This window comes from Accipiter gentilis, chromosome 6 (assembly GCF_929443795.1).
Source record: "Accipiter gentilis chromosome 6, bAccGen1.1, whole genome shotgun sequence".
Taxonomy (NCBI): domain Eukaryota; kingdom Metazoa; phylum Chordata; class Aves; order Accipitriformes; family Accipitridae; genus Astur; species Astur gentilis.
The window spans coordinates 39,963,516-40,095,815 of record NC_064885.1 but is presented as its reverse complement, the minus strand read 5'-3'; the positions used below and the strand labels follow the sequence as shown (position 1 = coordinate 40,095,815).

At 38.6% G+C, this 132,300-nt stretch overlaps 2 protein-coding genes across 3 annotated transcripts; one reads left to right on the top strand and one right to left on the bottom strand.

Moving 5' to 3' along the window:
* Positions 1-49,965: 49,965 nt before the first annotated feature.
* On the bottom strand, positions 49,966-63,160 carry PDCD10 (programmed cell death 10). 2 transcript variants are annotated; one of them, XM_049802755.1, is made up of 8 exons: positions 63,017-63,160; positions 56,073-56,287; positions 55,335-55,388; positions 53,842-53,959; positions 53,052-53,178; positions 52,592-52,670; positions 52,188-52,270; positions 49,966-50,450 (listed from the first exon to the last, which is right to left on the bottom strand). In XM_049802755.1, exons 2-8 carry the CDS (start codon positions 56,166-56,168, stop codon positions 50,369-50,371), a joined length of 639 nt encoding a protein of 212 aa, XP_049658712.1. In that variant the 5' UTR covers positions 56,169-56,287; positions 63,017-63,160; the 3' UTR covers positions 49,966-50,368. The 2 variants fall into 2 exon arrangements, with proteins under 2 accessions (XP_049658712.1, XP_049658713.1); XM_049802756.1 differs by having other exon boundaries at positions 63,059-63,156.
* A 204-nt stretch (positions 63,161-63,364) lies between these two features.
* Positions 63,365-114,399, top strand: SERPINI1 (serpin family I member 1). Its single transcript, XM_049803068.1, has 9 exons — positions 63,365-63,457; positions 90,068-90,335; positions 92,082-92,312; positions 94,972-95,166; positions 96,027-96,231; positions 104,109-104,206; positions 110,360-110,446; positions 111,719-111,808; positions 113,637-114,399. The coding sequence occupies exons 2-9, from the start codon at positions 90,086-90,088 to the stop codon at positions 113,711-113,713; spliced, it is 1,233 nt and encodes a 410-aa protein (XP_049659025.1). The 5' UTR covers positions 63,365-63,457; positions 90,068-90,085; the 3' UTR covers positions 113,714-114,399.
* Positions 114,400-132,300: the final 17,901 nt, after the last annotated feature.

The following is a 132,300-nucleotide window of genomic DNA, read 5'->3' as shown; positions in this document are numbered from 1 at the left end:
CGTCACACAGCATAGACAACAAGAGATAGGAGATACTCGCCATTATCTCAACGCTTGTTTTAAGTGCTTGTCCCTCTAACCCCCGCTGCCCTATTTCAAGAACCAGAGAAGCACCAAAAAGGGCAAAGACCCTGATGGAGATGCACGGGCAGCTGCACAGCACTCGGCATCGCAGGGAGGGAGCCAGCCTCCAAGCCAGGGACATCGCAATAACAGTGAAAGCTGAGCTTTGCTATTAAGCACTTGTCAATACAGCATGGTTTGTTGCACTTTTCCCCGTCCGAATGATTGAAGCCAATTAAATTACTGAAACCAGGAGAGTGACTTGTCTTCCAAGTGCTGCACTTGTCTGAGAAAACGAGATAAAGCAATACTGACTTTTCTGAAGTTTCATCGCTCGGTGTCTTTAGCTCATATGTAAGGAACTTGTCTACGTCTTTCGGGAGCAATATCTCTGACCTGTAACAGGACTTTGTGTGTATCAGCCTTCTAAAGTAAACTTCTGTATCTGAAGATGCCAGATCTACTCACGCAAAAGTCGATGTAAGTGAAAGCTAAATTCATATTTATGGCTGTCTTACAAGTATCATTTGGCTTCAGGTAACATATTCCTTCAAATGCCCCACTCACGGACACAATGAAAATTGTTTCACGACTAAGAGAGAGTTTCTTCCCTCCTGAGAAACGAGGTCGGTGATTGACTTGTTTCCCTGATATGAGCAGCAAATGCTATATGCCTAAATGTTGTATCACGATACCAAGCCTGAACGTTATTTTAATTGCTGTCAAATACTCTGTTGCAAGTAGAGAGTGGCTCTCATGGCAAATACGAACCTGGATTTCAATTGTGTAGTGCCTCCATCCAGAATTTTGCAGTCAAGATGACTAAAGGTACTGATACAAATCTGACCTTAAGTGACATTAAAAGAATAAGAATTTTTTCACTGAAGCTTGGAAGCCCAAATCAAACTTTCCTCTAGAAATGCTGGTTTCAGATACTGACTTAGAAGTACACTTCAAAAGGATCACCAACACCCACGCACCCTTTTCCTCCATAGAAAGAACTGCCACAGCATGTTTATTTCTTTTATGGGAATCTTATTTATCACTGGACAAGCACTATACAAAGAAATAGGATATCTCTAATGTGTTAACCTAGAGTATAAACTTCAATCACATTAGGGAGCTGAAGGCAGGGATTTAAAAACCGTCTCACTTCAGCTCTTTTGAGAATCCTGCACCAAACCCATAATTCTGTTTATCACCTGCAGTCTCCTAAAGGCATCATCTGAAAAGGAATAAAACCAATGGGACTCTTCCCATTTACTTTAATGGGCTTTGGATCAGTGCCCAAACATGTTAAGTTTCAGAGATAAATACATATTTAATTCAGTCAAGTTTTCCAAAACAGCTTCTGTTGAGATCAATAGCAAACTTACTGGTCTTCTGGGAAAAGAGATGAGGCCCACGCTCACCGCTCCGCTGTACTGCTGAAAGCTTAAGCAAAAATAACCTGGATTTAGGCAGCGGTAATACCAAACACAATTTAAAATATTTAACTTTCTTCTGTTAATAGCTGTCACTAACTACTGTTGCAACACTGTCTCATGAGAATAACCATCACTAATACATTAACTGTTCCCAAAAGCCGTTTAAAGGATTAACACGTACGACTACCTGGAAAACAGTATCACACCTCCCCACCGCTCGGCTTTAAAGTAGGTTTGCCTTCAAAAATAAAGGCTAAAACAAGGACACAGCTAAGCTTATCACGAAAAGCAATTTGATTAATGCACCAGAGCCCACAACGGGCACGTGCCAGCTTTGGACCCAGAGGCTGCCGTCCTGGACCGAGCAGCGTTAGCTGGGCTGCCGGGTCTGCCTTCGGTTAAGAAATTAATGGGGGGAACAACGTTTTGGTTTAACGGGATGACGAGACCTTAAGAAACAGTCACTCCTATGCCGATTGACCTGACGTTTTTGTTTACCTTGCGACCACTTTTGAAGCAGAGTTCAGAGCTCTGTATTTGAAACTGACGCGTTACACGAGGTTCGTGATGATCTTGTCCTGCGTGGCTTCACGAGGAATTGCTTTGTCCCGTGCCCTTTTCCTTCCTGCCCATAGGAAAGGAAATCAGAAGCAACTCCTGGAATCCTCCTTAGTCAGCACAGGAGCTGCAATTCAGCCCAGCCTTTACCCAAGGCACACTGTGCAAATGCAAAAAAAAATTCCTCAATCTACCACTAGCTGAACAGGCGTACGTGAACAAAACAGCTGTAGCCTAAAAGGAGTCTAGTCTAAACCAGAGAAATATTGTGACATTAAAAGCTCTGGAAATATATGGTAGAACATCTAGAAAGCTTTTAATCTGGATGAGTTTGAGATAAGGCTATTGTCACTTACGGGAGTGGTCACAAGCACGTTGCAACTCAGTAATGTATTATCCAGTCTGTGTGTGCTGTATCTATACCAAAAACATTATTTGTGGCCATTTTACAAACATTCTTTGTCACTCTGCATATTTTAAATTCGAGCTTGCTCAAGCCTTAAAGGAAGAGAATGCCATAAATAATGTTTTAGAAACTTCTGAGATTGACCAAAAAAGCTTTTCTCTAAGCAAAGGTGACGCTTATTTAAAGTCCAATATACTGCCGTCTCCTAGGGCTAGAAGCAGGTGTTGCGGGAGGGCAGGAATCTTCTTTGTTCAAGTGCATAGAGATTTAATTTCAAGCCCCAAGGACTGAAATAATCAAGCCTAAGTCACTGATACAAGCAAAGCTGTCGCCCATTTGCACCTCAGACCTGCACTGCTCTGATCTGGGGCAGATGTGCAACACTTGCTTTCCATTTCTGGGAGGCAGGAAAGGGCATCGCTACGGCAGATCGATTTTTAAAAATTGGCCTCTGCTTGAAACTCCTCAGGTTTGAAATTATGTTTAACTGACACGAAGAAGAAAATGTTTTGTGCGAGCATCAGGCAGTCAAAAGGGAAAGTACCCTCTGCTCCCGCTGTGCTGGCGGATACGTCTTTCTGTCACCCTCCGTAATAATCATCTCTCTGCCTTTTCACACCCTCTAACCGCGCAGGCGTCAGCCAAAGCCAATCTGCCTCTACCCTGCAGTTAAAACCCTCCTGTTGATCCTTGCCATACCATTTACAAACCTACCTACATACTCACCTGTAAGAAGAACTGCTTGTTTCATTTCGCTATGCCATTTCATTATTTTAATTATCTAACTTAGAATTCGAGTTTCTCAGAGCAAGGATAATTTTTCACTGCTTAGAAAGCACCGTGCATCTAGTATGTGTGTAATTGAGGTCCTAAAGTCATTAAGGCAATAATACAGGACAACTGTAAAAAAAATTATTAGAGAAAACATAGAAGACAGGAGATAGAGATCTGGGGGGAGGGGGGGAACAAACAAACAACAAAAATTTCAAGTTCTATTCTTCAAGCCTTTGGCTTAATTACTTAACTCTCCTCAGCTTGCTGTACTTCATGAAGTTGTCCACTGATTCTTATATCCACGCCACTGGGTGCTAAAACAGCTCTGAATTAATGAACGCGTATCTGATGTTACCCATTATCGTGTTACTATGTAACTATGTTCTTGTAGGAGTAAGTTTTAAAATTTACATGATACTGGAAAAAACAAGTTTTGACCTTGTAAACAACTATGCACTTGAGATTTATTGTTTTTAAAAGCATACGTAAACCTGAATAGTTCTACTGAATTCAGCATGACTGACGTCTCAAATCTTTGCAGGATTTGGTCTGGAAAATTACACATGCAAATTATTCTACAACAAGATATTTTGCAGGTTGACTTAAACTTGAGAATGAGCCAAAATGCTAACATTATTTCAGTACGATATGTAAATTGGTTTGAATAAAGCCCGTTCAATAGTGAGAAAATATTTTCCAGTAGGAATGATAAGACAAACACTCAACCATATACTGCAGAGAACAGTATTTTCTGAGCAGAAACTGCATCTGAGGATGGCAACCAGCTTGTTGTTTTCTTCCTATAATCTGACCTTGCTCCTTAATGAATAGCAAAGCTCCCGGCAGAGAAAGAATTAGGGCTTGAGTTCTTAGAAAAAGTAGCTCTTAAAACATTTCTGTCAGTTTAGGCAAGCACTTGAATAGTCAATTACTTTCCCCAAATTTATCCAGAACAGGTATTAAGCTGGAAAATGTAAGAAATGAGGTTGTCTACAGAGATTTCTTGCCCTTCAGATTCAAAAAGGAGATTAGAGTAAAGCCATGTCAGAATACTGGGGGTTTTTTTTCATATCCAAAGAAGCACAAAATATTTTTTTTTCATTTTTTAGTCCAAGGGAAAAAGAGCCACGATTGCCATGATTAATGTTTTGACACCACCTGATCCAATCAAGCATCCAGCTCTCCTGCTAATTGTCATTTGCATTTGGCTTCACAGATGCAAAGGGATGCCTGGTAGAAGTGCGAGATCAAGTTCGGGGTCAGTACCTATTTAATCGGAATTAATGACTATCAAACCTTGGGGACAGCGCAAGCTTAGGAAGAAAATCCCTGCAAACATCAGATTCTTTCCTGGCCTCACACTTGCATTGCTCTTTTTTGGGTTAGAATAGAAAACTCATACAGAAAACCTTAAATTTGGAAGAGAGTAAATAACTAACAAATAACTTCACTGGACCCAAACTATTTGGTTTACACCAGATCTGGATTTGATCGCTCTCAGTTTTAAAACACTCCAAGAACATCTGAACGCCTAGAAACTTCAGCTGGATATCAGTTAGAGAAATGATTCAAAACAGACAGAAAAAACAACCATAAAAATAACCTCATTGATTTCAGTTACTCTGATGAAAAACACAGGACAAGCTAGAGAGATGGGATCCTAGTTAAGACATAAGAGCTGTGTAAGGATGAGATCCCAAGTAATGGCTGAAAACGTTGCCCCTAAGAAAAAAGGGAGCGCACTGTAAAAACTAATAGCATGTAGCAAAGGCAGTTTCACTCTGTATATAGCATTCTTTATACACACCTTCCTTTGTAAAAGGAGGTTTATTTTTCTTCCAGTTTTGCTTGCTTGCTTATTTCTTTTTAGCTTGCCTTCACTGCACACTCACTCACAGAGTTGCCTTGCTTTTTGTTCATGATCATTAATTTCTTTTGGGAACAGGCTCTTCTCATCAAATACAGCTTTCAAGGCTACAAAACAGGAGTGAATTCCACATCAAAATCAGTTATACATTTGGTGGGGTACACTGAAAATCAGGCTGCTGGGAAGAGGAAGGAAAAAAATAAAAGAGGCAGACCTCAAGCACTATACTTCACAGAGAACAACACTGAATTTTCTGCTTCCAGTTTTGCTGACAAGTTTAGCTTTTTGGTAATTTTTCTCCCAGTGAGGGAACCGAGGCTTGTTCAGTCCTGAAGACCACGCTGTGTTCGTCTCTCCCTTGCAACCTTTGAGTTCACTGGCCAGGTCTGACAAATCTGATGGGAGAGTAAAGATCTCAGAGAACTTAATTTCGACAAAACAGGAAAACAGATGGACTGGATGGAGGAGGAAAAGCCTTTTCCTTGGAGAAGTACAGCAAGGTAACTTAGGTGCCTACCAAAGAGCGGGGGAGAACAGCCCTTCTTTGGAGATGCCTCCGTTCCTGGGAAATCCTCAGCCAGAGCCAGCATCTTGTTGGGCACTGCAGTCAAACCCAGTAAATCTCAAGGGCCTCCCTCCCTGTACGTGCTGCCCAAACCAAAACCCTTCTAGTGTCCAGCAGAACTTTGCTTTTTACTTTTAGAGGGAGCCAGTTAATCCCCTGCTTGACTCCAGGAGACTAGGCTGGCTTTTTTTTTTTTTTTTTTTTCTTTCCCCTTCTCCAAATCTCAGTTCTTTTAGTTTATTGTAACTTCTATCCTGCCATTAAGAACACAAAAAAAAAAAAAATCAAATTATCCTCTATCGAAACAAGAACATTAAAACTGTTCACTGAAAGTCTGCATGACTGAGCAGGTTTACCCTGCAACCATTTATTTACATGTACGCAGCAGGCTGCTCTTCAGGGATTCCTCCAGTCCCAGACTAAGGACAAGATTCTTTCTTCTCATGTGCAAATATCCCTCCCGCTAAAGTCAGACTAGTTCATGAATAAGAATTAAATAATATTCGCTGAGCTGTTACTATGACACCTGATAGTATCTCATTTGAGCAGCGTAGGCTGGAAGTCCGTACTACTGTCTTTGGAAAAGAGGCCTGAGGAATTGTTAAGATTTCCATACACTCGTATATTGTTAACAAGATGATGAGCATTAGCTCATCAGAACATGGATGAGCTGCAGAGATCAAAATTGCTGCAACCATTTAAGCTGAAAGTTCACTTGCATTTAACAAGCTATGAATCCAGTAGGCGAAGACTGAATTTTATTCCCAAATGCTTGTTAACACTATAGAGACCATTAAAAAAAAATACAAAAAATCAAAGGTACACAATATTCGCTGAGCCCTGCTCATTACTGCTTAAGTAGGAAACGGTACCATTAGTGCAGAGGAGGAAACCAAGAAGCAAAAAATTCAAGACAGGTTTTTATCCAAACTGTGGAATCTCACTTTACAGCTAAAATTGCAGGTACTTAGCTCTTGGGAAAGCTACAGGAGTTTGTCTACTGATTTCAGTAAGCTTAGGACGAAACTTGCAATAATTTAAAGGATTAGAACTTTAAAGATGTAAACTGCATTTCTGGCTTCACTTAAAAGGTACATTAAACTGAAAAAAAAAGCACTAATTAATACATTACTGGGGCTTAACACTTAATTTCAGATACAAGAAAGCATTTTAAACACACTGAAACATGAACAGTTTTGCCTAGGACTTGTTAAAGTTAGCTGCAAAAATAATCTGATACATATTTACTGATACCCCGATCCACAAGGCAGTAGAATGTTGCTCTTGGCTTTAATGAGAGATGGTTCAAAGTCTCAAACAACAAATCAGTTCACGGTGCCTATGTCTGCAGCACAGCCATTGCAGGAAAAAAAACCTTCAATAATCAGTGCGCTTGAGGCAGGACTGTGTCCACAATACAATAAAAATACTCGGTGGCACAAACTGGACCAACGTGAGAGAGATTTGTATTACCAATTCAGCTGTTTCCTCTCTATATAGTGGTCACTGAGAAGCCAAGTCCACTTAGAAATAAAATACAGATTTACTAACAGCTGTGCTTATTTAGTTTGATAACGGTGATATTCACACATAGCAATTTACGCTTCATTCAAGTTTTGCTTTTAAAATTGCACTGCCCACACTATTCTTATGGCATTATCGCTCATTTATCTCTCATTTTGAGCAACTCACACTAATGTGGATGTGCCAGACTTATTCTTCTTTTGCTTGACAAGGATGATTTTTGGGTAGTTAAAGCTAAAATAGTGGGTAAGTTCTGAAATGCTGGAATCGTCTATATTAAAAGCACAGTGTTTTACACCTTGCCTTTCACAGGAAACGCAGAGAGAGGTGGGGAGGGACGTGGAGCAAGAAAGACACTGCTAATGAAATCCTTACGGCGAAATAATATCCCTTGGTCAGATGAAAACAGGCACTTGATTAAAGAAATAAAAGCTCACATGACAATTAATTCAGCTTCAAAGTATTTAATTTAAAGATTGCACATTTGGCCCTGCTGAGTCAGCTGCAAAGCATCTAACGCAATCAGGTTCTTTCACCTCATTTCTTTCCCTGAGCTTAGCTATTGACCTTTGCTATCCATCTCACCGAAAGCTGATAGTGTCTCACAGAAGATCCCCAAATACTGACCTTCAAACAGCCGATATCTGTATCTGCAAACCATGATCAATTGAACGCTATAGCGTGCATGGTTACAAGTGTCGTATATCCTTCATACCGCAGTCAGCTTGTTAGCTGTTCTGTTTTGAGAGGAGGTTTTCTAAAGAAGAGGGAAAAACTGCAAATTGCAAAGCCATCAGAAAGCCTCATCAAGGATGCGGAGACGCTAATGAATGCACAAGTCAACTTCTTTAATGAATCAAATTAAGAAGTTATACAAACCTTGACAAGAGCCTGCTTGACCTGAACAGTGAAAAGGTGTCTCTGAACCCCGACAACACCTAGACAGCAAATACCTCTTTTAAGGAGACTGATATCGCTGACGTTTTATTGGAACTTCGTTTGCTTCTTCAGTAGGAACACCTAAAGCGGAATGCTGTGTCTGAATGTACTTGGTAAAGACAGGCTGCAGAAGTAATTGGGTTTTTCCAGCCTCCTTTTTAGTATTATGTTTACTTTCAAAACGTTTCCAACTTTGCTCCTTTTCACAAAAAATATCTTTTTAATGAGCAATTAAGCCATCACCAGGCACTTACACATTCAGTGTTGGTCAGGGAAATGAGGAGTTGCCTGATGGTGCTGGGTTTTGCCTGTAACTACGCTAAGGAGAAAATTACTTCTTAAGTTAGCTGAAGCAGCCTCTTGCCCCGCTCTCATGCTCCCATCTTCAGTCATTTGACAGTTGAGGTTATGTTTTCCAAATGGACTGAGGGAAGTATCTCATCTTATTAAGCATCATACCTGGGCAGCAATCATCTGGTACAATATCTAAATATCATTTTCCTCTCATACTCTCGGATGTATTTTTTTAAAAAGCTGTTCACAAATTAAAATCCTTTTTCTTCAAACACATTCAGAAATCAATATTTCAGACTCATTTTTTCAATTAACCTGTAAAGCCTGATCCACTGCCTGATGAAAGAAGTTCTGTTTTTTCCAATCAAAATCAGTGGGTTACAGAACATGCCCTTACAAAGTAAGAAGTTGTTGAGATAGGATTATATGTCGTACTACTTACTTGAAGCCTCAAATCAGGTGCTAAGCAATAAATCTTGGAGTTCTCTATTACCTTCATCTCATTTTAGCACAGATGGTAAAAGCTAGTGACCTTTATTTTTTGCCTTTCTGTGCTGAGAGCTGAAGTAATGAGAATATAATGAAGGTCTACTTATTTTCCAACAGGCTAGGAAGACTCAGGTTTTCAGAGCACCACTCCTCTGTCTTTTCCCTAAAGTATTTCTCAGGGAGAACAAAGTCAGACTCATTCGTGCCATCAATCTCCTTGAGGGCTCCAATATTCAATGGCCTAAACGCACCTTAAAAATCCATGTTTACTGAAAAACCAAATGCAACTGTGCTTCTACAATAACTTAACTGTTCTCATCTAATCTTCATAATATTACTCTACTAGGCAGACAATACAGTTACAGGCAAAAAACATTCAGGACCTCTAAACAGATGTGCAGGATAAAAATGATTATTTTTTGCTCCTTAAGACACAGTCAGTTCTTTACAATCTTTTAGGGGAAACAAAAAGTTACCTTTCTTTCCTAAAAGCAGCTTCCACTTCAGTTAAAAAGCCAAAACTCTGCCTGCTCTAGATGGGATCCCTCCCAAATGCTGGGAAAGCGGGCCAGCCTCTTGAAAATAATTAATAGTGTTAATTATTACTTAGTTTTGTGAAAACAAGCCTGTACCGAGAAATATTCAGGTGCTCCGTTTCATTTGTTGCTGAAATATTTAGCTGTCATTTGAAACAACGATACTAGGGGAATCAGTTGGGAATCAGTTTGGGCCTCTAGCAAAACCAAAAAATATATGTAAATTCTAAAAATGCCAGCGGAAATAAATCTGTGCCTGCCCCCGAGTCACATCACTCATGGACTCCCCAAACGCAGCAAACGGAGCGCAAGCATCTCCCTCAAGGTCAGGCTCACAGGAGGAATCTGTACGTATTGATCTGAGGAGCAGTTCGCCGCCGTTTGCTCGCCATTGTCTACATTTAGATGTTGCACGTGCTGTCGCCTTCAGTCTTTTTCTTAGGTATAGAACTGCGAGATTCGTCCGTACGTGAAAAGTACGGGGGGATATTTTTAATATACATACATTTTATATATTTCTTTAAAAAAGATTTATATAGTTATATATGTATATAAATACGGCATGAAGCAGACCTTCAGAGGAGAACGCAAAATAAAAGTTTTATTGCCTCTCAGCTACGCAGTAAGCTTTAAGCAGCCACAAGAACACTTAAGTAGTGCTCTGCTTTTAGATAGATACTTTTTATAACATGGCTGAAGAAAGAGGTTTGAAACTATAACTAGCCTTCAGTAGGAAGGGTCTTACTCTTTTGTTTTATCCATTCTGGAAAGAAAAATTAGAAAACAACCCCAGAATATTCTATGATTAGATATACATGTAACGAGGGAAATTACGTCAAAATAACTGTTTACCACGTCACTGGTTCATGTTGGTTTGGCATTTAAAAGTTTCTTTCCTCCGTGAATTCCTCCCAGAAAAATGAAACATTTTTTGGCTAAAGTATAAACCGAAAATCCAGAGGGTAGCATGTATTCTAGCCTTTCCCTGAGATGCCCCCCCTTTCAGAAATAGCCGCTGTTTCCAGCGGGATTCCAATAGGATGAAAGGATGGGACCTACAAATGTGTTTGCAAGTCTATGCAGCCTCTGTTTCCGCAAGCATAAGCAACAGAACCAGTTGAAACAATTTATGGTTAGATCAAGAACCCCTTTAAACCCAAGAGAAAGTTTCTTCGTGATTTTGGAGGGCTTCAGATCAGGTAAATAGCCATTTGCAAGTCATATGTGAAATAACCTACTCGTACAAACGCAAGCGAGATGTTTAGCAAGTGAGCCAGAAATTCAACTTGCATAATAACGCTCCTAATCATCTTTTTTTAATGAAGTTTTAATTATGTAAAAATTAGTAACTGGTCTAGAGGTTTATACATTACCATAAATGTCTCCAAAAAAAGAGCATACTCTCAGAAACGCCTCACATCACTGCAGAACTGGAAACTAGGACATGTTGATGTGATCCCAAAGCAATTTTTACTAAAAGCCCTATTTCTGTGGAATCTGGCTGTAACAAAAGAGAGAATCCCTCATGAGGCCACTTTCTAGTAAAATATTTACAAGAACACCCAAAAGCCAGTTTCTTTTTCATGTGCTTGTAAAAATGTACCAAAAGTGGAACAACTTGATCTATTTATCTTTAGGCACTTCTAAAACTCAAAAAAAAAAAAAAAAAAAAAGACCTCTGCCATCCTCTCCCTACAACAGTCGGCGAAGGCACCCACTGGGCTGGAAGGTGGAAGAAGGGGCTGGCACCTCCCCGTGTGAGTTACCACAGTTGGGAAGAGGCAAAAAATGGCAATTCCTCGGAAAAACGCACACAAAATGGCACTTGTTTAGCAATTTGCTATTTTCCTATCAGAATATCAAAAACTATGGTGTTGGGCCCAATTCAGGTCTGATTTCCAACCGCTTTATCGAGTGAAATCTAAGGGGAATGCTCTGAAATTAGATTCTAGATTTAAAGTATATTGAAAATGTTTTTCACCCGGTGTTCTTTTCAGCTGCTGCTCAGTCTTTAACAAATACTTTATCCCGTATAGAAATAACCCCACATACAGCAAAATTACCTTCAATTTTAATTCATGTTGGTGATTCAGATGGTACTGCTACAATTAAATATGTGAATGTTATCTAAAACGTATTTTCATACTGTAATTGTTTCAAGATTTTATGTTTAGAAAATGTAATGCAAGGAAGCATTTTAGTACAATTGCATTTTACTCTGCTTGTATTTCATATAATCCGTGCTAGAGAAGGTTATTGAAGAATGAAATGCTTAAAAACATACCAAAGCAATGACGATTAATACATCTTATCGTCGTAGGGCTAAATACTATCTTTCATAATAGCATCTAAGAAACCACACATCATTTTTGAGAAAACAGAGTCCATAAATGTAATAATAAAGCCATGTACACTGTATCAGCAAACAGGCATCACGCTGTACCATCTCCGTTCCATTTCAAGGAGACACTTTCTAGCACATAGACAACACGCACTCAGCACCTGACATCTAGGCAGTGCCAGAAAATTCCATTTGATCTTTCCATATCGCATGAATCCATGTTCCTAACTGGAGGATGGGGAAAGCAAAGCATGAAAAACTGGAGAAAGCACATGAATTTACTTAAAATACAATTTCTGTCACGTTAACAAACAATTGGTTCAAACTGGAGACAATTTCAGTGCTTTATTTTAATACAAAATCTTGAAGTCTTCCAACATTCCGAAAAAAAATTGGGTCTGAAGTGTCCTATATTTTTGGCTCTTTATCCAATTTTGACATAATAGGTCAAAGCATACCACTGCATAAACCCACCTTTTATAAGTTACTTACAAGTAAAATCACTGTTTATCCTCCACACCCAAATTAGGAGGTTCCTCTTCAAGAAGAGGAGTTGCTTTTCTTTCTGTCTTCATCCTCATCAGCCTTTTTTCTTGTACTTGTTTTTTGCAACATCCTTCCTGCGAAAGGCAAGAAGATTTTCAATTTGCTGATATTCTTCCTAAAAGTATAGAGTTGCTTGAAGCTTGAATAATTTCTTGTAGTCTTCAGATAAAATAGGCAGACTCTCCTATATATAAATATATCAGTTGTCATCCTTTTCCTGAAAGAAGAAAAAGACAAAGAAAGCAAGCACATATCTCCCTTGAGACATCTGTAGAGGTACAGTATTTATTTCTACCATGGCAGTTCTTAAGAGTGTTGGTTTTAAAAGCCAGAATAACTACCATACCACAGCTACTTTTTATTTGTATTTCATATTTCTACCCAAGTACTGCCTAAAGAGGGAAAAGCTGTTCCTAAAATATTCCAGCCTTCCACAGAAAGAGCTGGTCCAGCTGAACAGAAAGAGACTCTGAGCATCGTTCCAGTAACACAGAAAGGGATGTGAAGAACCAGCAATAAAGTCACCCATTAAGAAAATGGAAAGTAACTGGGCTGGTTTTTTGCTATTAAAAGAAATAGGTCGATGGATGCACATGCTCCCCGTGGCACTAAGAGCAACGCTACGGAGAGAATGGGTACGGCGTCAGCCCTCTGCACACAGGTCTCCGGGGAGGTGACACAACTGGTGTGGCTGGGAGATGCTGGGCAGGAGATGGGCTGGGTGCCTTCTCACTGCGGCCCAGACAGCAGTCCTGGTCAAAAAAGAAAATACCTAGGTACCTGAACACAGACAGGAGGAGTCTGAAAGCCGCTGCTTACTGCTTGTAATCCTGGTCCTGGAGGATTGATAAGGAAAAGTCTCTGCTAATCCCTTTTTGTGGTGGGGGAGAAGGAGATAGTTTTTCTTTAGCTGCCTGGTTGAACACTCCTTAGAGTCAGTTAAAGGGCTCCCGCGGACTTCACTCAATAGCTTAGAGCTGAAGTTTGAAGCTTTGCTCCCTTTTCCCTTTGCTAAAAAAAAAAAAAAAAGATAAAAAAATAAAGCCACAAGTGAAACTCAATTCCTTTGCACTTGTCCTACCAAATTAGAGAACAAAAAAAACCGAAGTGGACTGATTTTCTTGCACTCTACCCATATATTCCATACTTTCACTTGCCTGACCTATTAGGAGATACTGACTCACTTTCTCAGAAGCCACGATAACAGATCCAGCTCCAGCACGAGCATCACACCCTGCCATCAGCTGCCTCCCCAGGGTATTGCAAAGCTTCCACGGGAAACACGGCTTGTTCCACGCTCCTCCTAACCCACCAGTGTGGCCAAACGGGCAGGCTGAGCAATTCTACACTGAAGCAGCCTCTGTTGTGCATGAACTTATTGTTCCAGTCACTTTTTAAATATCGAATGGGACAAATCTGCCAATAAATTTCACCCACATGAAATACGTAGTGCAAGTTCGTTGCTAGAAGCATTCATTTCCCAGAGCAATGTGAGATGCAAGAGAGTTATAGCACAAAAAATGTTCTGTCAGAAGTTTAACCTTTATCTTCTGTTCAGGAATACTGTGATCCAAAGTAAATCTCTGTGTAAACAGTTTTCTTCATAGAATTGAAAGTAACTGGTGAACTGACTATAGATGGAGAGGGAAAAAAAAAAAAATCAATAGCCCTATGAACAGATTTCTTTGAACAAGGTAAATAAATCCGCAGCTTTTCAAATCATTTTGTAGACGTATGATGCAGATTCGAAGAATGCCCAGTAAAAAACCCCACAGAATACATTTTACATTCTCAAGACAGAAAACAGCTGAAGATACCAGTACAAAAATCAAAATGTGCGGTGACATATATCCTATGCAACCTCACTGACTTTGGAGCAATTTCATGGGCTATAAATCTGTACATATTATGATTCTACGTTTGTTGCCAGACTGGGTTTAGACTATTTAAATTCCCTGTCAGTATCAGTTATGATCAAATCTGTTCACATAAAAAGTGAAATAGATCCATAACAAGACTTAATGCTTTGTTGTTTGAAAAACTATTCCAATGTGCAATTAAAAACGCCAAGATCTCTAATTGAACCAGGTTTTTTAAGAAGAGAAAATTAAAGATTGTTACGTACTTAAATCAGAGCCATTAATAACACCCCCTTTTCCCTAAAACTCATTTTATTCATTATAGACAAATTGAGCCAAGCCAGTGTGCAGAAAATACTTTAAAACACCTGTCAATGAAATATTCCTTCTACCGTCTAGAAAGAAAAGCCTCATAATAGCTTGCTGAAATCAATGTCAGTCATTAAAATCGCCTGCAGACATTGTGGGCCTTCTAGAAGTCCTTCTTTAAGCACAACCACATTGCTGTTTTAGTCGCTGCATATCTACCCGAGATATTCCCAGCTTTTATCAAGGAGCTTGTGTTTGTAAATAGGCATTACAAAACCTCGCAGCTAATTTTCCCATTTTTGTACTTAACTGCTTTATGAATCCCCATCTCTTTTGAAGAGAATATGCACATTCGTACAATTTTATTATAATGAGCTAAATTCTGCCATCCTTCATCATGATAAAGAGAATCATATCCCGGAGATTAATCACTGAATTTCAGTGGAACCATTCATTGACTAATGATCAAACTCAACAAACAAGGCGGCAGATGGTGGCCATATGAGATTTCTAGTGCCTTCTTTAACGAGCACAAAACACAGTCTCTACCTCATTTGCACATCCCAGCCACTACATCAATGAGGCGTCTACACACGAGCAGCTGCCTGAACGGAAAAAGCGTTGCTTAATTACAGGGCCAGGTCCTCAGCTAACGTAAATTGGCCTTGCTCCTTCTCCATCGGCAGAGATGGAGAATTTCTGTCACCTAAATATCGGGTCCGTGACTTCTGGAGAGGGTCTGCAGGATCAGCAGCAAGCACCTCGTCCAGGGAGCCCCGGGGCTACAACAAGCATCTCCCCAGCGGCACTGGCAATAATTCTACACCAGATTACTCGGGGATACCAGCAGCAGGCTGAAAAACAGACCCCTAAAAGCTCAATAAGCTTATTGTGCCTTTGACATATCAGTGACATTCGCAGTATTGTAAGCCTTCCTCATCTAAAATATTTAGCTCCTTAGAAGCAGTCAAACAGATATGCATCCTGGCTGGCATATACATGCGGTAGATCACTAATTTATTTCTTACGGCCCTCTTGGGTGCCGTGTGTGCCGAGACAACTGCATTCCCAGAAATGGGCATAAATATCTGTATTTATTTTCCCATCACGCTGACTTGAGGAGTTGGGGAGAGGGAGCCAGCGTAAGAACCATATAGAGAAAATGGCTTGACAAATACTCTCGGTACTCTTCCTTCAGCGGAGTACTCGACATTATTTCTCATCTACTGTGCTATAGTTTAGAGTGGGCCATAATTACGGATTTCCAGCTGGCACGATGATTATTATATATTAGATGTTAGTCTGTAAAGACTGTCAAACCAATGAAATTTTCAGGTTTTGAGTAGCCTCCAGGGTAGGGCTCTGCAAGGTTTCACGAGCAGTTAGTGTTATTTATAGTCTAGAACTAAACAAGGCAGAAATTAAGGGAATGCTCCTCGCTGAAGGTAATGATATGAAAATGCTGATGCAAGTCTGTGACAGTAGACAGAAGCAATAGCCTTGAGAATATATTGAAAGTGTGGAGGTGAACAGAGCGAGCACCACCTCAAGGCTGCTTTTTGTCACTCTGACAGGACAAAGTTGTAAATACCTCCCCCCCCCAGTCTACACTCAATTATCAGTAATTTGGTAGCACCCGGGATATTATACGCATAGGAAAATATAGCACGTCACCTCCAGTTCTCAACAAAATCATTTGGATAAGCTGCTTTTTCACCAGGTTTGGATTGCAGAGGCTTTGGAGGATTGAAGTGCAATTTCAGGTAGGTATTTTCCATACCGCTATTGCAAACAACTTTTCTACCATTGCTCCCTAGACTAAACAACACTAACTTTAAATGAATCGGCCAATCCTGAGCCAAACTTACAGCAAAAAAAAAAATTCTTACCAAACCTAATACATACATGTGCTATATGAAAGTTCACCTTAAAAAGGTTAACAGAACTTGCATTCCTATATGGGTTGTAACGCTGGTCACTGAAAAAAAAAAAAAGTGGTTTTTATAAAGATCAGACTATTAAAATATTGGTAAAGGTGTTCCAAGGAAGTGAGAAATGGGTCTTAAGGCCTTTGCTGTTCCGTATATCGCTAGCAACTCCCATTCCCCATGGTGTAACCCCAATCTTTGGAAGGGAAGGGGTTTCATTTCAGGTTCTTATCTCGGAACGGGACCAGCGTGTATCACCTAAGGGTAATGCAGAGTTGTGGCGTGAATGGGAAGCGCTGCATTACAAGGTTTTACATTTGCGACCATCTCAGAAATGCTCAGTGCTGACTATCCGGAAGCTTTGAACTAATTTCCTGCCCGGACTGACTCCTTCAGTCTTTGAGACGGGAGGATGGGAGAAGTGGGGAGGAGCGGAGCTTTTCTCCCTGCCCCTCTTTGGCCAGTAACATGGTGTGTTCCCAAGGGCTTTCAGTCCTGCCTCCTTAAAGTCAAGGCACGAGCTTCGGCTCCTTTCAGTGCCTGTGTAATTGCCAATTCTATTAGCAAAAATTGAACTTGCAATCTTCAGTATCAAAAAACATCTAAGTTAAAGGCTGAAACGCTCTACCTGCTATCTCTGCTACAACAAGCTGCTACGGAACATACACCAACAGAGCCAGGGAGTTCTTTAAAGAGCTAAAAACATACCGATTCAAAATAAAATCGGTGAGGAATAAAGATTACATATAGCACTACGTTTGAAAACCTTTAAAATTTTTTTTTTTGCGTACGTGCACTTTCACACGTGATGTGCTACACAGAAAACATTATTTGGTGCCTGTACGATGAGAGGCACCTGACTGTCCTTTTAGTTCCTCCGCTGTAAATCACACACATCCCTACACACCTCTGGGGGGAAAAAAAAAAATGCTTCTATTCGAAAAAAAAAAAAACTTGTCCACAGTACACAAACTCAATATAAACATACATTTGTCCTTGACTCTCGAAATGATCCGATTTGGTTGTGTCTGGTAGGTATTACAGCTTGGTCACCAGCCAGCGCCTCGGTCCTCCCGCACAGTGACAGAGCCAGTCTCCTCCGATAATGAGGGCACGTTCCCGGCTGATCTATGAGGCAATAAACATTCTGCTATCTGTAACGAGAGTACGTGGCAGTAAAATGCAGCACGGAGGGTACGATACCGACCCCCCTTTCCCTTCTTCAGCTTGAACAGAAAATTGCTTCACGATATTCAGGTGGAAGGCTGTAATTACCCTCATAAAAGATGCACAAATAAACCAGTCACAAACAAATTAATCTAGTCACGCCTTACTATTACAGAGAAGTGTTTTATCAGTATTGTCTTAAACATTATTATTATTCCTAATAGGTTGAACTGAATTTTGAACCGAGTTGCCATAAAAATGCTGTCTGCTGACAAATCAAAGGATAAAACAGTAACTGCCACAAATACTATTTCTCTGCCAGCATTGAACACCGTACCCAGCTTGCAGCAGTACCAGTTCATGGGATATATGTTCTTATCAGCAGACATATCAGTGATATTACCAATATTGTGGCTACAGTGACCCAAATAGATAATTAATCATATGACCATCTCATAACATCTGTTACCAAAGTAAAATGCCACCTTAATCTCAAATGATATTCAGATCTACAGCATGGGTACCTAGATCTTACCACCTGAAGAACTGGTGTCGATGGTTTTCCAGCGATCAGAGCTTAGGAAGATGTCAGTGCTTACACAGAATTGTATGAAAGCCAAGGAAATTGCAGTTAAGTATTTCCCGGACAAAATTCTTTCCATTTCTGTTTATCTATTGATTGGAAAGAGACAAACTGAATCAGATTCTATCTCCCCAAGGGATCACAACAGCAAGATCATAATAGGATACAGGTGCACATGGCAAAGTTAGAGTCAGGGAAAACAGATAGCTGTCTTTGTAGCTATGGTAATTTAATAAGATTTTGCCAGATAGAAATAGGAAGTAGAAATAATCAGTAACAATAATCTTTTCTTCAATTTTACCATTTGCTTTTAGGAAGAAAAAAAAGCAAGTCGGTCAAGTGATCCCAGCTGAAAAATAATAGGCTCAATAGCCTGGTAGGAAGAAATATAGACTCATCTTTACCGAAATAAAGGCCTTTCGGTCCTCTCTAATGGGCAGATTACAAACAGAATTTAGTCTGCCTACAACAACATTTTGCGTAGCGCAGCGATGTTTTATTGTCTGTAGATTAACACTGACTTTTGACTCACCACGCCAAAAGAAACTTAACTTTATTTAAAAGAATCAAAGCCGTATCTACAATGGAAAACCAACAACAAATCATTGAAAGGACAGTGGAGAAAATAAAACAAACTCCATCACTCTAATTAGAGCCTGAAGTGCCTATGCAAGACCACAGATGGGTTGTTCTCGAGCAGAAGTCAGGTAGGACGTTGGCCTCGTAACCCACCATCAAGATGCCCAGGAGGACTGCCTGGCTCCAGAAATCTCAGGTAGAAACTCAGTACTTGAATGGCTCCAGAAAGCGTGCTGACATCTAATTGGGATTCATTTTAATCATGTCGTTAGTCACCTGTATTTTGACTGTATCTAGACCAGGTTCCCAGCCTCCTACTATGGTCAGTGGCGCTTCAGAGAGCAGTTCATCCCACCTGCGTAAGCAAGCGAAGAACGTAGTCAGCCTGTGCTGGTTGGAGTCAAAACCTACGTTTGCTGGAAAAAAAAAAAAAAAAAAAGAAAGAAAGAAAAAAAATCAAGACAAACATTTAGATGACCGAATTTGGGTGCAGTTTAGACCCAGGTCTCAACTGAAAACATCTAATAATGAATATTATTCTTGGTTCATTACAGGCATGATGGATTCACAGGTACAAAGGGAGTTTTAGCTACTTGTAAGCCCCGATTACTTTGCAGGCATGTGTGAAAAGCAACAGTATGTTCCCACCCTGCAGCTGGGTGTTATTACATAAAACCAGTAAGTACTATAAATACACAACACAAACCAGAAAGAGAGGTGGTATGCATGTACCCTTGGTACTAAAGGGCATTTTTCTCCATTTCTAGCTCATTGCCAATACATTGTATCGAGCATGCTTTTGGCCATAACGAGGTATTTTCCTTGCTGAATTTATACCCTAAAAGGCACAGAAAAATATTTGGTCTGAAAGTTTCAGAGGAGACAAAGACACAAAAGCAATTCATTCCTTTTTATTCCTCATCTCACTGTGAACAACTGTTGTCTAAGTCATCTCCTTTGAAAAAGCAACATCTGTATTCTTTGAAATTCTAAGTTTACAAATGAAATGTTTGCAAATTATGTCTCGATATTTTTCATAACAGTGGTATAAAAATTTAGCAGAGAAGTGTTTTTCATAATTTCAGTTCTTTAATGGTCCTGAATAATTTTGAAGTGCCCTTTCTCCTCTACTATAAAGCAGAGGAAACAAAGCCTTAGGAAATCAATATTGTGGCAATCCTATGCTGTAAACACCAATCTTACAATAGCCTGAGTATGGACAGACCCACGGCTTGAAACAGGATTCGCTGTGCAGAACTGGTGCCTTAGGTTGCAAGAGATATGGTAAAGCATTTCTTCAACTGTGCTGCAACTTTTCAAGCAATATTCAGTGATGTGCAGCCAGACCTAAATCTTCGTCCTGCACTGAGTTGCCAACGAGCCCGTGAGTTACTAAGCTTTGAGAAAATTAGACTTTGATAGATGTTTTGTCTTAAAAAACCTGAAGCAAACAATACATTTCAACAATATATCTTTGCCTGCTTTTTCTTAGAACATGCACAGTACCTGTCCCAACATGTAACCATTATCATTCTCTTTAGTACCAGGATCTGGGAAATGTCAACTGCTCTGTCCTTTCCCATACTAAGTATATGACGACAGTGAAATCAAACTTCTAATTAAGAAAAACAAAAACCAAACTTAGTATAGGCAAAGCAGAAAAATGCCCTAGAAATTTCAGAGCCAATAAAGCCATGAAGAAATATAGAAGAAAAAAAAGGCGATATAAGCAAAAAAAATAAATCAGGTGACAGGAATTACTAAGTCACATACTACTATGCCCAAGTCACATACCTTCCATTATGGATTTTTCTCCATCAAGACACAGAAGACAGCAGCACTGACAGTATCCCTCATTTTATGGGCAGAAGAAAGAAACAAAAATTAAATTACATGTTGCAAGTCATAAAGCAAGACAGTAACAGAACTGCGTAGCAGAGGCAGGACACGTACCAATGACATGATAGTTAGAAGGTATAAATTTTATCCAAACTCCTATGCTTCTGTTTGCACAGTTCAATGCTTTGAAGGAAACTCCTGTTTCTCAGGTAACCCTCTGCATATTCAGCAATTCTGACATTTCCAGAATACATCAGACTTACTGCTTTTATGCAGAAGCATCTATTTCATGTGCAATAAAACTAACGTACTGGGACATATGAGATTCAGCATGTGGTACACAGATTGCTCCGGCTACGCACGCTGTCTGGGATTGCAGGATACTGTCAGCTTGGCTTACAAGTTAAAATACTAACCAGTGGCATAGTAGTTGGTAGTCTGCTACCTAAGCAGCGGCATCGATAGGTTCACGTGGCCTCTATTCCCTTTCGGAGGGCTGTAGACACCCCTCCAACCCAATGCCTCGCCGTTTTCTCAACCACTACTCACAGGGCTTTAGAGGTCCCTACCTATCTCCATTGAGTAGGCAAAGGACTGAAGGAAAATCCGTGTCACTGATATACAGTGATATCCAGAGTTTTCCTTGGACTAGCCCAACATCATGATAAAACCCAATAAAATAGGGTCTGTATGTTGCCACACACCACTATGTGCTTTTCCAAGGCTGGTACTCCTTAACTTACAGTCTGGCTTCTACAGATTAAAGTATCTTTTCAAAAGATGCAGTTTGGGGAAATATTGGTAGTACATCTCATTTTAAATGCAATATAATTCACGCAGCGATAATTTGTATTGACAGAAGTTTCAGATAAAATGTATTTGCCATTAAAGCTGGAATGCATTCCACATATTGGTATTCCAACTAAGCATATCTCACAGCAGGAATCTATTTCAAAGGTGTTGCATACATTTGTTTTATGTAAGTGAGATTCAGGAAGGCTTCATCTTCAAGTTTTAGTTACAAGACAGAAAGACTGAAATAAGGAATTTCCTTGCTATATCACCCCTGCTGGAAACACTTGACCTGAGCTTCAGGACACTAATTTAAAACTCTGATCGTTCTTAAAATTTGGACTTCCCCTAGTTTATTCTTTGAAAAGCACCACCATTGCACCTGCTTTTTTCTTATTATAACTGTTTAAAATAGGGCTATGGTTTTGCAATGCTACTTTTTAAAAGTTGAAGTGGAAGATAGGTATAATATATAGAAGACCTAATAGACCTAATGTTCTAAGACAGAACTTTTGTATTGTATGCTTGTAATGTAGCGTTAAGAGAAGCCTCTTTTCCAGGAAATGCATGTTATTATTACTATTTATTAGGGCTTCTCACTTCTCTAAAGTAACCTTCCTCTGAGAGCACTTCTTATTAGACAAAGCCAAGAGTTTAATTCACATTAACCCAGCACCAGCATTCCGGATAATGGGGAAAGGCATAAGGGCATAAGCTTGATCTTCGTTACAAGGCTGAGATGAAGGCAGCAAAGAACGCAACATTTAAAAGATTTTGCCATTATATAGAGAAGTTTCTGCCTGTGAGGTACCACCAGATGCCAGAAACACTTTGAACTGGTACGCTTAATGATCTCAAAGGTCTTTTCCAACCTAAAGGATTCTACAATTCTATTCAACTCAGACTGCCGTATTTCCTACAGCTACACATCATAGACCCACCTTTCAGGGGGTTTGTACCTTAAGTCGGTCCTTTTGTCCAATCCCCAGGATAAGCCAGATACACGATGTGTTTGGAACCAAACCTAGGGACTTTCTAAAGCATCACCAGACAAGTTAAGCAAGAGCACGGTCTAGCGAGCAAGCACCGCACTGGGAACCATGAGACCGATTCCTTGGCCGGCTCAGCTGCTGAATTTGTGCATCGCTTTTACTAAGCTAGCACTGTTTCCACTACCAGCCTTTGCTCAGCAGCACCGTGAACTCCCTGCATATGGATTTTCTGCTAGCCTCTGCTGATATATATGATGTGTTTTATTATAGAGCTAGTACGTGAAATTGGATGCATCAGAGCTGGTCCCCTCTGAAGAAGTCAGTTTGGTGAGTAAGTTAGGAAGAGTTTAGTGAGCATTCAGGTTAAAAATTCACAGTGCTATGTACTGGCCAGTTCTTTGTGGAGCTGGTATTTTCACCTGGAACATTTAAGCCACGGTCCAAGACTAAAGTCTGCTTAGGTCACGTGGTAATTTGCAACATGACCAGATGATTGAGAACATTACAAACCTGTTTAACTGTAACACACCAACATTTGAACAGACACTGCCAGTGTAGAACACAGGTTATGATCTTTACCAACGTAGCTCCCATTTCAAAATATTGACCTTGCAGTGACAAACGTACTAACCAGTTGACGACACGTCTCTCTAATTGAGGAGCATTCCAATTAAATATCCTGCTTTGGTTTTCAAGAGTCTCGTACTACGCAGGGCATGTTATAGGGGCTGCTAGAAAGCTGCACTAAAGGGCAGCAAAACCCATCGAGGTCAGATCCTTGTCAGGTTTCTAATACAGCCTCTCTCATTTAGCTGACTGGAAATAATTGAGCAAGAAAAGCAGGATTTCTACCATATGTTGCACAATCCTTGAAGCAAGCATTATATGTCACGGTTTATGTGTACATCTAGGGTTTTAGATGAGCAATGAAATCAAACTCCATTTTCCCAACAGCATTACGGCTTCAACATCTCTCTTAGCAAGGCAGCGGAAAAAACCATGCTATTGTTCTGGCATTTTGTACTAGGGTAAAACTGTGAGAGAAGCCAGTATCTTGAAAGGCTAAAGGAGAAGGACGATCTTTCCTACACCTTTACGGTCCCACTTGTGCTCCCATTGAAAAGCCTCGTCTCGCTTGCATCCAATGCCACAGAGCTAAAACTCAGCATCCCCATGACAACCAGTAAAAAACAGTTTGATTTTCTGCCCACTGTCAGTCAGCAAGAAGATAACAGTAGATCCTGTGTTTGAGCTAATTACCTAGGGGAAAGCAGAAACTGTGATGAAATATAAAGTCTTGCTGTATACGTCTTCATTACAATAATCTCATACATATGTGCTCTGAACTTAGAAAACACTAAAATCTGAAATGCAAATCACAGAGCAGTTGGCATTGATCTTTTTTTTTTTTTCTTCCCCCCTTTTCAATTCATTAAAAAGATTTCTGCTCCCAAACTATTAAAGCTCCAGGGAAGACAGCAGGCTCGCTCCTTCCGAATCATCGGCAGGGGCGAAGCGGGGCAGCACCGCATCTGCAGCCGCACACCACGTCCAGCTCGGGAGGCACGTCTCACAGATGCTGTGGGGTGGTTAGCTGCATCTTCCTCATTTCTCTAGAGTGACCGACACTGTCAGTAATAAATCGCCAGCCCCTGGAAAGTGAAATTCAAGGAGACGGAGAAGACAGCAGCTGTACTTTAGAACTCATCGGTAAGACCAGATTTCGAAGTTAGGAGACATTTTATTTAAAGATCCACTGTGATTGTTTCTTTTCTGTGTTTTGGTCAGTGGATGTGAACTTGCTCAAAGGCAACAAGCTCCTACTATCCTTTGCCATAAACTCACATCCAAGAGTCACATCCGATCGCCTTGCTTCAATCCAAAGTCAAGAAATCATCTTGCAATGCAGCAGAAAGGGTCATTTCTAATTGTACTATCGCAGTTAGAGCCCTATTTTTATAAAATAAAGCTGTGTCAGGCACTCAATACTTTAGAGGCATCATAGTGAGTCTCCTACATGTCACCTCATGACTGAGCCACTGTTTGTGTAAAGATGCTTCATACTTGCTCAGTGTTATTTTCATCTCACAGGTAAAACATACACACCGCAGCATCCGTTGCAAAAATAACTCAGGAATATTCCTGGAAGCAAATGCGTAACACCTTCCAAATTCTTTTCACAGAAGTTTCTCACTGTTTTCTCTGAACTTTTAAAAGAAGACAACTATAAAAGTTGTATTTCTTCATAATGCAATTCCAACCTAAGAAAATATCCTGGGTTTTGCAGCCAATGCATACAACTAAACTAATGTTTGATCTTAACACTTACGGCCATAAATATAATACTAATCTATCCTAGCAACAACTGGTCAAAACTATCACAAATATTTTCTTGTATACTTGTAAAAAAATTTCATCAAAGTGAGGCAGCATGAAGCTGCCCTTTAGAAGGTCTTGTTTAATTACTTAAACCCATTTGAGAAGCAATATATTTCACACTTACCAAATTACAAAGACTGCTTCTGCCCTTAAAAACATCTCAAGCAGAGCAAAAACTAAACTCTGATTATAACCAAATTTCCTTTTAACACGAATGTTGGTATTTTCTTACGCATTTTAAGCTCTCCACTGGTTATTGAAGAATTCTGAGAGGGTACAGGTTGCTCAGAAAGGAAAGGAATAGGAAAAAAGAGAAGAGATTATCTTGTATATTAAGAAATCACGCGCTTTCTCAAAAATATGCTGGAAAAGTTAAAGGGAAAAACAGATTATGGGAGCTATATAATGATAACAATATCATAGTGATAACATCACTAATTTCAGAAGGTTTTATACATACAGGCATATATATGTATATATATAATGCTTTATGAGCAACTAGCAGCATCAAGAGCACCAAACAGTACAATCACACAAACATGAAAGGACAAAAATAAATTAAAAACCTAAAAACTTAAAATAAAAAAATTCCAAGGCACACTACATTGAGAAGCAACTTGCCAGAATCAAAAATAAGAGGAATAAGAGTAAAACCAGGGAAAAATATCGGTGCATTAGAGAGAGAGTAAGATTTCAGCAATGCCAAGAAGACCAAAGTGTTCAACGCATTATTTAATTAGTCTTATTAAAGATGTCAAGCAGGTGGTTAACACCAATGACAGAAAGGTAAGAGCTCTCCCTGAAATAGGTCAGAGCATAATCGGACAAGATGGATGTTTTCAAAGTCTGAGCAGTGAACCTCAAAATCTTAACAACTCTCACTGAGGAATCATGGAAAAAAGGACGACAGCAGGAAACTGAAAAAGGCAACTGTTCTCCCTGTCTGCTACAAGAGGGAGAAAAAGAGATGAGAAAAGAAAAACATGACAGCATTACTTCCATCCTGGAAGAAAAAAAAAATAATCAGGAATAATATAATCATATTACCGGTAAGCAACAAAGGGTAACAAGAGGTGAGCAGTGGCCATCACTCACTCATCACGAACAAAACATACCTCATCTCCTTTCACAGCAACATAACAGGAAGAAGCAGTTAATTTAATATATCTTGATTTTAGGCAGGCATCCTCCTAATTAGCTGTCAAGATGAAACTATTACAGGAGAGAAGCAAAGCAGGCGGACAGTCGTCGTGATTTAGCGCCGAGGAGGGAGGGCGCGCTGCATCGCCGCGTGTCAGCGGGCGGGCGGAGGTCTGGCTCCCTTCGGTGACTTCATCTCCCATCGGGATGATGGAAAGGACCTGGCGACACAGATCTGGGAGGTCCTACCTGCCACTGGAGACGGAATTAGAAATCACGATCATTTTCACTGATGTTCTCTTAGGAAACCCGGCAGTTAACAATATATTTACCTATCTGCAAGACTTGAGAACTATTAGAACTGGTAAGGCTTCCGCTGCAACACCAGTCCAGTGCTGGAGAGAGGGCTAGAGAAGATAGGGATCAAGGAGTAGGTGATTATTTTAGTATAGAGGGGACAGAGGAAAGCTATAATAACAATCTCAAATTACCTGAAGGCTGTTGCACTGCGAGAAGGGAATCACCAGTTGTCTGGGACCATGGGAGTATAGGCAAGCATTAGGGACCTCGAACTGCAGGAAGGAAAATCTAGTTCGACATTAGAAAAAGCTTTTTAAAAGCTGCTTTTTTTTTCAGGAGAACATAGGTCTAGAATAAATTATTTGAGGAATTAATGAAGACTCCACTACCCAAAGTTTTTAATATGTCAGAACAACTCTAATGGCACAGGGCTGCCTCCCAAGACCCCACTTCTCTGAGGACAGCGTCCGGCGGGCAGAGGCTTATCATCAACTCACCCAAGGTAATTTAAACAAGGAGTGTGAGAGAGAAGTTCGAATCTAGTGATAAAGAAATGGGGGGAAAAAAAGATAAATTCAAAGAGCTGACACGAAGAAATGTAAGCTCTGTTGCTGACTATGTCACAAATGTCAGATAAAAGGCAGAACAGACCCAGAAAACGTGGTTGCACCCCAATATGAGAAAGTCAGAAAAGTGGAAAAATTGGTTTAGGACCGGACAGTTATGGTTACAGCTCCGGACAACTTCTAGAAACTAAAGTTTCATTATTGCTCGAGAGGTTTGATTACCAAAGCAGTAAAATTCAAGATTTACTTGACCTGACAAAGTTAGGTCATAGCAAAGTTCGCAGACCGGTTACTTCTGTGAAGGCTTAACTATTTATTCAAGCTTACCCATGGCCAGTGTGAGAACCATTCAGGATATGATCACTTGAAATGGTGAAGGCAGCATTGAATTTAGCATTAAATTCTATGCCTCGCTTCCTAGCTTTTGCAAAGAGCAGTTTTCTGGATGACAGGTTATAAGAGGTTTTTTCCCCCCTTTTAAGCAATTTCAAATAGGTATTTTTATTAATACACTTACTGGTAATTGCAAACAATTTTCAGTGTATAGCTGCATAGTTAAATCTTGCCTTTTAAACCAGGCAGAGAGTAGTCTGAGTAACTCAATTTTTGCAATACGTGCCTGTAGAAACGGAACACATTGCCCAGCTTTGGCTGACCCTCCGCACGTGGCAGCGCTGCTCCGGTATGGTAAGAAATGAACTTTATATAATACAATTCTGTATCTATCAATAGATGATGTTGAACATGCTAAACTCAGCAGACGTACTTACTGGCAGACAGACATTGCTCAGTTCAAGAAAATTAGCATCTAAAATTGAACGAGTAGAAGACTAAATAACAGAGGGACAAATAAAACAGAGGGCAGGAAATATCTAAGGCCCATACGCCGATGTAAGTGAAGATGTACATTTACAGCCCAGAAAACACAAGTTTCATAGGTACCCACCCTAGATATATTTATCATCTTCACATCCAGGCATGGCTCCAGATACTGAAAAGCAAAACTAGCTTTAGTAATAAAAACCACAAGCCACAGAGCAAGAAATTAGGTTTAAGTCTAGACACTAACTACCCTAAATATCTGAGGGAAATAAATCTGTAATCTAGATCACATCCATTTATAGATGCGAGACAGATATGCTCTATGGAAGAGGCTGATTCATCTAAACAGACTACCAGACTTGTATTTTAAGCTTTTCTGAGATGATTCTGTTCTCTTTCACATGGGTATTATTTTATCACAAGCTTTCTTGAAGAAATGTTTAATTTCAGAAAACTGAACTAAAAATGCAACATTTCATGTCAAATCCCTGATGCTCACTGCAGCCAGAATTAGCTGTGGTATTTAAGCATCTATTCCCTAATCATCATGCAGCAACATCTTATCTTGTTCCTCTGAGCCTCTCCAGTAGCTGTGTGAAATGCTGTATGCAAAAATGTGAGATGGAGAAATGGAAACACACCATGCAAAAAGATTCCTAACAGTCAATAACTACCATATCTCCCCAACCTCAAATAGGGAATTTTTCGAATTTTAAATTCAGGCTTAATTTCACAAGGGAATACTCTTGATACAAAGCCCGGACTATGTGAGCAGTAGGTGCTTCCATTTAGCAAGGGTATGATTTTTTCCCACAAGTTTTGTATACAGCAATATTTTAGAATCCCAAAGGAAAAAGTACCCTTTCTCCCAGGTTCACAGATATCCACTTCTCCTGTTTTAAGCATGACAAATATGCGGTAAGAGGGCCAAAGCAGCGTATAGTCTTAAGAGATTGAGATGAAGCTCAGCCCAGCACCGACACAGGTCTCCACATCAGGGGCTGCTCAATGCTGCTGCTTTGGTTTCACCTTTGCAGCAGTGTTCTGTATCACAAATTACTGTCTGTGCCTTGGGTATTTAACTTTTCAGTGTTACAACAGCACAAATTGATCATCCAAATTCAGGCATATGTCTAACTTTGGAATACCACTACCAAAAAATCCTTAGAGTTGTTTTTGTCCCCAAAATAAAAGCATCCAGTGATGCTTCTGTCTGAAGGGAATTAGTCGTCCTTTCCTTTTGATTCTGATTTTGTGGCTTAGAGAGCCTTCCATTTCAACAGCTAAACTGAAAACATATGTACCTTCAAAACAGCGGTCCTCTTGCTAAGTAACACTTTATTAATAACAAAACTAATTTTATACTTAATATTCCAAATCCCTTTGAAGTCTTAAACAGAAAACATACAGGAATTGGTCCATTGCCCAGGGAACTTCTGCTACTGTCACGATAAATGCGTACATATGTTCTACAGCATCAGGGTAAAGTAAGTAAAGGAAGAACTTTTAGTCAATTCTAAATGGAAAAGGACTTGTGCTGCCAAAATACAAGTCGTAGCTGAAAACCAGGTAGGATACCAGCTTTTTCAGTAACTTCTCCAGCTATTGCACAGAGTCAGGCTTACCTACTACAGCTGAAAGTCATTCCCTTCGGTTTACCCCAACACCAAGACCACGTCCTGTATCTCCTCCTTATGTGCTCAACCACTGATTTAGTCCGCATACGTGTCCCTGTGAGATCTCACAGAAGGTTGCCGTTACCTCTTCTGGCTCTAAGCCTGCACCACTCTTTTTCTGTGATGGCGCGATGCATCTCTACTGAGCTAGAGACAAACAATTTTCTGCTTACATGCTGGCAAGTGACATTTTGATTCAGCTTCCCGAGACAGGAAAAAACTCTCAAATACCCATCTCGCCTTCGGAGCCTGATCCAAAAACAAGCTACACTTGAAGATAATAGATTCTAAGTGCACCAAAAGCTATTTAGGAAAGCCAGTTCGGCCTACAATTTACCAGCATATGCTCCAATGATTCTAAGAGCTGTTTTAGCAGTAAGTGATGACTGACAAAAAAACTGTAAAGGGGTAATTGCTAACCATACAGGCTCCTACAAACAGATTGCATTAGTATCCCCGTTAACAAAACGGCGAAGTAACTTCTTGTAAACAGTTTAAAATAACCTTAACTCCTCTTAAAGCTTTAAGAGACACGTTTGAGAAACATTTATTTCTTTAACCTGAAAACACTCTGTCCAGAGAGAGAAGATTCTGAATAGTGCTTTCAGACAGGTGGGCAGAGATAGATGGCTTTGACAGCAAACTAGATCACTGGCTGTTTTTCTTTGTTTTTTTTCCTCTTTTTCTTTTCTCATCAGATTGCAGCACTGCTGCCACTCTGTAACATTCATTTGCACCAAACAAAGCGATGTGAAAAGTCACAATACTCTGTATCAGAACACGATATGCTCTAAGGTTTGCATCTCGAGCAGTAGATAAAAGACGCTGTTTGGGCTGAGCTCAAGAAAACGCTGTCGGAGGCATTCCCCTGTATAGCAACGATGGCTCTTCATTGAGATGCAGGTAGTGCTTCGATACCAAAGACTGCAGTGCATCATTAAAGTACTGTGAAGACAAACAACACTCATGCTGCATACCAAGTGGTATTACATTTAACTGAATCATTTTAGTATGAATTCATCCAGGTCTGCCACTGTGAGCCACTTGTGTAAAACGTGCTGGCGGAAATGGATCTGCACTAATTATATTTCATGCATATTTCAGAATTAACCTCAGGGATACAGAAAGGTGGCAATAAAGAAGGATTTTATAACCAAGTTCATTTGCAATTGGCAGCCACATGAAGACTAGCTTTCCTCAGAGATAATCCTAGATCACAGATTAGGAGTTTTATTTCTGTTAGGGTTGTTTCACTGAAGCACAGGACACGCGAAGACTTTGTATCTCTTTGAAACGCCGAAACTTTGTCGGAAACTAAACCCCTTTCAAATACGAAAGGCTGGAGGACTTCAGCTAGTGTGCCAGTTCCACTAAAATTCAGGAGGAGCTGACTACCCATATTTCTCTCCAGGGAGTGTCACAAAACATCACAATTAGGCTACATCAGTATGAGATAATTTCCCCTCCAAAGGAAAGGGTTGTTTCTTTCCATCCCTGTGAACTTTCTGAAATCTCTTCCAAGGACACACTTTCAAGATTTTTTTATTTTTATTTTTTTTTCCCCCCCCCCAGGAAAATGCAGAAAGATCGGTTTGTTTTTTTCCTTTACCTGCATCAAGACCAAATTGCACAGGACAACTAACAGCTTGCCCACTGCCTCTGACCCTTCCACTAGTTTCCTGCTGCATTTCCAGTAACATCAGTTCATTATTAAATGAGATGAAGGGGCATCTCTGAGCTTCATTAAAATAGAGAGAAGAATGAGATTTCAGATCTCTGGGAACAAGCGAGCAATCTTCTGGATGCACAGCTGATGCTGAATGCCCCAGATCCTCAACACCTGTGAACATAATAAAGAAATCACCAATTATCTCCAGTTTTTGCTTCAGAACAGGATTCAGAAATGAATAGCTCGCACTGCAGAAGGTCTGCCTTGCTTATTATTTTCCTCATTTGCCGCTAAACACATTTTGGTTTGTGTTATAAAGAGTTGTCAACCACCATTTTCCGTTATTATTTGTTTTGTATCAATAGCCAGGGCCCTGTTGCACTACTTCGTCGTTGCATGAATACCCAACATAGTCCAGTGATACCCTGTTCCTATTCCGGCATGTTCTATTTTGTGGCTTTCTCATTCCTTGACAAAAGATCTTACATTTGCCATACAGAGCTGCAGAGGGGTTTTGTGAGTTGCGATGCACATGGCCGCGAGGGAGGACGGGGGGGACATCTGCAACAGTGCACCATCTCCGTCCACCCTTTGAGTCATCTGGTCTTAAGACACAGTCTTTGTCTAGGCAGGTTTACGTACTGCATGTTCAAAGGAGAGGGAAAAAAAAAAAAAGCAAATAGGTGATTTATCCAAGGTCACAAAGTAGATAAAGGGCACGGTTTGCCATCAGTCCTGTTTCTGATCTCAATACAACATCTCAGCTAATGAATCACACTCATTTTCTTTTCCACAGTTTGTGCCTTTCTCATTTGATGCATCTGCATTGAAACGTATTTGTTTTATAATCAGACAAATGAGAGGAAGCAAAACCATTATGTCCAAAATCTCTTGCTGTTGCGCACAGAAAGAAATTAGTTATAAGAGAAAAGTTGAAACATCAGCATTGGCAGAGCTACGTTTTGCAAGGGTGTCCAAAGACCTGGAAATATTGTACGTGAGCTCTGCAGCCAATAAGGCTGGTAGGGAAGCGATACGGTAAAAATCTCCTGTTGAATCGTCCTGGGGCCGATGCAAGAGACTAGCGGCTTAGATGGAAATATCATGGTCTGTTGTGCACATAAATGAATAGGCAATTTCTAAACCAATATTTACTTGGTATGTTGTAAAGGGCTTTTAATAAGTCTATGGCAGTAACTGTTACAGATTGTAGGAAATTGCGCATTCTGCAGGGACAACAGGGAGTCCAATCTTTGTAGCATTCCTGAAAACATACAGCTGCAAGATACCAATAACTAAATGCAGGCAAGTAATCAACATGCAGGCTCCTTCAAATAGGGCTCACCATGCATTTTCTCTGGATCCCTTTCTGCAAGAGGCCATCCAGAAGAGGCAGAGAAAATCAGAAAAGGAGTGGATGACATCTTTGATACATTATATTAAAATCTTAGCTTTTACTATAGTATATTTATATATACATAATGTTTTTTCTTTTAATTCCACCTTCAATTACCTGAAATTTCACCAAACCTTTTTTCCAAACTGAGTCTTCTCTTTTCTGCAAGCTGATTTGTCTTCTGAAATCACAGCCACCATTTAAGTGATGCAATAATTCACTCTGATGGGTAATAAGCATACAGGTGAAAGAAATATTGGTACAATACACAATCATAGCCATCATAATAAATCATGATAAATTAGTAGAGAGAATTAATTTTAAAATTTTTAGCATAACAATTAAGATGAGTTGAGAATGGAAAGCAAGAGCATAAACTCCCTGGGCAATTCTGAAACACAGTTGTAAACGAGACTCTCTCTCTCTGCCCACACCAGCACTTATCTATTAATAATACTGGTTGTACTCAAAATAAAGACATTTAATGGAGAACTATATGCAACTAAGAAAAAAAAAAAAAAAAAAAAATCGAGAAATTGATCCATACAGAACTAGGCACATAATTAAGAAAGATATTACACTTCACCTGCAGGCTGATACCAAGAGCATTAAAGAAGCTCCCCACATTACGAGGAACTGCATTTAGTTTGAATAAGTCCCAGAGACGCTGGATCCTGCAAGGTCCCCAGCACTCATGCTTCAATTCACGAGTGCTTACATCCTTAAGTGTGTTTCTGGAGACCCGCCAGGTTCTTAGCATATCTCGGATGACTCTATAGAGAGCAAGGACATGTACTTGACAACGTGCTGGATAACGTATATTTAATCCTGTGAGGTATTCACTGGCATCAGCCCTTACGGGCTCAAAGTTGTAGGAGATCCTCAGTTTCAGGACGGACCAAGAAAGGAATCCACTGTGGTGAACACACCGCACTGCTACGTAGTATATATAGCTTATATAGTTAGGATCCATATAGAAAGAGTGAATGACTGGAAACCACTACTTCTAAACTATCACCACCTCTTTCTAAACACAGTTCTGAAGCGATTTCTCATAAATTACCTCAATTTTGTCCATGCTACTAGGCTAGTTATTCTTCACTCAGCGAAGCAAAACTGGTATCTAATGTTTACAATATACTCTAATTATTCTTCCACAAATACACAGCTACTCTACAGTATGATAATGATGGGATTGAAATGCATAACTACCTGAGAAATCCCCATGTTATTTTTTCTAGTTCAAACCCAAATGCATTTTTAATTTTTGCTCTGCAGTCCATACAGAAAGACAAATGAGGAAGTTTAAAAGCCCGATTGTTGCTTGAGGACTTGAATCCGCAAGGTTGTAAGTGGCATTTATGAGAAGTTGTGTTCCATGAGCTTGGTAATTTGCAGTTTGTTACAAAGACATAAACTCGTTTCTGACTAAATTGTATTGTAAGTCATGCTCCTCAGAGAACGCCTGACTAAAAGGTGATGTTAAAGTAATTTCCATAACATCAAACTATGCACCAAATTAAAAACTTGATAGAGAAGAAAACGGGGGAAAAGGAGCAGGCTGAGATGGAACGAATTTATGGTAGCGCTCAAAAGGGGAAAACACGGAGATACTGCTCTGAAAACTGCAATGCTAAATCTGTTTTAAAAAGCACAGCTTTTGATTTTTAGCTGTTTGACAGTGACTGACTTAATTCATAGAAATTGTTTCTCAGCAGCCTCCAGATACTCAGCAAAACCTTCTCCAAGGAGCAAACTCCTTGCAGGTACACACCAGCGCAGCTGCCTTAGTCTGGGAGTTTCATTGCACAGGGATCTGGCCCCTAAAGTTATCTTATAATAAGCAAGATAAAAACAATTCTTACATCCCAAGTAAAGGATTGAATCTGCATGTACTCTGGCAACCATAACTGCAAACTGCAATAATGTGATATTCTGAAGGGAAAGATCATTTGATCATTCCAGAAAAAAATAATATTTGCAGCCTTCCTCTTAAGAACTAGCTGATCATTCGAACAAGGAAACTAGAGCAGTGAAGTAACTCTTACCTGCCAAAGACAAACCTAACTTGAGGCGGAGGGGGGGGAGGGGTGACACTAAAAAAAAAAAAAAAAGTTCTGTCAACCTTGAAATTTCAAATCAGGACATTTACCAAGGTAGTTGCACCAACTGCAGCATGGAGGTCCCTTCTTATTGACAATCCCTATCTGGCAGGTCTTTACATTTTTAGTATCACTGCTGTGGCTATTTTCCTTAATGAGACAGAAAGGGGTTTTCTTACAAGAGATTGAAAGACCTAAACGTGTACAACTTGGGTATGTGACAAATAAGGGGGATACAAAGTGTGACAGTCATTGAAGGCAGCCAGAAGAAATAGAAAAAACCCTGTTTAGTATAGTACAACTATTATAAATGTGAGGGATGGTATGCAGCAAGGATGAGGGTAATTTATCCTGAATATTAGAAAAAGCTCTAACAGTGAGACTGAATTCATGTTCTTTGCTGTCAAGGGAATGGACTAAATGACATGAGGGGTTTTTTTCATGCTGTAATTTCCATCATCTTATGATTCAGTGATATATTTCCTTCCTACCTTTGCATTTCATTCAGGTCATGCATAGGTACAGTACTAGAACAAACCTCTTAAGCCAGTGGGTTGAAACCTGTGATGCTGCGAGCAATATATTGTAAAGTCTTTCCAGAAATTTAATAATCTCTCCCATAAATGCACTAACATCAATTGGATATTTTCTTGTGGTTTGTTAGTTTATATTTTCTTCTTACAGTTCCCGCTGGACAGCTGTACTAAAATTAGCTGCCCTAATGATAATTGCATACCTAAATCATTCAAGGCCCATTTATATAGGTTCTTGTGTCAGTACTGTCCTTTCACCTGACTACATTTTTTCCACACCCTTTATTACCCTAAAATATATATGAATGCCATCACAACCTCCCTCAGCCTAGAAACTTACCAAAAAACTCTACATTTACAAAAAAACCAAACACTCTCTGCAAAAGATTATGACAAGAATGAGGAGTCTGCCTTCTCATTTACTCAACGAGATATTTTTCTGAATTAAAAGTTATTATAGAATTTTTATCAAAATATAATTATGACATTATGTTTAAAGTGCTAATGAGTGCCCAAGCAGTAGTACCTCTAAAAGTCAGAATGACTTCATGCTGATCATAAGCTTTATGTCAAAGCTTGTACGTCGCAGCGCTCCTGTACAAGCACTCTAGTACAGTCGGTACCAAGAAAAGTTCTTGCTGGAATTTGGGTTACAGAAGCAAATCTGTTTACTCGCAAAACCCACAGCTATAGAAGAGCCACCACAAAAGGAAAAATAATACATTCAGCAACTTACATATCCCTCTCACAAAACGGATTATACAAAAGCTTCCTTGAATGGGTTACTGGTTATTGTTGCTACCAACTGGTAGTAGCATGTCTGATTGCTCTAATCTCTTGTCAATTGACCCCTTTCACCCTGGAGACTCTAAAAGGGCAAGAACATAACTAGAGTATGTCTTCTGTTGCTCACAAATCTACAACAGTATTTACCAAGAAGCCAAACTAGCTTTAGTCAGAGCTGTGTCCATGCCACCAGTTCTTAAAGATCCCAAAATATCTTGACTGTTATTGTGTTTATAATAACCCATCTGTAGTTTTTAATTATGAGCACAAAACAAAACACATTCAAATAATAATTCTTGTCAGCTTGTCTTATATAGAGAGAGCTCTGAAGTTGACACAAAAGCGTTCAGGCTCAGAAGACCAGTCCTGATCTCACCGTAAATACTGCAAGGCTGTGCCAACATGTAATAATGATGCAGTAAGATCACTATTTGAAAAAAAGTAAGAGGCACATACATATTTTTTGAACTTTAGACAGAATTGATGGTTCTGGAGACTTCCCTTACTTTCAGGGATGGGTTTATTCCACTGTAAGGGATGAAGCATATATGCCACCACTTGCTATAATCTACAACTGTAATAACAGGAGTGAATTTCATACATTTCATTTAGCTCAAAAAAAAAAAAGCAATTCCAATACTTTTCAATTCCCTGGGGAATATACAGTGGTATTGCATTCTCTGTGGGCCAGTCACTCTGCTGAAACTCCGAAAGGTGTAAATTAATTCCAGTTCTAATGGGGGCATGTTGATCTTCGGACACCCGAGACCACAAACATATTTCAGATGATCTATTGAATAGCTGTCGGATGGTAATGATTTTTGGTTGCTGGGCTCAACCTGATCTGGTGAAATTGGCTGGAAGCTTCTGTACATTATTAGTAATCTAAGCACATAAGCAATCCTACAGCACACATTTTACCTCTATTTCTTTAGTTGTTCTTTACTAGCAAGTAGTATGTACTTACTCTGGGCAGGGAGTAAGGGGAGGGCAGTGGAGAATGAAGTTAGGAATACAATCCCACCTTTTCATGACAAATTCCTGTCTATACTAGTAAATGCAGACTCTTTCATTTTTATGTTACATAAAAACATGAGAAATAAAGTGAAATTCAGCTTCATAATAGCTGTGTAGAAAAAGCTCAACTATTTCTTGTATCAATTCTATTAATATTTTCTTCTTGCTATTTCTGCTAGTCTGTATTTTACATTATCACGATAGTCTAGACTGCAAATGATATATTTGAAGAATGACTTATTTCACTCATGAGAATGAGGATCTCTGCTTTATGAAATGTAAATATACCCTGATTTGCTAAGGTGCTAATCAATCCACACTAAATGCTCTGCCAGGGGGACAGTAGGAGCAGAGACAGAATAACTCACATTGTGTCTTGGTGGCTGAAACCTGAAGTCGAAAGGAAACAAAACAAAATCATTTTTCTCATCACGACGTATAAAATGTCTTCAAGCCAAATCATGAGTTTTCTTCTACTAGAAATGTTTTAATTCAGACTTATAGAATAAATCAACGCCTAAAAATTAAATTTCTAAATGTAACATTTTTTAGAAAGGGTAAAACTTCCTTTTGCAACTGTTGAGCTAAGTAATCTTGATTTCTTTTTTCAAATAATATTCCCTCCATATACACACTTTTATTTTGCTAGTTAAGTACAAACTTGGATCCATTTTTACACCTAGTTTCAATCAGTCCAAAGCAGCACTTTTTATTCCAAAAGAATTTTGTGGTCGAAGAAGGTCACTTAGCTTTACACGAGACTGGAGCTTCAGTACCTCCATTCGATATATCATCACACACTCCAGGTCACAACCCCCTTCCGAGCAATTTACAATTTATAAGACCTCTGTAGAACGATAAAGGGAATTGCCGTTGTCTCATACTCCTGGAGTACATCACATACACGTACACAATGAGTTTAGACTATCCAGGTGCTTAAGCATTTATGCCAATAGGACCACCAGCACTATCTCTGGCTGGCTGCAGCCAAATGATTCGCTTAGAAAAATCAGAAAAGCCCAAACATCCCCCCTGCCGCACACACGCACACCAAAAATAAATGAAAAAGAAACTACGGTATTCAAGGAAGAGAAGTGAATTCCTAGCCCAAACCAGTGACCAGCAGAAGCATGTGATGGGTACAGTGCAAATATTTGTGTGGAAAGCAGTCACTCAATAGCCTTTAACCCTCTTCCCTTAGGTATAGATAAGCCTTGGGTATTTATAGACTTTATCTAATTTCCTGTCCCCAGACTCTCCCGCTCAGTTACACAATGTCTTCCAAGAACTCGAATTCCACGTTAAGGCCATTTAGGTTCCTTTTCCTTTTAAGGTGTTCAGAAGAGCACACAACTTCTTCCTCAAATAAGGAGGAACCCCCACTTTTAGTAGCTAACACAACTGTAGTCATCATACAGTCATAACAATTCGATCATACAATTGTATCAGCTTCTAGCTGAAGCAATTCTCTTTTTATCTATCCCAAATATTTAAGCAGAGATTCATAATCTCTTTTCTGACCTTGATTAGATTTTGAGCAAGCCAAACCCTTAATCTCTCTTCACAAAAAGATTAATCAATTCCCTTGATCTTCTTAACTGCACTTCTCTGGTTCCGTTTCCATTCAAGGCAATCTTTCTGAACAGAGGTAGCCAGAACCACACACGCACTCTTCCAAGTCATCTTAACACTGTCCATTATAATTATAAAATACTTCTATGACTCTAAAACTGTTGGGGATGCCTCATCTACTCTGTTTCGGGAGCATAATCATGGGAAGCTTTCTCACAGCTCTCACACTGGTGACCACAATCGTTCTTCAATCAAGATATACCCCTGAGATGTTCTGCATGTAACGAATATGCCTAGACTCACTAAGATATGAAAAAACCCCACCATTCTACCTCTTTTCCAGTGTGGGACTCTCAAAATGTCATCTTCAGGTCTACCGGTGGTCAAGCTGCTCAGCAGCGTTGCTCTGTAGTAAAGAGGAAAAAACCAGTTATTGTTAGTTACTACAGGAATGCTACATCAAGAAAGTATTAGGGCAACGGTTTCCCAAGATATGCACCACAGTTATTTTTTATTTTTAATAGACACAGTTTTTAAGCCTTGATTGGGCAAAACCAAACAACCTGGCATACTGTAAGCACATATTTAACCACAAAGACAGTATATGCCAAAACATCTTCAGAGCTGGGTCCGTAAGTCTAACCTACAAGGCTGCTTAATGTAAAAACTTTTTCTCGAACCCTTCTGACCACCATCTTCCTCTCACTTTCCTCTTTTTCCATTCCATACTACTTTGGTCAACTTGTCTCAATTACAAAAATGTAATTTCTAAATGAAATTTTTAAATTTATTTGTACAGCAGAATTGCTGCCATCTTCTGCAAATAGCCCCCGAAGCAAAAGATTAGATACGTTGTTTTAACACAGCCAATTTGCCCAGCTCTCCACTGTTTTCACCCTGGTATCAGCATGTAATGCTAGCCAAGGATTAGGAAGAGATATAGTATTTATGTCCACACTGCAGCTTGAAGTCAAAGGTCAGTCTGTTCCCCACCATCACCACCTTACATCAAGAGATTATTTTTTTTATGATTATTATTTTGATTAAATGTGATACTGCAAGTTATATTACTTTTGTGTGTTTGTCTGTGACATTCTGTCCTATCTTTATCACTGAAATCAAACAATAGGACTTTTTCCTCTTACAAAGGCAGGTTGGTCTATGCAGAAATGACATAATTCAATATTTGAACAAAACCAACCTGGTTTCTACTTACGTTATGCCAGTGTTCTTTGGCAAAACTCTTTCCTTTCCTATTCTGTGAGTCATACTGTTTTGAACTCCAAGCTCTTTCACCCCTAATTTGTCTTGTATCTCTGCACAAAATGAAGCATTACAAGACCCCACTCTGAATTGACAACTTTCAGTATTAGAATACAATAAATAATACTGTACTTCTGAAATAAGTTTGAAATAGAGATCACCTAGGAATAATTTTTCATAAAGATTAAGAGCTCCTACTGTACTCTTAAAATAGAAAAGATGCTAAAGAAGATATTTTGTTCAAGCTCTCGATCCTTAGAAAAAAGATGAAGCTTGGAAATTCTACCTACGACATCAATAAGACCTATTTAACCATACAGGGAGGGTGGGTAAGACCCCCTTTTCGGCTCCCATTCCTCTCTTTGGCAAAAGGGAGCTAGCAGATTATACAGCAGCCCCAGAAGCCTTGCGTGTGGAATAAAGCAGACCTCTCCACCAGAATTGCCTCGGAGGAGGATGTGTGTTGGGGTACTTACTGATGCCACCGCTTGAAGCCAGGAGAGGACAAGCCCATGGGCAGTAGCACTAGGTGGCTGCAAGATGTCCAAATAACCTCAGGGGCCACAGAGCAGCACAGAGCTGCAGGGAACCCGTCGATAAATTCCACCTGGCACCTCTGCAGGTACTGCGGTGAGGAATGAGAAATTTAAGATACCTTTGCATTTTCCTGCTCTGGGAAGAAAACATGCAGTAGACATTTTAATGAGACAGTAAAGATTTTCACCTTCCACACAACCATTTTCTAGAAATTATGACTGTTCTCCCCCAGTTTTTGCTTCTCTGATTTTCTTCTGGCAATATAATCCATGCAGAAAATTATCTGAGCGCTTTAGCTGAAAGATACTGACTTATTTATTTTGCCTCAATTCTAAAATATTTAGAGGATACCATCTAGTTTTTGAACGTTCCTGTACTGTAAGTGATTTGCCTTTGCTCACATTAAAATGTTTCTCATTCTAAAGACTATGCAGCACTCTAAAATGTGACAGACTCATTGGCTTGCAAATCTTTCCTTTATGCTTGGGAAGTTTTATTATTATTACAGTAATGTAGCTGAAAGCAGGGCCCCATTGTGTGTACTCCTTAAATAATGAACAGGGAACTGAGGCACAGAGAAATTAAGCACATTGATCAAGGTCAGACAAAGGTTAGGATCACTGGAACCACAGCTCCCATTTGAGACAAGACCACCCTTGTTCTCCACCAGTCTTTGCTGTGGTGTCAAAACTGCACTGAAACTAGAGACAAAACAACCGATCCCCTGCTTTTAAGAAAAAGGGACCACTTATACCGGCCGTACAGCAGAAATAATGAGAAAAATGAAACAAATGCATGCACAAGTCCAGTATAGACTGGATACACATGGCCCCACATCCCTGTTCCTCCAGGCTGTCCCCCAGCTATTACTTTATCATGCCAGAACAGGTATGCATTCAAGCCGCCCAGTAGGTCCAAGGGATGCTAGCTGGCAATTCACAGCAAACATTTCCAGTTGTGTCACATGGCAACATCATAAGATCTGACTCCATTCATTTAAAATGGGAAATAAATCTTGTGGTGCCACAAATTTGCTGGCAGCGTCAAGAAAAAAAAATGTTTGATTTTTGAGAAGAGTTAAGAATAGGGACTAGCTATTCAGTGGGTGGTTAAAAGATACTAAAGGGGGTTTATATTTATTTTTCAAGCGCCACACCGATGGCAATTCTGACTTGGGTATTGAATACTGTAGCACAGAAGAGGGGTTTTTCACAATAAGTAAACCGTCCCTCTAACAACAGTGATCCATGGAAAAAGGAAACTGGATCCTCTCTGCACCTGCAACGATACTGGATTTGATTTTTCTTTTCAACTTAGAGTTACCTATTGAGTGATGTTCTACACATTGGGAAAAGTTGATATACTTTGGATATACAGTTACATCATGTTTGCAAAACAAAGATACAGCTTTATTAACTACACGCATACCAAGACTATGTTTAAGCTAGGAAGCAATGGCTGTGAGGTTGTGAAGAAGCAGTAGCAGGAGTTACGGTCATGCTAAAGCCAGTGCAGATTTCCCTACACACCAACACTTCCCTAGAGAAACAGGCTTCCAACTCTGCCACCTCTACAAATCTTTTAATACTGACAAAGGCAGCTGTTGGCAACAATGTTTCATTGTCACACTTTTCATAAGGAAAATTTCAGTCGTTATTTTAATACTTAATTACAGAATTTCAAACATCATCTTTCTAGTTTTCAACTTCCTTTCCTGATAGCGTGAATTCTTTTGTCCAACTTCGAGTTTTTTCACTGAGATGCATCAGCAGACAAGCAGCCTTTTACTGCAGAGACTGAAACACAGAAAATTTTAGGCATATCATCTGTGAGAGATGTAGATTGTGTGTTGGCTTTTTGAACTCGTGTATCCCAAGGATAAAATTCACACAAAATTATCTCTTTGCTTTCTGTTGCTAATTCAGCTACAAAAATCTGAGGTATGCAGCAGCTTTTACAACTCCTTTGCTTCATGGGAAAGAGAGATTTCAGCAAAGCAGCGACAGTCTCGCAATTGATCCTAAACATAACCACCTAAAACACGTAAAATCACCACACATTAAACTCTGCTAATACACTATGGTCTCCAATGTCTATACCATATAGTTAGACTCTACCAACAGTACAGTAAAAGGCAATCGGAAGAGAAGCGATGTCATCCCAACAACCCGTAAGTGTATATGGTATATATAACCAAAAATCTTATCCAGCTTCCACTGTGAATAGCCACACATTCATGAACTCAGATGGAAACATCTTTAGACATTATTTAAAGGTCTAACTAACTTGTAATCATCATCCCCTGAACACACACCCCCACCAATGAAAAAAAAAAAAAACCAAACCCAAAAGACTAACACTCACCACTTTGGATAGTTTTTCACAGGTTAAGAAAACAAATGTAAAGGCCAAGCTTTTCATTCATTTCTACCACATTGTTCTCCTCCAAATACCTTTTCAGAAGCATAGAAACGACAAGAAATTTTGCCTGCAAGGCACACAAGTAGCAGAAGGTACAGGTTTTGAATTAGCTTTTAAGAAGTCAGAAACCCCACAAAGCTGCCAATTCCTAGAATTTAGTTCCAGGTACTTGATTCCGAGAGACAGACAATCTAGAGATGAACAGAAAAAACAGTAGTTTGCAGCTGGACCCCTCCCCTAGTAAAATCCATTTACTTTAGGCATTTTTGATGATGAACTTTTCCACTTGTTCCTAAAGTTAGGCTCAAAGGACAGTGACTAATAGCTTAGAAAAGAACTGAAATTGGAGCTTGCAGTCTGAACACACAAAACGAAGCCCAATGACTGCTGCTATGAAAATAAATGGCAGTGTGTAGGTGTACCTTGTACAAATGAACTCCATCCATTTTAAGCAGCCTCAAAGGCTACAGGAGCAGAAGAGTCTGGAAACAAGTAAGAATTCAGTGCTGAAAGTTATGTCCCTGAGCTTGTTGCCTCAAGTGCAACCCAAGGGACCCCAGTGCACTCTCTAGCCCACCTGCCCTCAACCCTAGACCCAGAGGCCATGGGTGCTTGCTCGAAACCCAAGAGCTCTACTGAGACACGAATTTGCAGCCTGTAGAAATACAGAATGATTTTTGTACCAAAATCATTAAATAAAGAGTCAGGAAGGTTTGCACCCGATTCTTCTGACATTTTAGAATTGCAATGTATATAATGCAGGGGAAGACATGGCAGCTGTTCATTGTTTACCCAATTCCTGAAACAAATCAAAGCAACATCAGCTCAGACTCGGGGCGGGGGGAGGTGTTGTTGGTTTCCCTCCCCCAATAAAGACAGCACAAGAACCCCGAGCATGTCCCACTGGGCTCAGCGTCCTTGCAGATGAAGCGCTGGTACAAGGTTACACATCACACTTGACACCTCAGTAAATGAGAATTGGCCAAATGGCAGGTTTGATCTCTAATTATTGCAGCGCGTCAGCCTTGCTGTTTAATTTGTGTCTAACAGACATGATTACAACAGGTTTTTTTGCACCTCAGCTGTATTTTGCTTATGCATTACTCTGCTAATGTAAGTTGCTTCCTTATATTGGCAGAGAATTACAGAAGCATTATTGCATGTTCATGAGAAAAAGCTCCAGATAGAAAGAGGTCAACAGGCTGAACTTCACTTACTTTGGCATCATCAGCAGTTGTTATTGCTTGTATTTCATGATATTAAGGTCTTTTATGCTGGAAGGAAAAAAACCCCAAAACATACTTAGCTTTTGTGTCTTGGTAATGGGGACATTTGTTCTTTTTGAAAAAAACAAAAAAAAACAAACAAAAAAAAACAAAAAAAAACCCAAACAAGCCAAAAAACCTCATTCAGGTATTTCTGATAGAAAATATTGAGTTGTACAAAGCTTTACTGTTAAATGTTTGCTTTGGTTTTGATATTTAAAACCACATAAAAAACGCAAGTAAAACTCGGCTCCAATTATATATGCCTTTGCCCCTTAAACATCATAATTCTTCTCAAATAGACATAGATAGGATTTCTTCTCTCATTACATGCAGCAACCAAGGCTCTTCGTGAGGTTTCAGAGGAACTTGTGTCAAATTTGAGTTTCACAAAACTCGGATAAGCAGCATAGCTGCCCAAATACTAGTGCTGTGTTAACTGATCACAATTTGTCTACAGCTGTAGTGTCACACGCATGGAAATTTTCCTTAGACACAGTTATTGTAGAGGCTGTCTAGATTCAGACGAAGCTTACAGCTAGGAGTGAGTTTTGCTTCTTAACCTTCATAGGCAATATTTATTATCCTTACTAGATTACATACTTGATAGGAATTTCCAATCTTCCATTCCAAACCACTTAAGAAAATTCTGTTTGTCACTCATTAAGCAGATGTAGAAAACCACACAAAATTATTAATAACACACGGCTACGCAAACAGCAGTGAAAAATGGTTACCACATTTTCCTTGATAAGCAAGGCAAAATCCTTCCAATTAACATTTTAATTAGAAAATTCACTTGCCATGAAAGTGCCCCGCATTTTCTTAAAGGTTATAACTCAGTCTCCTTTCAAATTCTTCCACAGCATTTTTCACTGTGGCTCTATCAGAGATTAGATACCCAGCAGCAAAAAGGGAGTTTAAGTGAATTATATTTGTAGCTCATACTTTATTCTCTTTTCTTTAAAACTTCAGGCACTCAGGCTTCTATTTCACCCATCACTTGTCCTTGGAGACTAGTGCAGCTTTGGGGAAAAAAGCAATTACCTACTGTGAAAAATCTAGTAGTTACAATTATGAAATAATAAAATGTCAAAGACATGTCTAATTTAGATAGAGGTTTTAAACTTTTTAGCTTAGTGAAATACTACAAAATATTCTCTAAAATCATTATATCTGTCAGGTACAATGACCCCTTTGACTGTGATACCAAATGCAAATTCACAAACATTTATACAGTGTATCTGAGTGTGCATTAGAAATCAGCAATTGAAAATCTATTTTGCTTACCTTGTCACCAATAATGGAATTACAGCACTAAGAAACACATTTCCTTCTTGAATACAGTTAGTAAGTAGAACGCTTTTGTCTCTAGGGCGAGAAGGGTTTAACACTCACAACACTCAGTCTTTTGCTTCTGTTCCTCTTGGTGCTCACAACTGTCACAGTCCCTGGCAGTCCCTACAAAAACAACTGAACTTCCTTCCACGGCCACCTTTGGTTACTGGTTAAAAAAGGAAGCACCTATGAATCTTTAATAGCAAGAACCAAATTCCAAAGGAATAGCAACAATAGCAAGGTCTAACCAAAGACAAAGTTTTAACTGAAACTCTGACCCAACTAATCTTTACCCAACAACGCATGTTTTCTGGAGCGGTAGACTCCTAACTTGCAAATTCTTACTGCATATGCTGCCAGGTAAAGTCTTACTAATCTTAACGCCACTTGACCTGTGATAAAAAGCACTGCAAGATGGCAGGAAAGGGCAAGAGATTAAACCCTTTATCACATAATTGTATACTCTGATAGTCCAGGTATCATTACCGCAGTCCGAGCTTTCTACGTGCACAACGCAGGCACAAACACTTCTCGCACCTCAAATGTTGCAGCACTCCTCATCCTTACAACGGGCATTGGAAAAGCCACGTACCTGCACAGATCTTGCAAAAATAGCTGTGAAGGCAACATGCAATATATGCTAAATTAGAGAATTACACATGATCGCCTAGGAATCAATCCTGGTGTAAACGCCTAGTGAAGAGCTTTTCTCCCACATGCTACACGAGCCCTTGGCACGACAATGTGGTGCCTACAGAACCTGCAGCACACGTGTCCTGCATCCTGAGCTGTTACTGCAGCCACGGCTGGATGGGGGTGAAGAAGGACAAAGTGCACAATAAGAACTTATGGAGATGTTTATGCCACGCAGCAAACAATTGCTATGCATTGTACCTAGTCAAAAGCATTTTGCATTGTCTCAGAAATCAAGCGCTGCGTCTACAAAATCATAACCAAGCCGTGAGGCAGGAGAGGGACAGAGAATCTAAGAAGGGACATCACCTCCACAGAAATCTCTAGATGAGCCCAATCCTCCTCCTTCACCTTGGAGGCACCATCTCCAGCGAATTTTGTTGCAAGGTTCAAGTTTGTATTACAAGCACACAAAAAAACCCCAAACCTGTTAGAACAGCCTCAAAAGAGCAAATTTAGCATTGCCTAATACCTCTGCTCCTTTTAGAGAGAACCAAAAACTTGGGATTATGTATCTTTATAAAGTGAAGCCCAAGATGGCATACAATTCAGCCCAAAACCAAGTGAAGAGGAGGGGAAAAAGACCAATTCGTTGCAGACAAGGTTAGTGAATTCTTCTTCATAAATTAAATTTATGCAGCATGTTAAACTTGAATATTCAAAGGTGGGTTTTTTTCCTTTCAGACTATTTTAAAATGACATCTAGCAAGAGCAATGAGGACAAAGAAGCTGGCTTTAAAACAGAACTTGACAGATTTATGACTAACATGATCTGGTACTTTTTAACTTCTGCAACAGGAAGCCAAACTTGATGACCCAGGAGCATTTTTCCAGTCCTAATTTTTAGCACCAAGTTTGCTGCTAGGAAGTGTTTCTGTTCCTGAAGCATATTTCCTACTAGTCTCTTTTGAAAGCAACATCTGCCCAGAAGAGTATTAAGAAAATCAAAACAGTGGACTGAAAAATGACAAAGTGAACAAACGCACCCAATCATTATGTAAAACTAGAAGAGTTCCCCCACCTCACAAACAGAAACTGCCTGCAATACCTTTTTCAGAAGGCATTCGTTAGTCCTGCAGGAAGATGAGCCAGGCTGAGCGTGGCAAAGCAATATTCTCAAGCAGAACAGCCAGCGCCTACTCCAAAGGTAAGCGATAATTGCTGCTGTGCCAAATCCAGTTATTAGTATTGCACACATTAAACTACATTTATTTTATCTCTCTTTCATAATGGAATAATCTAAAACTTAGATTTGTGACAAGGCTGTCTAGATAGCCTTCTTTTCACTTCCCACCCAATTCAGAGAAGCATACGCAGACTCTTTGTAAAATAAAAAGATCAGATAACACCTGCAGAATAAACATGGCATGTTGTCCCTTGACATACAGTGAAAGATCTGAAAAGAACATTAAGGAGGAACACTTCAGTGGTAATCTAGATAAGACCATGTGAAAAGATAATGCTTAATCAAGACTGATACTGTCTCATCTTACTGTCTGGATAAGTGGACACCAGAACACCATCAAATTTCATACTTACCACTTTATGTCAACTGAAGATAAAGCTTACACTGAGCGGGCACCTGGCACATCTTACAAGACTTGTAAACAAAACTCTTTATCAGTATTAAAATGAGAAGCTTTTAACCAGAAATAAGTCAATCTAAGCTTTTCTTCATTTCTTTATAGGCTAAGGAAGATCAAAACAAGTGATTAAGACATTTCTTTGCTTCATTAACAAATATACAAAGTTTTATTTTGTTTATTAGATTGGTTTTCTGTATGTTAACATTATCATATCAATTATAACCCACATTCACAGCAGAAATTTTCTAATAGCATTTTGTAACACTAACTGCTGTATTAGAAATCCTTAAGAGAAACTTATCTTTAGCTACTCAGATAACTTGAATAATAAAGTGCAAAACCACAATAAAATTTGACAGACATATGCTCCAGCTCATACTCAGTGGAAAATAAAGTTTGTAAGACCACTAGGTATGGATTCACTGCACACAATATAAGAGTGTGACCTGAAGACATCAGTTTTCAAGTTTTCCCATTACCAGTCATTGATTACAATGAATAATTTTCCATTACTTCTAAGGGTAACAAAAAGAAATCACAATAAGATTACAAATAAAACAAAACATTGGCCAGACTACCTGAAGCTTAACCCTATACTTGGTTCCTTTGACCCAATAAAGGTTTTCAGAAGAACTGATGAACAGGAACAGCTCATTTATTAATAGCCTCTTTGATTTTAACTTCAAGAAATTAATTAGCAGGACATAACACAGCATTTTGATTTTAACTTCAAGAAATCAATTCGCAGGACATAACACAGCATTTTGTTTGGGACCCAAGTCATAATTTTCTATCCAAGAGGATAGAAAAAAAATAATCTCAGAATTTTGTCGGAATTAAGTCCAATTCACGAAGTATAATCCAAGCTTGCATGTCTCTCCTTACAGCCACTGGCGCAGCCCCCCCAGTACCAAGCGCTCTTCAAGACAAATGAAGTATCAGAATCTCTGGGTGCCTTTCCCTTTCTTCTACCGGACTAATTAGTTTACATTAAGTTTGGTGGCGCTACCACTTAAGTTAACATCATCAACAAAGATGACTACTTAACTTTTTTACTCACAGAATTCAAAGATGGAAATTAAGTATAACTCTAATTTAGTCAGACTGCCTCCTTAGTAGCTGCTAACATTGCTTCTCTTCTACCACTTTCCAAGAGAGGACAGTTTAGCATGCCAAGCTGTAATAAATAACAAAAAGTTTTAACTACAAACTGTATATGCATCCCTTTGTCATGTTACTAAGCTTGATTTGCTAGTAAACACAACACACCACTGTCAAAACAAAAACCAGCCTGAACAGCAAGCTTTAAGGACCATGTCCTGTTTATAGCTTCATGTAACCAAGAAATTCACAACATACATTCCCAATAACTCATTTTTACATAATACTCTCCTTCACATTGTTGTATTTCACTACAGTCAGTGCTTTCATCAAGGAAACATTTCCACACACCAATATACAGCAGAACATCCAGTGTTATTTTGGAGGGCTGCAGATGGCATTTTCTCCTTTTAGATCATTTAAGCAGATAACCAAATTCAAAGACCCAGCTGTTGTACTCTGGGTAAGGCACTTGACCCAAATGAGCAATACAGCACCAGGCCAGTGTGCAAGAAAAGTCTGAATGTACCTTTTCTTCATCATCTATACCTAAACAATGAATAGTTCCGTAGCAATTGTGCTCTCTCAGTCTGAAGTGACCCTCCTGCAACAGCTTGTGCAGGTTTATAAACTGCTTCACATTCTTCCCTAAACTTACTAGTTATGGCCACGTAAGTATTTTGAAAACTTTCAGATGTTTATTCTATAAAGACTCTATTTCAAAATAAAACTCAAGGTGCCCTTCAAAGGAGCATGCAAAATATTCATTAGAACTTGTGAAATATAACCATGAAATCACAATGATAAAATTTTATCTGTCTATCAGCAGTTCTTAACCATCTACATAAACAAGTTATTTTTTTAATCGAGGTCTCACATGATTTCAGTCCCTGAAAAAAAAAAAAAAGAAAGTTGCCGTATGGCATGCATAGTATAGACATTACTAGTGCTACCTGGAAGAGTTCTATCTTCTCTCCCCTTCCCTCCCAAAAAGGTACCAATATAAAACCCAGTTATCTTAATTTTTTTAAATTCACCCTTTGCTGCATACTCAGCTGCACATATTTAAAGTAGTTCTCCGCTCAAAACCTTAGAATAGTCTAGGAGTAAAAGCCTGTTAACTCACCACCAACAGAAGATTAAGTAAGAAGTGAGATTTAGTTTCTGTCAAAACCAAAAGCACATCTCACTTCTGGGGTTCTTCATTATTTTGTCAGAGACATTTTAATAGAATTATTCTGATGTTCTGGTCTAGCATTAGATCACAGACAAAATCTCAGTTTTAAAGAAAAACACTAATTTTATACTAATTTGAACTGCCGGTAGCTTTAAGCACCCAAATAATTTTAATTTTTCCATTTAAGGAATGTTCTGCAGTTCTAGAAAGATGAGTTACACATTTTTGTTCACATACAAAAAGACAGTCTAACAGATGTAAACTATTTATTGAATATTTGCCACCAATATTGTTAAATACATAATCTTGCAGTTTTCCGCTTTCAAGTTAAAATGTCAGAAACAGAACACCAAATATTTACAATTCTTATAAGGAATGTTACATAATGACACATTAAGGCGTAAATTCTTTTGGCTTATAATTCTGAAAAGAATGATAATAGCAAAAAGTGATGCAAAATCTTCATTGTGAGATTATGATTAAGCTACAATGTTTTACAAAAATATGGTGTAAGATGGCAATAATCCCATTCAAAATCCTGCATTAGGCCCCTCAAGAGGGGCTGATAATTTATACAGTCAAAACTTTAAAATTTACATATAAAGGTACCCTATCCACCATTGAAAAGTACAACTCTCAACATATACAGTTTTCAGGCCACAGTTTTGAAGGTCTGGAGTATCAAGTTGGTTTGATGAATTAGTCGGTTGGCACTTATGAACACATTTATTGCCCTGTTAAAAGAAAAAGATACCACTTCAGATGTTTTTAGAAACATGCCATTCAATAAATACAGTATTAAGTTTGGGCAACTAAATATACTGGCATCTAGGCTCTATGCAAATTGGAAGCATACTGATGTTCTACCGTATTGTGATCTACCTGAGTCTTACTGCTGGCAAACAGATAGACTTATTTGCATGGCTGATCTCAGAAAGACTATGTTTATTGGCAGGAACTTAAAGACTTGGGCTCTCAATCATCATTGAGATTTCAATCATTTAATGCTGGGGTTTTAGCTAACTAAAAGAGAGTAGAGCAGGTGATTGTTAAACACCTGTTCTTTTGAAAGCTGAACACTTCATCCCCTAGTAATTTCAGCATTTGTGACTCCTTCCTTAAGAAACACTAAGCATGCGCACATGAAAGCAACATAATATTTTAGTTATCTTTTTGTTAAGAAAGAGGCGGGGGGGGTCACTGAGTTTTTCAGCTTAGTAATGACATTTGTGACTATTTTGTTTAGCGCTGTTACCTTCTGGTGGGAGCTGGGTATCTTACTCAACACACAGTTCAGACAGATTTAAATTACTTCTGATTTCCACAAGGAAATACAAGCCTTACCTGGTATTTCTTGCAATATCAATAATAGCTAACAGACTTTAAGCTTACGCCCACAATACGCAGCACAGCATTCACTTCACATAGAGCTAAACAAAGCTGGTGTCTTCCAGTATAGTAGGGGTATGTCTCAACACATCCAATCCTTTCCTCATTTTTTAGTCAAAAAGTTTTCTAATTAACCACGACTGCTGAGACCTAGTTCATGTGAAAACTTATCTACACATCTGTTCAGTAATCATAAAGCTACCAAGGTCTAAAGTTCTCATTTTGGTATCATAACCAAACTTAGCCCCAATTTCAATAAGGGCGGGGGGGGGCGGGGGGGGGGGGGGGGCACCGTGGAATGCTTTGGTAGGAACAAGGTAGTATTCACTGTTGGGCTCAAGACTTCCCTCTCCTTTATTAATGTACCATCCCCTGGGTGCTCTTACAGTCTTTGCCAAGCTCAACAAGACCAGACATGAAAGTTAGTTCTCATCTTTAAAACAGTAGCACATAGAACATTTTGTCACTGTCAAAATCTGAGACGGATACAGTCTTCATCCAAAACAGTCTCTACAGTGAAATACAGAAGAACAGCGACTTGAAAACCCAAGGTGAGGACCTGAAAAAAGCCTCAGTTTGAAGGCTAAAATGTTCAAACATAAAAAGATTAATCAGCTGCGTAATTCCAAATACTGTGAAGTACTATAAAAAACTATAAAGAAAGGACAATAAAAATGTAAATCAAAGAAACACTGCACAGATGTTTAGTGTTTGCAAATGATACTTCAAATAGCTAGATCACTTTTTTTCAACAAGGCATTCATAAGTTTTTTGTCCTTGTATATACACTGAGAAAAACCACACAGGGCCGTGAAATTTGACTTCACATATTCAAGTTCAAAGATAACACTGTACATGGGTGTTGTACAGTGGTGCAGTTTAGCAAACTTCCCTTTCGTCAAAGGAATTACAAAAGGAATAAAAGTATTTTAAAGCAGCCGTGATGGTCTGAGGACACAGGCGAGGAAAAAATTGGGCAAGTCCTGAAGAACGCAGCTCATGCCCCAAAGCTTGTCCTACTCTCCCCTGTTAGTCAACAGGGCCTTTCATTATGTAAAATGTTAGTACAAAAACATACTTACTTTCCATCTTTAAAATAAGTTTTCAGAGTATCACTGAAACTTTTGGAGTATTTTACAAACTCTTTCTTTTGGTGCTCAAGTGCCTAAGAAAACAAAAACACCAGGAGCAGAGTCTTAGTTCACACATTGTTGGGTACAGTAAGAATCTCAGGGTTAAACCGGTAAGAAAGTTGGCTAATGTTACATAAGGTATAGAAATTTTTATTTTTGATTATTTTTTTTTTAGGAGACATGCAGAGAAATTGTCCTCTTCCTATAAAACTGGTGTGACCTAGCATACAACAATCCTGTTGTTAAAGTATTATGTCACTGACCAGTTAAGCTCTCCTATTCATCCTTTAATCAAAACAATGCTTCCTCTTAAACTATTCAAAATATTGTATAAAAAGAGTTGTTGCACATACCCGCCGGTTCTGATATTGGTATTTCTTGAAGACATTATTTACTGTGTCAAGAAGTTCCTTTATTGCACTTGCGATGTCCCTATACGGCAATAAAAAGATAGTTGTAATATCCTTAAGCTATTCTATTTCAATGTTGGAATTTAATCCCCTTCTAATAGTCAAATACTTCTTAAAACAGTCTCTACAGAATAAGCATCAGACAGGATGTAGCAAGACCAAATGCAAAGAGCTAGACCAGTGACATGGGAATTCAAACTAGGAATCAGCAAGTTAAGTTCAGTCTAGTACCATGGGGCTCTCATTAAAAATCCTCAACTCTGTCTGCCCATTTATAAGCAAGGATCAGGCTCCTTTCCAATGGGAACAGTGTTGTTAGCCTACCCTACAGCACTTGAACATTCAGATTTAAATAAAAAGTTTGACAACTCAATCTGCAGAAAAATACATATACAATACTTACTTGATTGTCTGAAGAAACCTCACTCTGTCATTGATCTCATCAGGAATCTTACTAAGAATCTGTTTAAGTGCTCTTGCCTTTTCATTAAGATCTTGGAATTCTGGTTCTGGTCTTTCAATCATATACTCTAACAGGAAGAACATATTTAAAGATACCATTAGTTTTTCCTCAAGTCTCTAGTGACAGCTAAAAACACTACTTCCAAGTGCAGCAGTATTGCAGTGTTACATTTAAAGGTGAACAGCAGAAAAATAGCCATGAGCAGAAAAATGCAATACGCTCTGCATCAATAGAAACACAGTACAACATAATCTTTGTTATTGCAAGTTGGAAAAAGAGCCCATCTTTCTTTAAGTGAGACACTGAAGACACTGTACTAATCAAATGCAGTATTAAAATAACTTAAAGCCTACTGTATACACCCCTTCTCTGACAGTGTAACTACTGCTTTTACTTTGAAACAGAGAGAAGGAAGGTGAATATTATACTCCATATATGCTTTTTTCTGGTTTTTAGGATTGCAGAAGGTGAACTATGCACCCACATAAACATAATTCTAAACATTAATTTTCTTTCTCTTATTATTCAAGTATGTTTTTTAGGGAGATTTAACTTCTCCAAAAGAGGTATTCAGAAAATACAAACATTATTCTACCATGCTGAAGAAAAAAATCTCTACAAAACAAAGAAACAAATAACCTCTTCTGAAAATAGGCATAGAGAAAAGCATGTTCCTAGTTAACAGTGTAATTAAAACCACACTTATTCAACATAAGAGGTAAGATATTACCTTCTACATCATCAGCCGCCATACGCAGAAGAGACTCTGTGAAGTTCACGTCCACACTTTTTTTCTCCAGAATTTTCATAATGATGTCCTGTGTAAGACCTGGATTTTCTTTTTCAGCCTGTATGGCAAAGAAAATTTTTATTCTTAAATATGCAAGACATATTTGCACGCACTAAGGCAGATTTTCATGTAACTTGCTTCATATACTGCAGGAGTTTGCTAGAAACTTTAAAAGTCTAATGGCTTTAAACTAGCAGATTACATGGAAAACCATTCTTCCACTACAACATCCATTTTTCTCAGATTACATGAGTGGTTTTGTATAAACAACTTTTCAAATAAGCTTTTCCATTAATTTCAACTTGAATAAGAAAGTTTTCCCTGAAATTCTATATTTTTTTATATTTCCATAAACATTAAGCTTTGAGACAAATATATTGTATCCATTGGGATCTAATTCACTCAAACACAGGTGCTACTCCCCTGTCTTCCACATGACATTTTATAAATGTGCCTCTTATGAATCACATCATATGCTCAAACATCATCTTGGAATTGCTTCTTCAAAGAAAACAAAAACAAACACAAACCACCCCACCCCCAAAACACCCTTTTGACTGATGACATATTTAAGTAAAGCTAGACTAACACTGGAAGTATTCACACTATCTATGTTGCTATCAAAAAATTATGCTGTGTTGAATGAGGGTGTGTTGACTTTTTTAGCTAGCACTACCATTTCTACCAATACCTCAATTTTTACATTATTTGCTTTCAGCTTAGCTCCTTACTACCAGTCATAAAAACATTTAACTTGTACGAGCTCTAGTTAAGACTTAAGACTGTCTGGGTACACTCAGATTTCAGTGTAGAAACAGGGAAGTATTACTTCGTTGCATAGCTCACATGTTAAGGTATGTCACGTCTACAATTATTTTTGTTTAAAGAATTTAAAAAAATAAAGGAATATATGTATTTTCATTCTTCAGGAATATAACAGAAAAGTTAGAAGAATCTTTTTTTCCATTTAATGCTGGATGCAAACACAAACACTGAACTTATCCTCAGCCACAAAAAAAATCCCATTACCGTTCACTTTGTAAACCATTTTCAAAGTTTGTTACATGCTTATTTCTCATGAGCACCTATTCTACATAATCTTGTCATATTTAGACTAAGTTTATTATCTTATTACCTTCACTGATGATTCTTCATTTAAGCTTTTGTACAACATGGACAAGACAAGATTCTGTTTGTTTAAAATTGCTCAATGTGCTTCTATCATATTTCTACTATCAGATTTCTACTCATAACATTTGCAGACATCTCAAACTTACAGTCCATGCAATTGTCCACTTTCCTTTTAGACTACTGGATTAAGAATGCAGTCTTCAAACACAAAGACACAAAGATACACAACAGCTGGCTTTTTAGCTTCATCATATATGGTTTACCTTTTAAACAATCATTCTTCAATACAAGTTACTTCTCACCTTAATAAAAGCTGCTCTCAGTGTCTGAGCTGCAGATAGATTTACTCTTTCTAGCTGCAATAAAAGTTCAGAATTATTAGCAATTGTAATGTTATCAGAAGAAAACAATTGAAGTACTCATGCCTTGCTTTATATAGCATAATGAAAAAGGGAATTGATAGCAGCATTCAAAATTACCGGTCTCGTTTGAGGGAGAGACAGTATAAAGTTTAATCCCATGGGAAAGACTTCCCCTCAAAATAAAAAACATAAAAATCAAACATGACACTGGACAGATTTTGCATTTATCCAGCCTACAGCAGAAGCCCGACAGAAGCTTTTGAGAACATCTTGACAATCTCTGATACTCGCAGAAAAAAAAATATCCCATTAAATTATAACCATCAGCAGTAAAACTGAAATGTATCAAGCTGTTCACAGGTACATGTTCAACTGTACATTACTTCCTGCCATAGAATGCCAGACCTAGCATTTTTGTGAAAATCCTCCATAAAATGGTAAAAAAAAAAAAAAAAAAAAAAAAAAAAAGAGATCAGGGCCATGACAACTAGCAGTCTTTGACAAGCATGATATTGTACTCATGGAAAGACAGGTAAAACAATGAAGGGTAAAACAACGCACAGAAAGAAGATGGTGTTAGACACAAAGCTTTCCCAATCAAGATGAGCAACCTGTTACTGCGATCATATTTCCCAATGTAAAGGGGATTATTACATTCTAAATCAAAATGTAGCTTACCTCATTAAAGACAGGGTACATAACAGCATAGAGAGGCATGGAAACCATAGAAGTGGTCTCTGCTTCATTCTTCATCTCTTCCATTGTCATCCTCATTCAAAGACCCACTTCTCAAGGAAAACACTATAGAAGCAAAAAACTCCTCATTCACTGAAACGTTTCTTCTTTTTCCTCGTTGTGCAAGAATACTTGAAGAACTCGAAAAATATATTGTCCTTAAGTTGTGCGAGAAAAAAACAAACACAAACACACACAATTATGAATGCTCATGACTGACAGGTTCTAAAAATGAAAAGGCACAGAACAATGTTAGTTTGTTACTGCCTAGAAACTAGGAATTATTTATGACATGAGCTGAGTAAATATGGAATGACTACTTCATGTAACTTAAAACCCTAACTGAAATCTATCACATGAACAGATATTTTCAAGACTAAGGTACTACCAAAAAAATTTTACTTCAAGTTGTTATGGAATTAATTTTCCTGAAAGAAGGGATTTTATTTGATATGTATTACAAAAATCTTGCCACCACTAGTAAGCAGCAGCATAAGATTGCTGACAACTCCTGTACAGAAAAAGCTTGAAAAGCGTTACATGCTGTAAACCCAAAACCCATACAAATGCATTATGACAATTAACATTAAGACTACATATAAATATTCCATATTTTCACATACGCATCAAGCTGTGATTCTGCCAGAGATCAGTGCCTACTTTCTACCCATTTGAATTCCAAATACTGCATCTTTAGTTTTACATAAGCAAAAGTCTTAAGTCATATTTCCACTCAGGGTGTGTCAACAGCTATGTTAACTCAATGGAAAATTATTGTTCCAGTAACTGAACCTAGGTTTTGGAATTTCTCCACCCAGACCAGCTCATCGTATCCAACATGGAGAGATCATTGCTTAGACCCAGAAATTATGTGGAAAAGAAAAAAGGTCACCCCACAGTTCATAAGAAATCCTTGTTACAGCCTGCTAAATTTTCTGTTCATAAGATATTTTAAAAATATTTATACAACCTAATTGAGTTTAAAGACCTAAAGGCCAAGTTAGGAATAAAGATACACAGAAAGAGATTAACGGTTTTAATTTTTAGATTTGCTTGGAGTATTTAATGCACTAGAGGAGTTTTTTTCCTCCTCATAAGCTTCAGACATCAGGCATTTGTATGTCCGTGTACTGATTTTATTGATATTTTAGTAAGAAGTGAAAAAAGTGAAATGTTTAAGAAACAGCATAAGCTACTACAGTAATCAATATCACTTCCCAATAGTTTGAACAGGTTAAAAAATGCTCAGAATTTTCTTCAAGCTGTATTTCTCCTTATGCTCTGCACTGGCTAAAAAAATCTTCAGGCTCTTTAAATAGAAGAACAGATATTCTTTTTTGCCCAGGGCAGATATATAGTAGTTTAGCTATAATTACACAAGTGAAATTTGTTATTGATTACAGTAAGCACAGAGAAGAACTTGGATGACTACAACTACCATGCATGTCTCTTCCGAGTATGTGATTAGGCAGTATGAACATATCCAAAAGTGAGAAAAGTGAAGAACTGGTCACACCACAGAAACAGCCAACAGCTAAAGCATGATTTGAAGAAAAACTAAACATGACTATAGTAACAAGCAACAGCTCTTTATACAAGTCTTCTGATATGGACTGCTTATTGCAAAATCTCATCTTTGTTTCTCTCACTGTTCCAACCCTTCAACATGACCCACACGAGCAGATTCCTATAACCACAGAACAGGATTACCGAGACTTTAAAAAGGGGACTGTATAGATGAGAGACGTGCACGTGCATGGAATGGCAAAAATCAGGACTCTCACATTTTTATCACCTACCCGTAGATATTTTACAGCTGTCAAGAACATGGAAGAATACAAGTCAATATTTATCATTCCTCAAAAAGTTGAATATCTTTAAAGAATTTGTTTCAGAGTTACATAAATTCATGCAAGGTCTACTGAAGTGGGGGGGGAAGGGAACATGTCTGAACAAGTTTTCACTCACAACTGCAAGTACAAGCTGCCCCATTTATTATACATGCATATTCCCTGCACTAAGACTCTGGCACGTAAGGGGCAGAGTGGATGGCAAGCTGTTTGTTTTACTGCTTAATTCTGCGTTTTTGGAAGTTCAGTAAAAATATATACTCACGCAAGATACTACACTAACATGCAACACTGAACACAACATTCACAGATTAATTTACTGAAAGTTTTTATCTAGGAGTACTGTATTCTCAACAAGAGTAAGTTTTTAAAACAGCGAAATCAGGTCGTTGAACATTGTTCTAGTCTACCCAAAAGATTTCTGATCTTAGGAAGAAGGGCAAAAAAGGACAAAATAACCATCAGATATAATTACTTTGTTTTTATGGGTTAGCAGTATCCACAAAGAAAAAGGAAATACTAACTGAAATGATGGATTTTTATGATGATGAACACCTATTACACTGTGGACTACCATGAAGAACTCGTTTTCCTCTGAAGAGCCATAAGCTATTGTTACTAATACACGGTACAGTTAACCCCCCATATAAAAACAATTATACACCATCTATTGCCTCTTTACCAGACACTGACATACTTCAAACAAAATACAAAACCTTGGATTTACATTAACACAAAGGATACAACTGTTGCAACTGAAGACAAGAGGTAGATTTAAATATACACGCACACAAGAAATACATGAGAACATCAAATATTTTTGTTGCCAACATATGAAAAGAAATATATTCAATATATCACACTGGTCCTTCATGACTGCAGAAACCTTCCCATGTTCCACAAGATAAACTAGGTAGTGTCATGCTGTCATGCAGGTATCTGACTGCTAACGTTGCCACACTATTTGTCTTTGGGGCTAGGGATCAACCTCTCCACATCTTTCAGATGTAACTTAGATGCACTGCAGTCTTTGCTAGTGTTAAACAGCAGGGATAAAAATCTTCACAAAAAAAATTCCACGTTTATTTGCATTACAGAAAGATAGTTTGTCATAGCTGTACTAAACCACATACAAGTACTTTTGAAGAAGGCCTCAATCCTGACTATGGACCAAATCGCCATGAAAACTGAAGTTTCTGTTCTGTTATTCAGATCAATTATTAGGAAGTCCACTTGCCTTCAAAAGTCTACTGGCCTGACTAAACCTAAAGTTTAATGCCCATTATCATGCAGCAACTAGGAACTTTCAGTATTTCTTTTGGTATGTGATCAAAAGCAGCCATCTGCATCACTGCCAAGCTTTATGACAACACTGTCTTCTAAAAGCTTAACTTCGGTTCACTACAATCTCAAGAGAGTCTTTTATGTGAGACAAGCTTACCCTAGTTTCATCTGCCAATTGTTTTTTTGCATTCTCAAAAAAAAGATGGAATAAGATTCCATGAGAAGGTGATCTATTAGAACAGCACAATGTAGTTGTGCTGTGCAGAAAATCCTGACAAATTGCTGTAAGATGCAAAAAAGATGTTACTCTGCTGGCAAACTTGTTAATTGGTCTAAGGGGGAAGACAAGGTGAAGATAGTAGGTTACTGTCAAATATTAATCTGCATGCAAGTCTGATCTTTTTTTCTTACAGTGATCCCACAAATTCAAATCTGTGTATGTAAAATTACAATCATGCATCACGCTACATCAGATGAAATCAACTGTCGGAGAGAATGTACAGAATGATATAGGGAATTTAAAGAGAATCTAAGTTTGAAAACTATGCTAAGATGCCAGTTAATGCAATCCTGGCTGCTCAGTCTTAAACCATCAAACACACCAAGCTGTATTCCAAGAGGTACTAACATAGAGTATATACTGTCAGTATAAATCTTAGATTCTAACCTCTAAGTTCCAGCACTAAAATATTATCCCAGCTATTCAGCAAACACTGAGAGAACCGGTACATTTTAGATGAGGAACAAATTTGGAAGGATTCTTTGATAGACCTATTCCCCCATATCCATCCAATGACATTTTAAATCACTCAACTGAACTTTATCAGAAAAAAAACTATGTTAAGATAAACTTCCTGTAAGCCAAAAAGGGTAAATAGCAAAACTTACCACACTTCCCAAAACTATGGATATCAGTGTCTAAGGTGATAATTTGCTTTCTCTAATCTGTGTCATTTACTGACAGACTTTTGGTCACACACTAAAATCAAGTGTCAGAACTGCAGAGCTACTTAAGAATATAATCATCACAGTATCACTACAGAGTGCAGTAATCTTGCCCAAACCCACATCTGCTCATTGGCCAGTGTGAAAACAAGCAAGGTACCCATGAAAGAAAGGTGGTGGTTTAACACTATCTTTTGAAACAGTGTTTGAAGAGAGGAGAGTCTCACGATTTCGACAGAAACATTGGGTATCAATTGGCAGGATTTCAATCTTCAGTTAGGTCATCAGTAGATCTACCTATGGCGCTGAGGTTGTCTCTATTCCCTTCCCCAGGCTCCACCTACCTTAGATCTGGAAAACTTTAAGCACCTCGACATTAATACTCTTTTTTAGAAAAGTAATAAAGAGGAACAAGGCCCGAGGCAGTGATCTACCAGAATGATTATTTCAATGGTTGGCTTCTAGCAAAAATTACACCTCTATTCCTGCTAGAAAAAAGGCTATCCTTACTGCCAAGAAGGTCTGCTCCACTTTTTGCAGTGAGGATTCAGAAGAGGTTTTACCTTTAACCTGATTCAAGACCCCTGAGTTACCAGAAAAACTAATTTAAGTTCAGAAGAAAGAGTGGGGGAAGGGAAATAGCAGCATGAATTCTATCCTGAATTCAGAGGCAAAGAGCTTGGCTCCTATTTGTAAGACCAATGTGCATGGGAGGAGGGAGTTTAGGTAATTTACTAATTACAGTTGCAAATTTCACAGAAGAAAAGAAATTGCAGAGTATGCCCTTTTAACTACACGCATACCCCACGCACAGCTTGGTAACTAAGTTTCCCTTATTAATGGTCACTTAAAAGAAATAAAAAAACCCACACTCCTTTTCCTTGTCAGACGGCAACTTACCTGCCAGCACTGTATTTCAATTATAGATGGCAATTATTTCCCACTGTATAACTTAGGCTACATGGTACAAAGTTTAAAGGCTTTGTGCTTCAGATACAGAACTACCTTCCTTCTTTTTTTAAAACTGAGGTGACTTCATGGCAGCATGGTTGAATTTGCTGGAATTGGCATACAGATCAACTGTTATGATAACAACCTCCATATTTTAAAATCAGTAAAGATAACAAGAAACTTAAAAAAGATGCTCTACTGCACTGATTCCGTATTCTACTAACTCTGACACCCAACAGTTTCACTGAGGAGTTCATAAAAGGAATGTCACCACAAAAGAGCACTTAAGTTTTAAAAGTATCTTTAAATGCCTCTCTCTAGAATAGAGATATGCAGTTTTCAAACATCTCCATACACATATAATAGCCACTTACAGTTGAGTTCACTCTGACAAAGCATAAACTGCTTATGCATTTTATTATTGGAAGCGCAATCCGTATCACTAATTCGTAAATCACACAAACTTGCAATAAACCCAAGATGTCTATTTTTAGAATCGTATCAACTTAAAAAAACCAAAATCCAAGCTTGCTCTGAAGTCAGGCTTACAATTAGTTCACGTTCTTTCGCAGTGCTGAACTTCAAAATGGAAGTGATTTAGTCTGTCCTAATACACCCAGCTTTTGTGCCTGCCTAGCACATGAGAAACTATAGCCTCCTGCACTGGGCCCCAGTTTCACTAGTTAGCAACATTAAAATCATTATACAGTATAACTGAAACAGGTCACGGCTCTTAGCATATATAATCACAACAACGCAGCCCTGTTTCTTTTTTTCCTCTTTGGGAATGGGAAAGTAAAGCTATTACTCTATCAAACACTAACAGGTAATTCACAGTTTCAAACATACAAACACATCCAACGAGTAAACAAATACCAAAGGGCAATTAGTTCCTCTGATAACAGGAACAGCACAAACCTGGCCCAGGCTTTCAGCCATCTACCGGTGCCCCAGCATGTGCAACCTACAGGAAAGGAACCAACCCAACTCACCAGTTCAGTGAGGAGCTTAATGGGACACCCAAGCACTGAACGTCTCCCCAGACTGCTCGGTTACCGAGCCAAGCACCGCCCGGGCTCCCCGCCGTCCCTGCCCGGCACTCTCGCTGTCCGCCGCGGAGCGGGGCGGCCCCGGAGCCGCCAGGTTTGCGGGAAGGAGCCGAGATGTTTTTTCTCTCTCCTCCACCTGAGAAGGCACCGACCGGGCCGCCGGAGCTCACCGCAGCCACCTGACAGCGCTCCGCTCCGACCTTCGGACGAGCTAAAAATAATAACACATCCGGGCCTACGCTTCCCAGGGCCGGCCGGCCCTCCCGGGGCGGCCCAGGCCGAGGGGCCTCAAGCCGGGGAGCCCCACCACCACCACCGCCGCCTCCCTGTTCCACCCCCGAAGAGGGGAAGGCCCCAAACCACCGGCGGGGGAACGGTGGGTCGCGGGAAGGACGGGGAGAAGGACAAGCCCTCTCCCCGCCGCACTCCAGCCTCGGGGAGGGAAGTAAACGGGTCAGACGCCCGGCAGGGCCGGACCCTCTCCCCGGGGGGGAGGCGAAGGGACACTCTCCGCCTTTTCCTCACACGGCGAGGCCCGAGGCCGCGCTCACCTGCGGCGGGACCTACCGGCGGTCCCTGCCCTGCCCTGTCCTCCTCCCCGCCGCCCCTCAAGCCAGGCCCCGATGCTGGGAAGAGTTTTACGCTTCTAACGCGGCGCAGCCCCGAAGGGCGAGCCAGGCCCTGCGCAAACACACTAGCGGACACCCCACCCCCACCCCCTCACCGCCTCCTCCAAACGCGGCCGCTCCTCCGCGGGCACACGCCGAGAAGGGAAAGACCGGTGGCGAGGCACGGCATAGCACCTCACCTCGCCTCCCCACCGACCCACGGAGCCCTCGAGTGGGCTTACACCGCCGCGCAGGAAACGCCTGCGAGAAGGAGGAGGAGAAGGAGGAAGCGTCCGCCGCTGTTACCACACACCAGGCGTTGTCCGGAACTAACCGGCGGCCGCGCGGGCCCCTGGGCTCTGTAGTCCGCCGCCCGCGGACTACAAGCCCCACAATGCCACGCGGCACCCGGGGGGCGGAGACAGAGACGGGATGGGGAGGGGGGGAGAAGGAGGCGGGAGGGTCCAATCGGAGCGCGGGGCTGGGTGGAGGAGGGGGCGGAGCCTCGGCGGGGCGGGGCGGGGCGGGGCGGGGCGGTGAGACTAACCCAGGCGCCGGCGGCGGGGGGGAGCACACCCGCGGCGGAGCGCGGAGCGGCGGGTGCGGCGGCGGTGGTGGGCAGCGGTAGCAGCACCGGGCCGGTGAGTGCGCTAGGCAGTAGGAGGAGAAGGGTGCGAGCGTGTGTTACAGGGGGCGGCTCCGGTTTTATGGCTTAACCGGAGCGAAGCTTTCTATCGCTCTGTTTCGGCACGCCTGTCCGGGTTAGCGGCTGTGAGGAAGAGGGGGCGCGTGGCGGGGGGGGGGGGACCGCCGGTGGGAGCGGCGGCGGCTCGCGCCGGGCGGGAAGGCGCCGGCGGCGGCGTTGGCGTTCCGTTAGCGCCTGAGGGGAGGGAGGGAGGGAGGGAGGGAGGCTGCGGCGGGGAGAGGAGGCGTGTGGGAGCCAGGGCGCTTCCTCGGCGGTAGGAGAACTTAAGGCGGGGATGGGGACAAACACGCGCATCCCAAACCCCTTGAGGTGTTCAGTCACCCTTTGTCTCTCCACCTGCCGGCCCCGGTGGTGAGGAAACGGCTCTCGTCTCTTGAGGAGCCGAGGCGTCCTCAGCCCCGCTCACCAGCGTCTGCGCTTCAGCACCGGCACTTTGTTTTTCAAGTTATACTGTGGTAAGTGTCGCAGCAGTAGTTCTCAAAAAGCCGTCCCTGCCGAAGAAGGTGACGTCGCGCAGGTTTGTGTGGCTTTTCTGGTCGCTGCCCAGCCGGAGCCGTGCTTCTGAAGCCCTTTTTTGAGGGGCTTTTTCTTCTCTGTGGCACGCTTGTTCTGTCAGCTCGTTCAGTGCTCTGCAGGCTGCGTGTGTATACGGAGTATTTGGGGGTTTGGGCTATTAAAAAAAAAAACCTGAGTAAACTTGTGTATTATTTTTCGAGGTAATTGTGTTACTGGTAAGCTTTAAGATTCAAAGTTTTAAATTATATTTAAAATGAGCTCAATTGTTAAAGCGTTAATGGATTTGTGTCTGCATTTCTGATGCATCAGTATTAAAACTAGCTGCCTTTTTTTTTAAGTACTGCTCAGTATTACCTAATGTTAATAAGACACATGCGAACATGTGAATGAACAGCTAAAGTATTAAACTTGTCAAACAATTGGCTGTAACTTCTTGCAGCAGTGAGATGGCAAAGTGGGAAGACTTTGATGTCTGTCTGTGGGAACAGACAGATCATGTGTGTATATGTGCGTATGTTGCTGCTCTCCATCACTGGCACATAGGTGAGCAAGAATACTGGGTGGGGGAAAAAAAAAGCACCTGGATTGTTATACATTATTACATGTACTGAATTTTGTCCTCCTCACACCACCTTATTTTGTTTTCATCAGACCTATGTAGGATGTCTCACATATCAAATACTCCACACATCTTATTATTAAAGGGCTACTTAAAACTTGCATAGTGTGTATGAATTGTATATTATTAATCACCTATGATCTCTGATTCCCCAGTTCTTGTTTCCTCATTGTTTATGTGATCAGTACTTCAGTCTAATAGAAAATGATGCCATTCAGCTTAGGTGAGAGACATTTACCAAAATGTCGTAGCATAGGCTGAGCCAAATGCATGTCTATGGGATTTTATCCTTTAGTAAAATTAGTACATTTTAAAGTAAGACTACGAAGCTGCAGTCCTACAGGTGCTAAAACTTAAAATAGAGTATGGTATCCCTCTCCATCAATTTTGTGATACTTTATCAGATTCTGTCTTTTAAAGCAGCGAGGTCTCGGACCAGATTCATACTTTCCTATTTTATGTCTACTGTATTTTTAAGAGTTGTTATGGCTTGGTTGAGTGTGATGAAGAATAACTGCCGAGGGAGGCAGGAGGAATGGTTCTTGGCTTTTCCTTTCAAGGTATGGGTTGTCTACAGAATTACACAGGGCAGCTAAAGAGATAATAGAAGGTGAAGGCTTGTAGCAATGTTAAGTTTACTATTAAATGCAGTCATGAGTTCCAGAGTTTATCTTCACAAGACTGTCTATCCTGTATGTTCACATTCTCGAGTCGAGTTTGAGATGGAGTTTGGGTTTTTAAATTTGCTTTGACTTTGTCTCCCCATCTACTATTTTAAGTGAATGATTTGTTCACAGGTGTGTGAAAGTATTCATGAAGTTGTCACTCATCTACTTTCATATTCATTGTTGAAACCACACAATATGCTGTGTGTCTGTTGGCCTACTGAATGCTTTGGCTACAGCGCTGCTGGCTCAAGTTGATTCCAAAAATGGCTTGGGATTAATGTGCCTCTGAGCTGTTAAATGACTCGCTTCCTGCGGGAGCGTGCTGGTGTGGTGTGGTTTTGTGCTCATTCTTAAGACTTGGATCCCTTGTGACCTCCTCTCATCTCTTCCCCTCAGATGGAAGAATGCGTATATGTTCATACTTAGTCTAGCAGAGTTCTAGGGACACTACATTGTTGTAATAACTCTTTTGAAAATTTATTCTGTAGATGTAAATGTCATGTTTATGCATAGTTTAATTCAACTTCTAATCTTACATATCACAAAACATAGCAGGGGAGAGGGGTTAGTGCTAGTAGGATTCTTCACATCAAGATCTAGCTACTCCTAGCTCTTTGAAGTCCTTTTCAACTAACGTATCTAATGGGTTTTTTTCTCAAAATTTCAAATTTTATTTTGGGTTGTTCATCATCCATGAAGACGCATATTTTGTGTGGCAGAATACCTTTTAACATAATTTCTAACAATCCATGTTCTGTGTAGGCGATATGTTACTCTGGCTTTGTAAAACACAGGCTGAATATGAATTAATATAGGGTACATCTGTCCTATACTCAGTCTTTAGGCTGTCCTCATCTTGATTATGTTGTGTTCAAAATGTTAAAAATTGGTGTGTAAACATGGCTTTAAAAATTAATGTCTGGTTTTCTTTATATACACTTGTATATACCTGATACAGTCAGTATCTCTGGTTACATGTCAGTGTAATGGGCAGATGGTAGGGAAAGATGTTTATGTAGTCAACTGTGATTAGTGATAACTTTGTATTTTTCCTCAAATACATGAAAGACCAGAGTAGTTAAATTTGGAAATATATTTTAAATTCTTGGCTTTAATTCATGTCTTTCAAGCACTGCTAGTCTTCTGAACTGGGTGACAAAAGGTTAGCAGAACTTGAGGGTAGGGGGAAATAATGTAACACTTATTCCTGCAGGAGGAGAGGAAATACTTTCTGAATCTTTGATTATTGACTTGGCAGAACAACATATTTTTCTCTAAACTTCTTTGTAAAATTGTGCTGGATATAATGAAGATAGCCACTTGAAGACAAAAAAAATAATCCTACAATTTAATAATAACTGTAAAGTTTTGGACTTATTTTCCCTCTGCAGTTGGTATTTAAAGCAGTACAAAGTGACAGAGACGTAAGTAAACTGCATTCATCACATTAGGAATATACTTTTTTTATACTGTAAATACCTTAGTACAGTCATGAGAAAGAGGGTTTATGTTGGAGAAGGTATCTAACAACACAGTAATGCGAGAATTCAAGTAGGATGAATTCCTATATGAAATATAGGAAAAAGGTAATTGCATATTGTACTAAACATAAGTGTAGATGGGATTATCTGTGCATCTTGCTAATAAGTAAAGCTAGCCTACATTGCATTATTTTAAAACTAAAAGCTTCAACTTCTTCTTTCTGTTAGTCTCATACACATGCATGCATCCCGCTTCTTATTGATCCCTCAGCCCAGCCAAAGTCGGAGGTTCCTGTTGGAAGTTGTCTGGTGACTCTGCGTTTAAAAGCATTAACCCATTAACCACCTTTGTAGCGTGGTCACTGCCTGGCTTCACTTGGCTGTGCAACAGTAGTGCTCTTTTCTGCCTGTTTGTGTTTTGGGTAGTTCTGGAAAGCATCTTGTTTGGTGGCCTTAATAAAGTATGTATGATAAAGACTTGTTCTTATGGGGTGTGATTAAAACACCAACTGTGAGGTCATGTTCTGCTTTGTTTAATATACTTCAAAGTTAATGACTATGAAAACTGCAGACTGTGGCTAATGTGATAAAAGCTGTGTGTTATCTGCATCCTTTTTGGTCTTTTAGAATTGTTGCAAGGCAGCTGTAGCTATGAGATGGGCAAAGAGAGAATTTCTTATTGATACGAGCAAATGAATTAAATATGTGTCTGGTTTTTGGGTTAATAAGGTTTGACCTCCTGTGTTGCAAAGGACTTTTGGTTTAGTTGAGTGTTTAAATATTATGATAATTCTTGAGAAATATTTTTTTCAGATCTCAAGACTATTCTTTAAGGAAGAATTAATTGTAACAAGTAATACACTGTATAGATGAAGAAAGTTAAAATAATGTGGTTGTATTCATTTTAACCAAATAGCAAGCCTATTTATCAGAAGATATCTTTCCACTGATGTACTTCAGCCCTGCAATCTTTTACCATTACATCTAAACAAATAATTGCTTAATGTAAACTATTTCTAATTTGCTGTGTATGTCTGACAAATCTAAACCCATGATGACTTGATGGGGCTAATGGACAATTGGCTTCTTCCAGGAAGATCAAATCTGTCAGAACTGAAACCGTACTGTATGTGCATTGGAATTTCTTAAATATATGAAAATAAGCACTTGTTAGCTAGGAATGATCTCTCCAAACTTTGGAAGAATTTCAGTTCCTGTGCTCTTTTGTTTTCATCTATTTGTCATCCACATTTCTGTATGTGTAGTGAGTTGGTGGGACTTCCTCATCTGAGAAGAGAGAACTACCGTTTCCCTTTTAACTTTTTTGAACAACCTATTTAAGGCTTTGCTTTTAGAATTCTGACTGACTTCTGAGAATTTTGCTTGGATACCACAGGAAAGCAAATGCTTTAATTGCCTTCACAATAAGATAACATGCCCAAACACTTGCTCACTAGTTGCATTTTCATCTGATACTTTTTGAGCAGTGATGCTGTTCCAGCCCTTGATTCTCCTATAGAAGTTTGGAGTAAGCTGGAGAACTTTGACATCTACTTTTCAACATGATTTTTTTAACTGACCTTGTCATGTCAAGGTAATGTTAGGAGCATGGGTACTTTGCCAATGACAGCCTGTCTGAACTCCTCACGATCACTTAGCCACCGGAGATTGCATCCTTCCTTGCCAGTATAGCAAAAACATTGTTTCTCTGCAACTGTTTCTGTCTGAGGTAATGTTTGCTGCCCCAGTTTTCCCCATACATCTCCGTTACGTAAGTTGTAGTTAGAAAGAAAATAGGTTTAAAAATTTAAGACCTCTTTTTTAATTGGTACACTAAAACTGCCCTTTTCAAATGCTTTTCTTTCCACATTTAAATTAAAGCAGTTCTTGGAGCATTTAATGATTGTGTACTTTGCATAGCAATTTGAGTTCACTGAAGCAACTCATGTTTTCTTTTGTGGACAACTTTTTTCAAAAGAAGTGTTTGCTCTAGTTTCTAAACTATTTAAAGCTATTAATCAAGACCTAAGACAACACAAACAGCTTACTGTAATATCAGGTCTTCAACTTGAGATCCTGTTGATGTAGAAGAAAGGTGCCTAGGTCCCTACCCAAATTGCTCTAAGTATATGTAAAGCCTGTAGGTTGAACTATAACCTTTTCATCTGCAAAGAGAAATATGAGAAGTGGGAGGAAAAAGACAGGGAAGCCAAGTTATTTTTACTGTAAATATGTCAGTTTATTGACTTGTTAATTTCAGATTTATTAAAAAAGCAGGAGGAAGAAACAGTAATGTCTGCCAAAAACAAAGTAATTAGTGGGAGTTGAAAGATGTCTAATGATTCTTACAAGTACTAAAGAGGAATAAACTGGTCTCTTATTAAACTGGATATGGACTTTTAAAACACTGTAGTAATTCCATTTTGTCTTTAAAAGCATGTGCACTTACATATGGTGAATAAAAACCTCTTTAATAAAGTAACATTGTTTATTCACAGTAATGTTACAGGCAGCAAGTGTTTTTGTTACTAAAAAAAAAAAGGGCAAAAAACCTCAATGCTGACTCCACACTTCTAAAATCAAGGTTCAGATAACATTTGCCAAAGCTGATGTTTGAGTCGAAGATGACAGAAGAGACTTCTAGTTTAATGCTTAATGTGCCTGCTATACTTTCACAGTCTAGCATGAAAAATAAAGTCTTATTTCACGACTGCATGCGCTATGGACTGTTGTCTTTTTCCTTGTCCTGTGACTCTGGCTGTGATTAGTCTGGTCACAGAATTCATGAGCACATCTGTTCTCCCAGTTCTCTTTATCCAAAGAAGCTATTAGTGAAGGTCTGCAAGTTGAAGAGCTGGGAACAAGAGGACAGCAGTGTCAAAGAACCTCAAGAGAAGTAAGGCAAGGTGTTGAAAAGAGCAACCATCTAGCACTGTGTTCATACTGTGAACACAGGAGATGCAGAGCTGAATCCTCTTAATCCAGCACTGGTTTGGTCTTTGTATGATCTCATTTTCATCCTGCAGCAATGTTGATGTAAGTATTGCAGGATGGGGATTACGTGTTTTCTGTAATGGATAGGAGTGAAAGTCTGGAAGGAATGTCTCACCTTTGCCTTAAGTCATTCCTCTGCATCAGAACTGGACCTTCCCTCTTCATCTGCTTGCCTGTTCCATGCATCTCCCTCAGTGCCCAGGCCTAACTGTAGAGATCGCCCGCTGCATGCTCTAGCACTTCCTCAGCTATGCCCATGGGGCTCTGTGCTCCTGCAGTGTGTGCATACAAATCTTTGCTTTTTTTAAATCTTCAGGAAGCATTGCCCACTCCTCCTTACTTCTGCCATCTGAAAATGCCATTGCAAGGAAGCAGAACTGTGAGGAGTACTAACTGTGGCTTTCTCTTTAGAGTAAGCAGGAGTAGTTTTATTACTACCAGTTTAAACAGAAAATAAGTGGTCTGTGAAGTATCCTGCCCCCATGTGAACTTGTTCAGATGTGGGTTGTGTTTTGTGGTGTTTTTTGTTTGTTTGTTTATCGAGAGACATGAGGTAACAATCTTAATAGGAGGATGATGCCTGATAGGACTAAGCAGCCTGAAACAATGTTTGTGGTGCTTTGTAGCTGTAAGTGTTCTTGTTCTTTCTGGGGTCAGGTTCTAAAGTCTCGGATGCCATGCATGCCTGAATGCAGCTCCTCAATTCACTGTCACCTGTGTGGTTACTGCATGCTATAACCATGCTTGTTTTCAATTTCCTGTAGGAAAGTGCCTTTGGTTGGTCTTCCCCAGCATCTCTGAGGCATAGCACAAAAATCCATGTGGATTTTACAGCTTTTGGAGTCTCCCCTTGCCCAGAAGCTACTTGGTGTCATCTGTAGCTGGCAGTTTCCATCTGCTGTCCCTACCGTGCATGTGTTGAAACACTAAAGAAAGCAGCGTATTAGATCTCTCAGGAGATATGAGGAAAAACACGTGTCAAAAGAACAAGCGAGCTGAAATCATAGAATGGTTTGTTTGGGTTGGAAGGGACCTTAAAGATCACCTAGTCCCAACCCCCCTGCCGTGGGCAGGGACACCTTCCACTAGACCACGTTGCTCAAAGCCCCGTCTAGCCTGACCTTGAACATTTCCAGGGATGGGGCATCCACACCTTCTGTGGGCAATGTCTAATTATGGGGGATAAATGTCTAAATGTCTAATTATGGGGGATATGGAGCAGCAGGGTGTATAGAGAAGATATCCGTGAATGTGAGTAAGAAACAAATTGACTGTAAGTAGATTTATTTTGAGGGGATGATATGCATGAAGTGGAAAAAATGCCATTGGTAATTTTTCATATAAGAACACGAGGGAGGAAAGTGTACATACAATATCAAAACACAGTACACTTGTGAATTTGACATAACTGATACCAGATCTTCATATATGAAGTGACAGCAAAATACCGTTTAGCATGAAGAGGACAAACTTTCACTCAATCTTAATGAAAATAAATGAAAATAAATTATTGAAATGATGGAATCATATTTTGCAACAAGAACACAAGGATATTTTCTATTTGGAAGGAGAGGAAAGCAACATAAATTAAAATCTGCTTATAAGAATTGTTACAAGGAGCTAGGTCTAATAGGGTGTCATCTTACCTGTAGTGAAAGCCCTGTGGAGGCAGATTTCTGATAATATGTGTTCCCGCTATTTGTCATTTCAGGATTGGTAGAGACTAATTCAATTGATGTGCACCATTCTTTTCTAATCCTTGTTTATGTAACTATTCTATATTTGAGTTATTATTTCATTCCTTAAGAATTATAGGGCTTTAGAAAAACCCCCAGAAGTATTGCTGAAACACCAAGAGAGCAAGGACAGAATTAAATTTCTGCTTTCAAAGGCCCTAGGATTGTCCGGGGTAGGCTCAGAGAATGCTACACCAATGGACAGGATAGTTTTAAAGGAAGGAAAAAAAAAAAAAAAGCTTACTTTGTTTTAGATCCTTTGGTAGTGGACAAGTCATTTAATCTATACATAACCTGAGTTTCTTTAATGTGAAATGGAAACAGACTCTTCTACTCATAAAATAAAATCCAGTAATGAGTGTGAGGTATCTAGGTATTAGTTTGTTCAAAGGGTAAAGGTCTATTTGGATGTGATTAATACTTTTAACAACCTTAATGTGTTGTATATCAGCTGTGTAAGCAACTACATGGTTATATAATTCATCAGGCATGGTGGTCTTTGCTATCCTAGAGCAGTTTGGTATAGATTTTTAGAGATATTAGGTTGTTCGTTTTACTTACTCTAAGGATAAATGGTAACATTTATCATAGACTTTCCATTTTTATTTTGTAAATCTTTCAATACAATGATTGAATAACACTTTGAAAGCTAACAATTGCAAATCCTAGATATTGTTTGACTTGTAGAGGTATTTTGCACTGTTCTGATCAAAGTAACAAATATCATCAGAAGATTTACACAACATATAAATGTTATCTATGTTCAAGGAGGCTGTTAGAATACAGCATTCATTTAGAAAATATTTGAGATAATGTATCGTTCACTCATAGAAAAATTCAGCGTTGAGTTGAATTTCAGTCAAGGCTGTGAAAATACTTGATACCCTTTTGAAACAAGAAATTGTGCCATCACTGAAATCTTGCGTGGTTGTAGATACAACAGGAAACAGCATGTTAACATGAAATTTCCATCTTTTTTTTTCCATGTTTAAATGGAGTAGATCTCAAATCAGTTCATTCAACAAAACAGCAATTTGGAACTACTTTACAGAGCTCACTGAGCCACTGTGCTCTTGCTAGTTCACTTTAAATAAGGATTATGGAGACTACTGCAGACTTTTTCATATTTAAATTACCAGTGGTTTTATTTTCTTACATTTTACCTGGTTGACTAGAGAAATAACATCTTTCTGACTGTCTTCTGGCTTATACGAAATATAGTTAATTAAGACATGCTATACTTTTTCCCCAGAGTCAAAGTGTAGTGTTCAGCTGGCCGACTTGCATGAATAATCCATCACTGTGAATCGTTAATTTAGAAGACAAGCTATGGTAATTGATGTCTTTATGCAAGCTATGGAAATGCTTAGGGAAATCACTTATTTTTCTTGTTGATACATTTTTTTAATTTGTTTTAGAATATTTCTAGGCCTGAGTAGTGTTGGGCTGTAGCCTCTGAGACAGATTCACCTGAGATTAACTGTTTGTGTGGGAATGTGATCTTTTTCTTGGTTTTGAGTAAAAATCTGAATATTCTTATTCTGGAAAACTCTTAAAATTGTAAGACTTAACCTTGGGCTAATTTTGTGCGTATATACTGAACGAACCACTGTTTAAGTTCTGCAAATTTCTAGTAAAAAGGTCTGGCATAGTGATATTAGCAGTAGCCTTTATGTGGTAAAAATGCCTTTCAAAAATCAGGACATTGTTATATCTGATAATGCAAACAGGGATTGCAAGCACTAATACATACTTTGTAAGTTGATATTTAGACCTTCCCATATTCTTATATGTTGGAAGTGATTACCTGATGAGTTGACAGCATGTTTCTGCATCAAACTAAGTATATCAAGGGCTGATGTGTCTATTTTGTCAGAAGACTTACACTTGAAGGTAATTTAGCACACAATTCATAAAGTTTGCTTATACGTTCAATTATACTGTAACTGTCACGTCTGTATGGCAAGAAAAGTTACCAATTCTGTTTCCTTTGTAGGACTCTCTTAACTTTCACAGATAATTAAAATATTAGGGTTTGCTAGTCTACAGTGATACATACCAATAATTTTTCCTGTTTTCAAAACAAGAAAGATGCAGCCAGGTCACTATTCGAATGGGAGCTGAGAGCTTGGTGGTATCTCAGTAGCAGTTCAGAAGCGGGATATTGGTAACCCATAATAAAGGCATCAGGTTGCTCAGGTAAAACCACTGAGTGGCAGTGGGGTTTGTATTATTACAGATCGAGGTAGTTTCAGCATTTCTTCTTTTATTGCCAGTTTCTTATATTTGAAAATAAAATGTCTATTCCGTTTCCAAATTCCTCATGTGTCAGCAACCAAAGATGTTTGTCTTCATTGTTTGTCTTTCAACTTTGTACATTGTATTGCAGTTGCAGAAAGGTTATGTACTCCTCCTCAAACAAACTTTTAATTTTTCATTACAGAAGAGAATTTTATGAACTTAAAGTTTTTAATGCATGCATGCAGATTTCATATATGCAAAGAATTGAAGTCTTTCAATTTACTTTGATGGGTCTTGGACTACAAGTACATGTTTTGTATTGCGTAGAGGAAACTTCTTAAATACTTCCCATGTGTTCAGTAACTGAAATGCAAAGTGGATCATTTCTACATATAGTCTTTAAGATGTAATGATTCTGAAAGCAAGCAAGCATATGGGGTTTTGTGTTCTTTTTTTTACCCTGGGATATTTACCTCCCGTTTAGGCACCGAAATAGAGGCTTGTTTTATCTCATGTGATTGGCTCCTCCTGTTTGTTCTCAGCTGAGCCCTGGTGTGCTGCATTCTCAGAAATTCAGGCCTGAGTTTTGACATTATATATGGGAACAAAAAGAGAAAATGTTCACAATAAACTGGCATTTGAGCTTAATTCAAATAGGCTTTGCCACTTTGATTCAGTTTTATGAAGTATGAGAACTATCATATTGCTGATAGCTTCAGTTATTGAAAAATGGTAATCATAACTTTTATAAAATGAGATAAATGATGTTTATTAATGCTTCCTGTGAACATACAGTGACTTGGCCCTGGCACATTAAGTACATAATTGGGTTGTGTAATTAACTTTTTTCCCCTATGGATTGAGCAGCTAAACACACAAAACTTACTGAGTAGCTCCAAAATATTTTTATTATATTAGTTCAAGCAAAGGGAAAAAATCTGTAATTTTTCAGGCCTTTTAAATAAAAGCAAAGATGCATAGTGAACAGAACTTTGTTCCTAGTGGGGTTTATATGCCAGCCATAAAATTCACAAAACGGTGACTACTTCTGTCTTTCCATACCTGACACAGAACAGAGATTTGAACCTTACTTGCCTGCTTGGCCAAAGAATTCCAAAATCATTGAACCAAAAGAAACTTTGAGCTGTACCTTTCCTCATTTTCCCTTAACAGTTGTTTCACTTTCCATAGAACATGGATCAGGAGCAGGTTTATATAGTCTTTTTCTCTTGCTTTCCCTCTGATGCATCTTCCATGCGAGATCACTATTCATTAGGTAGATAAAGTCCTTTTCAGCACTGTTTTTCAGTGTGTAAGAGGTACATAGTTTTATGGTTCTTAAAATGGGGCCATAGAATGTATATGGGTGGGGATGTATGTGTGTGCATACAGATGTATATGTATCTTTTTCAGAGTGTGGAGGATGGAAAAAATGTATGCTGTACACAAGGAACTTTGAAACTCACTTCACTAGTTCATCTGCTTTCCCAAGTAACAGTCAATTGTGTCTCGATTCCTGACGTGCTTGTGTAACCTTCTTAAAGGGATCTGGTGGATATGGGTAGATTTAGAGACCTCCCCAGGCAACCTATTGTAGAGCTTCGTTGTCTTTTCCAGAAAAATGCTATTGTTAAAATCCAGCCTGATGTTTTGCTACTACAATTTGAGACTCTTCTTGTCCTGTTCACTACGTGTACACAATCAGAATAGTATTTTAATTCCTCTTCTTTTCTTCTCCCTCCGTGATTGATATCAAAGATAGAGACTGAAATAAAACATCCCCAAACTGGCAAAATTTGAGCTTTTAAAACTGTTACTTTCATACTTGGCTACCTCAGCTGGCATCATTGTTAGTCAAATTAAAAGATAAGCACCTGCCTTAAATAATTCATAGCTAGACTGTTGTCACAGTCAAGCTTAGGAGAAGATTACTTAGACATAGAAGATAGTTCTGGTTTTTGAAAGTTCATCGTAACCAGCTGGACCTCTTTGACAGTTCATTTGACAGTATCATAAACCAAATATGCTATCTGAGACCTCCACAGTTTGATCAGGACATTGCAGGGAATAATTTCTAGTATGTGTACTGGGATAAAGTGATCTCAGCAATTGTTAGAGGGAGTGGTGAGTTGCTGATGTCAAATAGTAGGTGAATATGGTTGCAGTTCCCTTCTTGAAACAATTCAGCAAAAAGACAGTGGTGAGACCTATGAAAATCTGAACAACTTGAGGACTTTGAGGTAGTTAGCGCTCTAATTTTGTAACGTCATGGTCTGACTCTTTCTATATAAACAGGTTAAACCAGTAGAACCCTTAAAACAAGTACAAGGAAATGTTTGTTTAATAAGGCCACAGTAAAGTTGTTTTTTTTTTCCTAATGCAGACTCATTGAATGAGAGTGTAAGCAGTGTTTGAGGTTAGGGATCAGCTGTGGCTATTCAGGCTTGTAATTACAGCTGTGATAAGTGTGTTTTTAAGTCTTGTTATGCTGAGAGTTTTCTTAATCCATTATTTTACTAGCCTTTCATTGCCACTCCTAGTACATCGTAAGAATTCCCGAAACCCTGTGAATCATGGGAAAACAGCTGTTAGGCTATTAATATTTGGCTATATAGAGACATAAATTTAAGTCTTACCTAGGCAAGTGCGTGGTCATGTCTGACATCATTAACCTTGTATTTAGTAGCCACAATAAGCATGTAAATGTTACAACTCTATCCACACTGAGGACTGGATAGTTTAAAGTCTAGCTTTTTAATTTAGCATTGAGGAAAAAATGCGTAGTGAACTTTTAGTCCATTATTATTAATATGCTTGGTTATTGTGGACTTTCGGAGCTGGAAAAGACATGTTTAAGGTTTGGTGTTTACTGCAATTGGCTTCCATGTATTTTTATGAAAATAAGCATGAAGCTGATGTCTCAGCTGATTACTCTTTGTTCTTTAAGCCATGCAGAAATCCATGCCATTGAATGTCAAACAGGATTGGACACTTGATGCAGTTGGGCTACTTTCACCTGTACACAGGCAGTTTATTGCTTGAAACAACAAATCTATGAGGGTTGTTCCTCACTTAGAGAGCCTATATATTCTGCCTTGGATGACTTTGAACAAAGAAGAAATAAGCTTAAAAAGAACTTTAGGTGGATAATTTCATACTCTAATGTTTCCCTCTTAAATTCTACCACCATGCTTGCTTTTCTTCCTCTAAGAGGTGAGCTAGCTATCATGCTAAACAGTATCTCATGTATCACAGTGATAAACTTTCTGATTATGACACAGAGGTGGCTGAGGTATACAATCTAGTTTCTGCAAGGTGTGAAGTTGATCTCTGTGTGCTTCTTCAAGGATTAACAGATTCTTTGTGCAATTAGATATGAGCTTTTGCCCATTTACACATTGGGGTGTATTTGGATCCGATAGAATAACTGGTCTGTGGTGAGTAACTAAAAAAATGTGCATGCTTTGGGCAACGCTTCTCATACAGCTGCACCAACTCCAGGAGGTCTGCATGAGGCAAGGCATTCTTGGCTAATGAGTTTGCTGCTGAGATACATTGATTGCAAATTAAAATATATTTTCTGCTGTGGCTGTGTTAATGTAACTGGTTGGCACAGACTGGGTCTAAATTCCTTGCGTTGAGGTACAGCTGTCCGCCTTGCCTGTTTAACAACTTAATTTAGACATAACAATCAGATAACCTGTGGAAAGCTTGAAAATTGAGATCTTATAAACAGGCACAAGAATTCAGGTTAGCCTATTTAGTTTTCAAAGCCACGCTAATTAAAAAGATTAACCTAATTTTTAATAAGAATGTGTATGCTACCCACCAATGTAAAATATTAGACACGCATGAATCATAGCTTATAGTACAAAAAATGGGAGTAGTATTATAGTCTCTCTATCAAAAGGTAGAATTAATATTAACTTGCCACAGGAAATCCTAGAGGAAACACCTAAGACTTGCTGGAAGACAGGTAGTCTATTTTTGGGAGGGGGAGGCAATGAGGTTTCAACCCTCATTTCTCATTCTGAGTGTTGGAAAGGACTTGATTACTTTCTGTAAGGTATTAGAATTTTCATATTGTAAAAACCCATTTAAAAATCTTAAAAGAAAACAAAAACAAACCTACAAAAACTTGAACACCAAACAAACAAAAAAACCAAACACCCTCTGTACAACATACCACAAATGTGTTCATATAGCCACAGGGAGATTGTATAGATATGAGCCAGTGAACAACAGAAGTGGACTGTTTGTTCAGTGCTTCATGATTGCTCTTGTTATTTGAATTGCTTTAGCATTTAGAATCAGATCTAACATGATACAAACTTTTCTGTGTGGGAGAATAAGCAAGATTAAGACAAATACAGCTCCCTACGTGTGTTGTTTAAATGGCTCATCATCGAGAGGATACTTGGAACAGCATCAGTTCTCATAAACACAAACCAATGAGGCTTAAACAGTGTATCCGCAGAAGTGCACTTCAAGGCCAGATTCCACCTTCCAGGCACAGCTTGAATACTGGACTCTGAACTGAGCTGTTTTGTCCGTGGTGAGCCAAGAGGGATGTTTCAACATCTATAGGTCTCCAAGGCCACGATAAACAAAATTATTAGAACAAAAATGTGAATATTTTCTTCATTCCCCCCACCCCGTAAAATGAGTCTTGTTTTTTGCCTCTAACTGAAGAAGCTATATTTCTTTGGTTGTTGTATATCTTCTGTTGTGGGTAAGATACTTGCACAGCAGGGATTGGGTTTTTTCTTCCCTGTCTTTCCATTTCCAACTTTCCCATTTATCCCTTGAAACTGCTGCTGTTCCAAATCTTCTCTCTCAACAATTTCAGTAATACATGCAGGGCACTGAATTTGCTTCTTGTCTTCATACTCTGCCAGCTCACCCATTTTGAACAGTATGAGGCTACTACTGTTTCCCTTCTCCCCCCCCCTCTGCCCCCCACCTTGACCTGGTAAGTTCATGGATGCTTATGAAGAATTAAGAGGGAGGAAGGACTTTGAATGATGATGTGGGGGGGAAAAGTGAGGATTTTAATATCTGTCCACTATGCCATGCTAGCTGATTTTTCCTTCTGTCCAGATACTATGTGAGTTGATCAGTTGCCTGTATTGGTGTCTGTAATCAGACAGATGCCCTGTTGCTTGCCTTTTTTTTTTTTTTTTTTTTTTGATATTTAGAGAGCTGCTCTCAAGTGGAAGCAATATGAAATTGGAGTTCTGGAGTTGAAGAAATCATGGAGATAAGAGAGAAAAGTGAAAATATTTGAAAATACATGAAAACTACTAGCAGAGCAGATAGCAATGATGCTGAAGCCTAAGAGGCAAGAATTGGAACTGGCCTTAGGGCAGGAGGAAGGATAAGTTTAACTTTCTTCTGTACGTGGCCTTTCCATGCTTCTCACTCCTTTGGGAAGATCAGTGATCAACATCCTTCACATCAAAAAGAAATTCTTATCACATGCCTTTTTGAGTGTTCTACCATGTGAAGTACAGAGTGAAAAATCCTGTTACTAGCTGAATTTTGCATCCAGATTATTCTGTAATTTTTAGAAAAGAAGTCTTTATTTTATAACATGTTATCTTAGAAAAATATTTGAAGTGGTGAAGCTTGCATAGTAGTGCTAAATTTTTCTATCGGAGTTACTGATTTTTTGATGAAATGTTCTTGTTCATTGACTCCATTTTGCTGGTTTGGAAGTAAACACCTTCTGAGTGACTCTTCTTTCTTGTCCTTTTGTCTCTGGAGTTTTTGTGCACGACCAGCTTTACAGGCTGTTTTCATTTCGCCTTTTGTATCAACTGTGGCTCTGTTGGTCAGGCTCAGCACATTTGCCAAAACAGCTCTTTCAACTGGTTTTAAAAACAGGCTTTCGTAGGTCCTGTCCAGCTTCAGCTGCTGTGCCAGGACAGCTCTATTAGCTGGATGGTAATGGCCTGGCCACCTCTGCCAGCACAGTCCCCTGGCTGGCTCCAGAGCAGCTGCCAGCATGGAAGGTGCCAGGGCTGCTGGGGTGGCTGGGGGAGATTTGCTGGCTGTCAGGACTGTGGCTGTCATGACAGTCTGCCTGATATATGTAGTTGCTTTTAAGAGTAATTGTAGCTGGCTGGAAGCTCACCAGTGGCTGTGGCTGCGGCAGTCTTGCATCTTCTGTATAGAAATAGACTATGAAGCTGAGAAGTGTTAGAGAAACCGTGTCCATGCATTATAAATAACAATCCTTGTCATTATGAGTTTGTAATTAATCAGGTTATAACCTACTTTTAATGCTAGGGTTAACTGCTTTTTTTTTTTTTCTTAAAGAAATCTGTATATCTTGTTACTGTCCTGCAAGAAACTAATTCTGATCTAAGTAGTTTTAACATAAGTGAATGACTCCTCTCCTGGCAATAGTGACATTACCTAAATGTAAATGGAGCCCAATGTGGACTGCAAGTCTGAAGCCTTGTTTTGTAGGAAAGCAAGCTGTTTTCTGTGTCACACTTGGCATTCAGTTTATGAAGTGATAGACTCCTCTTCTGAAATCCTGAGACATTTTAATTAACTTGCTTTATCTTCTTGACATAGTTATACCATAGCCTGATCTTTTTTCTTCTGAAGTCCTTGTGAAGGAAGCTGAACAATGTATTGAAGTATGAACTTCTGCTTTGAACTTCTTAAACAATGTTTCACAGCTAATATATACCTTGTCTATTTAGTTATTTTGGGATGATTTCAAGACTATCATTCTTCATAATATTTTGTTAAAGACATTTAAAAATTTTCCTGAGTTGGTTGGTAGGCTTTTGAAATGCATTCAGCAAGTCTCCTCCCAAGAGACACAATTTTAAGGTACCTTTGATGCAGTATTCCCTATTTCTGTGAATCACTGAATAGTGAAGGGCTCCTGTTTTGGTTTTGTTTATCCTTAATTAGTTGTCCTTCAGTCCTCCCACTTTTGAAGGTTTAAAATTGGCTGTGAGAGCTTGTATAATGCCAGGCAAAGTATATAGTCTAATGTAACATATCTGAAGTGACTATGCATAAATACAGAGTTGCAAGAAAAAGTGTATGGCACCGGAAACATTGTATTCCAAACTTGCTTGCTGTAAATGCTTTCAGAATATGTATTATTAATATTTTTTGGTTCTGCTGAAACTGTAATATCGTAATGCATTACAGCAATGTCTGTGACATAAGTGACAGCTTTCATCACTTATAAAACTACGCTCCAGTACATGCAGTAACATCGCCTTTAGACTTAAACTGCAATGATTGCATCTGGCAGTTGCATATGGTGAAACTTAGCTACTGCCCTTTTAATTAAATTATAGTTGGGAGCTTGCTTCTGGGAGCTTGCTGATCAACTGAATTTCACAGTAAAATAACAGAAATGTGACTTATTGTAAGTAAGGGAATTTGCAGGACATGCAAGAGCAGGCAAGAAGTTGTTCTTGCAGCTAAAATAACTGATGGCAGTGCACCATCTCTGTTGCTTCTGATAGAAAATGACTACTACGGAATCAGGGCACACCCTTCCTCTCCCTTCCTTTCCCAAACAGCCCTAAGGAGATCTGAGGGAGGAAACATAATGCTACTACTGTCTCATTTGGGGTATCTTCCCTAGATGGCTGCACTCTGACTGGAGTACTATGCCGGCCTCTTCATTCAAAAGAGAAAAAAATTCCAAAAGTAGAACTTGTCAGAATTGGTTCTTGAGGGCCTCTAAGACCCAACTTCACCTCCTGTATCTAGGTATTGTCCCTCCTTCCATAATAAAATCAGGTCAACATCTTCACCAGAAGACCAACATGCATGAGAGTAACCTCATTCAGAGTGGTGTATAGGACTGACAACCATCACGGAAACATTAATATATGTTAAAAAAAAAAAAAAAAATCAATCTGTGCCTAGGTAAGCTGCTTCTATGGAACTTGACCGGTAGGCCCCCCTTTCAGTCTATTGAAAGTAGATGCTATGTAGTATTTCAGTCTCTAGCCTTGAAGGTCTCCCTAGTCAGGCTTTGACTTTCTCAGAAGGGCCATGTGCACACTCCCAATTCTGAGCCTTTAGAATCTCCAAATTCTCTAATAGTTCAAATTTTCTCCTTCATACAGCTTGTTTGTTTGATGTTTTCTTATTTATAGCTTTTACTTTTGGGGACACATTGTAGCTGTCACAAATAAAAGCACTATGCCAAACAATTTCTAAAAATTTTTTTCTTCTAGGTAGAAGAAACACAGAGAAATTGTATGCAGGTCCTCACAATTGCAGACCTTATAGTAGCCCTTTTTGAAATAAGACCACCTTTTCTTAATTGTCTAGACATGGATTTAGATGGTTGCTTTAGGCTATTCAAATTTAAGTATTTTGGACATGGCTTTTCAGCATTTCTTTTTATTTTTTAATTGGAGCTGAGGGATTATGCTTGAGGAAGCTCAGTTAAGACAACTTTGGCTTGCATAATTGCCTCAGCAGGTTGGTGACTCAGTGCCAAGCTCCATGAAAGTTTAAAAACATTTGGGATTTAATGGTAGAAATAGTAAATATGAAAGTTTTCAGCGTACCATTTTCCTTTCAGGTTTTCATGAAGCTTCTGGTGTTGTGGGGCCATTTAAAAAAACAGGAAATAAAGAATCCTGAGGGGCATGCCTTGCTGTGTGTTAGAGAGCAAGATTTTAGTATGGTCCAAACACTTCTTATAGAATGACTCTTCTTTGTCTTAGTCACTATATACTAGAGGTTTAAATACCCCAGTATTTTATCTGTTGTTATTGTGCTGCATTCTAATGAAATTAACCTCAAGGTTTCCTGCTTCAGAAGGCAGTGACTCTGTAATTGACAGATGGTGATAAAATCCTATAACTTTATTACCAATGTTTGCACAGATTGATATATGGATGCTGTTGCATATCTCTGAAACAGATTCAAACAAGCTTAATGAATCTAGATGTGTCTGTAGAGTCGCTGTTTGACAAGGTCATATGTTCACGTAAGCTAAGAATAAACATATTTTTGGGATAAACTTTTTTTGCAACACAGAAAATGTAAGCACCTACCCTAATATGAAGCAGTTGACTTGCTGGCTAAATGTAACGCATGTCATAACTAGAAGTTACGTGCCTGCCCAGTGTCAAGAGGCATGTATGATTTCACATTATTGTCACCACTTCAATAACTAAACTACTTCTGGTAACCGAAGTACTTTGTAGATACCTTCATGTACTGCTTGCACTGTCCACAATGGCTGTAATTTCAAACATTTATGCACATCTAGTTATTCTCCCATTTGCTTGGGTATATATTCTTCTGGCTATAAGCAATAATACTTCATGAATTGCCTATCTGTTGCTCTGAGAATTGGTACTTTCATTTACCTCCTATCACCTTCAGGCAGGCTGTCCTGTATCTCAACTCCACATGTAAGCATGCCCTAGTGGATTGTGTAAGCAGAGCCATACAGCACTTGGTAGGATGTAGATTTCCCATTTATATGCTTGATTACAGCTGTTAGCCTTTGCACTGCTGTCCCCTGTATACCTGACTGTTTTCACTTGTTACATAAAAGAAATTATTTTTCAGGTTAAGCCAACTCAGGTTATAGCCTTGTTGCACAGTACACTGTCTGTCATTCCCCAGTGCTGGAGGGAAAGAGCAGCTGAATGAATGGGAGCAAAAGGACAATGAACAAAGTAAGCAACTGATGGGAGGAAGTGCCACATTACTTCTGTGGGATTTTCTAGAGGTAAAACCACAACATTCCAGGTGTTAGAATACTTTTACTCCGGTAATGCTAGCTGGATAGGCAATTTTTGCCCAATCTTTAAATAAATAAAAATCTGAAGGGTTGGATTCCTGGACAAAGCAGAAAGGATGGAAAAAACAATTCTTAGATTGTTCTGCGGTATAAACTCATCAAGTGGATTTGTAAGAATCTTGAGATTTGTGGTAGCAGCCAGGTTCTCCTGTTGTTGCAGGGCAGCATGCCCAAGGCAAGCCTAAACAAGTCCAGGAGCTCTTCCTTACCACTGTGTACCTCCTTTGCACATCCTTTGGGGTAGCCATGACAACCACTGCCTGGTCCTGGTGAACAGCTAATAATCTTGCTAACTGCTCAGTGCATCTCTGCTCAGCTGGTGTTCACTGGTTTCTTTTTGGAGGGAGAGTTGTGTTGATTTTCTAAATTGTTATTATTAGTTATGCAGTACCTCTGTCTTTGATATTATATTGTTTTTATATGATTGCCAACAAGAAATCATCTAGTGTAAAGGTGCCGCCGGCAATTATTGTGTTTACTAACTGGCAGAGCGGTAACGGCTAAATTTCACTAAACTTGCATCCTTTCGTATTTAATCTGTCACAAACACGATACAGTTTTGGTTGAGTTTGAGGGGAAGGAGGAAGTACCCAGCACATAGATGGTGTGGTTTTTTTCCTCTGACCAGCAGGTCTTGCTCCCCCAGTAGATTCATCTCTCGCTTTATAAAATTGTTCTGTCAGGCTTCTGTCTGTTCCTGCAGATCCTCTTCTTTGCAGAAGAGAATGTGATCAGTCTTGTTACCACACTCGCTTTTCTTCCCAAGCTTTTCCTTTATATACTGATCAGAGGGAATCTGCAGTTTTTCTCATTTGTGCTTCCCACACCTTTGGTGTTTAGCTTGCATGTAGCCAAGAGTAATCTTTAAGGCAACTAATCTTTGTTTAGTCTCTGTGTGCTGAGGAGCTAAGGCAATATATCGCAGCTTTATTTTGTAGATTTTTAAAGCCATTAATGAGTTTATAAAACCCACAGTCTGTAAAGGTGTAAAAGACAAGGAAATTATAACCTCTTTTTTCAACCTGTCTGGCGTGTGCAAGGTGCTGGAATTCAACCCTTAACTGAATTTTTGGCACCTTCCTAGACCGAGTCCAATTCTCGTTGTTTCAAAGTTCACGGTACTTCATCGCTGTGAACTCAGTTTGAGTTTGTTGATATGATATCTCTCAAAATATCTTGGCTTACAGAGGATGCTTGCCCCTTTTGCATTTTTCTGAAAGCATATGTAATGAACTGAATAGTTCAGAGTTTGTGGGTGTGAGGGGGCGATGTTGTTCTACTTCCTCTTAGTCATTCCAGCCTTATGCTTGGGGAAAGGCAAGAACTATAGTTAATCAGTCCTGTATTCTAGCCTAAGAATGTTTTTCTTCAAACGTTATTAAAACTGGTGTTCCTTCTGCCTGTGTACAGGAGTACATCTGTGCTGGTCAGAGGGCAAACAAACAGGAATGCTGCCCTTAAAGTGAGCTGGTTGTGACCTGTTGTGGAAATGCAGTATGCTGCATTTCAGGACTGATGAAATCTCTACAGAAGGTTTCTGAAACTTTGAATTAAAAGTTTCCTGGGAATTGAACTAGTCATGATCTCAATGCAAGTACCTACTGAACGACATATATCTCAAGTCTCTTTTTTATTAACGTGTGCGGGAAGTGACAAATAAATAAGAAAAAAATCAGAAGGAGGAGTGCTTTTTGCTTAAGTTGTCTCCAAGAAACTCTTAAACCCTGTACAGAACAGCGTCCAAAGGCAAAAGACGCCCCCGGACAAAACAGGCGTGTCTACGTACCCAGAGCAGAAATGGCAGAAGAATCACGTAGGAATGTGAAACTGAGTGGAGTTGGTGTTAAAATAAAGAAGTGTGTGTATGTTAAGAGAAGCTGATTTACATTGAAGTTGTGGTAAAAGTCACCAAATAACACCTGCACAGGCATAACTGTCCAATAAGGTCTCATCTGAGGTACAGGTGTTTCTCAGGTTTTTGAAGCAGTACTGCACTGTTTAGTGTTCTGTTGCTGCTGCTTTTCCCTGAGAACAGCTGCAAGCAAGAGCTAAGCTAATACTTTGACATACCTCTGTAGCAAGCAATGATTTGTGATGCACAATTGTTTTTCAAGAAGAGGCTATTGCAAGGAGAGTGTTTCTCTGTTCGCACTGATTCTTTGATTGCCTGGTGGGAGTGAGTGTTGTTCATGTATCAATTAAGATAAAATAAAACAAAACCTAGATTGTCTGAGATTGGCCCTCAAATGAGGAATTCATATCTTTGGTCTTACTTTCACTCCTCAATCACATAGATGTTTAATTTGAAAAGCTTTTGTTATTTGTATAGGTAGCCAGTAAATGCAAAATGCATGGAGTAACATTTGAAACTGATGGGTTTTGATTTTTAAACATTGTTCAGTGTGAACTTGGACTCCTTTTCAGCTGATACAGTATTATTTAACTAGATTTCATTGATGCAGAACAGCAATGACAGCAATGTACTGCTGATGACTCTTCCTCAGAGTCTAAAAAGACTGACTAAAAAGTTTGATGATGCTCATGGGACTTGTTTAACTTTGTGGACATATGTTACATAATGTTCAGCTTAATTTCCTTCACTTAAGATATGTTTGTGAATAAGGTACAGTCAATTTAAAAAATGCTTTCTGTACTGCTGCAGAAACAAAACAGAGCACCCTCGACTCTTACTGAAGAGAGATGCTGAGAACATGCTGCACCATAATAGGTGCTCAGCTGTTCATTGGATCAAGACCTGCTGCATGAAGAGGCATGAGGAAGCATAAAACCAAAAGTAATATAGCCTAAAGTAAGGCAGAATCAGAGAAGCAGTAACTGGTATGACTAGAATGATAATTAAGAGCTGGGTTCCCAGTTGTCAGTAGAACAGTGTATGCTTGTACCAGAAGTGCAAGAAGAATTGAACTGAAGAATTTACTGCAGACATCTTGGATTAGATGGATAAGATCAGACCATTCTCATAGTGGCTAACAAGGATTAATCAGATGTGTGTTCTGTTTTACAGCCTTCTCCCTGCTGACCATTACCCACCATCTGACCATCTTCAGTTTGCTTTAAAGCATCTTCCCTTGCATTGTACTCTTATTCATACATTGTGAGAAAGCCGTGTTTTCACAAGTATCTTAGGAGAACACTGCCAGCAAAAGAGCTGGTCACATCCTCTGCCTTTACCTGGGTGCTCATTCCTGCCTCCCTGGCTCTCTTCCTTTTCCCTGGATGTGTGTATGGAGAACTTCACTGTGAGCTCTGTTGGAAAACCTCTCAAGACTAAAAGTGATGTGGAAGGGGCAGGAGGCCAATCTAAATTGTTTGGCTTTAATTCATTCTGACTGGGAACTTTAATTCTGCACAGCTTAACCTCTTGCATTGTCATCAATAGGATTTAAGCATGTATTTAAAAACTAAGTTTAATACTTTCTCTTGTAAGAGCATTTCAGTATAAATTTTATTTGTCCCCATCTATGTACTTTATGTTCTGTCCAACTAAATAATTAAAAATATTTTAACTTTATTATTTCACATGAGGAGCTTTTCCAGAGTGGTCAGGAAGAAAGATTACTTTGATTTGTATATAATTGGGGGGGGGGGGGGGGGGGGAATTTTAGCATTGTCTGATACCAAATATTTTATTAGCATTCAGTAGTCTAACCTACATGTTAAGCACTTCATTAAGATGTAAAAACTTCCTCCCTCCTTCCCCCCTGCGATTATTTAAGCCTGTCTGGCAATAGCACATATGACAAATATCTGTGATGGAGTGCTGAATAGCTGCCTCTGCAAATAAGACTGGGGAAATTCTCTTTTTTAAAATTGAAGATTATCTCACATCCACTGTAACCTTGTCAGGTCTCAAAGTGAGCTTAAACAATTCTTGATATGGAGGGGGAAAGCTTAGCTATCTGTGTAATTGCATCCGTGTTGAGCAACACAACTTGTTTGCTTAGATTAGGATGCGAGATTCCCCAAATTTGCAGGCCAGTTTAAAAGCCATGATGATGCTTTGGGTTCATCCTCAACAAAAGAAAGGTGAGCTTCTGCTTATCTAATTTTTAAAGTACCATTTTTGACACCGCTGCTGACCTCCTGCGTGACGTAAGTTTATAAGCCTTTCTTGCCTTTTACAGCTTTTAGGATGAGAGAGTAATACCTGGGCTCAGTCTATCACAGTGATGTGCTGAATGAAGTCTTATGTTACGTTACACTGGGAGAGAGGCATGCTCTGTTGGGTTTTTTTCTAAATAAAAAACTGTAGAATGCCCATGATCCCAAAGAAAACAGAGAAATCAAGGTATTTCCTATAACAGAAACTTTAAGATCCTGAAGTCAATAATTAATAAATGGACAGGTTAAAAATATTAACTGCTATTAAGAAAAGCAATTATTGGGGATGTTCAGGGTATGTTGATAATGTTTTGGACAATAAAAAGACTGTCTCAGTGTTTATGAAATAAATAGTGATGGTCGTGGCTCAGATCGTTTTCCATTGGGCGGCAGTGAAGTTCTGGATAGTTTTATAAGTGTACTGAAATATGCAGTCATCAAGTAATAAGCACAATATGAATCTGGTGCTTTAGGCTTATATGACTTATTCTGTGCCATTCTTAAATAGAATAAGAGTCTTCGGTGGAGATTTTGATATCTTGCTAAGAATCAGAGAAAGACTGATCAGGTAGTCCAGAGAGATGAAGTGATGCCAGCATAGAGGAGGACTTTTTAGAAACTGGGTACAGGGGCATATTTCTTACATATATGGAAGCAATCATCAGAAAGGAGGTGTGGGGCAGGGGAGAAGCAAGGCTCTAGCTACTGTGTCTCACTAAGAGGCTGTCCTTTTCCCCTGAAGCATGTGTGATTGCTGCACTGGTTCATCTATTTAAATTTCTCAGTGAAAAAAAAAACCAAAAGGCTGGTCTGTGGCTAGGGGACAGGAAGAATCTTAACTAGTGACTGCATTAGTTGCTGCCAATGCACGTATGTGCACCCTGTTGCTTTTTATATTTTCTCAGCTATAAAATGTGAGTAATAATGCTTAAATTATGTATCGTTCAGTGTTGTGCGAGTTAATTAGATAATGCTACATAGTCCTTTGAAGATGAAATGCATAATATAAATGTTGTATAAAGCTTACTAAGGGTCTCTGTGTCAGGTAGATAGAAACCCATGGTAACTGCAGACACAGGAGAACTGAGAAGCATAAGGCAGAGGCACTTGGGCTGGCTGCATGCAAACTGACTTCAGTCGAGCAACAGAATAGCACATTCACACAAATTTGTCCCATGCTGGCAAGGCCTGCAGACTGGCACAACAACATGTAAACACTTCTGGACTAAAGCTTTTAGTCTTGTACTGTCTAACCTACTGCTTCAGGAATCTTTGCTTTGTTATGTGTTAGAAATACTGTAAGTGGCAAAGACAAGGAATTGAAATGCAAGCTCTGTTGTCTTGACATTTCTGACTTGAGACATTTGGCAGTAGCAGGTCAGATGCTAAGGTAGCATGAAGTTTAAAGGGAAAAACGGAAGGATGGAGACATGTACACAGCTTCAGGAGCTGGAATTTTAATACTAATAGTTGTGCAATGAACTAAACTGGGATAGAGTGAGAACTGCTGCTTACTGAAGCGTTTTAGCAAAGCTTGGAGGATGGATTAGTCTAAAGCATTAGTGCTAACCTTTTTTCTGTTTAGTTTACTTTCTTGTTTCCCCTGTTGGATCTTTCTCACTGGTGTGTACAGGAACTTTATCCCCTAAAGATCTCTGAGCAGGTGTTGTCTCTTAGCTAGCATAACTACCCAACTTTTCACCGTTATTTACTAGCAAAAGGGATTTCATCTGGTAAGTAAAGCATGACTGACTTTTCTTTCAAAGAATTTTTGGCTGCTTGCCATGTGTTTTGCAACTGAGCAACATCATGGTACATTTCATTTGTCACTGGTGTCAGCAAGCTCTCTTATAGTGCTTGAAATAGTTTTACCAGTTTGGGGCTTAGAGTGACTTAGATGAGTAAGTTGCATCTTACTGGAAGGTCAAATGAAAGAGATGTGGGTTTAAAGGTCTCCTTGGTGAAAAAGTACAGAAACGCATGGCAATTCCAGATCAGCATTGCTTAACAATGACAACAGCAAAATTAAACAGTAAAAGTAGGAAAGGCGTTGCTATGTCTTTAATGTCTTTTTCTGTAGAAGCCATGGTTTGTTTATCTATGGCTGAAAGATTTCAAAACCATATAATTACATAATTAAGTAGGTTATTTTTTCGAATATAGATCATTACTTCAGTTTGAACAGTGTATGTATTAGTGTCTACTCCAAATAACTGAACTGTGCCTTGAACTCTGACTAGCTTTTTTTCCACACGGATTTAAGACTAAAACATTGACTATTCTTTTTTCTCTCAAGCTGAATCTTTTAATACTTAAACAGGGTTAACTTATTTTCTCTAAAACTTATCTTGCAGATCTTAGAATCTCAAGACATGTATTTCCTTGGACTGTTGTCTTTGCTTGTTTTGCAAAGCAAAGCCTTCAAGACAAATTTTCCTGATGAAACCATTGCTGAGCTCTCTGTGAATGTTTATAATCAGCTGCGAGCTGCAAGAGAAGATGAGAATATTCTTTTCTCTCCTCTGAGCATCGCAATAGCCATGGGAATGGTAGAGCTTGGAGCCCATGGAACTACTTTGAAAGAAATTCGGCATTCCTTGGGTTTTGACAGCTTAAAAAATGGTAAGGCCTTTTAATCATGTTTTACGATGGGGCTTTTTGTCTTAAAGAAACAGATGGCAATGCCTGAACAATGATGGAAGTGGCTCGGTCGTGTGCATGGGTTATTAATCAGTAGGCTTCTTGGCATCCTGTTTGATGGCCTGAGCATGCTGAAGCATGCTTTGGAGGATTCTGCATAAGCTTAGAGGCTCTAACATACAACCCTGGCCTGGGCACCTCAATCTTAAGCAATTGCAGTTAACTGTTGATCTTGCTTTCTGGCTGCAAAATAAGCTTGCCTTTGTCTTTAGAGTTATAAGAAGATTTTTAGGATCGTTCTTTTTAGGGATTATAATGAAACCTGAAAAGGAAAGCAGTAGTTCCAGCAATATTGCTTATAAGTAAGGAAATCTTAGTAATTTAACTGGAACTGTCCCTTACTTTGACAGAACTTGTTTGGTTCTTGTAGGTAGAACCTGTAGGTTGTTTACCCTAATTCTATGTTGCTAATGTTCTGTCTGCATTACATAATGTTGCATACAGATATATAAGCTAATTTAGGAAATATAAAAGTCTTGATTGTTTCAGAACGATATGCCACGTGTTCCCATCAGCCTTTCTGAGAAACAGAATTCACTTATTTAGCAGAGAACAATACTACCACACCGTCCTGTTTGTAGTATGGGATGAGCTAAGTCATGCATCTGGATGTACTGCTGTGCTGTGGAGTGCCAGCGCACTCTGTTAGTGCAAGCAACTGTAATATGACTGCAAATGGAGGGGATGAACGAATGGCAAAAAATAACTTTGAAGAGGCAATTTCTATGAATTTTGATATCAAAGTAATTGGTTTAAAACCTGAATGAGATTTCTCATTCATACAATGTACTGGACTTCTAAGTCTTCAGTGAAAGGATCTTGGGGAGGAATTTCTGAATACAAGTGTTTGAGATGTGTTCAACAGTACCACTGTGCAGACAATGTCTCTCTGTGGAGACCACAGCACATATAAAACATTGGTACATTATCCCTTAGCTATAATTGAAGAAGTTATGCAGTTGATTCGAGCTGGGCCATTCACTGTTCTTGCATATGAGTGATATTCAGTGAAAGTACTCCAATGATTTTTGCTTGGAATATATCATTGCATTCAATTTTTAAGTTTTGGCGTTGGTTTTTTTTTTTAATTAGGAATTTCAGCTTCAGGTAGGTGATACAACAGTACAAGCTTCCTATCTTAAAGCAGACTACTTTAATCCTACTCAGGATCCCTCATTACCCAAGCAAATTATTCTGTCTACCCCATGCAGGATCCTGGGAAATTCTAGACGTGTTTTTTGCAGAGAGATGTCTATGGGGAAGTCCTTAGCTTCAAAACTTGAAGTTCATTTTTCCTTTAACAGCTGGGTTTTAGGATGTAACAAAAATTCTGTTAAGGATTTGTGGTGGCAAGACATACATGTGTGACTTGTAAGAATAATATTTTAATTACTCTTTTAATGTTAAAAGGATTAACATTGATAGCTTTGTCTGTGATGGGATCCAAGTGTCTTGTTAATTGTGCTAATTATAAGTAGTAGAAAAAATAAGCTCTAAATAATACATTCTGTCTTGTAGATTGTTCTTTTGGATCTGAAGGTGTGTGTAGGTTTAAAACCAAGTTTTTTAAAAAAAACCCACAGCTTCCCCCCGCCTCCCCCCCAAATGTCTTTGTGAATTTCCAGCAGAAAAAACATGGAAACACTGAAGCTGTTTTTCTTTCCTCAGGTGAAGAGTTTACCTTCCTGAAGGACCTTTCTGATATGGCAACTACTGAAGAAAGTCATTATGTTCTCAATATTGCTAACTCTCTCTATGTGCAGAATGGATTTCATATCAGTGACAAATTTCTGCAGTTGGTGAAAAAATACTTTAAAGCTGAAGTAGAGAATATAGATTTCAGCCAAAGTGCAGCTGTAGCTACCCACATCAATAAGTGGGTGGAGAATCATACAAATAGTAAGTCCACGTCATTCTTCTATATACTTCCTGCAGTAAGTATTTGTGTTTCCAAAGTTATACAGTGTTGTCGAATTGTTGCCTTGGCTTTTATCTGTTCTGTTTGAGACTAAAGTATCTCCTCCCATAAAAAGAACTCTAGCATCAGCTCTTTGTGAAGTTTTTTTTCCTGTGCAAGAATGATCTGTCTTAAGTAATATTAGCTTTGGCTAATCATATAATAGTATCTGTCTGAATGTTTTTTCCCCATCTTACTATGTTGAAGTACCTGTAACATTAAGTGAAGGAGAATGTTTTAATAGTAGGCTTTTTAATAGTATTTTAATATTGATTTTGGTAATAAATTAAAAAAAAAAATAAGTACTATTGCTAATTGCAGAAAAGTTGTCTACAAAGGGGTTATTAGCCTAGGCTTTGGATGTATGGAGTATTGCTTCTTCGCTGAGGAACTCAAAGTTACAAGGTACTTATAAATTAGAATACTAAGAAATAAAAAAGATAATTTTGAACCACAAAATCAGACCCTGTAATGTAATCTTTTCCAACGTGAGGAAACTAGATAGCATGTTGAGAGAGTAGTTGATTTCAGGAAGACCGTCAACAGAGTTTCACAACAAAATTTTGCAGCAGGGGAGTAAGCACAAAATCACAGTTGTAAATAAGCATATTCAGATCTGCATGATATAGTGCTTGATTTGCTTGTGGAATCCCAAAGATGTGACATTTTCTGAATACATGTAGAGTCTCAAGGTATGGGAGCAATGTTAGTGCCATGTTGTATGGATCAAAGCATAATCTTATTCTAGTTCATCTGACACTCTGGAAGTTGATATTTTAAGAGTAATTCAACAGGGGCCTGACTCCAATATCAGTTGTACCATTGTAAGTTTGAAGGTACCGGAATCCTCTGTAAGGAATTAACATGTTCCCATGTAGTCTGAGCATTTAAGAATCCATAATGCTTTATGGCAATGTATGGCACCAAAGTGGAAAAACACCTCATATAATGCTTTTATTCCATTTTGGAAATGATCTGGTTTTTCCAAGGGAAAATTGCAGCTATTATAGTCATAGTAAATTTTGCCCTTTATCTCAAGCTACAGAAATAGAGGCAACATAAGTGATGCAGCAGATTGCAGTGTTTTCAGAGAAATGTGGTGTCTGTCTGAAGGAAAAGTAAAATTCTCTTTCTTGTAGAAAGAACAGCAAGTTCTCCTGCTTAACACCTGCCACATGTGCTGACCGAGCTCATAACCATTGCCCTGGAAGGAGCTGTGCAGAACTAACAAAGGCAGCTGTGGGTCTCAGTGTTAGGTTGCAATAGTAATGGTCCCTCAGACTAGTCTCTGACCACTAGATCTCATTCTCTCCTGCCTGCCAGCTCTGACAAAGGAGGCTCACTTTCTCATTAGGAAAGGGGTACAAGACAGGCAGGTTTCCGCTTCAGGCATGTTAAGCATGATGGGAGGCTTGGAGCAGAAAACATAACTGTGAAAGTTTCTCTGGCCAGAAAAATTCTTAACATTACATTAGTGTATTAACAAGGTGTGGCTGAAAAATATAAGGGAATATGATGTACCAAATAGGAACAGAAAAACTTTTTAATTTTTCCTTTTTTTTTTTTTTTCCCAACCATGGAGAGTGAGTATGGCAGTATTGGTCACATCTCGTTTCTAAAAACGTTCTAGATAAAATGAAGTACAAACAGCAACCCAGAAGAAATACTGCCTATGGTACACAAATTTCACACCAGTTAGTCAGTGTCATATGCTCCAGAAAGCAGAATTAATTTGTGTGTTAAACCATGGATTAAGAAGTAATAATCAGACTGAGGAGTGTGTTTACTTTAACACCTTGCATTGCAGTATCAGTTAAAAATAGAAGTGACCAAGGAAGCTATCTGAAGTAGGCTGTAATTCTTCAAGAATAGTGACAAATCTGGTCAGTGCACCAAATTTAACAAACTCAACATTATTTTGCTGATAAGCAAGCCATTTAAGATGAGCTAAAGCAGGTAATGTACTGTATTCTGATGTAAATGACTTATTTAGGAGTAGGAGCAAAGCAGCTGCCATGCTCAGCTGACATACCTCCCATGAATAGAGCAGATGCTAGATGTTTTTCTCTTTTGCTTTTCAAGAGCTAATGTCAGTGGAACAAATGCTGTGAATTTATGTGGGTTTTTTATGATTACTCCTTACTTTGAAGTCAGTAGGACATTACTGAAACTGAATGCTTCCTTCAAAATTGGCCCCAGTGAGGTTCCAACGGGTGTTCTTATACACTTCAAATTAAGCACCCATTTAAGTGCTTCTTTGGATTGGAGCCAAAGTTTGTAGAAGTTCTGACCTTAAGACAATTGTGCTGAACGGTATTATAGCACCAGTGTAAACATTCCTTATGTGACCCCTTTTTCACATGGTTTCATTGTGGGATATATTTAAGTAGTGATCAAGAAACAGTTGACTAACATGTACTTGATGGAAGGGTTTATGCACCTACACTGTGATTTTAGGTTTACAAAACACTGGTAGTTTAATTTGAGATTTAATGAAACATCTGAATTGGAAATTACATGTTAGCACAGCTTTTTATTTTCTTGCATTTTTCAAGCTAAGACAGCTTTGACATGCAGACTGACAGTTGGTTTTCTTCTTAGATATGATCAAAGATTTTGTGTCTTCAAGAGATTTTGGTGCTCTAACTCATTTGGCTCTCATCAACGCAATCTACTTTAAAGGCAATTGGAAATCACAGTTCAGACCTGAAAATACAAGAACTTTTTCTTTTACTAAAGATGATGAAAGTGAAGTGCAGATTCCAATGATGTACCAGCAGGGAGAGTTTTACTATGGTGAGTTGGACCTTTAGCAATTTAAAGCTATTAAGTCTTCCCTTAATAGGTTTGTTGCAGTAACGCTCATTTGTATTGTTGTCGGTTCTTTCACCTAGAATTTAAATGTGGTGTTTGTCCAGCGAAGGGATTCTGATTTTGATGTCTTCTCATAATGTGCATGCTTGTGTATTATAACTAGATAGCAACATTTATAATGACCTCTTTCCTGAATACTTTTTTAGATATGTGTTTGGTGCCACATGGTGGATTTCAGAATGTTTATCTATTATATCTAACCTTTTTACAATTCTTGTGAGCTAGTCCTGCTTCTCACTAAAATATTTTTCTTGTGCTGTGCTAACTATGAAAATGAATAATGTTTGCTCATTACTGTTGTAATATCCTTAGAAAGGTAAAGTAGGGGTTCTTTGAACAGTAGAACTAATGATTGTTTTTATCCTGAGCTTGAACTCCAAGTGGGTTCTACGGTGTCCAACGTTGGCAGTATTTCACTCAGTCTCATCATTGAAAAATTGTCTCTCCTGAATAAAAAAACCTCTGCCCATTTCCATGAAACTCTTGGCAGCCTTAACTTTTAGACTTCTCTCTGTCTAACCAGCGGAAGTTAGGTAATAGGTTTATTAGTGTGATTATCTACAAACTGTGATTGCATAAGCTTGTTTTCTTCAAGAAAGCAGATGTAAGCCTCAAATCCTGTGATGAATAAACCAATATAAATTTTATACAGAATAAAGATGGTCATTTCTAGTTCCAGGATCTAGTAAATACTGCCTAGTATTAGCCTTTTATTTTTCCCTTATCTCCAGTGAAGAACAAAATACTACTGATAGCTTTTTGTTGTTGTTTTTCTCTTGTAGGAGAGTTCAGTGATGGCTCCAATGAAGCAGGTGGTATCTATCAAGTTCTGGAAATACCATATGAGGGAGATGAAATTAGTATGATGATCGTTCTTTCCAGACAGGAAGTTCCACTGGTCACATTGGAACCCCTGGTCAAAGCCTCATTGATTAATGAATGGGCTAATTCTGTAAAGAAGCAAAAAGTGGAAGTGTATTTACCAAGGTGAGAATATGCTCCCATGTCAATAGGAGGGGAAAGACTGCATTCAAATTGGTCGGAGTAGCAGAGTAGGTAAAACTTGAACATCTCGATCAAGTCTGCAGTTATGTAGCACCCATGCAAAGGTTGCTTTGACAAGAAAGCCTAGGGGGCATGCAGTGCAAAATGATGGTTGTTTGAGCAACAGATGAGCGCTGCATTTGCATCCCTTTCATATGTAAGTTCCAGAAAGGAGAATTTCATTATCAGGAATATATCTACCTTGAGTGATGTTCAGAGTATTGCAGAACTCATTACTGGTAAGTTCTGTTTACACAGGAGCCATAGAAATATTGCAAGTCTGAATTAACAAAAGCTAAAATGTATCATTTAGGTCATAATTAGATTTCTGTGTGCTGCTAATTTAAAAAGTTCTAATGGTGTGTGTCTGTGTATATACAAATGGTTGAGTGTTGAGAGGTAATTCCAGTCAATTTGTGTCTTTTGTCTTTTTTTTCTTAGTTGTAATAAGTGCTGGTTTCTTTTTCCTTAGAGGAGCAATAGAGTAACAAGACATTACTACTAGAAAGGATGAAACTTCTGTCAGTTCATTTATAGACATAACTTGTGTGTGCTCAGTGACATATTTGCTGACATATACCACTTGGTAATCTCTCCTAGAATTCTGTTTCATTTACCTTCGAATATTTTTCATGCTTGCCCTACACTTGACTTAGTAACAGAGTTGTTTACTACTAAACGTCACTAATAATGTATACTTGGATCATCCTGTCCTTCAAGTGATTCATAATAATTTCATTGAAGTGTTTATATAACAATATGGCAGAAGTTTGATGTGGATCACTTCTACTTATTCTACTTTTGTGGCACTGTGCAGCAGGTACATGGCAGCCGAAAAAATAAACTGTAGTGAATCCTTTTAATCATTAAAGTAGTTCTTTGTTTTCAGGTGACTTGGAGATTTGAGTTTGTTATATTTCACATGTAAAGAGATGGGCAAGAATCCCTGCATTTAATCAGCTTCCTTTCCAAAGCAAAGACCACTTTCAAGAAGCTAACTGCAGCTAAGCACAATAAAACAAGGCTAGCCAGGATAAATTAGGTTGAGATGGAGTGGTGCTGTCAGCATGTCCTGATTCCAGCTTGAGATGGAATTCCATTTCTCTTTCAAGCTGTTACACTTGCAGCCAGAGTGGCAAGGCAATGGCAGCATTTTGGGGCTATTTTTCTTAGCCCCACAGTAAGAGTTCCATTCTTTTCTAAGTAGCATTTCCTTTGAAGAGGCATGGAGAGCAGCAGAGAGCTGTGTTGCAGATTTTATACAAACTGAACCTACTGTACACTATTCCTGTGGGTTTTGTTTGTTTTTCTCTTGGAGCTTTAGATCCCAGGAGCTTTAGTATTAACAGCCCCTCAGAAATGAGGGGAGGGGTGTTTCTCCTAGGCTATTTCTCCTCCAGGCTTGGGCAAACAATACCTAGATGTTAATGAAAAGTAAAATATGAGGATTCTTCTGTCCCTTAAGCTTTCCTTTTATAACTGGAGCATCTCACAGCCTGTGTGTCAGGTGCTAAAATTGGACATCTTGTCTCAAAGAATTTCTAGAGTGCGAGATCCACAATAGAAGTCTTTCTCCATTGATTGTATAGGGAATCTGTGAAAACTAGCTTCCAGATTTAAGAAGCTTAGGTATCTAAAGTTAAATGCATGAGTGCCATCGAAAACATATTAATTATGTTTATGACTCGACTTAAGTTTATAGACGTAGTTTTGGGTTTTAGATTGCTTTTAACCAAAAGCAGAGACTCTAGGATTCTCTGTAGCCATGTTCTCAGAAGTGAGTTTGAGGCCTAGGTTTTCTGTGGTCATAAAATGTCCTTATTTATTCCATACTCAGGCTAGTTGTCATGCCTGTCTCTCGTATCCAAGAACCCCAAAAAACTTGGTAAACGCTGGTGGGTTAAGGCTGTATAAAGGCAAAACAGTACAATGAGGTGCTATTACCTTCACTATTTTCAGATTATAGAAGATAATTATCATGAGCTTGAAATTCCATGTAGTAATACTGCAGTTTCCTTACAAAAATTCCAAAGATTAATTGCATGTTCCCAAGGTGTTGGATTTCCATTAGGGATTCAGAGGTGATCTACAGGATTTTATCAATGCTCTAAATAAACACTTCATAAATATTTTATGCTCTGACTCAGAAAGGCATGTTATGAAATGTGGCCTGCGGGCTCTGTCCTCTGAGAAATTGAAAGCAGCAGTGGAATAAAATTAAATTTTTATATCCTGAAAGATGCTATCCAATTATAAAGTGAACATTTTTTAAACTTATACATTTGTAATAAGACCTGAATGACTAGCCAAAGCAGAGTTAATCACAACTTTCCAATTTCTGTCTACATTATCTGTGTGCAAATGAAATTGTGTATTATTCCTCTTAATAGCAAAGGAGAGATTTGTACAGAATTGTTAAATTATACTTTCTCATTTTCATTTCCAAATCATTGTTTCCAGCTTAACCCAGACTAAAGTGATCAACATTTTAATCCACTTTTTGCATAGGAGTGAAACAGACCATGAATCTAATTTACAAAGGTGTCTCTCTAACATAAATTATTTGAAGAGCATAGGAGGAACTAGTACCTAATAACACTGCTACAGTCTGCAGATCTCCTCTTACGGATTGTTCCAGTATGCCCAGCTCTTTATAATGACTTTCTTGCTTTTTTGTACTTTTAAAATACCTTAAAAATGCCTTAGATGGCGTTGAAATTGTAAGTTGTTTTAGCTGAAGGTTTTTTTCTCTGAAAAAAAAAAAAAAAGAAAAACCAAAAAAACAAGCCCCCAAACTCCACAAAAACTAAAACAGCAGCAGCAACAAAAACCCACAACCAACAAAAACCCCAAACCAAAAGAACCCCAGACATTCCCCCCCCCTTTTTTTTTTAACATGCTCTCTTGAGTCCCCTTTTCATGAGGAATAGGCCAGTGCTGATTGTTCTAGAGATAGTCCTGTAAGAGGCATAAAACTGTCCCACTGAAATACTTACTTAGCCAACTTCTGCAGCCCATATTTAGCCCTGGATAGAAGGACCTTGCCAGAAAAAGAACCATAATCTGCCTTGCGTCACCTGGTCAGAGCAGTTGTATGGAGTTTTTGATTTGTTTTTGCTGTTGGGGGCAGGGGGCTTTGCTTGCATTGTTTCTTTTCAGGCTATTAAATCATGCAGGCTAGTTCTAGTACCTCAGGACAACCTAGCTGAAATTCCAGCCAAAATGTTGGAATTTATATCAGTTGGCAGCTTTGTATTGTAGACTGCTTGTTAGGTTAAAATAGTGATTCAGATCCTGAGGGCCTGTTCTCCGAGCAAGAATATTGTTGATTTCAAGCAATGGAGCCATTCTTTTGTTTGCTTTTTTTCTGCAGAATTTAATGTATTAGAGCCAATCTGAAAACTTGGAATTTCTTGCTTTTGCTTATTCAAAACTCTTAGTAATTTTTGAGATTATAGCCTTTGGGATGTATCACACTAGGCTCTAGTTCACTTCTGTTGTATGACTAGGTGTACCCTAATCCTCCTTGATTCTGTGGATCCTGACTGTCTAAGGATTTCATGAAAACTTCAGCATTTCAGAAGGGTTGCACAGCATCACAAAAGATGAAGCCATCTTTTTTTCTGTCTTGAAAGTCTCTAAAATAGAAGATGGCCTGATATGGTATGTTAAAGTTAATGCTCTATACAAAACCTAAAGGTTCAGATATATATAACTGAGGAGACTGTCAGTAACATAAATGCATCCTTTTAATCTAATGCTTGTGTAAGTTTTAAATTTCATGAAAGTATCATCATTCTCTGCTAAACTCTCCAGAGAATTGTTTGTTAGTTTCTCAATCTAATTCTACTTCCTAAGCATCTCACTCTGTTCTTCATTTCATGTGGGAGAGATCCAAAGATGGTGGAAGTCAATAGAAGTATTTTTGTTCAGCTATTTGGCCTGCATTTTATGTGTAGGAAGTAGAGAGACTTTACAAGTGAACATTGTAAAAATAAATATAGAGCTAACTAACAGCTTCACTTCTCCTTTACTGTGGGCAACAGCTGATAGGCAGAGTCAGTATCCCTTATTAATATCTTTCTGCTCAGTGCTTTCTAAGGTGGTCTGTAGAAGGATATATCCATGAACGTGTGTGTTGGTGAACCTTCTAGAACTGCTTAAGTACAGAAGCTCTTCTCTTTACTCAACAGACCAGTTTTTCTGTTCTGGTCCTATGGTAAAAATACCTCATCTTTTCTTCAGTGTCTGTTTCTCAGACTTTCCTTTGTGGTTTTTTAATGCTCCCAGCTGAATTATTCCATGACTTCTGATACTGAGGTATTGAAATTGATTTTTCATTGTATTTTTAGCATCAGAAACACCTAAAAGATTGTGGTAAAAAATATGACCATCTGTTTCGTTATATGCGACAAACACTGCACATAACCATGTGTCAGGGCTAGTATCATGTGGCTTGGCATTTCCAAAGTCTTAGAGGTACAGCAAAAGCCTGGCTTGGGAAATGAGACTGAATGTCTCTTCTGTGTTCTAGGTTGTTAGCTTTGATTTATGAATACCTATATCACTGTCTATAAGGAATGCAAAGAAATCCAAATATGACTGGAGGATAACTCATACCAAATGCTTACGTCTGATTGCGTAGCCTGAAATTAAATTTCAAAGTGTAAAGCAGCCCTATTATTTTTCAAAGGAGGCTAGTTCTGATGCCAACTAAAATATTTGAAATATCATTAATAGCTTATCTGTAACTCTCACCGTTCTTCAGAGCATGTGGGAAAGGAGGGGATTAGAGTGGATTTTTACCGTAAGACAAACTAAAAGAGGAGAAGGGAAGTAATTAGTTTTATTTTTGTAAAGGGATAGTTTGGTGTTTATACAGCTGATGTGATATTTTCAGTCTACATTATTTGTCATAAAAAGCAGGAGCTCACTTCTATAGATATTGTAGTGACCTTCACTCATCCACCTGTTCAGTATTTGCCTTTCCAGAGGTTTCAGTCGGGGGTAGAGCCTCTGTCCAGTAGTTATCCTTGCTGCTATCCTTTATGTAGGTATTCTTTAGCAATATAATCAGTCAACTTGTTTGAATTTTCTTTTTTCAGGTGCATATTCAGTTGAGACTTTATGGTTTGGGTGGTGTTTTGTTTTTTTATCCAAAAACATCTCCCAAAACTCTTCCATGATTAGTATGCAAAAACATGGTCTGTCATGCTTTCTTTCTGGGTCACAATTCATTGCTTAGCAGATAAGTGTGTTTTCTGTCTAGTGGTCCAGAGACTTAAACCCACCTGATTTCCATTTATATCTTATAGGGATTCTCTGCAGTTGGAAAAAATGCTTTTTTTCAGTTATTTTTCTTATTTGTGACCTCAAATTTTGCTTTTCATGCGGACTTTTCTTGCTACTGTTGTATCCTGATATTCCTTACTAGTTTGACGTTGCTAGTTAATAGCTAAATTGTTTTGAAAACTTGATACATTTAATACGAACTGTGGTGAAATAAAAGCCAAAAAGGGAAAAATACACCACTCTGACATTTTTATAAAATGCATTTTAACATTAATTTGCCTCTTCTGCATGTTTGTAAGGTACTTACAGTTGGATGTATTTTTCAAAATGTTATAGTGTAGTTTTAATATAGAAGAAAATATTTCTGGGTTTATTCACTCTGGATTTATTCCATGTGCACAGACAGGACCTCTTACTGTTTAACTCTAGCAGTAGGAATCAAGCCTCAGTTAATCTTTCCTAGGGTTTTTACTGGAGTCTCTAAAATAGATCTGGGCATACTTTAAGTGTGTAGTGAGAGTAAAACTGGTCTGTAGTTTTGGAGCCTAGAAGCCAGGGAAATTTGAATGAATGAGCAACTTGTAGATTTGTCCCTTAGCTTAAAGCTAAAATTGTGCATAAGGTCTTGCGAGCTCCCTCCCTCTGTAGTTTTTTGACCAGTCTGAGTGTCCACAGCTTTCTAAGAGCAGAAGAAAGCTAACAGGACCCATTTCCATTTCCTAAAATGCTATTGGGTGTTTTCAGGTCATCTCATATGTGTACCTACATCTTCTCATCTCATTCATTAAGATAATGCCACTTTTTTTTTTTAAACAAATGCTGCCACCCTGACTGCAGAATATGCCAGAACATCATGGGAAGCTTCCTCCAGTACACAGATCTCTGTTGGTCTCTTCTGATTCTTTTGAGAACTGGGGTTTTTATTCTAGGCATACCCTGGAATTTGTCTGGACAGGGTACATGAACACTTGTGATGCCACCAGTGATTTATCGATCCTGAACTATCTCCAGATCTTATATTAACGTGCATAAAATTCTTCTCTGGGTAATGACTAATATCTATTCCATCATAGATTTTTGGCTTCTAATGACATTTTTAGGTTCATTATGAATGTAGATTGTGTATTGGATTTTTCTTATTCTGCGTAAATGTTGTAAGTGAGGAAGATCCACTTGACTCTTATCCAGTTGTCTTTTGATGTCCAGATTATTCTCTTTTAAGTTGCCAGGGCTGGTATGTACCATGGTGTCATACATCTCAGCTCTTCATGAGCTGTTCTCTGCTCAGAATTCTGGGCTATAATTTCTCCTGAAAATAACATGTTCTTCCATGTAGGTGAGGAAGTTTAATCCTGAAAAAGGAAATTGCACAGAAGCACGTATTATTTTATTTGGTTCTAGCACAGGTAAAATCCATCACTAAGGATTGCAGTGTAATTGCAGAGTTGTTTCTGACTGAATGGCTTGCTGGAGAAGCTGTAACAGCACCTTATGGACTATATGTCTTGTGTTGTATAGTTATAACTGGTCACTGTCAGCATAATGTAAATCACTAATAATTTGTTTGGTCATTCTACAGAAAACCCGTAACTTACCCATACCAAACATTTATAGTCTCTTGTGTTTCTCTGTAGACTTCTGGCATTTTGTGGTTGGGGCTACCATTCTTATTATTATTCTGACATATTTATTTGTTTCTCCAGCTGTCCAGTCTGTTTCTGGACATACATAAAGGACTTGAGTCTTTTTTATGTTACTGATGACAGGCTTAACTCTTATAATGTTTGAAAAGCAGTCTTTGTAAATGGAACAAGCTTTTGCCCAAAATCTTGCCCTCAGGATAAATCTCAATTTGTCCTTCTAGCATGGTAACATAGCCTAGAACATGGCTTTGCAAGCTAACACTGAAATCCTGCCAGGTTATACTCATGTGCATTTGCACTAACTATTTATTTTCCCTGTTCTTTACTTACAATTAAAACCCAATTAAAATTTTGCCACCAGAGTAATTAGAAGCTGAGTCAGAAATGCTTTATATTCATGTTCATAACTGATGGTCTTTGCTTACACTGTTTAAATAAAAATGGAGTATCTTTCTTGCTCCTTCTTTGCTAACAGCTGTCTATGAACTTTGTGCTGTCCTTTTCCTTATTTGATATTCTATTCTAGTATGTGTAAAATTAAATTCAGTTTTTATAGTAAACCTTCTGTATAAAAAGTAAGCTTTTACATTAGCTACTGCATAATTTTGCACTGAGTTTTTTTGATCAGGGACTATACATACTATTAGCATATTTTTTGATTGCTTCTGGGTTAGAAAAAAAAAATCTAGCTGTGAGAGTAAACTAACTTGTTTGTAAGCATTTTTGTAGAAGGTGTCACTATACCATACTATTAGTGCCCAATGTCCTACTTTACGTTATTTACCTTGATGTTTCAATTGTCATTATCTGGAAATTTTAACCTTCTAATAACAATAAGTACTGCTTACATCTGGGCTTCTTGTAATTTTCTATTATGTTCTCCAGGTTCACAGTAGAACAGGAAATTGATCTGAAAGATGTCTGGAGAGGCCTCGGAATTATGGAGCTGTTCAGCAGTAGTGCTGACCTCACTGCGATGTCTGGTAAGGGGATCTTGTGTTGTCTCTCAAGGTATATGCAGAAGTACTAAAATCACCTAAGGATAACCAACAAGCTCTTCAAAGTGTTTTTATGGAAAAAAAACACCCAACTTGCTAGCAATTTTTTGATCCTTTGTGATTTTTGCATCATGTAAGAGTATGCTTACTATAGAAGCAGTTGGGTCAGGGGAGAAATTAATCAGGGGGTGGGATTTCTGACCTGGGGAGGTTCATTACAAGTATTTCGGAATTGGATCTCGTTAGAAATGTAGAGAAGCATAACACTATGCAAGAGGCAGGTGCACATTAGAGCAATATATGGCTTCAGCGCCTTGATGGCAAATGGGATTCGCACAACAAGGGGGTTGTCATCTTTTTATCTCCAGAGGCTATTTGTTCGCAGCATTAAGCTGTTATACAATTAGTCATCTCCCCAGATACCTGCTGTATAGAAGCAGCAGAGGAAAGAAAGAGTTCTGAGATAAAAGCAATTTAGTCACATATGCTGCTTGCCTATTTCAATATGTTGTCAACGCTTTATTTTCAGAAGTTGAAATATCCAATACGTTTAGAAATTGAGGTGGAAATGAGATATTTATGTTTTTAATAACACCTAAAAGGTATTGAAGTTGCACAAAAGGCAGTAGAGATATCTTTGCCTGAGAAGTTTTCATTTTTGCCTGACAAAAGTAGCCACTCAGGCAGTGTATTTGGCATGGTCTGTCTAGACCCGAATTTTGGCAAAACCAGTTGTTCTCTACCTAGAAGCATGTCCCAATGTAACATTGCTGTCATTGTTCTTGTAATTTATGCTTATATACTGCTCCCTGTATGGTGGGTTTTGGGGGGTGGTTTTTTTTTTTTTGCTCTATGGGTTACTGCCTAATCAGCCAGGTAGATCCTTAGGTGATGAGAAATACCTGTTCTTAATTGTCTGTCTCTGGAAACAATCATACCTGTGTGGCTCATTGAGAATAGTGGTAATGAAGGCGAACTCCCTCTAAAAAATTACAGCAGAAATGTTTGTGATTTTCATATCCTTTTCACTTTTGCTAAATTTGAAATATTGTTTACAGTGTATCATGTAGCTTTTTCTGCTGTTTTGCAGCTTTCACTTTTCCAGTGAAACTGTGGGAAAAGCTAGAGTTAGCTAATGTGAAAAGAATTTGAATAAATGAAAAATCCTTCTTTAAAGAAATAACATTTTTCTGAAGAAAAACACCTTCAATTTCTCTGCCACCCCAAAGAAAAGTAAGCTTTCCAATAAATTCTGGTCTATATACATAGAAGTATTTACTTGAGGAAAAGTACTGAGGAAAATGGAAAATACATAGGGGAGATTGAACCACAAAGGCAGTGCTTGGCTCTTATTTAATTTCATGTGAAATTCACCTATATATCAGAGACTAATTCTGTAGTCGAGAGGTTAGCAGAAAGATTGGAACATGCTTGTGTTTTAATCCATGTGAGTAATAATTTGTTCAAAGTTTTACATTTTTGACAATTGTACTGTACAAAATCAAAATGCCATGTTTTGCGTGACTGAATTAACTCCTCTGCCATTTGAAGATTAACTTGTTTATTAAGTAATGTAGAGCAGTGTATAGAGAGAATTCCTGAGTTTTACTGTAACATTATTGCTTTTCATTTAAGAGGGTATGTGCCACCAAGTGATGAAAAGGTCATTCATAAATTAAGAATAAGAAAATATTTTTGAAGTAATGTCTCTAAAGAAAACCCTGCTGTTGATGCTATGGAGATGAAATTTTGAGTAATTAAAATACAGAATGTGTTTCCTATTTCCAATTTTCACAATGTAAAATGGGGAGGGAGGACAAAGGGGGGGGGGGGGGAAATCACGAAGAAAATGTTGAAAGCTTGCTTTTACAAATACCTGAATAGTATGTCAGGTAACAGGAGAGTTGAAGCCAGAAGTTTGCATGCTTCTCAGCATCAGCCCTCTGGAAAATTTGGCACTTCATGAAGCCTTAAATGCAGATATTTGAACAAAATGTTTGTCTGGACACTTTTAGGAAGATACAAATCATAAAAGAAATCTTAGGAGATTTTTGAGAAATTCTGTTGCGTTTAAAAATACTCTCCTCCCCCTCTCCCATTACTCTTGCTTTTAGATTAGTGTCAAGGAAAGCCTTCTGCAATTTCAACAACGGCCCTAATCTTGTAATCAGATCCAGGCACAGATTGTTGAGTTCAGTGAAATTCTATGTGGGTTTAGTGGATATAAATCAAATGGCAGGATTACAGACTTATTTTTCAATATTTAGAATTTTTTGCTTTTTGCACTCAATCTGAAAACGGGAAATAGATGAGTCAGCTTTACCTTCTGGGATGTCTGGATTGTGAGCAACCAAAGAGAAAGTATTAATCCAAATGCACGTTTTAAAGGTTACTCTCTCGCAGAAATTAAGTTCCTTGTCAATTAACACCAGTGAGTAGGAGGACATTCCTATTTGGCTGTCTACTTGCATGTATTCTGACTCTCACTTTCAGCAGAAGACTTTGACAGGTGTTATTCACATCTCTGATTCCGTCAGGTGTTCAAAATAATCTTGAAACAACTTCTGGGTTTTGGGATTTCGTAATTTACACAGCACATAAACTTGCTACTTGAGTATTTTCACACCTCTTAGGACTTACCCTTGAACTAATTTCAGTACTAAATTTCCCCTTCTCTTTCAAATGATTATAATATTTCTTAATGTTGTATAATGCTTTAAATGGCAACTGCTTTTAACCTCAAGGTGACGTGCATTTCAGTGAGCACTGAAGTGATCTTAATGACTTTCACAATATAAAGTAGTTAGAAGAGCATCAGTCCAGTAAATAGCTCTTCAAAGTCTTGACTGAGGTAGGTATAATTTTTCTGGGACAACCTAAGCTAGAAAAGCCAATAAACCTGCATGCTTTTTTAAAATGAGACTTGCAGAGCAACCAGTTGGTAGCTATGAGTAGGAGTTAGCAAGCATATGGAGTGTAATGACAAACGAAATGTGATGCTAACGGAGTTATGTACATTAGAAGTAAGTTTCAGATTACTCCCACACATTAATGAGTATCTAGGCTAGGTCCTGCAGAAAGCTTAAACTTTGATACCAGATCTCTGTGGGACTTTTCTGAGAAGCTAACAATCAAATTATCTTGGCTTTTATGAAAAAAGCTAGAGAAAAATGATGTGATAGTAGATACTCAGGTAAGCCCCACCTTACCCACAGTGAAAGCCATAAAGGAAAGGTATATAATAATGTCAAGATGTGTGTGATATTGAAGTATTGCAGTCAGTGATTTGACAATCACAAAATGGAACAAAGAAAAGACTGCCTGAATGCTCAGTGACAACATTATGCTTCCATTTGAAAACAGATTCATTCACTTTGGGGAGAGATGAATGAGAGGGATGTGATAGTAGTGATATAAAGAGAAGAGTCTAGAGAAAGTAAATTGGCATGTGGAATTGCTCTTTTCACCATCCAATGACAGAGATATCCAATGAAGTGAAAGGCAACAAATTGAAACCAAACAGGAAATATTTCTCTTATGGAAAACTTAACCAAAGAGATCTTTGCTTGGTATTCCTTGAGGTCATGAGATTGCTAGGATTAAAAAAAAAAAAAAAAAAAAAATTGCTTCAGAGCACTCAAAGCTATCTATACTACATTGAATAAAGGCATTCTGTATATTCTGTGGATTAGAAACTTAGTTTAGGGTATAAGGCACATGCTGGGTGAGAGGGTATTTTTCCTTTGTAACTGGTGGTGTAGTTTTCATCTGTAAGGCTTCTTGTATCTTGTTCTGAAGCAACAATAATACTATAGCTGGTGCAGTGTGCTAGACTAATTGGATGTACTGGTCTCATCTGCAGTGGCACTTCTTATAGTCATGTCAACTTAACAAAATATCGTTGGTTTTTTTAATACTCGGATCCTGAATACATTTACAAGTAGGCCTACTGTTATACTGATGGTAAAAGTTAGCAGAGTTTATGCTGTCTGAATTAGGGTCTATAAGCTCATCAGATGGAGACCAGACTTATGAGGTGCTAAGTGTTCCAACCAGAAATATACTTTGGAGTACCAAAAGCGCCACCAGGCTATGTGAAATAAAGCATTCAGGTTGAAAATATGGAGTATTGCTGTGACTATTACAGGTCACAGCAGCAGGCTTAAGTGCTGTAATAAAAAAAACCCTTGATTGAAATACATGATTAGGCTAAATGGGCATTTCTTTGTCTGTTATACAACATAAAAATTTATTTGGGTTTAAGATAAGGAACTCCAAATCAGCGTTTTTCTATAAAGACTACAAAGTTACTTTTTTCTTTTGGTATGTGCTGTATAGCTCAAATGCTCAATAGAGCTTTGAAATGGACTCGAGCAAGGATAGCAAAATACAGTTGCCTAGAAGGTAGAATTTGCAGAACTGACCAATAAATTTGCCAAGAATCCTGTTAACTGACATGTTTACAAAGGCAGCACACACATAATGTGAGACATGCACAACAGGAATTACTGATCTTTCACCTTTTTTTGCCTTGGGTATCTATCCATTATCACCTACGTAAATGTTCTTCTACATCTAGTGTTTGTTCTAAAACACTTTTTGAAAACTTGAGTCTTAATGGGTCCCTAACGAATGGAAGCTTCAGGGGATGATTATTTAACACTTGATTGTAGTATTTAGTTAGCTTGTGATTTATTTTTTACAGGTAATGCTTGAGGCTTAAAGGTCATGTTAGTGTTGGAATGCAACGGCATTGTGTGTTCAGGTGGCCTTTCTGTTAACAGTTAAGGAGACAAAAGCTGTGAGAATTGTACTTAGTGTTCAAGTTAAGTAGATGCTGCATGTCCCATGTTTTAAAGTAACAGGGTGGAAACTTCATCCTAGCTTTCAAGACAGCATTACTGAAGGCTTAGAACTGAAGCCTAGAACTAGTACAGTATTCAGCAATTTAGCGTATGTTTTCCTACGCACGATCCCAAGGGGAATGATTTGGGGCTTTTGTTGCTGAGTTAAGCAGCTGAACTAGGAGGTTTGCTTCAGTTCTGAGTGTAGGTAGCAGTAATAAGACATGCTGGGGAGAGACATTTTAAACTGCTATCTTCTGTGAGTTTGGCTTGCATTAGTTACTAGAGCTAGTGGCTATCATTGTGACAGCCAAAATAAATGGGTAACAATCAGACCAATAGTCCCAACCTTTCCCTCCTTAGTCAGCCTTCAGTTAGAGTTTTGGTGTTGAACATTTTGTGAAGGATCAGAAATGCAGAAGAGTATAGCTGTCTCACTGGAGTGCTTAGATTAGATTTTCATGGTTGTGTATCTCCGTGTTGAGAAAGCTTTTATTCCTTTCTTAACTGCCAGTTGTGCTCTGTCATTACTGCGGGTTTTATGCAGGTACAATAAATGTATATCTAATCCTTGTTATGTCTTACTGATGAAACTTAGTCAAACAGATTAAACGGTGTTACGTGCCTTGTTTCCTGCAAGGTGCTGAGTATTCCAATAGGTCTGATCATTTAGCCACTGAAGAAAAGTAATGCAACATCCACTGACTTAAGCAGGAGTAGGCTTGGACCAAAATTAAGACTGACAAAGAAGGATGGAAAACAAACAAGACTGAAAAAAACCTAGTTGCATGGTGGTTTTTGCAATAAATATTTATCTCCAGCTTCTTTCAAATATAATGACAAGAAGAAAGAAAATACCTAATTTTCCTGGAGGAAGTTTATACTGCACCTAATGCAGAAAAAAAATTCTTTATAAGTATTTGCCATATAATGTCATAACCCCTTTTCTCCAATAGTTGCATTTAAAATCTTGTGTTCAAGCATTGTCTTTTACTGTGTCTGGTATACTGGTCTCTAGGCAGTGCCAAGCTATTTTAATATCCATAGTGTAGGAGAGCACTACAAATTTAAGCAAGGTAAATGGTGCTGTTAAAGGTATTGGCAGAAGGTATTTTAATTCAACTCCGATGCACAAAGCTCTTTACCCTTCCCTCCATGGTATAGAAGGTGGATAATAGCATTGGGGTTTTTTGCAGTCTTTGGGATTTTTGGTTTGTGTTTGTTTTTTTTTTTTTAAAAAATACTTTAGTCTTACTGTTGAGCCACTCAAAATATGTTTCCTTTTCCTCGCCAGATAACAAGGAACTTTACCTTGCAAAGGCATTTCACAAGGCATTTCTAGAAGTTAATGAGGAAGGATCAGAAGCTGCTGCTGCCTCAGGTACCTGACTGAAAAGCAGAACTAAATCAAATGTCTGGTTATTCTGTGTTAATTAATTTTTGAAAACTGACTTGCTGTACAGCCAGGAAAGCTAAATAGCATGTAGCATGAAGACATAGTACTGCTTTTCAGGGAGAATTCTGGAAATGAAAGGTGTTAGCATTTTTTTAACATGGTGTGTTTCACAAAGAATTTTGAGCATCCTGTGGAAAACCTCTTGTTCCTTATTTTGCTTCTGATTGTCAGGAGGGTACAGACTGCAATTTATGTTTTCTTTATGGAACTTAAGCATTGTAATTTTTTTACCTGCTAATTGACATGGTCAGAGGCATTTGATCCAGAATAGTTAGAAAGAGTTCAGAGTTGTTGCAATTGCATCTTAGTAAGCTTGTATATAGAGATGGAAGATTGGAAGTACTAAATGCAAAAACATAGCTGGCCCCTCTTAATGCTAGGAGGCCAGGGTGGTTGGTTTACTTCATTAGCACATGCTTTTTTCCTGAAAATAAATTACATTAGTTGCCAATATGTATGGTTAGGTGATTTCTAATTGCCTCTACTTGTACCAGTCTTTGAGGAAAGGAAGAATTACATCCCTGGTCATGAATATCAGTAACTGGGTTAAATTGTAACATTGATACAGGCAGAAATTACTGTCATGCGTGAGGCTTTATTAACAGTGCAGTGAAAATGTAGAAGTAAATGAAACACTGGGAAATAATAACAACATCCTGGAGAAATCCACATATCTCCAAATAAAAATAACAAAGAGCCAAATTCTGCCTGATTCCCAGTTAATTTTACTTTCAACCTCTGCATTATTTAAGGACTCAAGCTAAAAGCTGCAAGATCAGCCCATTTAGTTGTTGCATATTCCGTAGTTATTAAGGGTTACTTTTTACTATCAGTTGCAGGCTTGGAGCTGTTTAAAACAGGTCAGCAGTGCTGTCTAATGTAATGCATTTTCTTTCTACAAGTGAGCGGGAGTCATAACTCCTCTTAAGGTTCTGGATCTTAAAATTCATAAGCTGCTCCCTCAGCCTGGGAGATTGTGCCACTCTCCATTGTTAATCATTCTTAAAGCATAAATAGGCACGCATTTACTCTGTAGGTCTCTTTCATGTTAGATTTTTCATGCTATTTTTTGCTGATGCTTAGTGCTGAGAGTGTGAGGCTTCAGTGTCTGCTCATGAGCTTCACAAGTATCTCTCATGAAGAGCAGGAGAATGTGCAGTGATATTTAACAAGTTGTCTATGTTCTTTTTCCTTTAGGAATGATCGCCATTAGCAGAATGGCAGTGCTGTATCCCCAAGTTATAGTTGACCATCCCTTTTTCTTTTTGGTCAGAAACAGAAGAACAGGTGAGAATATTGTAGGCTTCCACATTTTTCATAGTACATCAACAAATATACGAAAGAAAATTGCCTATTTTGATCAATGAACTTGTATTATGAATTTTCCTTAATTTGTCTTAAAACACCTAATATTGAAAGACTCACCTTTTCTATGACCCTTTAATGTTTCTCCAAGTAAGACACCAAAATCTGACATAATCTTGAAAAATATTCACAGTTGTGTGATTCAAACCCCGGGGAAGAAAAATTCACCATTTTTCCTCAGGGAATACAATGTTACTGCCCTGAATCTCCATAATCATTGCATTTCATAAGAACTTGGCTGTAGTAAGACCAGTGAGATACATTCCTGGTACCAAACAATTTGCATAATGGATAGTTATTACAGCTATCATTCTGTTGTGCTCTTGAAGTGTTCTGTGGCAGGCAAGGGATGAAAACAGGACTCGCTAGCAAAATGGGCAATGATTAAGTGATTCCTTGGTTTCATACTTGTAATTTGTCTTAATGATGTGGATGACAAAATATTACTATGTACCTACAGACTGTCGTATAGGTCTGTGAGTTGTGGTGTCTTGCATGTTCTACAAGCAAACTCTAGTAGATTCAATTTGACCTTTTTTTTCTGTATTTGAGATCCCCATTGTAGGTATCAATGTTTATTAAATTATTTAGATTGCAGTAATGCTTACAGTCTAGCTACGTAGGGTCACTTGTGTGCAAGGCATGATACCAACTCTTAGGGGTTTTCTTTGACCAAAACTAAGTTGAGTATTCTTGCTGTTATAGACATATAATTAGGCAAAAATGTATCTGGAGGAGGGTATGTGCCCTTTTCTATACTCAATATACTAAAATCTCCCCCAAAAGAAAAGTTTAAATCAGAACAGAGTAGAACTTGGTAGCTTTGGGCAGTTCTTAATGTTGCACAGGCCTTGTGGTTGCATGTAGAAAGAATAATTGCCAACAACTGTAATTAAAGCCTGAAAGCTTGTTACTAATCTAGAAATCTAAGGTTAGAAACCTTTTGAAAAAAATCTGTGATGGCTACCCTTCTTCTCAAGAATACCCTAAGTGCTCATGATTGATTACTTGTTTATCATGATTGATAACCTCTTTAAACAGGTTAGATAGAAATGTATAAAACAGGGAAAATGTAAATGGTGATTAAATGGTGTAGGGGAGCAGTATTCATTTAGAGAGTTCTTTGTTGTGGGTTGCATGCTCCTAATGTGGAATATAAATCTGTGAACTCAAAGTATCTGTCTATTAATAATCGTTAACTGATTGGTGTGGAGCTTCTGGAGCTCACTTTTAGTTCTATGAGGAATGTTGTCCAGCAGCTCAGGCATGTGAGGGTCCAAATGATCACGAAGGTTACTCTGATTCAGTGTTTGCACTTCAGTTAAGGTTAGCTGTCACCTTCGGAGCCCCCCAGCCTAGAAACCAGTACTGTGTCATAACCACTTGACATCAGTGGCAGTACTTCATGAGACATCCTCAGAACCACTGAAATGAAAGTAAACCTTTGTGTTGATTTTTGGTGGGTTTTCAGTCAGGCCTTTAGAATAAGCGGAGGGGCACTGAAATGCAGAAGACTTCACTGTTCTTGTCTGTACTGTATCAGTTCTGAATACAAAGAGGTCCTCTTCTTTAGGGCTATTGATCCATTGCCTTTTATGGCTACCAAGTTCTCTGAGACATATGTTCCTATAAGAATTGTGCACCAGATGCTCTAGAATTCACCATCAGTATTCATCATCTTATAACCTCAACTTTTCCTTCTGGTTCTGACATCTTTCCTTCCCTTCCTCCCCTCCCACTTTTTCCACAGGTACTGTATTATTCATGGGAAGGGTAATGCACCCTGAAGCAATGAATACAAGTGGCCATGACTTTGAAGAGCTTTAACTGCCACCAGCTACCAAAAAGAGGAGATAAGCACATAAAGTTTGAAGTTAATATATTTAAGGTTTGCTGTGTTTTCCCCCAAGATATTGTTTAAAATGCTTTCAGATCTAACTGTGTGCAAGTCGGTTTCCAGAGGAAAGCTTACAGTATTAAAGTAATGGTTCTGTTTTTGTCATTGTGATTGCTGCGTCCTTAAAATAAAATTGTGTACATGTCAACAACTGTTTCTTGTTCTAGTGAATTGTAAAGCAAAAAACTGCAAATCCATTATTCGTAATTTTTTTACAGTCCAAAGACTGACTTAATGAGACAGGAGCAGAAGATGTGCAGCTCTGAATACTGCAATGGCAAACCTTGATGATAATTTATAGAGTTGAAGGACTACATCTGGAAAATGTGATCTTTTCCTGTTCCTGTAAAAGTAGTAAACAGACTGCGATGTGCTGTCTCATCAAAGTTAATGGAACAAATTAAGCCTAGTGGATTTTATTCTATAAGATAACTGTGGTAGACTTTGTGTGAAATCTCCCACATGTGATTCTAAAATGTTGCTTTTATGAATGCTCCTGCATGTGACTGCAATTCACCTTCCGTAACTGTTGATGCCAATAAAATTTGATCGCATGAGTATTTGAGTTAGTGTAGAATAGCTATGTATGTGACTGAAGTAAAATAGTTGAATAGTCATTTCATTTGTGTGGACATATTTTTCTCCCCTAAAGTAGTTGTTCTGCTTTAACCTAGGCTTTGCAGTATCTCACTTCAGGAATCTAGAATGATCTTTCTCAAAGTAAAAAAAAAAAAAAAAAACCAACCAAAAAAACCCCAACACCCAACCCAACAAAAAACCCTCTTAAGTGTCTAAAAATGTTCTATCTATAAATAAATATCTAAAGGAATAACATAATCTCTTTATCCCTTTTTATTGAGAGTAAACTGACAGAGAGGAGAATGACGCATACAAGTAAATATTAGCAGGGGAATTAGTTGCTGTTTCCATTTGCAAGAGGAGGAGCAGTACCAGTTGTCACCAGAGAGGCATATAATTATTTCCTCCCTCACTGTGCAAAATGTAAAAAGAACCGACATTATTAAAAAGGTAAGAGAGAATAGGAGAAAAGAAGGGAGGAGCTCCTTTGAAACAGATCATAAATACAAACTTCTGGATAATAAGTGGGTTTCATCTCAGTCAATAGGAGTTTTGTCTTTTGAATTCTATGGGAACAAATGTGTATTGGCTGAAATTTAGTTACAGGCTTCTTTGCATTAGTTACTTGCAGCATAGATATTGTTCACAGTTATTCGTGCAAGGAGAACTTCCAAAATTTGACACATTGTTCACTTTGTTTTTTATACTGCTGGTGCACATCACGCAGGTGAAACTGAAGTGATGGATGTTCTCCATGGAGGCTGGTTATGCTCCCTCAGAGAAAGGGCATTGAACACATTTCTAGCCCTGCCTCCTTGAATTGTTTAGTTCTGTTGCACAGAAGAAAAATGGAGCTCCTTAGTCTATTGCTTTTGCTTATTACCCATAGTGTATTATAGTTTGGACTTGGTGAGACATATTTTGTATTTAAATTTAGACAAAAATTGTAATTCTTGGTTCTGTATAGCTAAAAATGTTATGCTTGGGAGAGGGGAAAAAAGGGGAGTGCTTCTAAGAAGGAGCAGGGGCTAATTTTACCAAGATACAGAACTAGTCTCACTGCAGGTAAACACCAGCTCCTTTGACATGGGGTTACACAAGACCTGGTTCTTCATGTTTAGATGATTCTATGAACATCACCTAATGTCTGTAATAGTGACCCATATGCTAAGGATCTCTTGTGGTTTTAATGTTATGGGACCCTGATTTTTAAGCTGTTACATTTTTTTCAGGCTAATTTTTGAGGTGTTCATTCTGATTCAGAAAGACATGAGAAAGCAGATGACAACCTTCAATCATGCTTATTTTTAGTCCATCAAAAGTTCTTCCTGACCAATTTTGTGTTTTCTTTGCATTGGTTCCTTGCAGCGTAGATGCTTCTTACCAAGGGAAGGACAGAAGATAGATTTGAACTAAAGGTACGGAATTATGGAAGGAGAGCTGTCAGTCAGAAGTATTTATAGAGGATATCAGACTTCCCTCGCAGTTAGACTGAGCATAGGTGTAAGTGGAATTATGCAGAATCATGTATTTCAAATCTGATTCTGATAATTACCTAAATGACCATATAGGAAAACCAGCAGAAACAAATGCAAACACCAGTTATTTCACTTGATACTCTCCTAGTCCTTACAGATGCAAAAATAGCCATTTCATGTTTCTTGAAAATTGAGAATTATCTGGTTTGCAACAATGTCAGTTGATTTATTACCAAATTATGAAAGATGTTAGTTGTAGACCACAATGAGAACAGCTCTCAAATGATGCTGTTTTTCAGTAGTGATAATATCTTAATTATTGTTACTGATTTACTGAGGTATATGAATACAATTCCGTTGTGGTTTTTCATCTAGATTTTGTATAATGTTTCTTTCAAAGATGCTATTGCTTTTTTGAGACCAAACTAGCAAAATAATTTTGTCTTTTTGTTTGGGGTTTTTTTTTTGGTAATGGGAATTTGTCAGTAGTGGCTCATATGTGAGCTTAGGTGTGTAGTCTTAAAAAAAAATTAAAAAATGTATTTTGTGTTGGAGGCTATATCAGAAAATAAATTACTGAAACTTCTGTAACTGTGCTGTGTAAGTGACCCCTGATGTGACACTGTCTACCGAGATCCTTCTGTGATGCCGATGGAGTTTTAAGCATGAGATGCAACTGCCTAATGCTATCATATTTTCTCTTTCTTGCATACGTACTGGAGCCCAGATGGAAATGCTTTTCAGAGCTGCGGTCGGAAAGAGTACTTTCCCTATGAATCCTTTCAGTAGTAGTGCTACCACTGAAAACCAACTTATTTAATTAATAGGATCCCCCTTGTATGTGACCTTGAGCAGCATACAGTTTTTCTAGATTAGCACTACTTTAAAACAAAAATTTGTCATGTAGGAATGAGAAAGTTTTTGTTGCTGTTCCAAGCACTAATTTTCACTGTCCTTCCACAAGCCTTGATGGCAGCAAAGTAAACCGTTGTCTCAGTTTCTGTGATTCAAGTACATGATATTCCTCAAACAACTAAGATCTTCGTGTTATACCAGAAACAAAAAAATTCAGTCAAAGCTTTTGTGGCTAATTTTTATTTTTCAATGATGGACAAAAGAAGAAGCCACAAGATGTCACTCTATCCTAAGAAGCTGAGAAGTACTTTCCCCTTGACAGTAATCCTGTGGGAGTGTTAGAAAGCTGAGTATCCTGAATGGGACTCAAGCATATGTAGGTCTTGGTAAAATCAATGACATTTTCTTGAGTTTGAGAGCATAATTAGACACAGATGCCTGAGATTAATAATAGGGGGTGGGGGGAAACAAGCCCCAGAAAACCCTGTTTTGTGTTGCAAACTTTATTCTGATTCTTGATAAGAGATTGCTGGATTAAGTTCATTGCTCATAGGGGAATTTTCATCCAGTTCATAGCCTGCATGATTGCATTGTATAATTGGTGTAGGATGAAATAAAAGAAAAAGTTTGTTCTTTCAACCCATCTCCATGAACAGCAGTAGAGCTGTAATGTGGTTAATTCAGAGTGTCAGGGCTGCAATAGGAGATGTATTTTCTTGACTACAAGAAAGAAATAACTACAGTTGAAGTCATTGATATGCTGGTCTTATTCTGTTGTTGTTCTCTTTTGCTTACCTCTTTTATTTCCCCTCTCCCTTGCTGCCTTACATACAGTCACTAGAATTTCTATGTGAGCAGATTCCCAGTGTGTTCTCCCCTTATACAGTGAGGTCACACAGCTGTCAGGTGTTCTACTCTCTTTTTGGGGAGGAGGTGATATTATTCCTCTGAGGATTTTCTAAAAAAAAGACAAGGCATACTCCAAAAGTGGTGTTTACAAGCTAATTCTTGATTTGTTTCTGTCCCTTTTAGTGGGTGATCCTTGCTTTTGTCCCTCTAGTGGAAAATGGAAATACATGGATTAAAGAGAGATGGATGATTTACCCCCAAAACCCAGTGCCAGGGAGGAGGAAAACAGTACCTTAGTAACTCAGATAATATCAGCAAGAAGTGAGTTGACTTCCCTTGTGAGCTACTCTGCATATACTGACACAGTTGATGAGAAATTGTAGATTAATTTAGCTTGTAAAACTGTCTGCAGTCCCTAAGGATTTTTGGATCAAGCTGCAGTAGTCACAGGGGTCCAGACAGAATGAAGACTCTGCCTGCCTACTGGGGACCTTTGTTAATTGGTTCAGTAGTTTGTCTTTGGCTTCCAGCTGGCATTGGTTAAGGGCTGTAAAACAAAGTTACACATGAGAAACCATTTGCAATAGGCAAACATACTTGGTACTGTAAAACTCATGAACAATACTACATATCTGTTACCCTCATCTACAAGGGCTTCTCAAATGACATTCTCTTTATACAGTACAGCTATTACAACAACATCCACATGAATGTTTTTTATTTCACTGCGCTAATTAGAAGCCTGAGTCATGGACCAGTTGCTCTAGGCATTGGGCAAACTGAATAAGAAAACAGACAAAAGTCATGTAATAAATTGCAGTTTATAGATGATAGCATGGTGCTGTAGTCAAGCCTGTAAGGCTAATGAAGGACATCTGACTTATTCACAGTCACTTTGGCAGGCAGGTAAATGGAGAAAGGTGGTGAAGATAAATGTATTATCCGAACAATAGGTGAGTCTCAGTTCCACTCACTATTTTAGGAATTGTTCAGACTTTTTCAAAACACCTTACAAATACAGCCTTCAATCTCTGTTAATGGCTGTGCCTAGAAGTCAGGCAGCTGATCATTCTCAGGTGCAACTCCAAGACAAGAACAGCAAAGCTCAAAATGTTGGCAGCTGTTCCTAAAAAGCATGGTATGCAAATGTCTTCATGGCACTCTCCACTTTCAACTGTTATCAAATAGTCCGAGAGGTTTCTTTCTTAATGATTGCGACACTGTGTTCTGGAAAATAATCTGGCAGATAGCAGTAGTAAAATTTGAGGTCTGCTAGGACCCAGCTGCAGAAAAATATTGAAGTTGTTCCTGCAGCTAGGGAATTTAGCCCATTGCTTGACTTTTTATCTTTTCAGCCATACTGAATCACAATATGAATGATGTTTTAGATATGACCCATGCTTTACTGGTAACAAGTTGTTTTACTATCTATCTCTCATAAACACACATCTTCTCTTCCCTGTGGAAGAGTCATCTTTTGGACAAACTGAGGGAAGAATTCCTACAGAAAAATTATTCTGTCTTTGTATAGAAGTGCTTTTAAGTAAGGAAGAAAAAAAACATAGAGGAAATCTGGGTTGTGTCTAAATTGTGTCTTTTGTGCTCTCGTTAAGGGATTGGGATTGGCCATGGAAAAATCCTGGTTATTCTTTAATAACAATTTGTTTGGGTGAGCTTCAACCATTCCTTCAGGTATTCTGCTGCTACCGAAAGAGTTTAGACCAAATCAGAGTTTAATGTTTTTACTCTGTTTACATATATTTGTTAAGAGTCATGTTTTAAAACCAAGCAATTTGCTATGCTGGAATGTTTGTGTACAGTGTGTGATAGCATTGCCTGAACAGAATGAAAGAAACGTGTCAAAACATGCTAAGAAGTAAAAGACATCAAGAAGTCCAATCTTGCCCTGAGACCTGTAAAGATCATGGTCTGGACAATGGCAAATCTCACTGGTCACCAGCAGTCTGATACAAAAAGCCTATTTATTTGAGGGGTTTGTCATTGTCAATATACTTTGTAAATGGCATATTTCTAAAGGTAACAGCCAGAAAGCTGGCACAGTTTGACCCAGGAACTAATAAAATCTTCCAAGTTTATTACAAGAGAAATACTGATCTTAAAATCCATTGTCTCTTCTGGGAAATGTTCTCTTTGGGTCAGGCTGCAGCTTGGGCTTACCAGCGTGTAGTGACCAGTCTGTCATTTTGCAGAAGCAAGACCATATAAAACTCCCGCTGCTATTAAAGCCCTTGGTGAAACCCACCAAGAGGTAAAAGAGGCCAATTCTAATGTTGCTGCTGCCTGTTTTACATATGTGTCTCCATTGCTTTTTCCCCTACAGAATTTTCTCCTTGGACTAAACAAAAAGAGAATCGGGGACAGTGTGCTGCAGTTTATAAGTTCACTTTAGAGTTTTTTAACAGAAATTATTTGCGTATTGTCCCAATGTATCAGAGCTAGTCTTACTGTTACAGTTTCATAGGGTGCAAGTGGAACAGGCTAACCTTGCATACTTTTAATTCATTTGTTTTCCAGTGTCATTCCAAGTTTAATGTGTATATATCTATGGAACGAAGTGTTCTGAGCAGGTGATCTCTTGATTACCGACCTTTTGAATTGTAACGCATGTGGGACAGAGAGCTTGGAACCATGAGTAAAATAGCTTGCCTTGTATCGAGCACTTATAAAAGCTGAGGACATTACCAGTTCTTCCTCTTCACTATGACGATTACAGCAAGGTAGGCATAAGCCATCCTAAAGTGCAGTTACTTCTGAGCAGAAATTAGGGAATATCTAGTTCTATAACCTTAAATGTTTAAATCAAGCAATCACATAGTGTCCAAAACACCCATAGCAAAGAGCATCATCAGAAAAACCTAAATTTAATCAGAGTCAGCTGGAGCCTGTTCAAAATCCCTTTGTAGTCCATAAGAAAAAAAAGAAAAAAAAAAAAGGTTGCCATTAGTTTCAGTCAGTTTTGGACCACATGCAGGTTTCTCTCAGGCTTTGCCCTGAAGCATGAGTACAAAGAACCCGGTGGAAACTGACACACCTGTGATTTTGTGTGATTAGTAAGAACTTGATTTTTGCCCAATTTGCAAACATGACTTTGGGTCACTTACCTGAAAATATGAAATTGACTTCTAATCACAATGTTTCTACAACAAAAAAAGTCAAGACTATAAGCATTCAAGATGTAGAATTTATAAAGTTGTATTTTGTGTGTGTACACATGTGCAGACACTCCATTAAATGTGGGCATACTATGAGAATCACAAACACTGTTACTGTTTTACTATTATGTTATAATAAGTAAGCAAAACCTAACCTAAGTATCTTTGCATGAAACCATAAGATAATGCAGTACAAAATAATGAAGTCGCTCTTTGTTTAGAGGCTGGAGGACTTTTCCTTGATGTAAGATGCCTATAATGGAATAAAAAGGTTGTTTGCCCCTTTTCCTTTTTCAGTAACTGTTTAGGGGAGCCTAGCTTGGCTTAGTCCTTCTCTTTAGGTCCCTGAAGTTAAATGAGATTAATTCAGGTCTTTTGAAACTGTTGGCAGCAGATTCCTCTGCCTACAACCATTGCACAGACAATTCACAAGGTAGATATAAATAGACAGATGAAGGCAGAGAATCCTGGGGAAATAAAGCGATATCAGTGTTCAATATGATGGGCAAAGCTCACCAGCCACCTGGCCACTGTCAACACAGAGGGCCCTGAAGAGGAGCCATGACCCTCATATGAGGAGCTGGCAGAACTCATTCCCTTATATGCTGCTTCTGTATTACTTTGCATGTATTTTCTCGATACAGCAACTTGTTAGTAGATTTATTGGCAGTGCACTAAGAAGTATCTTTAAGACAAGCTAATTCAGGCTCTCTTAGCCTTGATAACACCTGCTTAAAATATGCTTCCTTCTATGAATGACAAGAGTACAGAGATTATGTTATGATAGTTCTATAACAAGAGACTTCCAAAAAGCAACATCGAAGGCTATTTTTTGGAAGGCCCATTAACCCTCTAGCAGCCCATTTTCCACCCTTCATTGTAAGCATGATTATCTGAACAGCATTCACGAAAAAGGCAGGTCCAAGTCTTTGCTATTTCCCCAGGAAATACATCCTGACAATTCCATAGACAAAGGTTTTCAAGTGGAAAACATGTTTTACATTTGTATCTCTTTCAGTGCTTCAAAGCCTTGCTTATTTTTTAGAGTTTCTGTACAAAGCCTGGGTTTTTTTAAATGGAGCTTGGAGATTATTAATTTTGCAGGTGTGTTCACATTCAGCACAGACATATGGAAGACACAATCTCCTGATAAACTAAGGGGTATCTACGACAGTGTTGTGCTTTAGTGTGTCATGCCATTGTAAGTATGGCAATAATGCTGCTGGTGACAAGCTGCTGGAACACTCTCTAAACCTGCACCGACACAGCAGTTAGGACTCATTTCTCCCCAATACAGTTGGTCGAGCAGTATATTTATTCCTGTTCTCAATCTCAGAACTTACCTAGAACCTTGCAGGTTAAAATTCTGCTTCACATGGGGCAAGGCTATTGTGCAGGAAAACGCTTTTTTACTGGCTTGTCAGCTAAGATCCAAAAAGCGATGGTGTCTCTGCCTCTGCTGTGAGGCTGGTACTCTTTTTGGCTTCCCCTTGGCTCCTGTGCCTGTAATCACTGACTAGCATATGATACAGTCGAGTGGTTTGCATGCCTACGTTTCCTGCCCACGGAGGGGAAGATGCAGAGGGATGGTGGTTTGACTCATACGGTTTTGCTCCAGTGCGCAGCTGGAGCACTGCCAGGGCACACACGGGACTCGGAACTGGTCTCTGGTCCACCTATTTCACTGTAGCTCAAGTGACTCATTCCACAGAAGACAACATTGCTGGAAGAGAGAAAGTAACCCTCGTGCTGAGTGACCAGCAAGTACAGTTGGTCTAATGCCCTTGGGGCAGGGAAGGAAGAATCCTGCTAGTTTGGCACTGGGTTACGGTCCCTGCCCTTTTAAACTCTCTTTCTAAGGCTGAAAATTGGAACAATATGATGCTGTAAATTGCTGATCGTAAAACAAGATGGAGACTGATGTGCAGCTACCCACTGTGTCCCAAGCTACTGTCCAAATCACTGACTCGCCTTGTTGGGCCAAAGTGTCAATGGATTTATGTGGTAGGAAAATCCAGTGAACAATCAAAGCATTTAAAAACAAGCCAGCAAAGATGAAGCATTTGTGAGCAGCAGCTGACATTCCCTCAGAGATGTAACACATGATTTCTATAATCATAAAAATATATTTAATTTTGTTTATTTAAACCAGACTGTGCTTTGCTGTGAGCATTAATCATCTGGTGTCACACAACAGCACACTAAATGTCACACATTGAATCACATCTCCTCCGACACTGTTGCGAATATTCTGGATGTACTCCACAGCTGTAGAAAGAAGTACTTCATGCCTTGCTAGCTGTAGAGCAAACACACTCTTGCAGCTTCATTTTGTATTCAATACCTCTACAAAACAGCAAAGGCAGCATGCAAAATGAGGAGGAATACTACTGAAGCTCAGCTGCCAATCTTTCACAATTCAGCTGCAAAAACTATGAGGTCTGAAAGAAGACATTGAAGTACAAGTATCAGCAGAAATATTAAACTACCTTAATCAAGAGAATTACACCTGGACACTTTTTTAATAAATTTTGTTTGCCTGAAGAAGCAACAACAGTATATAATGTTTCCTGCTGAAGACAGGGCCCTTCTCTTCCCCCAGTATCAGTCAAGGAGAAAAGAAATTTGTATTTCCCATCTGCTGGAATACAGCATGGAGCTGGCAGAGCAAGACGAAGTGGAGCAGCTGAAAGATGGGTATAGTTTATGTCTGAGATTAGTTCAGTGGCAGGTCTGTAACTAGAGAATATAGCAACATAAAGTAGTTTAACGGCACCTTCATAACCCCCCTTTAGGCCAGCAGTGGACTTAGCCTCTTTGAAGTCCAAAGATCAGGATGGACCTGAAGAGTATGGTTTTTTTAATCTTTTTTTTTTTTTTTTCCTTAAAGAAAACCTGCTGCTTCCATCACCTCATCTCTGTCAAAGCAAAAATGTAAGGGGGTGGTGAAATGAACCTATGAAATAATAAAGATTTGTTTTCAGAGGGGATTTTGGATGAAGAGGGCTGAAGCAGAGAGAGGCACTGGATGAAGTCATTCTGTTTCAAGCCAGTGGATTGCCTTTACTGGACCCTGATTGAAACTGATCAGTTGGCAGGAAAGACTAATGCATATTGATGGTGCACTCCCTTATCAGTGATTACAAACACATGCTCTGGGAAGTCCTGCCAACAGATTTGGTGTCCTACAGTACCAGAACTTGGGTGGAAAGACAGTGTTGTGCAGAGTAAGGGGAAGGTACATTATCCATCTGGAGATACTTTAAGGTCATCTTGTCTTTTGAATGTATATGAGTCAAGAATTCCTTCTCTACTGAAATCAGTAGACCTGATTTAAAATAGATATATATATATATCTGTGCCTTGTGAATGCAAAATGCTTGTTACTCCAAAATCCCCACTTGGTGAGGCTAGCACTCACACCTGCTTAGCAGCAGGTACAAATACTTAGCTGAGGGACAAAGCAATGGAAAATCAGTCCCAAGAATGTTTCAATACCTGCAGTACTGCTGAAAGGAGAATGTCATGTAGCCCTCAGGACACATATACTGTGATACAGCAAATGCCGCCTCTGACTTTGACCAGAAACACATTTTCATTACATTTAATTTCTTTTGGCAGGACATGCCAGTTTCTAACTTTAAATGCAGGAATTATGGACAGCTACAGTGCGTCTGTCTCCTTCCTATAAAAGAAGAACTGGAGAGAAACAAGGCTGTTTCTCCTTTCTTGTAACACAAGGCTGCCATTTTTTCAAACTGAAAGCAAGTGGGAGCAAATTACTTGGATTTCCTGACAAAAGCTGCATGAACACAATGCCTTTAATAAAAATAGATGTTTCTCCTCATAGTGTTTCTCTCTTGTCTTCCCCATGGTTATAGGAGGCCCTGCTTTCTGTTTTCAGCTAGAGAACATCTTTACTATCCTTGCAGGCAGTGAATAACAAGACATTTGTTTGAACTACTTTTTTTTTTTTTGGCAGTAAGACTCGAGGAAAGAATAAGGTGAAAAAAAATCAGAGATGTCAGGAGCAACTTCTGCCTGTAAATCCGTGTTCATAGTTCTCAGTTCCTTCTTTGGTTGCAATGGGGGCAGGTGTCTCTGAATTTTAAACAACTGAATTATGTTTATCATTCAACTGTATTGCATTTGCATGCTTTCCTATTCTTTCACTCCTTTCTTAGCATATATAGAGCTGGGTAGTTTTTACCATCTTAGCCCAGCAATGGAGTAACATCAACCAGAAATGTAGTTCAGTAAAACATACTGTATCATTGAAACAAAAGTAAGAGTGGATACATCTTTGAAAGAGAGTAGATATGTTTTAAAGCACATTTGTACTGAAATGCAATGGTTTTCCGTGAAATTTCCATCTGTATAACAATATTTACACTCTGTTCCCCTGCCTGTCTTTGCACATTAGTTACATATGTGTATGCATGTAAACATGCATGCACACATGCGCAGACACACACATACACACACAAATACATATACATGTACAAATACATATATCTGTAAATATGCATGTAAAACTGGTTTGCTGTGTGGGTGGAGATTGGTGTATTGTGTGTGCAGGTATTTCAGTATATGAATGAAACAGATGTACATGTGAGACAGTACGGTACTGGGGAGAAAAGGAGGGAAAAGTGCAAAGTATTTCAGACAAAAGGCTGCCCAGTGTAAAAAATTTGAGAACTGCTGGTATTGATGATGGCAGACTGAATGAGTCAAATGTATTATGAGTAGTTTTCCCGTTTCATACTTAAAGAGATTATGCCTATTTATCTTAAATATCTAACATATGACAACTTCGTAAAGCCAGTTTAATAAAGGAGTGCTCTAGTGCCTCCTAAGTATTCCCATATTTGCAAGAGCTGAGTTTCAGGAAGGCAAGGGTTTGATGGATGAAGTGAAACAATTTTTTCAATATAATTCACATAATCAATTCTCTACAAAAAAGGAAACATAACTCTAGCAGTTGGCAGCAGTTACATAAATAAATACAGCAATTTATGGAAATATGGTGGCATCTGCAATGACAAAAGTTAGACAGGAGAATAACCAGAGATACTGCTTCAAATGACACGATGTAAAAGGAAGCTTACAAGACTGCAACAGGAAATTGTTTATCAAAATTAATTTAGAATGATTTTCATATGATTAAAATTACCTGATGCAACTTATGTTCAATAAATTAGGAAGTACTTAATGAATGTTTTATTCTTTCCGGAATTATTAACAATTAACATATGAAAAGATGAAACATGAGATTCATAATAAAGATGTGGATGGAGGCAAATAAGACTGCCCTGAAGTCAGAGTTTTCACCTCTGGGTGGCTTCATCAGATGTCTGATCTTGTTTGTTTTGGCAGCTTTGGATAAGATGTTTCAAATTTTGAGAATTAGACAGAAACGGCATTTGGACAAGTGAAGACTGACAGAAAGCCCATTAAAATGGATGGCAGTTTGCCTATCAATTTCTATGAGCTCTAAACCATGACCTCTGTAAAAGAATGCTTGGTTCAATCTCTTGTGAAGAATCTGGTGGATATCTGGCAGATACCTTTTGGGTTTTTTCTATATGCACATACAAGTTTGATTCTGCTTCAGTTGAATTCAGTGGCATTACTCTTAAGGGCTAAAAGGTTAAGCATAAGCTTATGTGCATCTGTGGATTAGGGATGCAATAATTTTGTTCAATATAAAAAGCCATGTTTTAAGGTGAAAGGGGAAATATATCTCATCTCAGTGAGACATATAATGGGAGAAATCATTATTCCACATCAATCAACAGGAGTGCTGCATGCCACCGACTTCACTGGGGATACGATTTTGTTTTCTCTTTCATACATGCACAGATAGGTTGCCAAATGCAAGAGAAGGCAAGTTATAGCCATTATTTTTTTTGAAAAGAAACTTTTGAGAAAAAAACTGAAAACATTACTTAATACGTGATCTTTCTTTAGTGTCAGAAAAAGTCTACTTCATCCAGAAATTGTTGACCTACATTTTATGAGAAAAGTAAGATTTGGTACTGAAATAAGTCTCTCCTAAACCAAATAAAAATGCCATTCTTCATTCCATAAACATATCTTTTTATGGCTTGATCCAAAGACCATAAAATCAATGGAAAGACTCAATCTTCAGTGCCAGATATTGTCATTATGACTTGCAAGCCCATTGTTTTTCCAGAAGAGAGAACCAAGTTTCAGTACTTGTTGCTTGGTTACAGCCCCTCTAAACCTCTTGGAATTCATGGGTTTATAACACCTTAGAAAACCAGACATATGTAGTTTTCACTTCACTTATTTATGCAGCTAGTTGTTGATTCCTTTTTGTCTGGTAACCCTGATGAAATGTTTCACTAACTCTGCTCCTCTTCTATCCAAGGCTTTATTCTGCAGTACTTGGCTTTTCCTTGTGAATGCTCTCCAAGTCCTACCAGTGGGAGTCACATAGTTTACTGGAATGCTGAATGGGCAGGACAAAAAGAAATTTGTTGCCTAGGTAACTCAGCAAAATAACCAGTTAGTTTATGCAAGTATGCCTGCTTATCTGCTGAAGCACAGATGAGCATATATGAGCTTAATATTGTGTTCCTTTTCTAGTGCTTCCTATGAGTATCCATGCAGATTATACTAATGAAATATTCAAAGAAATTCTCTCTCTCTCTAACTGATTCATCCAACATGAATGCTATGGATTCCTGGATATAGTCAAACCAGGTAAGATCAATATAGAAATTAACTTTCTGCTGTCACTGTAGTGTTGTTAAGTTTTTAGATCTGATTTTAGTGGTAGCATCAACCTAATGGTTTGATATCTCCAATAAGTATCCAGCTAACACTAAGTAAAGTAAGAATTTTACATAAAGAACATGAAATTACACCAACAAACTGATTTTTACAAGCTGCTGTATCCCTGAATCAGAAAAATGTTATAATAGAGGTATCATTTAAATATTCTTTAACGATGATTAACATAATGTCAGATCAGAAAAACTCAGCCATTTAAATGCATAGACTTTAAAGCCAGATCGTTCGTCTAGTCAGATCTCAGTGAAGTCAGTCTCTGTGAATCCTGTATGAATGCTGACCCTATTCACATTAACAGAATTTTTGCTGTTGACTACAACAGTGCCAGCATTTCATGGTCTGAGCATTTCAGTTATTTCTGTATAAAAGGGGGAGGGATAATATTATTTCTTTTCTCCTACTCTTTGTCTGTCTGCTCTTTTCAACTAGACTACAAACCCTCTGGAGCAAACTCTATTTTACTGGCTTTCTGTGGTGCCCAGAACAATAGGGCCTCTTGTGGCCTACAGCAGTCATAATGATTTGAATTGTTTCGATCATTAATCAGATCTCGGCATGAGACATATTCTGCCCAGTTCATATATATTTCATGTACCTGTAGGACATGCAGGGAAGCACCCAATCTGTCGAATGTAGATGGGAGAGACACGTGGTTGAGACTGATGCCCACCCTGTTATTTGCCCTGCTCAGCCATTTCAAAGACAAAATTATTGGTCAAAATTGGATGAAGTGGGAAAAACTATTTCTTTCTTGCAGGGGTGGGACATGCTGCTGAATGTCTTGGCAGAAACACATTTTTACAGGGCAGGTTGTAAAGATATGAAAAATAGTGTTTATAATGGAAAGGCCGACACCATCTTAAATATGTCATTTCACTGAAATAGCACATAGATGCTTTTTCATATGCTTTATGAGGAATGCATTTGCCGTAGAAGATCTGAAGCCCATTAGGCTGTAATGTGGTCCAATACCTTTCATTATATATAGAGAGAGGAAAAATGGTCAGTAGAAAGGCCGCAAATTACAGTCTTTTTTAAATTTAGAAATAAATGTTATTTTTTTTCTTAGCCCATAGAGAAAAGATGTGTTCAAGTGACCTGAAGAAACTCTTAATACCCCATCCTCTGCCCACCCTGTATTAAACTCAGTTCATGCCACCTAAATTTTTGGTGAAACCGGCGTGGAATGACTGCTTTGTTAAATTTCAGATAATGATCTGACAATTCAACATTTGGAACTACAAAATACCTTTGCACAGGAGCTGAAATTTTCTGGTAAACATTATGCTCCTGTGCTTTACTGGCACAGTGAAGTTTGCCAGCAGCATTTCTAAGACAATGTTTTGGAGACTTCAGTCACTGTTGGGGAAAGCACATGCCTTTCTATACAGAAAGATTTTATAATGATGAGACCAAGAAGAAGAGAAAAGAGAAATCTGGAGGAATGGGAAGGTAGGGAGTACTTTTTCTGTGAAGAAATTGAAAGGTAGTAAGTGAACCATAGAAGTTTGTGACTATATGGTATTTCCAGCGGAATATCCCTAGGCAGAGGGGTTTACTGTGTACTTTTTTCCACACTGATCTTAATCTATTTACCCCCTCTTCTTCCAGCATGGAGCCTAGGAGCTCAAGTGAAGAAGGAACTGTGCCTGTAATGTGGGAGATGCAGATCAATGGGGAATGATTGACTGCTCTATTATAACCTTACACAGCGCACCACTGAAACTTGGTTCCCGTAACTACTGTTAGAGTTTAAAAGCCATCTGTAAACTTCAGCAGGGACTAGCCAATGCCCATAACAATATTGGGCTGCTGCAATTCCATCAGTGGCACACTGCCAATGTCTGCACTTTTGTCTGAGTGAATGAAATGAGTATTATATCACACACATTTTGAAGTGAATTGCTTCACTAGACTTATTCGCAGAACCTATAGCTTTAATGTTTTAAGAAAAATATAATATAAAAGCAGACACAAAACTGACCTGTCAGTTCCCACCAAGAGTAGGGTCTCTTGTTTTCATTCTCAGATGCAAACTCAAAGAAGGAAGCCTGGAAGGAAGATTGTTTATAAAATGGCTGAGCATGTTCAAATGAGGCAAGGACATTCAACAGAGTGAAGAAATGCTCATGAAGAACTTTCATGAATGGTACATAAAATATGAGACTCTTTAAGTATCTATTTTCTTTTCATCCGAAGTCCTTGGATAAATTAATAAAGCGTTTAACAGCCATTAGTGAAGCAGAGGATCTTTTAAGCAAAGAAAAGATAAACTTCAAGTGGGCAAAACTGTGAAAGCAATTCAGAAAAGTGAAGTCGCTGGAGTGAGCACACCAGAGATTCATGTGGATGATCACGTATCTTGCTACAGGTATCACCAACCTATCTTTAGCCACCTTCTAGAAAGACGGTTCATTGATACCAGCTGGATCAGCACAGGAATTTGTTTGATGTGCTTAAGAGATTGGTAACAATAGCTCCTAACGTGACTGCGTTGCGAGGTGACAGTGTTTCCTTGGAGACAGTGAATCCATACAGCCCCAGCCAGGATCCTTGCAGGTTACCTCTCTTCAGAGGATGTAGAACTACCTCTCTATGCAGGGGCAAAGGTGGGAAGATAAGCTTTGACTGTAGACAAATGGCCTTATGCAAGATGTGAGGATTTGATGCAACAGCAAGACATGTCTGAAAGGTAGGAGGGTGAAAGAAGAGAAGTAACTGTAGTCATTGCGCCGCTGGCTTGACATGCTTTGACAACAAAGATAGTGTTACAGGATTGAGTATCTTTTTAAAATGTACCGACCTGTATTGCTGATGGAGATTGTTGTGCAGTGAAAACAGGAAGAAAAATGGTTTTTTTCTTGGTGCCATTGGCTGATTACGGAAAGACAAAAGGTGTCTCAAAAAAAATGTATAATTTGTTGTAAAAATGTGTGAAAGACACATTGATTGAGATGTAGAATTTGCATCGTTGCAAATTAGATCCATGAAGAGCTGTATGGAATGTTAGTTAATATGCTAGGAATGTATAATTATGGTGATAAGACCTAATTATGTTAATTATGGTTTTTTGGGGGCAATTCTATGATGCATAAAGCAAGATAATTGATGATACAGCTAACAGCAAGGATGCATTGTAACCATAACTTACAGGTGTGTTTGCCACTAAATTATGCTCAAAAGAACTGCTTCAAAATGTTGCATAATGTCTCATAAAACTCCTATAAAAAAATAATTGAAAGGTAATAGACCATGGAAACACTATGTCCAAGTCCTCTACTATTCTAAGATCAGAGAGTTCTCATAATAAATATTTGCATACAAGCAACAGCTGCTACATAGAAGTAAATTGTGTGCATTTTGAACAAAGCACAGCCTGACTTCTGAGTTTGCTCTCTTTTAAATACCTATACAAATTGCATTTGTAAGTTAACCCTGCAGTTGATTTATGTTGATCAGCTGTGGCGTGTGCAATTGACTGAGACGACATAAGTAACTGGGTATTTGTATCATGCAAGCAAACAGCTATTTGTGCAAATGGTTTGGACAGACCCATGACCAGCTCTCTTAGAGCCTGTGCAAAATCAGCAGCTCTGTCCTAGATATAAGAACTCTTCTCTTTGGGAGGATTTATTACCCCTTTCTTACTTTATTTCGGGGTTTGGTTTTTGTTTTGTTTTGTTTTGTTTCTTAAAGATGATCTTAAAATATGTTAGATTTCATTCCTTTAGAATGATCCATGTTTTTCACTTCCATAGTAACAGGACTGAAAGAGTTTGGAGCACTTTGCACTTAAATAGCAATCTGACCTCTGCTGAGATCAACCACACGGGAGTACGGGCCCTTCCATCATATATATTCTGTGATTTGGTGGGATGTGAAGCTGTAGCGAGCCCCATAGGAATTTTGACTCTGAATATGTGAAGAGGTAGTATAAATAGCCCTACTACTTGTTCCCAAATCTTTTATCAAGGGCATTTCAGATCTACGGGGAAAGCAGCCATGGTTCAGTGAAAGCTAAGCCTGCTCGAGGCTGCTGGGAATAAGACTACTGGAAGCTAGACCAGACCCCAAAACTCCTCAAAATACTGGGACAAAAGCCTTTCAAATCCCAGTTGCAAGAACTTGCTTAAAACCTTCTTTATCTTTACTCCTCTTCCACTGAGCTTTCCATTTGCCCTTTTTCGTGAGGCAAACTGAACCTGTGCTGTAGAGTCTAAGATGTTTGTTTATCGAGGCTGCCAGTCATATCAGGAGAAAGGAGTCTTTCGACTGACAGTCTTTTCTTAACAGCCAAATATCTAAAATAATACACAGGAGGAATATGTTTCACTTGGAATATCTTTCACTGATGTAGTTTCAGAAGTAGCTCAGCTACAGCTCTTGAAAGTATTTAATGGGCTTTTAATATATTCTACCCTTAATGTCAGCTGGACTCAAATATACTTGCACTGCAGTTAGGAAATTTACAGCATTTTGTTGCCTATGAAAATTTTGCCAAGATGTCAGTGGGAGGAGAGGCAGACCCGTTTCACGGACACACGACTGACACTGACACCTTGATAAAGTGTGACTTTTACCAGCGAACTTTATAGGAGTGCATGATTTTCCAAGATATGGCCTGATATGTCATAAATCATGTTTTGAAAAATGCAGTGGCTGTTCTGTACTCATTCCTTCCAGTTTACAAAATATTTCAGCCACTTAATTCCCCACTGAGACTTCTGCTGAGGAAAATGCATGAAATACATTGAGTTAGTTATG

Coding starts and splice junctions, on each gene's coding strand:
- PDCD10 (XM_049802755.1), bottom strand. CDS start 56,168: ATGAGGATGACAATGGAAGAGATGAAGAATGAAGCAGAGACCACTTCT. Junction 55,389..56,072: donor TGTACCCTGTCTTTAATGAG/GTAAGCTACATT, acceptor CTTTTATTGCAG/CTAGAAAGAGTAAATCTATC. Junction 53,960..55,334: donor TGAGAGCAGCTTTTATTAAG/GTGAGAAGTAAC, acceptor TTTGCCATACAG/GCTGAAAAAGAAAATCCAGG.
- SERPINI1 (XM_049803068.1), top strand. CDS start 90,086: ATGTATTTCCTTGGACTGTTGTCTTTGCTTGTTTTGCAAAGCAAAGCC. Junction 96,232..104,108: donor GTGGAAGTGTATTTACCAAG/GTGAGAATATGC, acceptor TATGTTCTCCAG/GTTCACAGTAGAACAGGAAA. Junction 111,809..113,636: donor GGTCAGAAACAGAAGAACAG/GTGAGAATATTG, acceptor CTTTTTCCACAG/GTACTGTATTATTCATGGGA.